The sequence below is a fragment of the Heteronotia binoei genome, chromosome 7 (assembly GCF_032191835.1).
Source record: "Heteronotia binoei isolate CCM8104 ecotype False Entrance Well chromosome 7, APGP_CSIRO_Hbin_v1, whole genome shotgun sequence".
NCBI lineage: Eukaryota > Metazoa > Chordata > Lepidosauria > Squamata > Gekkonidae > Heteronotia > Heteronotia binoei.
In genome coordinates this window covers 36,615,367-36,733,136 of record NC_083229.1, presented here as the reverse complement: position 1 = coordinate 36,733,136, position 117,770 = coordinate 36,615,367, and the positions used below count along the sequence as shown (strand labels likewise).

The following is a 117,770-nucleotide window of genomic DNA, read 5'->3' as shown; positions in this document are numbered from 1 at the left end:
AGAGCTGTTCCGCCAGGTCTTTGGATGAGGCAGTGGGCATCCACCTATTAGATCAGTTGGCCTCCCCCTACGCCCTTACGGCCTGCTGCATTACTGTATTGTGGAGCTATACCATCTTGCTCATATCACCTTGCTGAACTAACTTACTACACTTACTGAATGTCGAATGTGTTTTTTACCTATGCTTTTATTGTGATTTTAATTTAAATTGTTGTACTCCACTCTGAGCTCCCCAAAAGGGGGAAGGGGCGGAATAGAAATAATAATAATAAAGGAGCCCAGACCCTCCATTTGTTGCACAATCCTTGCAGAGGTCATTGCATAGTGTGAAGGTAAACTTGAACTTTTGGTTGCCCTGTGTTACTCTGAGAAACTTGAAAGTTCAGCAACTCGTGAGTAGAGGTGCCAATCCCCAGGTGGGGGTAGGGGATCCCCAGTTTGGAGGCCCTCCGGAGCTTCAGGGTCATCAGAAATGGGGGGGAGGGAAATATCTGCTGGCCTATAGGGTATAATGGAGAAGTAATCTTGGGGTATCTGGCGCTCTTGAGGGGCGTTTTTTTGAGGTAGAGGTACCAAACTGAGTAGAGGTACCATCCTCCAAATACTTTCCAAGTTTCAAAAAGATTGGACCAGGGGGTCCAATTCTATGAGCCCCATATGCTACGCCATATGCTACGCTCGGCCAAAGATATGAGAGATCCACTTTCAACCCCTGGAGTCTACAAAATACCCTGCTCCTGTGGTGCAGTCTACATTGGCACTACTCAATGCAGTATCAACACCCGTCTCACCGAACACAAGAGACACTGTCGCTTGTTTCAGCCAGAAAAATCAGCTGTAGCTGAACATGCACTTCAAGAAGGAGACCACGTCATCCACTTTGAAAGAACTGAAGTCCTTTCTACGGTCTCACATTATCATACCCGCCTGAACAGAGAAGCTATTGAGATTTACAAACACCAGCACAATTTTAACAGAAAGGAAGAAGGCATTTTCATCCACCAATCTTGGTACCCAGCTCTGCAAAACACCCTACAGACTATAAATTGCAGAAAGTCTCAGAACAACCAGCAAATTCCACAGAACAACCAGCACAGTCAACAAACATCTTCCTTATCTTCAAACCCCTTCCAACCCTCCCAGCAATTAACCCAGAACAATGGTCACATTCAACAGCCAGTTTCCTTATCACTACCCTTCCAGGAAGCCCCACCAAACAATGGGCACATCCACAAACCAATTGCCCTTTCATCACACCCCCTCCAGCCTAGAAATAGCAGCTCTCCGGCAGCCCTGGCTCCACTCAATGCACAGCAGCCAAGAAGGTCTGTGCGCCTGCTCTGGCTGCAACGCCACTGAGGATGTTTTCCGCAGCTGAGAATGAAACGTCTGGAAGGAAAACTTTCTCCAGTAGAACACGGCACTTGATCCCGAAAGATTATACAAACCCTAATGAAACAATAATGTCAGGGTGTGGCCTAATATGCAAATCAGTTTGTGCTGGGCTTTTCCTACCAAAAAAGCCCTGCATCCCATTCAAGGAGATGACACCCTTACCCACTTAGGGTGATGTGACATCCCCCCAATGTCATGCCAAGTTGATTATTCCTACAGTTCTGCCTTACATGATTTCCTCAAACAAAACCCAGGATTGGTTTTAGAGGCTCCAGTAGCGTTTCCCCCCATGATTTATAAAAATGTTATCTGCTTTCAGTTTCTTTTCCCTTATTTTTTCTAAGTCCCTTGTGAAGTTGGGATTTGTTTATTGCTGTTAATCTTTCATTGAGTCATACATTTCTTTTTAAAAAAAAATTCAAGTCTGCCTGGAAAACACTTCTGTTACTTGAAAGTCCCACCCCTAATCACAGACATGGGAAGTGGAAAAGACGTGGATCATTTTTAGAGATGGGCAGGCACTCTGCAGATTTTCAGAGCGAGTCTCCTTTCTTGTATTACTTTGTAAGTTTAGGGGCAGAAGCCAAGCATTTAAAACATGTTTTGGTGATGCTCTCTGGCTTGGATGAAGTATTGCTTTCTCCATGGGGTGGCAGAGAAACCATGTTCATAGGAGAATAACTAGGGTTGCCAAGTCCAATTCAAGAAATATCTGGGGACTTTGGGGGTGGAGCCAGGAGACTTTGGGGGTGGAGCCAGTAACAAGGGTGTGACAAGCATAATTGATCTCCAAGGGAGTTCTGGCCATCACATTTAAAGGGGCAGCACACCTTTTCAAATGCCTTTCTTCCATAGGAAATAATGAAGGATAGGGGCACCATATTTTGGGGCTCATAAATTGGACCCCCTGGTCCAATCGTTTTGAAACTTGGGGGATATTTTCGGGAGAGGCACTAGATGCTATACTAAAAATTTGGTGCCTCTACCTCAAAAAATAGCCTCCCCAGAGCCCCCAATACCCGTGGATCAATTCCCCATTATTCCCTATGGGAATTGTTCTCCATAGGGAATAATAGAGTGCCCAGTAGACATTTCATAAGAACATAAGAGAAGCCATGTTAGATCAGGCCAATGGCCCATCCAGTCCAACACTCTGTGTCACACAGCGGCCAAATATATATATATATACACACACACATACACACACACACACACACACACACTGTGGCTAATAGCCACTGATGGACCTCTGCTCCATATTTTTATCTAACCCCCTCTTGAAGGTGGCCATGCTTGTGGCCGCCACCACCTCCTGTGGCAGTGAATTCCACATGATCTTCTTCATGGTCTCTGTGCATCACACTTGTGGGAGTAGGCGCCAGCGCCGATCTCGATCGGTAAACTTCAAAAGCTGTGGATTTCCGCGCTGCCGGCCCAGTGCGCATGCCCCGAAGCCCCACTGCGCATGCCCACTGGGACGGTCGTGGACATCCCGCCAGTTCTCTTCTGACCGCCGCGCTGATCGGTTGATCTCTCTGCCACGGTCGGTGAACTTTTCGTTTCCATCCGGAAATTATATAGTTAGCTGTATATAGTTTTTAGTATCGTTAGTTAGTTAGATAGGGTAGGTTTTCTTCTTCCTATCGTTGCGGGAGAGCGGGCTGATTTTTCCCGCCCTTCGGGGGGGGGGGCCCTCTCCCTTTTTTCTCTTTCCCGCCTTGCCTTTCCTCATATGGAAAGAAAGTGGGGATTTTTTCGCCGCTGTTCCGCGTGTGGGAGTAAAATTGCCCCACCAGACGGGCACTCCTTGTGCTTATTGTGCCTGGGAGAGCGGCACAGGCCGGATTCCTGTTCCCACTGTGCAAAGTTTTCCAAGCAGACGCGGAAGAACAGAGCGGCACGACTCGCCGCGGCCCTGATGGAGCGAGCACTTTCCCCACGAGCCGAGCAGGCCGAGTCATCGACAAGCCAGGTGGCCCCACCAACGTCGACACCAGTCGATACCGGGCGGGCAAACATCGATACCGACCGTCCTCGAAAACGATCCGGTTCGGTAGCCGCCTCGGAGTCCTCGGTGCCGATCAAAAGGCCCAAAGAGGACAAAGGGATGCCCTCTGAAAAGAAGCTGCACAAGAAGTCTGAGAAGCCCAAACGCACGGCTACCCAGTCTTCTCCAGCATCCCCGGTCGACCCGACCGCACCGGTCGTCCCACCGCTGAAGCTCTTTGCCTCTCCTGTTCGGCAGCTGAGCTCGCAACTAGCATCGATGCCGACTCAACTCATTGTTTCCGTTTCGGACTCCGAGATCGAGTCGGCGCAGCGTGTCGGTACCGGGAGTAGTCCACTCGACAGATCGACCTCCCAGCCTCGAAGCTCTCCTGCTCGACACCGACAGCATCGTCGGGACCGATCTTCCAGCAGCCACTCTCCTCGTTGTCGGGAAGACAATCGCTCGCCACGAGGCCAGCCGGCCCAGATTCCCTGGGACCAGAGACAGTGGCAATTCCTCTATGGGGCCTACCCCATGCAAACTCCTTTTCCGTGGCTTCAACAACGCCAGAGGGATTGGGACCAAGCCTCTGAGACCTCGTATCGATCCCGAACGTCCCATAGAACGCAGAGGGATGCCCCGTCGGCGTCGGTATCGAAGCCTCCTGAGCTGGACCAGCCGGTCCAGAGAGTGAAGCAGCACACCCCGCCGGTGAGAGAGCCGACACCAGTGGCCCCGGAGCTTCCTCCTCGGCGCCAATCTGAGCTCTCCGATTCGCCAGAGGTATCCCCCAGGTCTCTTGACGACTCTTCACCCGAGAGGGAGGCCTCCTCCGGTGGCGAACCTTCACCCCCCGGGAAGACATCTGAAGAGCAGCCAATGTCACCTTCAGAAGATCTAAAATCTTATGGTGACCTTATAAAAAGAATGGCTCAGACTCTTTCGCTCACTACAGTCCAGCCACAACCTAAAGTAACGGACACTGCCTTCGATATAGTCCAACAAGATATATCCACAGCGGTTGCTCTACCATTGACCAACGTCATGCTCCAGACTGCCAAGGCTTCCTGGGACAAGCCTGCTTCCACGCCTGTCTCCTCACGCAGGCTGGATCATATGTATAGAATCCAGGAAGCCTCGGCAGAATTTTTGTATGTCCACCCCAAACCGAATTTGGTGGTCGTATCGTCGTCCTCCAAGGCGCGAAAGACTCATTCCACTCCGCCGGATAAGGAGGGCAGAAAATTGGATGCCATAGGTCGACGTTTGTACTCGGCGGGCTCCCTGGGTGTGAAAATTGCCAATTACGCAGCATGCTATGGCTGCTACCAATACGCACTCTGGGACCAGGTCTCCACTATAATGACCACCCTTCCCGAGAAAAGTCGCAACGCTTTACAGAAGTTGCGGAAGGAAGGCATGATCCTGGCTAAGCAACAGTTAAACTCGGCCAGGCATTCGGGTGACACCTGTGCGAAGGCCCTAACAACGGCTATCTCTTTACGCAGGCACTCGTGGCTAAGATCTACAGCACTCCAACCCGACACACAGGCATATGTCGAAGATCTGCCATTTGATGGAGCGGGCTTGTTTAGCTCCATGACTGATTCGGTCCTCCAGGAGCTGGATAAAAGCATCAAGACTTCCAGAAACCTGGGGGTGTCCGGATCACGTCCTCAACCCAAGTGTCAGTGGCCTAAAACCTGGCAGAAAAAGCAGTACTCCAAGTCGCCAGAGAGGCAGTGGCGATCGAAGTCGGCCTCCTTTACCCGCCCTTCCTACCAGTCGAAGCCCAAGTATTCTCCTCCCTCCACCCAGACGACCCGCCAGAAGGGGGCGAAGCAAGGGAAACAGGGCCTTTGACTTCCTCCCGGATGGCCCGCCGGACTTGGACTCTATCCGCCTTGCCAAATTTTTCCCTGCCTGGTCCGATATCACTTCGGACCGGTGGGTCTTGTCAATAATCCGGCTGGGTTATTGTATAGAATTCTTCCACCCCCCGTGTACCCCGAGGTTTGTTTCCACCGCCCCATCGCCAACCCTCTGCGAGGAGGTCCAGTCGCTCCTCCAGAAACAAGCCATCCAGAAGGTCCCCATGGACCAGAAAGGTCAAGGGTTCTACTCCCGCTATTTTGCGGTCCCCAAACGGGACGGGGGTCTCCGACCAATCATGGACTTGAGGGCACTGAACGCCTTTGTGAGGTGCGACAAGTTCAGGATGACATCGCTCCCATACATCCTTCCCCTCCTGGGCAAGGGGGACTGGATGGCGACCCTCGATCTCAAGGACGCGTACTTCCACGTCTCAATTCATCCCAGACATCGGAAGTACCTACGCTTCACGGTCGGGGACGACCATTACCAATACCGGGCTCTACCGTTCGGCCTCTGTACAGCCCCGAGGGTATTCACCAAAACCATGGTGGTCATTGCTGCTCACTTGCGGCTGCAAGGTGTGACACTTTTCCCATACATAGACGATTGGCTCCTGGTGGCGGAGTCGAGGGAGAAGTTACTGCAGCACATTTCCATCACCCTGACTTTGGTGGACGATCTGGGGCTCCAGATCAACCTAAAGAAGTCCAATCTGGTGCCTTCGCAGAGCGTGCAATTCATTGGAGCGATCCTCGACACAACGGTTTGCAAGGCGTTTCTCCCTCCAGACAGGGCGGACGCCATTGTGCAGTTGGTGTCCTCCCTTCAACAGAACCCGACTGTCCCTGCGAGGCAGTTGCAACGGCTCCTGGGACTTATGGCGGTGACAACGTCCGTCCTCCCGTTTGCGAGACTCAGGATGCGGCCCCTGCAGCTTTGGTTCCTTCGGAGCTTCAGGTGCAACGTAGAGAAACCATCCCGGTTGCTGACGGTGCCAGTAGAGATCCTGTCGTCCCTCTCCTGGTGGAGCCTGAAAAGTTGCCTGACCGAGGGGGCGCCTTTTCACCAGCCGGAACCGGTCCTTATGCTCACCACGGATGCCTCCCTATGGGGATGGGGGGCTCACATGGGGGGCCTTTGTGTGGGGGACCGTTGGCCGAGCCATCATGCCCATTAACACATAAACTTTCTGGAGTTGCTAGCCATCTTTCACGCACTCCGCTTTTTCCAGCCTCTTCTGGAAGGTCGGTCAGTGGTCATAATGACAGACAATACCAGAGCAATGGCCTGGTAGAACCCTATATCAATCGACAGGGGGGCACGGTGTCCAGGAGGCTCTGCCAATTGGCCTCCCTGATCTGGGAAATGTGCATCTCCCTAGGAATCTTCCTACGAGCCACCCACCTTCCGGGGGACAGCAACGTTCAAGCGGACTTTTTGAGTCGGGGTGGAGCTCTCCTCCACGAGTGGGAGCTCAACTGGGAGTTCCTGAGACCAGTCTTCAACCGGTGGGGGACCCCGGACCTGGACGTTTTCGCTACGAGGCAAAATGCAAAATGCCGCCTCTTCTGCTGCAGGGGGGGCGCGGACCCTCTCGCCTTGGGGGACGGTCTCCTCGTACTGTGGAGGCACCACAAAGTGTATCTGTTCCCTCCTGTGCCGCTACTCACCAAGGTGGTACAAAAGATAATGAGTGAACGGCCGCAGGGGATTCTAGTAACGCCCTGGTGGCCCCGACAGCCTTGGTTTCCCCTGTTCCTCCGCCTGTCGGGGAGGACTTACCATCAATTTCCCCAGACGCAGGATCTCCTGCTCTACCACGAGGGCAGGGTTCTGCACCACGATATCCCGCATCTACGCCTCACGGCTTGGCGTCTAGATCCAGATTCTCCGATAGGACCAACTTCGTGATCCTGAACTGTAGGAAAACCTCCACGAGACGGTTGTATGCGGCCAAATGGGCCAGATTTGCCAGGTTCACGGCAGACCTCTCTGTGGCCCCCGAGAGGGCGGATCTATCGATAATCTTGGATTTTCTAATTACCTTGCTGGACTCGGGCCTAGCGCCCTCCTCGGTGCGGGTCTACCTAGCTGCTATCTCGGCTGAGCACGAGCCCATCGAGGGTCACTCGCCCTTCACGCATCCGGACACTAAACGTTTCCTCAAAGGCATGGCGAGACTGTACCCGGCAGTGAGGGCACCTGCACCTGCGTGGGACCTTCCGCTTGTCCTTAAAGCTCTGACAGGAAAGCCGTTTGAGCCGATGGCGACGTGCCCGCCCCACCTCTTGGCCTGGAAGACAGCCTTCCTTGTGGCTATCACCTCAGCAAGGAGGGTGGGGGAACTTGCTGCACTTCGGTGTGACTCTCCCTACTTACTGTTTTCGCCTGAAGGGGTCACGCTGCGCCCTGACGTCACCTTCCTGCCGAAGGTGGTGTCTCCCTTCCATCTCAACTTGGAAATTTACCTACCGGTTTATTTTCCCTCTCCGGCCAATGACTCTGAGCGACTACTACATGCCCTAGACGTAAAACGGGCACTTTCTTTCTACCTGCACCGCACTGGCTCTTCCCGGAAGGATGCCAGGCTGTTCGTCTCATATGCTACGTCCTCCCTAGAACAGCGCATCTCCTCCCAACGCTTATCCAAATGGATTACAGGGACCATCTGGTTATGCTATCTTCTTCGGAAGCGGCCGCTTCCCGGGCCACTGCGTGCCCACTCCACCAGGGCAGTGGCGACGTCGGAGGCGTTCATGAAGGGAGTTCCCCTGCAGGATATCTGCAGGGCAGCCACGTGGTCCTCGGCTCACACGTTTGTGACGCACTACGCCTTGGACCTGAGGCACAGACAAACTTCTTCCGTGGGCCGTGCTGTCTTGCAGTCCGTTTCTTTGTGATGGACCGGTGTACCCTCCGCCAGGTAGGCCTAAGCTTGTTAATCTCCCACAAGTGTGATGCACAGAGACCACGAAGAAGATAAACAGGTTTCCTACCTGTAACTGATGATCTTCGAGTGGTCATCTGTGCAGTCACACTACCCGCCCGCCTTCCCCGCTGCTGCCGGTCCCTCCGTGGGGCTAACGCGGTGGCCAGAAGGAACTGGCGGGATGTCCGCGGCCGTCCCAGTGGGCATGCGCAGTGGGGCTTCGGGGCATGCGCACTGGGCCGGCAGCGCGGAAATCCACAGCTTTTGAAGTTTACCGATCGAGATCGGCGCTGGCGCCTACTCCCACAAGTGTGACTGCACAGATGACCACTCGAAGATCATCAGTTACAGGTAGGAAACCTGTTTTTAATCACCCTTTGGGTGAAGAAGTACTTCCTTTTATCCGTTTTAACCTGTCTGCTCAGCAATTTCATCGAATGCCCACGAGTTCTTGTATTGTGAGAAAGGGAGAAAAGTACTTCTTTCTCTACTTTTTCCATCCCATGCATTATCTTGTAAACCTCTATCATGTCACCCCTCAGTTGACGTTTCTCCAAGCTAAAGAGCCCTAAGCGTTTCAACCTTTCTTCATAGGGAAGGTGTTCCAGCCCTTTAATCATTCTAGTTCTGAACTTTCTCCAATGCTATAATATCTTTTTTGAGGTGCGGCGACCAGAACTGCACACAGTACTCCAAATGAGACCGCACCATCGATTTATACAGGGGCATTATGATACTGGCTGATTTGTTTTCAATTCCCTTCCTAATAATTCCCAGCATGGCGTTGGCCTTTTTTATTGCAAACGCACACTGTCCTGACATTTTAGTGAATTATCTACCACGACCCCAAGATCTCTCTCATGGTCATTCTCTGCCAGTTCACACCCCATCAACTTGTATTTGTAGCTGGGATTCTTGGCCCCAATGTGCATTACTTTGCACTTGGCCACATTGAACCGCATCTGCCACGTTGACGCCCACTCACCCAGCCTCAACAGATCCTTTTGGAGTTCCTCACAATCCTCTCTGGTTCTCACCACCCTGAACAATTTAGTGTCATCTGCAAATTTGGCCACTTCACTGCTCACTCCCAACTCTAAACCATTTATGAACAAGTTAAAGAGCATGGGACCCAGTACCGTTTCCCTCCCCCCTCACACTTTCTAAAGTGGGGGGAGGGCCTCCAAACCAGGGAATCCCGTGCCCCCTCCCTCTCTCACACACACAAATATTTACTGGGTCTTGTTCCTGCAGAACTTTACTTGCCCTGAAAAGAAAGCAAAAGATAGGGAGGGGCCGTTCTCTGAGGAAACTGTTACTGATCCTTTCCCATTAAGCCCTTCCTGTTTCCTGCTCAGCCTTAAAAGCACACATTTTAAAAACTGTTTGCAGGTTTCTAATCCTGCAGGAACTCTAAAACTACAGGATGACTGTGGGGGCGGGGCTTCCCCCGCCAGCCAGCTGGCTGGGGGTGGGGAGAAGCCTGTCAAAACGAGGATCCACCGCTGGGACCTGAGGATTGGGAAGCCTAAGAATAACAGAGCAGAGCAGCCATTTTGATTCAAAGAATGTATTCTGTTCTTATCCAATATGAACATATACAAAATTCAAAAAAGACTGGGGCAGTGAAGGTGGGAGAAGAGTTGAACTTCCTTATTGCCTGTGTAAGAAAGTGCAGTTTCTCACAGAGGAAGGTGAATACAGAAAGAAAAGGTATTATCATGTTGTGTGTTTTGAAGTTGTATAGTACTTTTGCACTTGCATCTGTCTTGGAAGTGTTACCATTTCAGGCTACAGCAGAGAGGAGGTGTTTACCACAATGCAACTGAAGACTCAAGGGTGACTCAAGAGCAAATATAGTGACATTTCTGGTTTAAATTATTCCTGCCACAATTGCATTAAATGACTTTAAGGTAAGTTGCCATGCCTCAGTCATATACAATATGTGATGAGAACAGAAGAGCTAGCTTGCTAGGTCAGACATGGTTTAAATGTAATACAGAATTTGGTTTAAATATTAGCTATCCAGATACTTCTGGCATGGTCAGAAACAGGGAATGAACATAGCAATCATTCATTTTTTTGAAATAAATAGAATGTATTATTATTATCAGGGCTTTTTTGTAGCAGGAACTCCTTTGCATATTAGGCTCCACACCCCTGATGTAGCCAATCCTCCAAGAGCTTACAGTAGGCCCTGGAATAAGAGCCCTGTAAGGTCTTGTAGGATTGGCTACATCAGGGTTGTGTGGCCTAATATACAAAGGAGTTCCTGCTACAAAAAAAGCCCTGGTTATTATTAATAAGTTGGAAACCTTCATGGCTTCATTTTCCCCTGTGTTCCGTTCCCAGACTTTCCTCTTTCCTTCCTAGGGTTGCCACTGGCAGGGGATGGAGGGATAGGGTTGTCAGATCCAGGCTGGGAAACTCCAGGAGGTTTGGGGATGGAGCCTGGAGAGAACAGGGACCTCGACGAGGTACAATGCCACAGAGCCCACCCTCCAAAGCATCCATTTTCTCCAGGGGAAGATCTCTGTAGTTTAGAGGATGTGTAATTCCAGGGGATCCTCAGGTCCCTACTCCTGACAACTCCCATATCCTCCTCCCTTCCCCCCCCCTCTTTTTCTTCTTCTTCTCACCTACCAATGTTTTCTGTCCCTCAATATCAGCTTAATTGCTTATTTAATTTGTTTATACCCTGCCTTTTTTTCCAGTGGAGACCCTGAGCGACGTAGATCATTCTGCTCTCCTCACAATAACACTGTGAGGTAAAATATGCTGAAAGTAAATTACTGGCCCAAGGTTACCCATTCAGGGCAGAGTGGAAATTTGAACTAGGATGTTCTAGATCCTTGTCTGGCACTCTTATTGCTATATCATACTGACATCCATACAGCAGCTTCTGTTGAATAGTAGTAAATAACCAAGTGGTCAGTTCTGGGCCTGAATGAGTTATGAAAGTTGTGTGATAGTGAGTTACCTGGTGATGGCTACCAGGTATGGCCAATGAGTCTGCCCTCTAGGGCAGGGGAGTGGGGAAGAGTAGTGTCCTGGGTGGCCAAAAAAACCCTGGAAAGGAACCTCCTCTTCCCCATACCTTTTTCTGAGACAAACCAAGGCATGGTTGTTAAGGCAGTATTGTTATGGTTGTCTAGCATCTTCCTCAGTAGCCATTGCATTGAGGGTATTAATTTCTTAAAGCTACAGATGCTGCTTCTGTTGTGGGGGTTTAACTCCCAATATACTTTTCCCCCCTTTACAAACCTCAGGCTTTTCTCAAGTTTGTGGAAAGATCTGTATGTCTCTTCATGATCCAGCCTCCAGATTTAAGTCTTCACAGATCAGGCCATGTTGAGAATTATATATACTGTCATGCGGGAAGTTTGCAGGATCAGTTTATTTTCTTTTGAATTTCATCTTTTTCTCATGGCAGCCCCCAAATCCTCTTCACTTTCCCTGCTTTCTTCTCTCCTTAGGGTTGCCAAGTCCAATTCAAGAAATATCTGGGGACTTTGGGGGTGGAGCCAGGAGTAAGATTGTGACAAGCATAATTGAACTCCAAAGGGAGTTCTGGCCATCACATTTAAATGCCTTCCTTCCATAGGAAATAATGGAAAGGGGCACCTTCTTTTGGGGCTCATAGAATTGGACTCCCTGGTCCAATCTTTTTGAAACTTGGGGGGTATTTTGGGGTGAGGCACTGGATGCTATACTAAAAATTTGGTGCTTCTACCTCAAAAACAGCCCCCCCCCAGAGCCCCAGATACCCGCAGATCAATTCTCCATTATTTCCTATGGGAATAAGTCTCCATAGGGAATAATAGAGTTCCCAGCAGACATTTCCTTCCCCTCTCCACTTTCTGATGACCCTGAAGCGGGGGGAGGGCCTCCAAACCGGGGGATCCCTTGCCCCCACCTGGGGATTGGCAACCCTACTCCTTTGCACTCACCAAACAACCTTTCTTTTACCTGCTCCTCATCTTCAGCTTATTTATTATTTATTCTATTTCATTTGTATTCTACCTTTCTCCCCAGTGGGAATCCAAAGCAGTTTACATAATTTCTTTCACTTTATTCTCACAGCAATCCTGTGAGGTAGATAAGTCTGAAAGAGAGACTGACCCAAGACCTAAACTTATGAGGCCATTATGAGAATTAGATATATTGGTAGAGAATATCCCTTAAATTATTCCCCAGCATTATTTGACTGATACCTTAAGATCTAGAAGAATATAGCTTGTGGTGTTCTTTGTGTATATCCTTAAAAAGTTGCAAGAATTAAGCCAGCTGAAGGCCATATATTTTATAGAAGGTTTATTTGACTGACAGTGGATTTTTCTGTTTTTCTAATTTTCTATTGCATAACATTTTGCCTTACATCCCAACATTACCCCTAATTCCATAGGTATTGCCTGTAACTATTATAGTTCCATAAGATTTCTTCAGTTTGATGTTTAAATGTTATAGAAACTCTTTTTTTCTGTATCTAGTCCACTGTTATTGGGGGGAAAGCAGTCTTGTAGCTTGAATGGTAACCCCCAGGATTCTAGAAATACAACCTCACTATGTTAAGTATGTAGACCTTCTTGCCCTGGTCCTTAATTCAGTGCTATGATGGAGGCATGTTTTGTTTTATAAGAAAAAGCAATTAAAAACTGACCTTTATTGCTACGAGAAAACCTTGCAGTCCAAATTGCATAACAACTTGGACTGTTTGTTGTCATGCTAGGCTATTAGCAAGGAGAAAACATAATTTACAAGCTTTCTGAACAAGTTCAAGGGAAACTGGAACTAGAATATGTTCTCTTTTGATGTATGTTTGCTGCCTTTGATCCTCGTTTCTTGACTCAGCAGAATGCTCCCTGACCTCCTCCCCATCCCTTACACATACCTCTGCTACAACATCCTTAAATCACTTATTTATACTTAGAAGGTGAGGGTAAATGCAGATAGACTCCTCGTGAAAAGACATCATACAGTACTGCTGTATCTGGCTAGTTAAAGCTACTCCAATCACACTGGGGGAGTTACCCTGTCTAGTTTAGTCATTCTTATCTGGAACAATGTGGATGAAGTTAAGAAGAAGAAATGTTGCGGGGAACCCTAAAGGTGTGCATAAACTTAGAACTTTTTCACACAGCCTAAGTATTCCAGTATGGCAACTGGTCAGTTAATGAACAGTAACGGGTTTCTGCTGGCATTTCAGACAGACTTGATTCAGTATCTGGCTGCTACCGGAATACTGTTACCTTTTCACACAGTCCCATGGCTGTCCAGGTAGTGAGGCATGCCTGAGTCATTATTAACAAAGAGCAGCTTCTTTCAGTTTTTAACGCCTCCTTCCGGGTTGAAATCGCTATGGGACGCTGTGTGAAATGTCCCATAGAGATTCTGGGAGTGCCATTTTTGCACCCTTTTTTGCCTGCCGGCACACGATCTCCAGCTTTTTTGGGGGGGGAACGTCGGGCTACAATCACTATAGCGCTATAGTGCTGTAGCGATGTTTCAAAATAGCACCACCATAGGGATGCCTGGACTCCGTTGAGATGCCTGAGATCGCTGCGGCTGACACTTTGTAACAAGTGCCCCATTAGATACACAGTTCAAGCTGGAGATCAGGGCACCAGGCATTGGTCTGTCACCTGTTGCTATCACTTTCATGCCCAGACAGGAGTCACGGAAATGTGATTGGTTTGTAGCTGACTCTGAGGCACATTTATTGGGAGGGGGAGCTGTTGCTACCTGGAGAGGGGTTGCCCATAGGGCAGCAGGTTTCGGCGGGAGAACAGACCAACAATGATTGGTGAGACACATGTTGCTAACCAAGCCTGAAGTGCACCATCCATGCTCACAGGCTATTGGCTGGAAAGTGACTTGTGCAGCAGGTATAAATATTAGGGGGGGAGCCACAGACCATGTTCAGATTACCAGGCATTGTAAACTCTCTTCCCACTTGAACTGTGTATCCAATCCTATGGTGGAGCTGTTTTGAAACATTTTAGCCCAATGATCCAAAAAAAGCCGGAGATTGTGTGCCAGCGGGCAAAAAAAGGCGCGAAAAAAACCATGTGTCTGAAAACTCCCGTCCCTGTCCTGGATTACTCCAGGCCGGCACAATACCGGCTCCCTTCTGGTTTCCACTGGTAAGTGTGAAAAGAGCCTCAGTCACAATGTAACATGAAAACATTTGTTACAGTGGTGGAGGACTCATAACTAGAGTGTAAGGAAAGCCGCTACTTTTCATACATATGGACATCGTGATCACCAGTATTGTTGCCAGGGTGCCTAAAGTTTTGACTCTCACACATCTGCTCTAAGAAGTGGACTTTACTTACAGTTTCTAAGGCTTATGTGGATACTATAAGCCTCAGCTTTGCAGCTGCATTCTACATTTCTGATGGGTGTTAGCCAGAACTACAGACGTGCTCCAGCTACTCCTTGTGTGCCCAGTCTTGGCCACTGCAGTAAAGGAAGCCATGCCACCATGAACTGTACAAGCAAACAGTTTCCAGCCTGTTTCCATGAACCAAAGGCTAACACCACCAGAATCCATCTTGTTTTCCTGATTCCATCTCCAGCATCTGCTTCAACTTTTGCATAAGGCAATCAAGCTTATCCAGGCATGGATCCTGCCAGACCACTCAAGCCTTTGTCTAACGAAACCCAGGACAAAGACTGGTACCAGGAAGAAGACTAAGAAAGAGGAAGACCATCTCCTGCATGAGCCAAGTCTTTTGTCTAAACCGGGTGATACCTAGGTCAATATTTGATTCTCTATTGTCACCTTTTCAGATAAGTCCATCTAATCTTAAGTGTTCCCCACTCAGTAATCACTTCTATTCTATCACTTTGGAGCCTGCCCCACGGCCTGTTTCAATCTGAAAGTTCTTTCAGGTACACAGGACCTAGGCGAAGTTCATCGGTCGAGAGCAGGTACCCAATTAGGTACCACCAAGGAACTTGCTATTGGCTCTGCAATAGTCCAGCCCTCCTGGTCATTGCAGAGCCTCCCCTTTCTCCTCCCTCCTACCTCCCATCCCTTGAGGGCTCAAGGGAGTCCTTATACCTCTGACCCAACTCCACTCATGTGTGCTTCTATCAGTAACTCACCTTCTGCTGCATAGATCCATCCCCGATTCCTGATCAGTTTCGGGTCCCTTTCCCATTCCCTCACTGTCGCTCATTGGAGCCTTCCTCAAAGACTACGATAGGTAATATCACCCTGTGTGTCTACCCTTATATGTTTCCCTATCCATCTATCTATATTTCTTAGGACTGTGTGAATGTATGATGTATTTTTATCTTGTATGGAAGACTATATTTTTCTCAATAAATTATAATTGGTTTTACTAAATTAGAGTCCTTAATATCTAAGCATTACTTTTCTGGACGTGTATTCTTGTATATATTGGTAAAAGATTCCTAGTGAGCCAGGTGCCCAGCTAACTAATTCCCCAACCTCGTTTTGAGGGCATTTTGGCTAACAAGAGTCATCAGGTTTCATCAGGCACAGAGATGTGTGAAAAAAAGAGTGGACAGTATGGGCGAGAAGAAAGGACTGTTTGAAACAAAAGCATGGCCCTGTTTGAAACAAAATCCACATAGCAGGCACTTCTGGGAAGACCATCTGTAGACCCGTGGCCTGCCAATTGGCTGCTTACAAGGATATATTCCCCTTCCTCCATGATGCTGCAAACTTCCAACAGCAGTGTTTTGCTGACTATGTGGCCGGGAGGGGGCAGGAATTACTGGGGAGTGACAATTCTGTGTAGCAAGGCAAAGCACAATTCCTAAAGCAGCTGTTGTGGAAGAGCTTTCAGTGGCCTCCACCCCACTTGCTTGAGTGAAGAAGTCCTCAAAGACAGTTGTGATGAAGAAAGTGGAGAGCCAAAAGAGTTGCATTGCTCTCTGAATTGATATTGGAGGTACATAGGGTTTTTTAAAACTATTAATTCCCCCCCCCCCCGAACTAAAATAGAGGGAGAATTAGGGTTGCCAAGTCCAATTTAAGAAATATCTGGGGACTTTGAGGGTGGAGCCAGGAGACTTTGGGGGGTGGAGCCAGGAGACATTAGGGGTGGAGCCAAGATCAAGGCTGTGACAAGCATCATTGCACTCCAAAGGGAGTTCTGGCCCTCACATTTAAAGGGACGGCACACCTTTTCAATGCCTTCCTTCCATAGGAAATAGTGAAGGATAGGGCCACCTTCTTTTGGGGCTCATAGAATTGGATCCCCTGGTCCAATCCTTTTGAAACTTGGGGGGTATTTTGGGGAGAGGCACTAGATGCTCTACTGAAAATTTGGTGCCTCTACCCCAAAAAAACCCCTCCAGAGCCCCAGATATCCGCAGATCAATTCTCCATGATTTTCTATGGGAATAAATCTCCATAGGGAATAATAGTTCCCAGCATTCATTTCCCTCCCCTCCCCCCCTTCTAACGACCCTGAAACGGGGGGAGGGCCTCCAAACCGGGGGATCCCCTGCCCCCCCGGGATTGGCAACCCTAGGGAGAATGTAATATTGCTCCTTAGAGAGCAGTGTGATCCTATGAGCAATGGAGCCCCTGAGCATGAATTATGAATATTAATAGCGGAATGATAGGAGGCAGAAGGAACAAATGAGTTCTGGTGAGGACATTGACAATAGCTTAGTATTTTTCAATAACTGTTTCAAATGTTTCCTTCTGTTTTGTAATATCTTTTCCATAGCTTATTCTTCTCAGTCTTTGAATCCATTCCTTTAGTGTCTCTTGATCAGACCTTAAGCCAGGGGTGTCAAACTCATTTGTTACAAGGGCTGGATCTGACTTAAATGAGACCTTGTTGGGCCGGGCCACATGTGTCATAAAATGTAATGCCAGGTACTGGATATGTAAACTTTATAAAGGACACAGACAAATACAATTAAAGGATTTTTAAAAAAATGTTAAACATGCGTAAAAGATTAGCATTCTTGCAATATTTTTTTTATTTAACAGTTTCTGATAACTGACACCTCTTGCTCTGAACTATTGCATCAAAATCTGGAGACAGCTCTGGCAATCTTTACTATGCTGTTGAGGCATTGTTCACGTGTGTGCCTGTAAGTTGCAAACCTACATTTGATTTACTGATATGCATTACAGAAATCTCATGGTCAATGCTTTGAGCCTAAGACCCAGGGGAAAACATGGAATGACTGAGCATTGTGAACTTTTGTACTTAAGTTGCTTCATGTGCTGGTCAGCTAATGGAGAAAATTAGAGGCTTGCTCTGTAGCTCCTGTGTGATTGAGCAAGCCTGGCAAAGCAAGCTGTGATTCAAAAAGAAGCAAGAGAGAGAAAAGGAAAAAGATAAAAGTGAGTTGCTCACAGGCCTGATAGGAGCCCTCTGAGGGCCTGATCCATCCCTTGGGCCACATGTTTGACACCCCTGCCCTAAGCAGTGTTTCTTCAGTTGTACATAGAAAAGGGACTGTACCTTTTACCTGCACTTGCCTGAAATTTTGTCATTTACAGCTTACTAGTATATTCCAAGTTGCTTCCTAAAGACTGATGAAAGCAGGCAAAGTGCCAATAGCTAGCCTGTGTCCCTGAATGTTCCAGCTCAAATTGCCGTCATTATAGATTACATGAAAGGCAAGGTCTGTTGTAAACTGTGTTTTAGGTGTTTCCGCTCTTGGAAGTAGAACTGTTTGTTGGAAATGTTTGCTTCAGAAGTAGCTTTGGGGGAAAATGTTCAAGGGGGGGGGGACCTGCTTTGTTTGATATTAACATTTGAAAAGTTTGATGAGGGAGGTGCTTGCCAAGTGTCTCTGCCTTCTAGCATCCCACTTAGTTCACTAGCACTCTGATCTTAAACACAATTATTTGAAAATCAGTGGCATGAATTTCCTTTAAAGGGCAGCTTCTGTGAGAGCTCTCTCAGCCCCACCTACCTCATAGTCCCACCTCTCAGCCCCATCTACCTCTCAACCCCACCTACCTGTTGTGGGAGTGGAAAGTAAAGCCACTGAGACTTTGAGATTCAGAGTGAAGGGCAGGGTATAAATCCAACATCATCTTCTACATTTATTTATTTATTTTAGACAATGTATACCCTGCCTTTCTGCCCTGATAAGGGCCTACGAGGCAGCAAACAAATTAAAAACATAAACACACATCTTAAAAACCATTAAAACCAACTAAAAGACATCATTAAAACAATTAAAATCAGAGGTAAAATGCAATATAAAAACAACAATTAAAACTTCGGGCTGAAAAGAGGGATTCCTGAAGGAATACCAAATTGAAAAAAAAGGCTTCAACCACTGGTGGAAGATGGCGACAGAAGGAGACAGATTGCACCTTCTTGGTTTTGATTCCATGACTGAGGAGGACTTTTCCAGGCTGCTACTTGCCTATTTAGAAGGCAGGAGCACTCAAAGCAGGGCTGTAGTAGATGACCACATGGGTAGGTAGGGTCATAACAGAATAGGAAGTCCTTCAGGTATGTTGGTCCCAAACCATATAGGGCTTTAAAGGTCAAAGGAAAGGGAAAGATCCCCTGTGCAAACACCAGTCGTTTCCGACTCTGGGGTGACGTTGCTTTCACGTTTTCATGGCAGACTTTTTACAGGGGGGTTTGCCATTGCTTTCTCCAGTCTTTTACACTTTCCCCCCAGCAAGCTGGGTACTCATTACACTGACTTCAGAAGGATGAAAGGCTGAGTCAACCTTTGGCCGGCTACCTGAATCCTGCGTCTGCCAGACTCAAACTCAGGTCTTGAGCAGAGAGTTCAGACCGCAGTACTGCTGCTTTACCACTCTGCACCACGGGGCCGCTTAAAGGTCAAAACCAGCACTTTAATTGGAAGACAATGTAAAGAGTCAACATCCTGGTTGCAGCAATCTGCACCATTTGAGCCTTTTAAACACTTTTCAAGGGCAGCCGATGGGAAACCCAGAGGCGACTGCCACATATGCAGAGATATATGAATTTTCGTGATGGTGACCATGCTTAGGGGAAGGGGCAAGAGAACAAAAAACAACAAAAAGGAATTGCCAGAAGTGCACATGTCCATGTCCTGATGTGAAACGTGATGCAGGTGTCAAGCTGTGTGATGAGGTTGCTAAGGCAACCCAAATGGCAGTTGTAGCAGGATTTCCTCATCTCACATGTTTAGACACCATTTGGGTTGCCTTAGCAACCCTGGCAGACAGACCTTGGTAGAGAGTTCAGTTACCTTGCCTACATCTCAGGCATCAGATGATTTTAAGAGCATGCTGTTAGAGACAGGTGAGGGAGGAGGACGAAAGCGAGGTTTAAAGAGAGAGGGAACTGGGACAGAGAAGGAAGGGAGAGGGGGGCGGTTCATAAGAAAGAATGTGCATCCAGGTGATGTACACTAAGAGAGTGGGAATAGAAAGAAATATTAAGGGGGAATGGGATTCTATGGGGTGACAGAAATTCGATGTGGGGAGAGAATCTGGAAAGCTGTTTAGCAAGTCGGGAGATGAATGATACAGTTTGATAGACAATGGGGGGTGGGGGGAGAAGGGTGAAGGTGAAATAGCCATGAGGTAGGAGAGAGAAGCAGAATTAATGGGAGGGAAAACCAGCAATGAAAGTAAGTTAAATTTCTTACTGGTGCTTTCTTGGGGAAGAGGTTAAAGCATAAGGGGCGGGTGCCACTTTGGACATTTGTGGGAGAGGCAAAGCAGGAAAGGAAGGAGGGGGATATATTTGTTAGAAGGCACTAAGAGGAAACAGAAATCTAAATCAAGTGGGTAATTATTGTTTTTAACTTCCTTCCAGTCAGGGCCAACTTTCAATTAGTTCACATCCGTTAAATCTAGTACTAAACGAGGAATGCCAGCATCCAGGTGGGACCTGAGGATCCCCTGAAATAACAGCTTATCTCCAGTTTGAAGAGCCAGTTTGGTGTAATGGTTAAGTGAACATAAGAGAACATAAGAGAAGCCATGTTAGATCAGGCCAATGGCCCATCCAGTCCAACACTCTGTGTCACACAGTGGCAAAAAATGTTTATACACACACACACACACACACACACACACTGTGGCTAATAGCCACTGATGGACCTCTGCTCCATATTTTTATCTAAACCCCTCTTGAAGGTGGCTATGCTTGTGGCCGCCACCACCTCCTGTGGCAGTGAATTCCACATGTTAATCACCCTTTTGGTGAAGAAGTACTTCCTTTTATCCGTTTTAACCTGTCTGCTCAGCAATTTCATCGAATGCGCACGAGTTCTTGTATTGTGAGAAAGGGAGAAAAGTACTTCTTTCTCTACTTTCTCCATCCCATGCATTATCTTGTAAACCTCTATCATGTCACCCCGCAGTCGACGTTTCTCCAAGCTAAAGAGTCCCAAGCGTTTCAACCTTTCTTCATAGGGAAAGTGTTCCAGCCCTTTTCTGGACTTCCTCCAATGCTATAATATCCTTTTTGAGGTGCGGCGACCAGAACTGCACACAGTACTCCAAATGAGAACTCACCGTCGATTTATACAGGGGCATTATGATTATGATAAGTGTGTGGACTCTTATCTAGGAGAACCAGGTTTGAATCCCCACTCCACCACTTGTAGCTGCTGGAATGGCCTTGGGTCAGGCATCGCTCTCACAGAGTTGTCCTTGAAAGGGCAGCTTCTGTGAGAGCTGTCTCAGCCCCACCTACCTCACATGGTGTCTGTTGTGGGGGAAGAAGGTAAATGAGATTGTAAGCCACTCTGAGATTCAGAGTGGAGGGCAGGGTATAAATCCAATATCATCATTTTCTTCTTCTTCCAGGCTACAGAGAATAGCTCCCCCGGATGAAATGGATGCTTTGGAGGTTGGACTGTCTGGCATTGTACCCCACTGATGTCCCAGTCTTCCCTGGGCTCCGTCCCCAGATCTCCATACAGTCCCAACCTGGATCTGGTGACCTTACTCTTCTGTTCCCCACCAGTGGCCAAGGAGGACCTGGCAACCATATGATGAATTTAAGATTTAAATGAGGAGTGAGCTAACAATAATCCTCAGTGTTTGGTTGTGGTTCCTTACTTGTATCACTTTTGATTGGGAAATTTTTATACTCTTTATTGCATAGGTGACCAAAGTACAACAGAGGTGCTATAAGCAAAACAAGCAGTGAGAGTTTAACAGGCACAGGAGGTCCCATGGGCCTAGTCCAGACTTGAGAATAAGGCCAGTCTGCCTATTTCATTTTTATACTGAATTTTCAGCATTATACTCCCCCAGTAGACTAGACGCAAAGCCACCCCAAGACACAGTGGGCTGCATATGCATACCAGAACGGCTTTAGTGCATACTTTGGATATGATGCGGCACACTTGCCAAAAAGTTATGTCCTGCTGCATAATTATGGGGAACTGAGAGATGGCCCATGGCTGTCCAGCAATTTCCATGGCGGGCTAGTTTTTGTCTATAAGAATGTTCCTCCAATTTGTTCCTGCTGAAAAAAAACTGGAATGTGGATCAGCCCCATTCTGCAAGAAATTCTTTTTCCCATAAAAAGTTCAATAGATTGTGAAGGCCTTCACATATTAAAGATACTGCAGAGGGTTTTTAAAAAATTTTTTATGGTAACAGGATGACTTTGGCTTATGTTGCTAATGATACACTGATACTACACTGTCCCTCCTTCCTGTGTTCTTTTATCTGTTGTACATTTTGTTTCCTTTGTCTGCAGGTGGTGGTTTATCAGTGTAACTAGACTGATCCTTAGAAAGCATGAGAGAGGCTTTCTTATATATTTAGACACTTTTTCTCCATTAAGTTACTATTAGTTATACTAATGTCCTTGTGAGATATCCATACAGCAAGGTTGTGTTGTTAGCAAACAAAGGTTTTTAAAAAAAGAAACCCTAATCAGGTGACGGACAATACAAGGACACATCAGTTATGTTCCCATGTGACACACATGAGAGACGATTCTCAAAGGAAGAGCCAGATGCACAGAACCACCTGCACAACTGACACTGAAGCCATGACCATTTTTCAACATGGGGTAGTAGGTAAAATATCTCAACCTAAATTCCATCTCTGCAGTGCAGGCATTAATTGGATATTCTGGTATTCTGCGAACTATGCAAAATGGAATTATTCAGGAGGGCATTCTTACAAAGGTAAATGGAATGGTTCAGAAAGATGCTTTGAAGAAGGGAAAGGGACCATGAGCTATACCATTGTGTATAGTACTTGCTATCTGTTTCTGTATGTATTTTCCTACTATGTAGTTTCTGCATCATTTAACATGTCACATTAACACTTATACTTTGTTTCAGCTTTGTCTCAGATTTCTGCAGTCCTAACCCTATTACATTGCTTAATGCATGTCCCATCCTGTGGACTGTATTAATTTATACTGTGTAATCTGTTTTGTGTCTCAGTGGGACAGGAGGACTATAAAAATAGTGCAAATACATCAATGTGATAAATCTGTTGTTAATTCAGGGGTGAATGCAGAAAAACTCCTATTAAGCTAAATAAGAGAATGTAGAAAACAAGGCTTGTTGGCTAGAGAATATTTGTTCTGCAGCAAACATTTCTCTGGCATTGAAGGAAAATAATCTGTAGGGGGGGAGTACAGTGTTAAATTGAGGGTTATTTTTGTTTAAAGTACATAAATATAATCAAATGCTAAGTATTTGAAACAACTGCAAATATTTAGCTTTCTTGAATATGTATCTAAATTACTCTAACGATAGGTTAGGTTATGTATATTTTTGGCCCAAATTCTGTGTCGCAAAGTATTCCATGCACCATAGCGGGAAAGAGTTAGTTCTTGAGGCAACCATGATAGCAGTGCCTATGGAACATAACTGTGGCTAAGAAAAACGTATTAACAGGAGACAGTTTGTGTGTTGCAAAACAAGTCTAAAGATAATTCAAAGCTGCTCTTTATTTAAGTGTCATTATTGAAGAAGTGAAGTGCAAGCATAAACCCTGCCCTGAGATGAGGCTGGCTGGTGTAAAAACCTGTGTGAGAGAACTGAATGCGGTGCTTCAGATGAGCAGTAGTGGGGGTGGGGTGTGAACAGGAATCTTGTGGTACCTTAAATGCTAAGTTTTTCATCCTAGCAGAAGCTTTCATGGACTTTGTCAGACAAACACAATGAGTCCTTGCTAGGCATGTGCACATGTGTGTTTATGAAGACAAAAACCATTGTAAACAGCAACATTAAGGGGCATGGAAGGTGGAAAGTACAGGGTGAGATTTAATTATTTAAAATTCAAATCTAATCAAAAAAAATTATCTCTTGTTATGTAAGCAGTCTAATTGTCTTACATTTATGACAGATACACAAGATTGCCTTTTTTATTACAGGAAGTCACCATGTAAATGATTAAATGAGCCATTGGGTGATTGGTGCCAAGAAGACTGGGGGAAAACACAAAATATTGTTGACTTAAAAGATTGCAGCATTGCAAGAAGCTAAGGCAGAAGATTAATTAAGAGTCTTTTGTACCAGTTTTCTTAAACTTTATGAACTTCAGTTCACCTTTGGAGTCAGTTTGGTGTAGTGGTTAAGTGCGTGGACTCTTATCTGGGCGAACCAGTTTTGATTCCCCACTCTTCCACTTGTAGCTGCTGCAATGGCCTTGGGTTAGCCATAGCTCTAGCATAGCTCTAGTCCTTGAAAGGGCAGCTTGTGGGAGAGCTCTCTCAGCCCCACCTACCTCACAGGGTGTCTGTTGTGGGGGAAGAAGATAAAGGAGATTGTAAACTGCTCTGAGACACTGATTCAGAGAGAAGGGCGGGGTATAAATCTGCAATTCTTCATCGGGGGTGGCCAAACATGCTTAACATAAGAGCCAGATAGAATAAATGTGAGATGTTTGAGAGCCGCAAGACATGAACATCAGAGTTTGAGTGCCACAAGACAGGAAGATGGAGAAGGAGAGGTGGAAAGAAAGCAACTTTAAATGCATTCTCCAAGCTGCCAGCTGACTTGGTTTGGAGAAGTGATTTAAAGAGACGAATGCCTTCTTGAAGCCAGCTGACAGGGTGGTGAGGCTTCAAGAGCCACACAATATATGTGAAAGAACCTCATGTGGCACCTGAGCCACAGTTTGGCCACCCCTGTTCTAGATCATGAGACGCATCATTGGGATGGAAAAAAACAGCAGCTGGGGAAGGGTAATTGGAAAACAGTATTGGGTGGAATAAAATGTACCTGCCCTGACCTGGATAGTCTGATTCCTGGATGGGATGATCAGCTACTTGGTTGGGAGACCACCAAGAAAAGCTAGGGTTGCTATGCAGAGGCAGGCCATGGCATCTCTGTTTGTCTCTTGCCTTGAAAACCCTATTAGCTCCTCATAAGTCAGCTTGGACTTGATAACACTTTCCACCACCAACACATTCTCATTGCTGCTGTATACTCCTCCCCCCCCCCACCCCGTGTTTGTATTTTAGTATAAGCAATAAAGCCAGATTTTTAAAGTTTACCTGCTGTAAAGTATAGTTTGGCTCAAAGTTTTAGTGATGTTTGTCTGGTTCTTACAGTAACTACACAAGTAAAATATGACACCTAGTGGACTTGTTGAGAACAACGTTGAAAACACAATGTACCAAGAGTAAGCAAATGAGTAGATGTTCTACAACATTTAGTATGAGAAGACCCAGGAGTAATTTATTTGCTGGAAACAACCATTTATTTGGTGGCTGGGATTTTGGAAAAACTACTTCTGAAGCACAGTTGATGCTAGAACACAAAATTATGTGTTGGACCCAGACTAAAGTTTCTGATGGCAGAATCTAACTGCCTTCTTTGCTCCCGTCAGTGAATCCACTGATCTCCCCAAAATCCTGCTTCTGGGGGACAAGGGAGCCTACGAAATGACACAAGTGGCTGCTTGTAGGAGGAAGGGGGAAGTGTCAGAAATTAACAATTTAGTCTAGATCAAACCCTATATATGGCAGTTTAAATGAAGTATGTAGTCCCCCCTGCCACAATCTTAATTCCCTACATGACTAGGACTTCAGCTACAGGGAAGTCTGTGGGGGCCTGGTTATCTCAAAAAATGTTTCTTTCCCAATTTATATTTAAGTATATTCATCTATATCAATTGAGGCATCCCCTGTTCTGGATTGGGCTGTACTACCCCAGAAGGAGCAAGTATGTAGCTTGGGGGTGTTTGTGGACCCAGGTCTGTTGCTGGATAAGCAGGTGTCGGTGGTGACCAGGAATGCCTTTTATCAGCTTCACCTGGTTAACAAGGTGTGGTGTTTCCTGGGCAGAAACAATCTGGCCACTATGGTTCATATCATCTAGAATAGACTACTGCAGTGTGCTCTGCCTCAAAAAGTGTTCAGAAACGTCAGTTGATCCAGAATACTGCAGCCGGGATGTTGATTGGGGTGGATTTTGAGGACTGCATCACTTCAGACTTGGCCCATCTGCACTGGTTCCCAATGTTTCTGGGCCCAGTTCAAGGTACTGGTGCTGACTTTTTAAACCATATATGGCTTGAGGCCAGCATACTTTTAGCTTACCTGCCCACAACTATCATTTTATGAGGCCGTCCTTCAAGTGACTGTGCCTTTTGAAATTAAGCATGTAGCAACCTTGAGAGAGGGCTTTTTCTGTTTTGGTAGCAGGATTATGGACCTCCGTCTCCAGAGATATGCATCTGGGCCTTCTACCACTGTCTTCCACTAGTTGGAGAATACCTTTTTGTTTCATCTGATGTTGCCTTAGTGATCTCTCCTTCCTGCTGTTTTGATGTATATATTATGGACTTTTTATAAAGGTTTTTTTTGTCAGCTGCCTTGATGGCTCTGATAGGCCAGAAAGTGGGGGCCACAAATTTTGTAAATAGTTATTTGAATTGCACTTTGTCCCTCGCCATTTATACATGTGTCTTTTAAAAAATGTTAATATTCAGTACACTTCAAAGGATCACATGACTACAGGTTGGGATGAAAACAATTCCAGGAATCTCACACCAATATCTTTTTCATGTATGACGTGCTCAAAACTGAACAGACTTTTCAGTTGCACAGAATGGGTTATGGAATTGTCAAAGCAGGATGGGTTATGGATATGCAGATTGTGCTGCATTAACTAAGACATTAGGGTTGCCAGGTCCAATTCAAGAGATATCTGGGGACTTTGGGGGTGGAGCCAGGAGACATTGGGGGCGGAGCCAGGAACAAGGGTATGACAAGCATAATTGAACTCCAAGAGAGTTCTGGCCATCACATTTAAAGGGACAGCACACCTTTTTAAATGTCTTCCTTCCATAGGAAATAATGAAGGATAGGGGCACCTTTTTTTGTGGCTCATAGAATTGGACCCCCTGGTCCAATCGTTTTGAAACTTGGGGGGGTACTTTGGGGAGAGGCACTAGATACTATGCTGAAAATCTGGTGCCTCTACCTCAAAAAACAGCTCCCCCAGAGCCCCCGAAACCTCCAGATCAATTTCCCATTATACCCTATGAGAAGCGATCTCCACATAAGGAATAATAAAGATGTTTCCCTCTCCTCCCCCTCCCCCACCTGCCCGGTTTCTGGCGAATCTGGCCTCTCTACTCACAAGTTGCTGCCAGCTTCTTTACAGCAACACAGACACACCAGAGTTGAAGCCTTTCAATCGGAGACTGAAGCCTCTGGAGGTAGAAAGGCACATGATCCTCTGGGGGCGGGGCTTCCCCCTCTGGCCAGCTGACGGCGCGGGAAGCAGCCTCGGAAAGCAGAAGAACCTAACTGGGAAACTCAATGGGAAAGAGTGGGACTAAAATTGGCGCCGTTTCCCCCCCCCCCCTGCTTCAGGATTTTTGGAGAGCGGGGGAGGAAGCTGCAAATCCAGGGGTCCCCCGCCAGGGCAGGGGGGTTGGGAAGCCTATAAGACATCTATGAGTTGGATGACACTATTTAGTGAGGCAGCTTTGCTTGGGACCCCAGTGTGACTGAATATATGACCCTGTTCACAAGGATATCTTGAACGAAGACCATCAAAACCAGAAATTTCACAGAATCACCTCAAGACTTAAATTTATGGAATAGGACTCCATTTAGATGGGAAATATAATTTGGTGTAGCAACTTCGTGACTCAATACAAATTATTTTCTTTCAAGAGCTGAATTCTACATATTAAACTAGTTATGACAACTCTGTCCACTTGTCCTTCAGAGGCAAGATTTTCTTTCCATTTTTCTTTCCCTTTACTTGAGCTGCCTAATAATGTATTCTCTTCTTTACTGAAGAACTCTGGCTGTCCCACCCTATCACAGTATGACATTTTGGCTGTTGGTTCAACAGGAGCCTAAGGGAGGAATCGGGAGCCTACTTTAACTTAAACAATTTCTCTCTAGTACTGTTCATATGGCTATTGCCTAAAGCAGAAGTTAGAACCAAAAATTATTTTTAAAAGACCTTGCTCAGTATTGTTTATCTTCTGTTTGATTATTGTCCCTAGCCATGACACCTGAGCTTGCACATTTAGCAATTCCATATTTTTAAGTAAAGGGGTGACTAAATTAGCCCTCAACTTGTTAAATATAGGGCACTCCATAGTCATATGTTTGATAGTTTCAATGTTATCATATGAGCATCTGTATGTTCTATTACAATATGAAAGAAAAACTTAAATGGCACTTGAGGTGCTTTGAAATTCAGAAATAAAAAATATTTAACATTGAGGGGAAAGGTCAGGTGACTGAGTAGAGAAATTTCTTCTCTCTAGATCTATCCCCTTCCCTTGGCCTGAATGGGAGTCTTCACCTACTTCCCAGGCTTCCTTGCCAATTTTCCCCCAGTTCTCCATCTTGTTAAACTCTCTAAGCTAAGGCTGAAATCAGACTCCATCCTCAACATTAATTTCAGAAGTCTTTCTCTGCTCAACTGATGCTACAAGATTGCTTGGAAAAGCCGGTCACTCACAGTTAGTCCTATATCTATTTACATAGTACCTTAAGCTTTTAAAAGCACAGTCCATTATACTAGTGAATAGAAGGTAGTGCACTATTTTCTACTGGTGTTGTATGTGCAAGTGTAAGGATCTCTATGTGAGATGTCTTACTACAGACAGTGACAGGATAGCAGAGAGACAAGATACCAGTGCAAAGCAGCATTCAGCAGGAAAACAAAACCTCTCGCAGTTTTGTGATGCTGGTAATCACAGTTGAGTTTAAGAATGAGTAGCATACAAGCAAAGGCATTTCTAGGCATGGTGATTTTCCATAGTAGGGTGTTTGCTGATGCGATTCCATGTGAAATCACCCTTGCAACAGAGATTCCAAACAGCCCAGAGTAATGTTTCCTTTCTATTTTTAGCTGCGGTTTCCCTCACACCTGGTGTGCATTGAAGTCCTCCTGCAGTAGTGTTCTCAAACAACCCTCAGCACTCCCTCCTCACCCACCCACCATTTTATTTTTATTTTTGGGGAGTATAAGCAACTGCATAGAAATATTTTAAAACTTTTTTTAAATCCTCCATATATTTGCAGTTCTGACAATTCTCTTTCCTAAAAAGCAGGCTGAGATTTTTTTTTTATTTTTTGGGGGGGGGGGGGGGTTAGCCGACATTTTTTGGACAGAATGGGCGGTTAAAATATGGGGGATCAAGTATCTGAAACATGGAAAGCCCTTGTGAAAGTTGCTGTTTATAACCACCATCTCACTACAGGAAGTGACAGAAGCAAGATGCATTTGATCTATCAGCAGAAAGTGATGTCACAGATATACTTACCCCTCCCCCAGCAGACATTAACAGGGAAGTTGATTCAGAGGGTCGCAGAATAGCTAATGGGCTAGAAAGAGCTCTGCTAATGAAAGGAAAGGGCAATTTTGTCCAACCAATAGTGTAGTAGTACTAGTTTTATGGGTTGTTAAAAATTATACTTTAATAAGCATACAGCAGCTAGAACTGACTAGCCTTGACCCACCAAGGCTAAAGCTTGATCTCATCAGATCTCAGAAACCAAGTGGGGCTAGCCCTTGTTAGTACTTGGATGGCAGACCACCACGAAATACCAGGGTTGCTCTGCAAAGGCAGGCAATGGCAAACAACCTCTGAAAGTTTGCTAAATTGACAACACCATCACTCAATAGCTTTATGCTGACAACTGAATTTTAATACACTAGCTTAGAGCCAGAGTAATATTTGTTGTTGTTCAGTCACACAGTTGAGTCCAACTCTTTGTGCCCCATGGACAGTCACGCCAGGCCCTCCTGTCTTCCACCATCCTCTGAAGTAATATTTACCAGTCCAAAAATTATGCAGCTGTTCCCCTCAAGCAATCTAAAATACTGCCAAACTCTGAGGGGGAGGGGGGGCAAGAAAGACTACCAGAAGCAGAATTGGTGGATTAGACTGCTGTGGGAGAGGAGAGGCTGGAAAATCATAACCTGCATGGAAGTTCTTGACCTCAGAGAAACTAGCAGTCTGGATCCAATCTGCAGTGTTTTTTAAAAAAATCTCTTCCTCTCCAGCGTACGCTATGTATGATTCTACAAGGTATGTCTTTACTGTATAGTGTCCCATAAATAAAACGCATGACAATCATATGACAGTTTGTGCTGGCATGATCTAAGCATGTGCACTAAGAAAACCCAGTGTGTATCTGCTCCCTGATAAGCAACAACCTTAAAAACAAAGAAGTGCTAAATGCAAGACACAAAATTTCTACAGTAATCTTTGTCCCCTGATAATTTTGCTTGTTTCATTGGTTCTGGGTGTTCATCAAGATGCCAGCAGCAGTTTAGATATGCCAAACACTGCTTAATGACTGCAGTAATTGCATTGTACATGGCTGTGGACAGGGCTTTTTTTTTAGCAGGAATGCAGGAACACAGTTCCGGCTGGCTTGGTGTCAGGGGGTCTGGCCCAATATGCTGATGAGTTCCTGCTGGGCTTTTTCTACAAAAAAAGCCCTGGCTGTGGATTTTCATGTCAACGGCTAAATACAGACGTGTACACAAGACGCAGCTCCATTACAGTTAAGTTGCTATATAGAAATCATTCAGTTTTATATTTGAATTATTCCAAAACTGATATTACAATATTGTAAACAGAAAAGATAGGTTTTAGCATATAAATTCAAATACATACCAAGTTCAATTTTCAGTTTTTATGGCAAACTGTCAAATACAATACAGACATTTCCAAGGTGACTGTACCATTGACAACAGAGTTGGTTAAACTCACAACAGTTCTAAAAACCTTATAGCAGAGTCCTGGGCACCTTCAGAGAGGGGTAGGGATGGATATGACAGCTGTTCCCCCCTTTTCTTGCATGACAAAACCCTGACAAATCGCACAGCAAAAATGTTAGCGCTTTAACAGATTAGTCTGACTGCAGAAAACTGGGTATATTTGTTTTTTCCATGTATATTTTGTGCTTTAATGCTCATGGCTGTACTCTGCACTCAGGATTAGATTTAATTGTAGAAATCATTCACAATAAGTGAAAAACCCTCCAAAAATAATAGTACCTGTTATTTCAAACAGTCAGGTTGAAGGGATTATTATTCCCTGGCCCCTTCCTCTAGCAATGTGTATTTAGCCCCATGAACAGAAAGAACTTCCTGCCAGTAGGTACTAGCACAAAATGCATTTGCACTTGGACAGCCCATTCCATGTCACCAAATTAGTTCAGAATACTTATCACCATTTTCAAAATAATTCTGGCTTGGTGCATTTCAAAGAAGCGCTTCCAAGGCTAGTAAGGTTAGTAAAATAAATTAAAATGAGAATCAAAGGGTAGGAGGAGTCTAACAATGAGTAAAAGCTTCAACGTTTCCCTTGCTAAGTCTAGTTGATGCAGTTCCGATAGTTTAAGTGCACACTCAGTGTATTCAGACAAAACCCAATCTGAATACTGGAGATGGATGTAGCCCTTCTGCCAAAGATTGAATGCTGTTCAGAACCATTTATACTTATCAGTAACTTTTATAGAAAAGTAGAGATTCTAATGCACAGGTGAAGCCTGTGTCCAGTAGCCTTGCTTTCAGCAGCCAAGAGCATACAGAGCACAAAATGCATACAGCACTTGAGAAACCTGTTCTTTCCGTTTTTCTTTTAAGTCCTGTATACATTTTACATCCTCTGTTGTCTCTTCTGGTATCTACCAGCTCACAAGTTCAACAGTGTGGAATTAGAATTGCTAAATCAGATGCAGAAGTACAAGTTGCATCCTGATTTTTAAGTTCAGTCATTTTTAATTTTGTTCATGATCTAGTGTTCTGCCCAAATTCTGAAGTCTTTGAACGTACCTTCATGTACTTAAACTATCTTTGCTGCCTAGCCCCTCTTCCCTGTGTTAGCCTGAAGAAAATGAAAACCTACACAAAATTTTATTGCAATCATACAGGGGTAGGTACAGCGAGGGTGAAATACAACAAATACTATGATGCAATTTTACATTTATTAAACTACAGTTCAAAGCACAAATTTACACATTCTAAAAACACTAAACGTAGCTAATGAAGTTACACTTGTTTCCCACTGACATTTCATATATCTGGGGGAAAGACAATTTTACAAGACTTTCTAACAGAAATCCTTAGTATAAAAACTGTACTTGTATGTAAACTGTTTAACAGAACCCAAGTGATGGGTTTCCATCTCGACTAAGTCATCCATTTTGTTGCATATTTTATTTAAATGCTGAGGGACTGAATTATCTGACGAGTTTAAATCTTAATATTATTATTTAACCTTCACTCCCCCAGTGAATTGTAGTTGTAGCTGGTTTTGCCTGGTCCCAATTGATTTCAAGTGTTAAATAATTCATTCAAGATTGTTCCACTTTTTTTTCTTCCAAACTGGAATGTTGTGACCAGACAAGACTACAGACATGCAACTGCAAGGCTAAATGAAGCATTAATGCCTGTTTAAGCTTCAATAGAAAAACTGTCTTCAGGGCTCAGCTGAATGCAAGAAGGCACAAAGAAGAAATTCTTCATCAGTGTGTCAGAGGTAAAGCCAGCATCTTGCATCTCACACCTGAGTGGAAAAAACAAAACATACAACAATTCAGCCACACACCAGAATAAAGCACAATAATAAAATGTTTTAACATTGGAGGACATTTCCCGATGTTCAAGTGAAAGTAGTCATTCATGGCTTGCAATGCTAATCTGAAATTTGAAACTCAATTCCTGCAATCAAAGCTGTGTTAGAAAAATTCCATTGAACACAAGTTCTGTATAGCTCTTCTATGACAGTCCAAAGGAAGCCTGGAATACAGAACTAGGGGTAGGGTTTCCAATAGACAGGAAGCCATTATTAAACAAGAGCGTAATCTCATGAACAGAGAGAGCTAAAACCTGCCCCTTTCTTGCACCTTACCCCTTGTGAATTTTCCTCTCATGTTCACTTCTGCATTAAAGTGCTTCAAGCACTAGGAAAAGCAGGGAGGGCAAATTTCAGCTCCCTTTTCATATAAACCCCCTAGTCTCCCACTTTGCCTCTTCCTACTTTGCAAGTAAAACACTGTATAGTTTTGAAACAGACACTTCCTCTTATCTCGAATTTCCTTGAGTAAGGGACTATAGTTCAATGGGGAGAAAAAGTTAGAGCCAAGAAGTGTTTCCCACTTAAACCAAGCAACTGATATCCAAAAAGATTTTGAAAGCAAGGAAGAAAAATTACTTGGGAGAGCATGCACACACACCCCTAGTCAGCAATGCAAGCATCTATTCATTACCAGACCACTCAGCAGTAACCTATCTACACATTCAGATCAGTGTGGTTTGCCCACTAAATGGCAAAGAGCCATATTCTCATTAATCTTATGAAGAGTTTTACATAGCAAGTAGTTATATGCCCTGGCCAAATGGCAACTCAGTCCAAGCAAAGTGGCCAGTAATTCTTCCATTATTGTCTTGTTGTTAAAGGTCAGGAAAACAGCATGTGCAAGCAGCAAGCACTGCCACTTTTTATGACAGGACTGCCTGAAGCAATCCAACCTCTAGATTTAGGCATCTGCACATTTTGGCCTTCTGGGCAAATCCAGCTTCATAAAGTTTAAAAATCTGCCCAAGCTAAAGAAAAAAAAAACTAATGCATTGCCAGCGCTCCTTTTGGCACATGGACAACCCCATGGCAAGCTCAAGCCAAATATGTTTTAAATATAACTTTACAAGGCTCATTAAAGATACGTTCTGACTGTGGGCCAGCCTGCTGAAATGCTCTCACAAAGCAACGTAGGCAGCCTGTTCATGTGCTTTAAGACATGCCCAAGTACAAAATAATGCAAACTTACCAGTCACCAAATGACATTATGTAATAAACTGGTGGCCTTTGTAAGTCATTGAAAGTAGACTGTTCACCCAAAGTACCAGATCCCATATTGTCAAAGAGTAGCCAGTCTCCAACATTCAGCTCAGGGAGAAGACAGTTTTCCACAATTTGATCAAGCTCATCACAGGATGGACCCCAAAGGCTGCTTGCAAACAGAGGCTCATCTTCCTTGTATTTCTACATTAAACAAAAAACAATTCTGGCAATTAGATTTAGATTTATGCATGCTATTAGAGAAGTGAAAAATTATTTATTTTAAGTCACAATTTATGAACTGCAAGATTCCAGTTCAGAAGCACCTTAAAAAGAAGAAGATTGCAGATTTATACCCCGCCCTTCTCTCTGAATCAGAGACTCAGAGCGGCTTACAATCTCCTGTATCTTCTCCCCCCGCAACAGACATCCTGTGAGATAGGTGGGGCTAAGAGGGCTCTCACAGCAGCTGCCCTTTTAAGGACAACTCAAATAGCTATGGCTAATCCAAGGCCATTCCAGCAGCTGCAAGTGGAGGAGTGGGGAATCAAACCTGGTTCTCCCAGATAAGAGTCCACACACTTAACCACAAAACCAACAAGACAGCCAGGGTGTAAGTTTTCTAGAATTGTCTGATAAGTTTTGACTCACAAACACTTATATCCTAAAAATCTTTTAAGGTGCTAATGGGCTTGAATCTTGATCTGCTACTGCAGACCAACACAGCTACCCACCTGGGGGGAAAAAAATCCTGAACTGCTTACTTCATGAGTAGCCCAAACACAAAGCACTACAAAGTCAGCTATTTCAGGACTATGCCCTTAACTGCCACACAATATATGGTTTATGGTTTATTGGATTTATACCCCGCCCTCCCCACCGAGACAGGCTCAGGGTGGCTCACAAAATAAAATAGCAATAAAACATTAATTATACATTTAAAATACAACATTCAATAATATAACAATTAAAACCAGTTTGGTACTAATGTTGTTGACATCCGATGGCATTCAGTATTCTTAGGTATCCACTTAGTGTTTCAAGAGTTCAGTCAGAGGCTAGCCAGAATAATGTTGTCTCACAAGCCTTGCGGACTGGGCGAGGTCCCGCAAGGCTCTAATCTCCTCTGGTAGTTGGTTCCACCAATAGGGGGCAGCGATCAAGAAGGCTCTCTCCCTGGTAGATTTTAATCTTGCCTCCCTTGGCCCGGGGATCGATAATAGATTTTGTGTTCCAAATCTGAGTACTCTGGGGAACATGTGGAGAGAGATGGCCCCTAAGGCAGGCAGGTCCTCAGCCATATACTAAGGGACTCTCACCTTGTGAACCTCTGGAATAGCTTTCAAATTCTCAGATAATCTGCTTGCAAAAGAACCATAGACACCATCATTCATGTAATACACGAAGACCGGATCATTGCTCCTGGTTTGTTCCACTGCAAAAAAAGGGGGGGGGGTTAATTTTAATAACAGTTTCACAGTAGATTTCCATTAAAAAGAAAGACCAGATTTTCAGAAGCATGTGAAAACACACACATGAACAAGGTACGTGTAGAAGAAGATGAAGAAGAAGATATTGGATTTATATCCCGCCCTCCACTCCAAAGAGTCTCAGAGCGGCTCACAATCTCCTTTACCTTCCTCCCCCACAACAGACACCCTGTGAGGTGGGTGGGGCTTGAGAGGGCTCTCACAGCAGCTGCCCTTTCAAGGACAACCTCTGCCAGGGCTATGGCTGACCCAAGGCCATGCTAGCAAGTGCAAGTGGAGGAGTGGGGAATCAAACCCGGTTCTCCCAGATAAGAGTCCGCACACTTAACCACTACACCAAACTGGCTCTCCAAACTGTAAAGGAACTGGCTCACCAAACTGTAAAGGAACACTGAAAGGAACAGATAATCTGACACAAGTGTATGGAGAACCAATTAGAAAAACTGGATGGTCTGCAACATTTTACAATGTACCTAATTAAATAAGAAACATATGAACATTTCCTCATTTAATACCATCTTAAAACAAGCCCAGTGAAAGTACAATCCCAACACTGAGCAAGGGCAAATCAAGCCTTCTTAATGGTTAAAAATTCAGAGTGTAACCCCACAAGCAAACCTTTCACCCTGATGCAGCATGTTTCTGTGAAAACCAAAGTATGTATCCTGTATCCCAGGAGTCAAAATATTTCCCTTCTGCCTCCTCCCCAGTTCAAGAACAGCAAAGGCTATTCAAATGGAAGCCAATTCAAGCCCCCCCACACAAGCTTCCGAGCAACAGGCTGGCTCTAGGAACCACACTCTGGGCATCACTTCCATAGATCTTTCCATATTTAAGTCAGTTTGCAAATGATCCAACAATTACACAGAGGGCAGAACATGTAATAGGATCTGTAGTTTTCTAACCAATAATGATGTATAAGACAAGCATCTCATTAAGAAATGTCCCAGTGCCACACCTGAAAGGTGAAGCAAGCTATCTGATACAAGAATTTGTTTCAGTCAGGATCACTGGTAGTGCTATAAAGACTTAGATGTGCTGTAAAGATTTCAGTGTACAAAAATGTCTTGCTTACTTTCAGAGGGAAGATGTTTATCACACTGAGCAGCTTTCTTGGCAATAACATTAACTGCAAGAGTAAATGCAGATGAAACGTAATAGCATCCAGGCTCTGCAACCACATTTATTCCAGATTCTTCAGGAAAGTAGATATCAAGCAGTGGACTGACAATGTGATTAACCTAGGAAACAGAAAAGGGATGTTCTAGTGGAAGGACTGTCTCCACAATGTAAACGACTTCCTCCATATAAATGTATTCTTGCCAAGGCAAAAGATGAAAAAAAAGTGGGAACATTTCCTAACACAGTTTGAATTATACCCAAGTAAAAAACCCCTCCAAACTATCAAACATTTGATAAATGTTTCCTTTCAGAAAACATCAATAAACTCAAGCATAACTTCTCTAGAAAAGGTCAATTTCCCCCTTCAGACAGCCTTTTTCTCAGTATCTGAGACACATACCTATTTAGAATCTACTAAAAGGGGCATTTTCAGAAGCCATGATTCTGAAGCCCTATCATCCAAGAGCCCATATTGAAATATCTGGAACAGTCAAACCTTCTGAGTATGTGACAAACATCATGATATTTCCAAAGAGCTACTAGGGCACTGAGGGAGTGGCAGTCTTTGATTTCCAGGATTTAGTATGAATTCAGTAACGGAGATTACTTGTTTTATCAGTAATCCCAAATTATCCTGTCCATGCTGGGCCTTCACTCTTTAATCTTTCCTAGCAGGAAGTACTGGTCTCCCAGCAGGAATAATGGAGACCAGTATCTTCCTTTATCATAAAAAACTTGACTGAATCTGCACCAATTTCTAAGTATCAGCTTCTTGTATCATAAAATATCCAGTATATTTTGCACAGGCTTAATCCCAAATAAGACAACAAAGCTGGATCAAGTGCAGACCCCTCCTGTAGCTTACATATGGACACTAATGAGCAACACACTGATAAACAAGTGATGTCTCTGGTAAGGTGAAAACCAGAGCATGCAGAAGGTGCAAAGGGGCTGCTTAAAAAACACCCCAACAGTCACCTACAAGACTGGAAGTTTTAGAGATGCCACAGCTCTACTAAGACCTTTAAAATCATTTAACCTATTCTACACAAGAACTCAGCATGGGGTTCTTGGACTAACCTGGTCAAAAGACCCACCCAGAGCTTAAATAACTCCAAATGATAAATACGGCATACTGATTATGTTTTTTTGTTAAGGTACAGTCTTCTCTTTCATCATTACTACAATTAAGTGGCTCCCTCCTTTGTGTGTTCTGAATTTGTGTCGAAAAGGTAAAGAGCTCCTAGTGTGTGAATTACAACATAAGAGCACTTTGTGCCTGTATTGAGAGGCCACTACAAATAGCAACTCCTTGATGGGTACTATCAGATTCATGGACATGTGCACTTCATACTGTAATACACAACTTTTCAAAATACTGTTCCTGATTTTGACATTTTTAAAGTCACCTACAACTAGAAACGCTTGAGAATTAAAACCATTCATACTTCTATGCTCATTTTTTAAAAATTAAGCACTCAGATAATCTGATCCAGCAATAAAACAAATCACAATTCTATCTTAGTTTTAAATAATAATTAAAAATATAAAATGCATTTGACAAATACTCAGATGTTTAGACGTCTGAAATTGTATTAAGGGCTGCTGATAATGCATGGGTACAGCTACAAAACGGTGATATCCTGACCCTGTAGAGACCCCCACATGGACGTTTGGGATTGCATTAGTAAGGTATTAGGACTTTCCTACAAAATGAATAAAGTACACTGAATGGTTAAGCACTATTTTTACTGATGTATCAATACAAAGTATATATTAAGTAAAATGGGGGGTGGGGATTTAAGCCTCCAGTGCTGTAGGTGTACATTGTTCATTTTTCCTCCTTTTATGTTATCCAACATACCACAATGCTCTTTTAATGAAACCCCTCTTTTTTAAAGAACTGTAAAGGGGGAAAGAAAATGGGGTCTGGAAATACTATCCAGTGACTCTTGATTGTGAGATAAAAAGATGCAACAGGGGAAAGAGTTTTACTTAATATTCCTTTAGTTTCACTTCTCACCCTAATGCACAGGAGGACTGTATATGGCCTTGAAATAAGTAGAAAACATGCCTTGAAGCACATGTCCAAACTATCACATAATCTCCAGATGAGAGCATTTGGAATAAGATGCCACAAATACACAGACAACAGCAGTTATGTTTCTTAACAGCTGAAATAGCTGGAGCTGTAGAAGTCCTGAACAGGTGCCTGGAGAAGCTAATGAGATGGATGAGAGCCAATAAACTGAAGCTTAATCAAGACAAGACAGAGGTACCATGTTAGTCAATTACAAAGCTATTCAGGGATTGAGGAGCCAGTTTGTCCTGGAGGGAGTTGCATTCTTCCTACAGCTAGAGGCTCAGGTCTTCTTCATGGCATGTTAGGACCTTTTATGTAGTTTCGGTTTATACAGCAACTACAGCCATATCTTGAAAAGAATGATCTGGCCATTGTGATCCATACTAGATTACTACAGTGCACACTATATGGGGTTGCCTTTGAAAACTGTCCAGAAACTTCAGCTGGTTCAAAATGTGGATACTGCCCAGGGTCAGATAGAAAGATTGTACCAGCCCCATGCTGCACGATCTGCACTAGCTGGCTGTTTTTAGACTTTTATCTTTAAGGTCCAAAACAGTCTGGGGTCAGAGTACCTGAAGGAGGACTACTTCCTGTACTCTTCAATCCACCAGTGGAGATCGTCTTCACAGGCTCAGCTCTCTACATCCCCACATTCAGACATGAAACAGCCAGGGACAAGGCTTTTTCAGTACTGGCTCCTGACCTGTGTAATCCCATTTTATGCCCATCCTACAGTCTTGTAGGCACAAAAGCAAAATATTTCTTTTTACCCAGGCTTTTATTTAGGAATCTGATATTTTTAATCATTTTTACAATCTGTTTCTGGCTGAAGAACAATTGTGAGCTCCTTTTCAGTGCTAGATATTTTATACTGTAGAAATTTGTTGGCTAGTTTTTAATGGTTTCATTTTATGTTATGATTTTATCTTGTTTTATTTTGTGAGCTGCCTCAAGCAGGTCTCTGAAGAAGCAGCATATAAATTAAACAAATACTGAAACCCAATAAAAAGAATTTTAACACACTCTGTGGCCCTACAAGCTACACTCAAGTACAATAGTGTACATGCAAATCTTCCTAGCTGAACTAGAATTTAGGACACAGTCAACTTCAAATACACATGTTTAACTGAAAGGCTCTGTGGCACCATTTATTTGTACTACAGCCAGCAACGTCTTCAACTTTTTTACACATACTGTACACACAAGTTTTAACATTTTTTTTTGAAATGACAGACCAAACATACCAAGTCAACAAGAAAATTCATTAAAAAGCATCCATACCTCTTCCAGATCATGTTCATTATCCGTGAAGCCCCCACCAATGCTCAACATATTCAAAGTAAAGCCAAATTCTTCCTAAAATATAAGTGCAAAAAGTTTAGAATGCATCAGATACCTTATTTGTTTTCCACAGGAGAAGTATGCACTTATCCTGCATTCCAATTTAAGCAATGATCTGGTTAAAAAGTTATCTGAAGGAATATTAAGCATTAAATTACAACTGAATCATAAAACTAAATTCAGCAAGTACATTAAAAAGTAACCATTTTTACTTTAAGGATGAATTTGCACAGGGATGCAGATTAGTACACAGTAATGAGCCATCAATTGACTGGAAAAAGGAGAGTTCACTTTATAATAATAATAAAATATATATATTTATACCCCGCCCTCCCCGCCGAAGCAGGCTCAGGGCAGCTTTAGAAAATATTTCTTGGCATTGTAAAAGTTAACATGAGGACTGAAATATATACATATGCAATAATTTACTTACAGCCATGTCAAACACACAGCGAGCATCAGAAATAGCATGTTTGTATATTTGAGGTTCCTTGCAGGAGTTTGAAACATGAAATCTGAAAAACAAACAAACAGTTTTAGTGCTACCAAGATAATTATTCTAGTTAAGAGTAATAGGAAACCTAGAGAAAATGGAGAGACTCAAGGCAATATTGCTTTCCCAAGTAGATATTTTTGAAGAACACATACATTTGAATGTCAGTGTCACAAGAAACCATTTGCTTCCTTTTTTCCTCAACTATGCATATGTAACTAAAAGTTATGCTAGTTGTTAGTTAACAAAAGTAAGTTGTGGCATGCATATGAGTGGCTGAAATATAAAGCATACAGATGTTCAGATACTTCAAATACTTTGTGATTTTGTCCCAAAGATCCTGCATGTGCCAGATGTCCCTGTAGATTCCTACCTTCAAAAAGCCTCTCCCCCAGAATTCAAATCAGAAGAGGAAGGCTGGGAATATATTTTTGCCATCTGAAGGAGATCTGGCTGCATAACCTGTTCTTTCCCTATTACAGGTGTGTAGCTAGAGGTGCAAGCCAAAAGACTCTTGGTCCTCTTAACCTCTTAGGGAGGGGCAGTGGCTCAATGGTAGAGCATTTGCTTGGCATGCAGAAGGTCCCGGGTTCAATTCTTGGCTTCTCCAGTTAAAAGAATCAGATAGGAGGTGATGTGAAAGACCTCAACTTAAGACCTTGGAAAGCTGCTGCCAGTCTGAGTAGACAATACTGTGATGGACTGATTCAGTATAAGGCAGCTTCATATGTTCATAACCTATGCTTTTGCTGCTAGAATCCCCGCAGGAGCACTATAACTGAAACCAGCAGCTGCCCAGGTTGATGGAGCATCATATTGCAGATATTTGTTCCTTTTTTTGTCGGAGTTGTATTTCTGCAATAGGCTTTGAGTCTCTAGATAGGGAGAACACTAGAGTATAAATGCCCAAATGACTCCTTTTACTAAGGAAAGGGATAGGTAAAAAGTTAACAGAAGTGAGTTTTGTAAAAAAGACATATCAGAATTGAACTGTAATTCATTTGAATGGTCCAATTCTTACTTGATACAGTTTTTGTCAAATTGCACAGTTCATTGCCTATATTCATATTTCCCAAATTACTGGACCTAAATCACAGGAAGTTAAGACAAATCTAAGTTATTGCAGGAGAAAGGAACTAAATGGGTGGTATTAGGGAAAACTACATAAAAGAGATGGCCATACTCTGGGAAAAAAATAACCTGCCACATTTAATTAGCATACTTCTATAAGTTCATTACTTATTTTTCATTTGGAAAAACTGTTCTATCAGATGAACTTGAATTCCAATCAGATTATAACTTTAAAGGGTCCATTTTATTGGGCAATAAAAGCAAAAAGAATTTTTATAAGTCTGCAGTATTTGATATGATCTATGGAATAAACTTTTAATAAGAATTATCTAATTGGTGAGGTACCCCCAAAGAATTCAGTCTGGATTAATAGCCTAGCTTATCCTCTCCTGCCTGTTTTACTTGGACCTAACAATTGGACAATCATGAGGCAAAGCATCTAACACAATTTCAAAAACATGCATGAAATATGACTACAACTATACTTATGAAAAACAGCTATTTTGTCCATTAAAATAGCACTTTTCTAGCATGAATGTTACAACATCACAGGTTGGAAGTCCACTGCCTTCCTATTTCATATTCAACAGATGAGCACAACAGAAGGGAAGGCAAAGTAGAGGCGACAAGGTTACTCACTTAACACCAACTATTTGGACATCCAGCTCCTTAGCACATTCCATGAGATGCCGACAGTTCTTCAGGGTGGTGCCAAACTTCATGTTCATCTCTTCACCTCCATTGTCTTCTGTGGCAATATGGAGTAAGAGCCTAAGAGAAGGGGAAGATGATTGGGGCACAGTTGGTTTACACCAGCATCAGCACATGTGAAGCCTGAAGACTGTCAGAAGCATGTTGATTATGTTGCCAACACTCCAACTCCGTCCGTGGCTGAGTCAAGTGAACCTAATAAAAACATTCCTGTACAGAGAGAAAACTAGCAATTAGGGCCTAAAACATGGAGTTAGGAAAAAAAAGGAAAAGAGGTTTGGAAATGCAGCAGCTAAAGACTGTGGTAGCAGAAAGTCTGTTGAATGCTGTAATAAAAATACATTACCTAAGATAAAATCATGGTTGTAAGTTCCTTGAGTGACATTCAGCTTTTTAAAAACCTTGTTTAAATATGATTGGGGGGGGGCTCAAAATATGGCTGATTTGACAAAGAAACTCTTTGGTATCTTCCTTCTTAGAAGCAAGTATTTTTTCAAGCATTCATCCTAACAGTTTCAATATGATAGGACTTTGTGCGTCACATTTCTTCCTGTAGTAATTAGAGCTGCCTGGTGCATTCTTTGCTTAGAGGATAAAAATTCATCCTCTTTTACCAGAAGTTAACAACATTTAGCAGAAATCGGTGAGTAAAACCATGACAGGTCTTTGGCATCTAGAATGATGATGATGATATGATGATGAAGATGATATTGGATTTATATCCCACCCTCCACTCCGAAGAGTCTCAGAGCGGTTCACAATCTCCTTAACCTTCCTCCCTCACAAGAGACACCCTGTGAGGTGGGTGGGGCTGGAGAGGGCTCTCACAGCAGCTGTCCTTTCAATGACAACCTCTGCCAGAGCTATGGCTGACCCAAGGCCATGCCAGCAGGTGCAAGTGGAGGAGTGGGGAATCAAACCCGGTTCTCCCAGATTAGAGTCCTCACACTTAACCACTACACCAAACTGGCTCTCCAGATCATTTATTTCAACCTACTGTGCCTCCATCAATTGCCAGTATTAGTCTTTGTGAATAATATTCCTTCACTCAAACTTCAAAATGCCTGCAAAACATTTAGGTCAAACTTACTTTGCAGAGTAGGAACACTCATAAAACTAGTGCATAAAACTAGTGGACTCTGAAACCATGCACAAACCAAGAATGACTTTCCCACTGTCAGTGTAAAAATTTCTGGAATGGGTGTGGGATTGTTAAGGGGGAAAAGAAGAGAGAAATTCTATCTTTTCCAAAGCCACTACCTACATTTCCAAGAGTGCACTACTATGGATAAACAGTAACCATGTTGACACACATGAACTTGTCTACAATTGCCATTTACAAAGTTTTTGATTACAGTAAATATCACTAGTGTGGGAGAAGACAGGAAAAAGCTGCAGTTTCTTGGCCATCCACACAGGAAAGGAGCACCACTCTTCCACATGAATACAGAGAAGCTGAATGTAGAAAATAAGATGCCCAACTTCAGCACTAACTCCTAGAGGAACAACTGCTCTCAAAAACTTGCCAGCATTGTGAGTAACTAAGCAAGCTGGGAGGTCAAAACATACCCTTTGTATTCCGCTAATTCAAAGGAGCACATACTTACCAATAACCAGATGGATTCCAGGTAACCCATCACAACACTCTTACTCCTCTTCCCACGGTGAATCTACCCCAGTAATTTAGAACTCTGAGATGCCCTGCCGGTGCACAGCACTACTAGACTGGCATACAGTATAGTATACTGGCACATGTTCCAGACATCTACTGGACTTCTTAGGCAATTCTCAGAGATGATGAGCTGAACAAGTATATCATACATCCCATCATGATACCAGAATCCCAGGCAGAAAACGGAGCATTATTTATTAAGGAATCAATGTTCTCTTGCTCACATGACCTTGGCAGAAAACAGCTTAGTCACACATATTTTGAGCTCTTTTGATAAAATACTGATGAAAGTTAACAGAACCTTCAGATGTAACAGACTACAGCTATGATGCCAGAGCACACCTGAAAAGACTGGGTTTCCACTTTAAAGAACAAATTCTCAGGTTCTAAAGAGCACCAAGTTAAAACATCTAAATGAGTATACTTCATTCAAACGTACTCTACAAAAATATCCTTTCATAGGTTGCAGTCTGTTACAACCATGTACTGTAGCTAAAATTAAATTCCCAGAGCAGTAAGTGAAACAAATACATTCATTTTTACTTACTTTGCATTTGGATGATTCCTAGCAATTTTCTTTAGTTCCAATTCACTGTCACAAGACAAAATGTTTACTCCAATTTTTGCTGCATATTTTATCTGAGAAGCTTGCTTGCAAGGATTAGTGAATATGATATTTTTAGAAGAAATGCCCAAATCTTGAATCAATGCCATTTCCGTCTGAAATACAAAAAGTAACCTATTAACAAAAAAACAATTAAAGCTATAAAATACATGTAGAAATTGTGCTGTGAGAAAATTTAATTCTCCAAATGTAACGTGGGATACCAAAAATACGCACAGAATTTGTTATCGAAAGCAATTTAAGACAGTTCCATTTCATAAACTTGTTTGTTTGGGGTTTTTAAAACATGTACAGGACTTTTAAAATGCTAACGTCTCCACCTTCGGTTGTTTATCCATCTAATAAAACCCCCCAGCCCAATTAAATACAAAGCTTCTAATGCTTACTGAAAGATGCCAATGCTTCTTCCCCCCCACCCAGGGTTTTTTTGCAGTGTTGGAATAACCATTTACATAATTTAATGTACAAAGGATGGAAACTGTATTAGCAAAAAAGGCATCCTTAGTCAATCTTAGAGATCACTGTGAAATAACAGTCTCTTTAAGTATGATAGACCAAGACTTCTAGTATAAAAACTTCAAAGTCAGATGCAAGCTTTTTAAATGGTGTCAGAATAACAACTGTAAGCCAGTTTAAACACTGGACCACTAGGTATAAGGTATGGCACAAAATATCACCCATCAGGAACAATGTTTCCTCTAAGCTGTGGAGTCTTGTGAGCAAAAATGCTACTTTGTGAGCTACTGGCATTAAAGTTGTGAGCTACTGCATAAATTAGTTTGCTCTAGGGCCATTTTTCTTGAGTTGAGACAAAAATGTGTGAGCTGGAGGCTAAAAAATTCTTAACTCAACTTTGAGGGAACACTGATCAGGAATTAAGATGCCTCCATATGGCAATGTTATCATCAACACATATTCCATAAAGATATTATTCACTGGAGAACTTCAAGCGATAAACAGAAACAAAGCAGAAGCAAAATAAATACTCACTTTACTCGAACATGCAAACCCAGTTCCAAGAGCTGCCAGAATCTCAAGTACACCTGGAGAAGAGTTACACTTTACATTGTAAAATGGTTTTACTCGTGCCATAACATTCTGCCAATGGATATGCTGCTTGGTCAACTTCCCCAGATCACCAACAAAAAAGGTATTTTTGCCAGTCTACAAAACACAAAATTAGATATAGCTGAAGTTTTTTTCAACAAGAAGTCTGATTAGTAGTTGACAATTATAGAAGAAACTTGTATAGAAGCTTCTCACTTTGGCCATTGGTGTTCCTGATGCTGACCTTTATTTCTATAACAGCAGTTATAATTTTAATCCTGTTATGAAAACATATATATAATGAAAACTGAATACTTACAAGAGTATGCTCATAAATGCAGTTGTCGATGACATCTCCAAGATTCACTCCTTCATCCAATAAGCCAATGGAGTAGTTTGCATCCTCAAGAAATCCTTTCATCTCAGCCGTATTCCGCAAAGCCGACAGTCATAAACCAAGAAACACAAGGGACGGGCCGCAAAGCCTTAGAGCCGGGTCCTTAAATTATGCAACAAACTGTTTGACAGAAGAGATAATGAAAACCTCAGTTGCTACAATCACTGCAGAAGAGTGTTGGCCAAGAACTTTTTCTGTCACCCATGTGCAGAAGCCTACCAATGGTACAGATGAATGAGCAGTGTTATTTTACCAGCCAAAACAGCGAAACAAGAACAGAAGAAAAGCCCTGCTGGATCAGACCAGTCTCTAGCTAGTCTAGTATCCTGTCTCACACAGTGCCCAACTATGACTGGAAACTTGGAGCCAAGCTACACATTCCACATCATCATACTGTCTTCTGGAACTACACCATGTTGGATTATAGATGGACAACTACTGGATGCAGCAAGCTAACACAGCAGGGACACAGGTTCTTACTTACTTACTTTCCATAATATATTGACTTTTCTCCTGCTGATATAAATCTTTTTGTTATGAGGGAATATTCAAAATGTGTAGACTGCAGTGATCCAGTCCCAGGACTCTTATGTAACTGTGATCAACATACAGAGCAGTCTTTAAACTCCAGTGGAAAAGGCTTGGATATCAATGAAGCAAACCTTACATCGGAATTGTTCTAACTTCCTACTGGTTTTGCTTTGAATTGAGTATTCTGGATATAAGTTTTGTTATCACAGTCTTATGTGACAACAGTATTTTCACTACTGACCTTTTGTATAAAGCTGTGACAGTGCCATCCTAAGCAGAGGTACACCTTTCTAAATCAACTGAAGTAAATGGACTTAGAAGAGTGTAACTCTCCTTAGGGTGGCACCATAAGGCACCTTTCAATTTTGCTCAATGAAAAGTTCAGAAGCAAGACCAAATATGTCCTCTCCCATACCCACATCCATGGCTTGCCTGCCCAGTGTTATTTTGGAAGCATTCCTTCAGAATGGACATTTTTCAAACCTATTACCTTAAGATTAGCCGTTTCAATAGCCATTTCATGTCAATAGCATTTTAGTTCAAATATTTCATATACTGCAATCACATGACAGAGAAATAATGTGACATACTTATTAAGCATTCATTCAGCATTTATTGCTACACTGCTCTTTTAAACTTCTTCCATGGTAAACTACCTTGGTTGTTTTTACTTCAAGGCTAGAAAATTATTAAAATAAAAAGGCAGAACTATCTAAGCCCATCCTCTGTAAGGGAAGTGAACATGTGAGCACTCCTGCCCCCCACCCTAATAACAGGGAGCCCAGAGGAGAACCGCTGAAGTAGCTAGTTTCATAGCCAGCAGCTGAAGCTGGAAACAGGAACCAGAAACAGATTTAATGGGAATTTAAACACACACCCAGACAAGTCAATTTTAATTAACACTGTTCCACACACTCTCATTATGTTTAATTGACTTTTTCCTCAATAAATCATTTTATAATAGAACATTAGGGCACAACTCTCTCTCACTCACTCACTCACTCCCCAGGTGTTGTTAAGGTTCTTCTGAGCTTAGGCACACCCAAGGTGCAAGTATTATTTGCTAGTGAACAGCAGTACAAAGTGGCTTAAGGCTCAAGTTATACAGGATGACTAATCTAAAATATTTGTGCTTAGTACATGGGAGGACAGATCCTGCTATGAAAGAAAAGTCCAAATGCCTAGCCACTCTACAAACATTATGAGAAAGGCTGTGCCATCCATTCTGAATAAACTTTCTGATTGCCTGCTATTCTAAAGGCAATGTCCCACAGACACTGAATTTAAATAGATTCTCAAACTTGCCTCAACTGTCAAAGTTTTGCTTTGGCGTCAGCTTTGTTCAGATAAGAGACTACCTCTGACAAATGTGAAGGCAGCAAACAAACTGTGCAGCTTCACAAACAGTTGTATTTATTTCAGTCTCTCTTGCCAGCCAAAACTTGGCCCTCAAAACAGCAAATAGTACTTAAAATCCAGTACAAGTACCAATTACTCCTAGGCAGGGGGATATGGCTCCAGCACAACAGACTGATTTAAAACAAGAAATGTTAGGCAAGAATAAGGACAAAGAGTTGTGAGGAAAAAATGTCACACAGTAGCAGAAACTAAATTCTCTTATTTTGAATAAATTCTTTGTACAGTTTAAGAGATTCAGGTAAATTTGAAATCATCTCAGTGTGAACTCAGGTAAGGAATGCTGCCAGATAAAAACTTCAAATTAGTATTAAGTACTCTAGGGCTGTCATCCGATGACAAACAGGCTCTAGTTTGTTCCTGATGAGAATGAGCTAGTTTTATGCTCAGGCTTGTACATTTTCTCTCCTCATGGAGACTGAAGCCTTCTTGATTTAGGAAGACTTTGATCTAACCTGAGTTTGTTGTGATGCCCAAATCTGAGCAACAATTTGGGGGTTCTTTTTTGTTAATTGTTTTAACTCTGTTTTGGAATCCTGACTGGTGGGCAACAAAGCACAACCATGGTTTGTTGCAGCATTCACATTTGAGTATCACAACTAATGAGATCAAAGCCTTTCAAAACCCAGACCTTTCCTCCCTTTCTCCAGCCATCCATGCTTTGGAGTGCAAGGCAACAGCCTTTCTAACCCTTGAGTCACAGCCTTTAGTCTTTGTTCCACCCACAAGAGGAGGAGGAAGGGAGTGTACAAATCTCAGAATATACTAGACTCACTCTTGTCACAAAAACTGGAGTTTGTTCATGGTCTCTGAATACAGTTCAAATGTGTCTTGTCTGAAATAAGGATTTTAAAGGGAGGGTGCCTCTTGTTTTCATAACCGCAGACGGAAATCACAAAGACTGCTGTACTAACACAATGTGCTCCAGTGCTAGCGCAGCCAGCTAAACTCAAGCAAATCCCAACAACACCAGGCTATCACATGGCTGTGCTATTTGGCTTCTGCAGTCAGTGAAAGCATTTACAATGGCTTCCAAGTGTCAACTGCTTCAGTCAGTCACATCAGCCACAGTGGTTGCACAACTGCTGGGCCACATGGAATTCCAAATGCCAAATATGTCAGGTTTGCTGGGGTTCCACTACCTACCCTGGTAAGAATGTCAGTGTACTGCAGCAGAGTAATATCCCATGCTTCCTTTTTCTTTTAAATGCTTCCCTTTCTGTACACAAGTGAAGAATAACTTGCAATATGTCAAGTGTACAGTAAAGACAGAGACTAGGTTCAGATGTCAAGGCATATTATCATCAAATAAGAAGTTACTTCTGTGGACAACTGTTGGCTGATACACTCAAAATGATAAATTATGATTTGCCTTTTCCCTGTGAACCAAGGTTTCAAGACCTATCTTAATCCTTACTCAAAGGGAGAATAAAAACCATGCTTTGCCAGTTGAGGCAAAGGGAGGACTATGCTTTGACATGTGATTGATAACAGATTATATGATATCACACAAGGGGAGGTAGAATCTGAGACCAAAGATCCCCCTGAATTGTTCACTTTGCAACTATAATCTGCCATTACATCTGAATCTTCTTGTAGTTTTCAAGGTAAGAACTCAAAATTATTTTCAGCATCAGAACAGTTAGAAATAAATATACAACAAGCAGAAAAGAAAGAATTTGCTACAGTGTTTGGCATTAAAGAAAAGTTCAGTCTGATCAGATATTCAGAAATGTGAACCACTTCAGATCTTGATTTCTCGGTCAGATTAATCATATTAGGCTACAAACTGATTTGACTACTGACTGTTGCTTCTGGTCAGCTGTTTCACTGTCATAGTTATGTAAAATAGCAATTATTAACATGAATTCTTTTTTATTATGATATATTCATTATGCAGAGGATAACAGCTACCTAGAGCAATAGCAGAATTTGATTCTAAAATTCATATGGCAAGAAAAACTCTCTTGGGTTGCTTCCAGGTTAATGTATAGGAAACCAGTGGAAGGTTTACTGGGAGTCCCCTATATTAAACTTATGGGAAAAGTTATTGTACCTATTAATTCTTATATAAATTGTATCAATTTATTTTGGCATTAAGAAAATAACTGAGGATGCGATACCCTTCCCCTTAAAGTGGACTTATAATTTTAGTAATAATTTAAATATCAAATTGTGGAATTGGTTTGGTGTTGATAGTCATCCTGATAATCACAGTGGCTCAAAAAGAAAACTTGTACAATTGGCATATTATGCCTCACGGACTGGCCCATGTATACCCAATGTTTCCTCGAGTCTGCTGGTGCTGTTACTCTAGGCCAAGGGCTTACTTCATCTTTTTCTTCATATACAAATCTTTATCAATACCAGGTAAATGTTCCCCTGGTTTTTTGGAACCAACAGGATATAAACTTGCCTGGATCTCCCAATTTGGTTGCTGTGGCATTTTAAAAGTATAGTCGACAATACAGATGTGGAAATGACATCTTGTTTAATTACATCTGCTTGGTAATGATGGAAATCCAAGAAGGTCTCTAAAATAAATGACTAAATTGACACAGCAGTGTAAAAGTTATAACACTCAAGCCCAATTGGATAGATTCATAGAAAAATGCCCTGTATTTGTTATCACCCTTCACTTTTAACAATCTGGGGCATATTAAACCAAATGTTTTAAGGCACTGTAGAGCTTTTTATACAGAATATTTACAGTGGGACAGATTGTTGAATTTATATGGACTGTGTTTTCCTTTTTCCAAACATTATTGTTTATTACTGCATTAATTATTTTTAAACAAAGAATTCAAATGGTTACTTATGGAAATAGCACCATCTTAAGCAGGACAAAGAAGTTCAGTATTCTTATATAATTCTTTTTTAAACAAAGCAGCATAACCATAAATCAAAAATAATGCTATCCAATTCATGGCACCTCTCAAATTCTATCTTGCTCTGAATTTTTACTTTATTTTCTTTTTGTCTAACACTAGAAATATCACTTGGAGGCAGCTTTTGGGAGCAGACATCACACATTTCCCTAATTTTATTTGGAACAATAAACCAAATTCTAGAAGGCAGAACTAAGCCAGGTGACAAGCAAAATCTCTTGCATATGATGACTCACTATTTATTTAGGCAACTAGATCGCAGTCTAGTACATATCTGTAACAACATAGGAGAAAAAATGGAGAGAGATACTTACATGGACAAGTTAGGAGATGGAACCCTACTATCATCAGCTAGGTTCCCAAGGTGGCTCAGCGTTGAAGTCGAACTGTTCTCGATAAAGCACTTCTCCTAAACCCTCTGGATAGTTGTAAACCTGGTCAGAGAGTTTGCCCTGCAAAGAAAATACATATGCAGCTATTTAGCGAATGTAACAGAAGGAAGAAAATCCAGCCCAAACAACTTTGCTTCCACATATGTGCATCCTGGTACATAAACTCAGGTTTTAAAGGAAAAAAAACCTGTACATTCACAAGCTACAAATACTCAACCATTAGTTGCCTCCAAATATGTGCACCCTGGTACATAAACTCAGGTTTTAAAGGGGGGGGGGGAAACTGTACATTCACAAACTATAAACTCAACATCAGTTTTACTGTCCCTCAGTAAAAGATAATTCAGCCATATTCCTTATTCAGTTTATAGTCATTCTTGTAGATCAGCAGATAGCCTCAAATGCAGCAACACACAATTTCTTGTTCTCTTAGCAGCAATCTTTTCTGCCCCAAGGCAGGTTTTTGAAAAAAAGCTTCTTCCATGAGATATGTGGGCTGCTATGAGGGCATGGGGGTCAGAGAAAATTCAACACCCACTTACATGCTCACAAGAACAAGATTATCTGTATCACAATACACTCTTGAATTTTATGAAGTGTTTAGTATTCATGTTAAGAAGCCAATCTTTAATATTTTTGTAACAAGATAAGTTCAATTTTCAGAAGCCATGCATCTTTTAAAAATTCTTTAAACTTTGAGGATGCTTATCCAAGATACTTAGTATTTGAGGACATTTTGAAGAGGGAGCCAGTTCAAAATGCACTGAGCAGGACCTACACAAACATATTCCATGTACAGTAGATCATCATGATTGCATTTCTACAGTCAAAAAATCCCAAGCAATAGCTGTTGCACTGTTAACACAGTCTGGAAACAAGCTGAACTTGAAAGACTTGAGCAACCAAGTTTTACCTTATCAAGCAGTACTTTACATGATCAAGTGTTAGCCAAAATAAGTTATTTTTAAACTATGTTCTAGATCAGTGGTTCTCGACCTTTCATCTTATGTCCCACCAACCATCCAAAAAAACCTGGGTCCCACCATGATAGAAGCAAAAAGCCCACTTTTCCCTAGAAGGACATATGCATGCTTACAGTGATTCTGTTTATCATTTACGGTAAATTTCAAGGACATAAAAGAATTGCAACAGTATTTTACTGTTCTTGCATTACAAGATAATCCCTGGCAAACAGAGTTTGGCAGGAAGCAGTGCATCAAACACACTTGCTGACGGGTAGAGGAACTAGGAGAAACACAGAGTGTCTTAGGTTACTACTAGAATGTAAAAAATCACAGATGGATAGTCCATGGCAGGAGATCAGGAGGAGATGGCATGTTACACTTGCAAACAGACATAGCAATACAGAGGAAAATCAATTCTTAGTTATTGTCATGAAATCCCCTGTCTTAAATCCTGGACTACTTCTGTATACATACTACTGCTTGAGAACCATTGTTCAAGAGAGACCTAGGGTTCTTCGGTGAGAAGATCAGGAACGGATGGCAAACTTTTCTGAAGGACTTGGGGACCATCCTGCAATGTTGAAGTGGGAATGTTTGATGCAGTCATTCAGTGACTCAAGAGCCACCTGTAAGCTCTTTTGAGCACTATTCCCCAAGGTGGCACTCAGCTTTTGTTTAAGGAAACTGGACAAGGCTGTTGCCTGGTACAGCCTGTGGCAAACAGGAGGTTCCCAACTTGAAACAGCCACCACCACAGAGATCAGAGGAAAAATCAGATGTGAGCCTCAGCCTCCCTGAGTGGTAGTCTTCGGCAGGAAAAGGCCCATCCTCTCCACATGCCCCACTCTTCTTTGTAACTATCAGGAAAAGAGGCAAACTGGACATGGGAGCTTAAATGTTGCGCCCCCTTTTTCCATAGCCAGCTAGTCTTCTTCCTGGTAACACGGCAACTTCATTATTTTGCCTAAGCTGCTGTGCTGTGCCTCATTCTGGGGAGAGTGTGAGACAGTAGGAAAAAAAGCCCTTCCCCTCATTTCAGATACATAAACAGTTATACATTTAATACTAATAGTTATATCACTGTGTGTGTGTTTGGGGTGACACACTGGGCATACAACAGGCATGTGGCTCTCTGGGTTGCTGGTGATTGCTAATGAGCTGCAGAGTGAGCACTACTGATGTGGTGTGTTCCAGGGTGACTGACTGAGTGATAGAGGTTCAATAGGCCCAGCCAGCATTCTGCAAACCAGAGACTACCAAAAAGAAAGCTAGAATGTGAAAACTGTGGGATCTAACTATCTCAAGTTTATCAAGAACAAGAAAGTTTAGATTAAAATTAATGAGTTAGATAGAATTATTAAAAATGGAGATCTGCTACATATACATGGTATAATATTTCCCAAGAAATATGGTGTTAAGTTCTAAATGAGATAATATTAAGCAAAGTTAGATAAAACCATTCCAGTATGGTCACTAGGAAGAATTCAGATAGTATGAAGCTCTCCTATTCCAACTTTTGGCTTTTGGAAATAAGCTACCTTCAAGAAGGAAATACTGACTCAAAGGAGAGAGACGTTTTATTCTGGTAAATTCAACTATAAATGCTTTGAGTTTGAGTCATGTATACTTTTTAAATTTTACTATGCTACAAAGGGGCTTAAAGCTGTTTGGTATAGAATCTATTCTTATCAGCAAGCCATGCGCCCTTCTGAGAACTGAAAGACTGACAATGATTATTTATCATGATGCTAGAGAGCGAGAGTAGGGCACAAAGGGCAAGATATTCTCATTACTTCCGAAACACTGAAGAATGTTAAGTGTTTTGGACTCACCCAGAGTAGAACAGCATCCTGATCACTAGATTGGACATCTCATCTGAATGGGACTCCTTAGCTATCACTACATGCCTGAGTGTTTTGCTAAATGACCTCCTAGAGCAACCTACACAGGTAAGCTGAGAGTAACCATTGTATGGCAGTGTTTAATGTTCAAAATTAAGCCATTGCCTTACATACCTCTCCAACAGGAGTGCAAATGTTGAAGGCTGCTGAAATAACTTCACATCTAACAGACTGTGCTGCAATGCACACAGGTACTTACCTACCTTGCACAGAGCAGGTTAATGAGATGCAATTCTTTAATCACCTAATCAGTTATGACTTAGAGGCCTTCTTGCCCCAAGCTGTCAGATGGAGGGTCATAAAAATATTCTGATGGCTGTAATTCTGTTGATATACATTTTAAGAAATCTATGAGCACACAGCATATGCCACTCCTTCTACAGAGGATGCAGGACAAAAATAGGACAGAAAATGGAATGAAACGCTCACTGTTTATTTGGGTAGGATGAGAAAGTTTTGGAGGGCCACTTCACTTCTGTGAAATATGCACAGATCATAATGTTTGGGAAAAGCTCCAGCTCTGACTCTCTAAGGCAAAGGTGTTTGGATCTAGAACAGAGCTGCTGGTAAGGTGAGTGAGACTTGATTTGCTTTTCTAAAACTGCTGGAGAGCATTACCTAGGGTTGCTCTGGGAGGTAACTGTGTGAGCGCTTGTGGTGCCTGCTGGAGAGGGGTTTCTGATTGCTTTTGTGTAGCTGTTGCTGAGTGAGGAGAGCTTGTTTGCCTGGGGGTAGTTGCTGACCCCACCCTCTGCTGTTGTTCTGGCTGTTGAGTCAGAGGTGGGTGGGGGCTTGAGCCTTTAATTTGCAAGGCTCATCCTTGCCAGAGGCGCAAGCCAAAGTGCAAGAGCCAAAGGGCTCTTGGCCTGTGGCTCTTAGCCTGGGGGTTCTGTAGAAAGGTAGGTAGTTATCCACAAGTAGTTTCAAGTGGCAGTTGGTAGTGGGATTTAAAGAGAAGTGAAGATAAAGAAAATTTTGAAATGGATTGCAGCAGTATAGCTGGTGAGGGAGCAGAGGCAGTGACGTGTAAATACTGTGGGATGTTTGTATTTCTACCTGAGAGCAGCACGAATTACACTTGCAGCAAGTGTAAGTTAGTGGCCCTGCTGGAGGAGAAGATACAGGGACTGGAGGCATGATTATCCACACTGCAGTGTATAAAGGAAGATGAGAATTTTCTTGAATTTTCTTCAGTATGAGGTGCTCTTGAAAGGGCAAGAGGAGGGAGAGGAAACGGTATCTCAGCAATTAGAAGAGGACACAAAACAGGAGGAAAGTTCCTGGAAAAATGTAATCCAAAGGAGAAAGAAAATCAGGAGATGTTCTGAGCCCCTGCTGCTCAGCAATAGGTTCCAGGATCTCCCCACAGTAACTGATTCTGAGCCACTGGAACAAGGGCTACTTTCCTAGCCTCCATGAAGCTTGAAAAAAGTTTCTCAGGATCCTGTGGAAAAGAAACCTGGAGCTTCTGCTCCCCAATATAGGAAGAGGAAGGTGGTGGTGACTGGAGACTCCTTGCTCAGAGGGGTGGAGCCCAAAGTGTGCTGACTGGACTTGTCATCCCGCGAGGCCTGCTGTCTGCCGGGTGCATGCATCCAGCACGTGACAGAAAGGATTGGAAGACTTATCAAGCCCAAGGATTACTATCCTTTTGTGCTGATCCATGTGGGAACGAACAATACTGCCCGTCATAGCCATGAACGTATTAGAAAAGACTATGTGGCTCTTGGTCAGAAGGTGAAGGAGCTGGGTGCACAGGTTGTGTTCTTGTCAGTGCTTCCTGTTGAAGGCCATGGCTTAGGACGAGAAAGAAGAATACTTCAAATAAACTACTGGCTATGTCGATAGTGTCGTCAGGAAAGATTCAGATTACGCTTTCGAGATGGTGGTTTTCTATCGGGAGATGGTTTGCACCTTAAGGCAGTAGGAAAAAGGGTGCTAAGCTAACAAGGAGGGCTTTAAATTAAACTATATGGGGGAGCGAGACAATAATTCAAAGCCTCGTGTGATGCCAGAAACTGGGGGTAAGAACATTAAAGATTTGCAAAGAGTGCCGCATATGCTAGGTAATGTTAACTTGCAGGCTTGTATGGAAACTAAACCCTCGGGATGCATAAAACGTGGATTCCGATGACTCTACACTAATGCACAGAGTATGGGAAACAAACAGGAGGAACTAGAAGTTCTAATAAAGGAAGGAGACTATGACATAATAGGTTTTACTGAAACTTGGTAGGATGACACTCACAACTGGAATATTAGGATTCAGGGGTACAACTTATTTAAAAGGGACAGGCAAATGAGAAAGGGTGGAGGCGTAGCAGTATATGTGAAGGAGGTATATACTTGTGAGAAAATATGTGAATCGGAGCATGGCAGCTCAGTTGAGAGTTTCTGGGTAAAAATAAAAAGGAGTAAGAAACAACAGTGATATTATTGTGGGGGTCTGCTACAGACCACCAAGTCAGGCAGAGGACTTGGATGAGATACTCCTACAACAGATTGCAAAGTTCTCCAAGAAAAGGAATACGGTGATCATGGGAGATTTCAATTACCCGGACATCTGTCGGAAGTCCAACTCTGCTAAAAATGAGAAGTCAAATAGATTCCTGACTTGTCTTGCTGACAACTTCGTTTCCAGAAAATGAAGAAGGAAACAAGGGGATCTGCTATCTTGGATTTGATTCTCATCAACAAGGAAGAATTGATTGAAGAAGTGGAAATAGTGGGCACCCTGGGCAGTAGTAACCATGTGATTTTGGAATTCACAGTCTTAGGGAAGGGGAAAGCTATACGTAGTCAGACTTACGGGTTGGACTTCCGAAAGGCAAACTTTGATAAACTTAGAACTATGCTGGGTAAAATCCCATGGTCAGAAATACTAAGGAAGAAGGGGGTTCAGGAGGGGTGGGAGTTTCTTAAAAGCGAAATACTGAAAGCACAATCACAGAAGATTCCTGAGAAGAAAAAATGGAAAAAGCCTGAAGAAGCCAAAGTGGCTCCATAAACAGCTCTCTAAAGACTTGAGAAATAAAAAAGACTCCTTTAGGAATTGGAAGGAGGGCCTTATAACCAAGGATGAATTTAAACGAATCACTAGTGTTTGTAGAGAAAAAGTTAGGAAAGCTAAAGCTCAGTATGAGCTTAGGCTGGTCAAAGATGCTAAAAACAACAAGAAAGAAAAAGAGCAAGGACACGGTGGGCCCATTGCGAGGGCAAGAAAGTAAAATTGTAACAAGTAACAAAGAGAGGGCGGAACTGCTCAATTCCTACTTTTCCTCAGTCTTTTCTTCTGAGGGGAACGGTGCTCAACATGGCAAAAACAGAACATATAAGGAGGATATGACGTTCCAACCTAGGATCAGCATAGGGGTAGTACATAAACACCTAGTTTCTTTAAATGAGACTAAGTCCTCAAGGCCAGATGAATTGCATCCAAGGGTTCTAAAAGAGCTTGCGGGTGTAATTTCTGAGCCTCTGGCTATTATTTTTGAGAATTCTTGGAAAACAGGAGAGGTGCTGAAAGATTGGAGGTGGGCGAAGGTTGTCCCCATCTTCAAGAAGGGGAAATAAGAGGATCCGGGTAACTACTGACCCGTCAGCTTGACGTCTATACCTGGAAAAGTTTTAGAACAAATCATCAAACATTTAGAAAGAATGGATGTGATTACTAAGAGCCAGCATGGTTTTCTCAAGAACAAGTCATGTCAGACTAACCTGATCTCTTTTTTTGAGAAAGCGACTACCTTGCTGGATCAGGGGAATGCTGTAGACATCGTTTATCTTGATTTCAGTAAGGCTTTTGATAAGGTTCCCCATACTATCCTTGTTGACAAGTTGGTAAAATGTGGTTTGGATTCTGTTAGCGTTAGGTGGATCTGTAACTGGTTGACAGATCGCACCCAAAGAATGCTTGTGAATAGTCCTCATCCTCTTGGAGAGGAGTGACAAGTGGAGTGCCTCAAGGATCTGTCGGAGCGGGAGTTAGCAGAGTGAGCTTGGTGACCTGCCCAGCACAGGGCTCCAGGAAAGAAATCAGCCAGACACTTGCAACTAGTGCCAAAATAGTGTATTTACAGATACATACAATAAGTGCTCACTAGTGCAGTCCAATATCTTACTCCAACAGACAAAATGCTCCGCCTACACACCAACCCTCAGAGAGAGACCTGTGTGGTCCACACACAGTCTACTTATAGTCCTACTAGCCAATCAAGGCTGTGCACTGTCATGCTGACTCAGCAGGTTTCTTCTCTTGGCTTCTGCCGGCTCAAACCGGCCTGCTGATAAGGTCATTGTGACCTAGCATGCTTGCTAGATCACCAGCTGTCAAAACATAGCTGTCAGACTGGGTGCAGATAGATTCATTACACCAACAGGATCTGTCCTGGGACCTGTTTTGTTCAACATCTTTATCAATGATTTGGATGAAGGAATAGAGGGAATGCTTATTAAACTTGCAGATGATATTAAATTGGGAGGGGTTGCAAACACAGAAGACAGAAACAGGATACAGGATGACCTTGACAGGCTGGAAAACTGGGCTAAAACCAATAAAATGAATTTTAACGGGGATAAATGTAAAGTTCTGCATTTAGGTAGGAAAAATCCAATGCATGGTTATAGGATGGGGGATACTTGTCTTAGCAGTAGTACGTGCGAAAAGGATCTAAGGGTCTTAGTGGATCATACTTTGAACATGAGTAAATAGTGTGATGCGGTGGCTAAAAAGGCAAATGCAATTTTGGGCTGTATCAACAGAAGTATAGTGTCCAGATCACATGAAGTGATGGTATCACTTTACTCCGCTCTGGTAAGACTTCACCTGGAGTATTATGTTCAGTTTTGGGCACCACATTTTAAGAAGGATATAGACAAGTTAGAACGAGTCCAGAGGAAGGTGACAAAGATGGTGGGGGGTCTGGAGACCAAGTCCTATGAGGAAAGGTTGAAGGAGCTGGGGATGTTTAGCCCGGAGACGAGGCGGCTGAGAGGTGATAAGATCACCATCTTCAAGTACTTGAAGGGCTGTCATATAGAGGATGGTGTGGAATTGTTTTCTGTGGCCCCGGAAGGTAGGACCAGAACCAATGGGTTGAAATTAAATCAAAAGAGTTTCCGGCTCAACATCAGGAGGAACTTCCTGACCGTTAGAGCGATTCCTCAGTGGAACAGGCTTCCTTGGGAGGTGGTGGGCTCTCCTTCCTTGGAGATTTTTAAACAGAGGCTAGATGGCCATTTGACAGCAATGACGATCCTGTGAATTTAAGGGGGAGGTGTTTGTGAGTTTCCTGCATTGTGCAGGGGGTTGGACTAGATGACCCTATAGGTCGTTTCCAACTTTATGATTCTACAAAGAACCACATTTGCAGTTACCACCAACCCAAAAACGACTTCATGTTCTTGTGTGCCACTTCAATGAACACATACAAATATAGCTTTTAATATTATATGCAGGGCTCTTTTTTTGCACCACTGTTCTGCACAGCACTTTTTTTGGTAGAAAAAGCCCAGCAGAAGCCTATTTCCATATTAGGCCACACACCTTGACCAGTGTTCCCTCTAAGCTGAATTATTGTGAACTAGCTCACAGTTTTTTAGCCTCTGGATCATACATTTTTGTCTTAGCTCAGGAAAAATGGCCCCAGAGCAAACCAATTTATTCAGCAGTTCACAACTTTAATGCCAGTAGCTCGCGAAGTAGAATTTTTGTTCACAAGCCTCCATGGCTTAGAGGGAGTATTGCCCCTGATACCAAGCCAGCTGGAACTGCGTTCCTGTTTTTTAAAAAAGCCCTGATTATATGTAACTAACCCTTTAAATTACTGCACTACCTTTACACACGTAGGATTATCTCTCCTTACCACTCTTGAACCTCACTCAGCCCTTGAGTTATCTGGAATGATGGACAGAGGCTTCCCTCTCTGCCTTCTTTCAGTATGAGACATAGCAGGTAAGGTAGCAGAGTGAGACTAAAGGTAAAGGTAGTTCCTGTGCAAGCACCAGTTTTTTCCGACTCTGGGGTGACGTTGCTTTCACAACATTTTCACAGCAGACTTTTTACGGGGTGGTTTGCCATTGCCTTCCCCAGTCATCTACACTTTCCCCCCAGCAAGCTGGGTACTCATTTTACCGACCTTGGAAGGATGCAAGGCTGAGTCAACCTTGAGACAGCTACCTGAACCCAGCTTCCGCTGGTATCAAAATCAGGTCGTGAGCAGGGAGCTCACACTGCAGTACTGAAGCTTTACCACTCTGCGTCACAGGGCTCACCTTGGAGTGAGACTACCAAGATGGAAATAACCTTGCTTACTTTCCCAGAGCATAGGATGGATATCACATGGGGAGGAGTGCCAGGTAACATGCTAAAGAACCACACTGCCAAAGAGCCACTGCATATCACTGCTGTGGGGCCTGATGCTGCTGCCACCAGGAAAAGCATTTTCAACATCAGGCTCCTCAGAAGTACTTCCCATAGTGGCTCAAAATGAATCCCTGGAGCACCACTTCAATTTGCTGTGTTGGAAATCTGGATGGCAGGTAGGCATAATACCTCCAAGAACACTTTGTGGGTGATGTCAGGTGAGCAGAACTGTATCCTTTTCACACGAGATGGTAACTTGAGCAGCCAACTGCCTCTATGCTGTATTTGATCACAACACCCTGGTCCAATCCTGAGACTAGCAGACAATGCTTTTCATACCAAGTTGCAGCACCACATTTGAAACAGTGCATAGTACAGCTCAGGTACCATTATCTCTCAATTACCATGTGATCAGTCTAAGCAAAGATGGATTCAATTCGTAAACAGGCCTTGGGTCAGAATGCAGTCATTCACAGGAAGTCTCCAGGGACAGCTGACTGTCATACCCAGAAAACAATGGCCTCCTAGCCATAATAAAAGGTCACACAGACTATACAAGCTCTTTCCAGTTCCAAGTTTCCTGATCAAATGAGGAATAAGTGGGAATGGATGGAAAGTAGAAAGAAATTCCCGTGGCCAAGGGACATCAGGGCATCTACTTGCCATTCATGAGCACATGTACCTGTCCACTGTGATCTTCTATGGAGGTGTCCATCTCCGGTGTTCTAGAGCAGAGGTGGCCAACGGTAGCTCTCCAGATGTTTTGCCTACAACTCCCATCAGCCCCAGCCATTGGCCATGCTGGCTGGGGCTGATGGGAGTTGTAGACAAAAAACATCTGGAGAGCTACCATTGGCCACCCCTGTTCTAGAAGACCATCTGGTCAGCAGGTAGATGGTCATTTCAGAGATCATTCCACTTGGTTGACATGTTCACATTGTACAGATGTGTTTCCACACATTCCACTAGACTGGCAGCTGTACAGACCTGAACCTAGATCTGCCCTGTTAATTGACTTGAGCCTTTGCAACAGTATGTATATCTTTAACAGAATATATAGATGCCATAAACTGAAAATAACATGTATTACAGACAACCTGATGAGTTTAGTTAGTTCCATAAAATTTATACTGTAGCTGCTTTCTTTTGCACTATAAACGCTGTGAAGAGACTCCTTTGGCAATGGGCACCTCAGCCCACAAGGCTCACACCTGTGATCACCAGAACTTGAGAATAAGCCAAAAAATCCTTCCCTTCAGAAAACTGATTTCTGTTCATGAGTGTAGACTGCTCTAGACTCCTGTGTGCTGACAGAAACATAGGCTTCTCTTTAGAGTTGCGCTGAAATGGGAGGAAAGCACATTTTTTTATTTATTTATTTGGTTTATATCCCGCCCTCCCCACCAAAGCAGGCTCAGGGCAGCTTGTATATTCATAAAAAGTCACATAAAAACCAGTAATCAGTATATTCCATAAACATAAAATATACAAAATAGATTAATATATAAAAACATAAATGCCAAAAAAAGCATTGCCATGGTCTTTCTATACTAAAGTATAGGTCGTTACAGGCAAGCCAAAAAACGTCAAACGGATATTGTTCAAGGTTGCTATTTGCACCACCACCACTCCCAACTTTTGTACATTTCCTGCAAGCATGTGCATAAGCACCCTCAAGACACTGAGGTCTGGGAAGGAATCATGTTGCTGTTTCTTATGTTGGTAACTTTTGTCCTGTGGAAGCTGGAGGTGCTTTCAAAATAACAGGCTTACTGCAGGAAGGTTTAGTGATATTCAGGGAGGTAAAGAATTTGCCCGCTTATAGTGCCCCCCTGCATCTTCATGTCAAATTTGACTGTTTCCAGCCAGAAGAACTGCTTTATCAGGAACTGGTTTAAGGATTTTAGGCTCAAGATGGCTCTCCATCTACTACTGTTTGTTGGCAATTAAAAAAAAAAAGTGATCCCTGAAAAACCAATCCTCATGACAATGCTTTTTTTTGTATTTATATGTGTGCATATGAACTTGGAAGTCATGGTGACCTCTGGTGACTGACCCCTACTGGGGGCCTGGATATTCAGGGAGGGGGCTACCCAGCCAGCAAGAGATCCGGACCCTTACTGAATTGTTACCTTTCCACAGAGCCTGTAAGACGGAGCTATTCCACCAGCCATTTGGTTCAGGCAGCGGGTGTCCAACTCCATCGACTGACCCTCTACCACCTCTACTGCAATACTGATTTTATACTATCTATGTTTAGTATATTATGATGTGCCCAACTGAGCTGCCAAATTGTATTGTCTACTTTTATTGGTTTTAATTACTGTTTTAAAAAGTTGTTATCCACCCTGAGCCTGTCTGGGAAAGGGCAGAATATAAATTTATTAAATAAATAAAATAAAGTCTGCCCCTGCCTTCCAACTGCTGGTATTCCAAGGAGGTCTCCCATCCAAGTATTTGCCAGAGTTGGCCCTGCAGAGCTTCTGAAATCTGACAAGATCAGGCTTGCCTGGTCTATCCAGGTCAAGGTGACAGGGCTGACTTTTGTCTTGATCACAAAGAAGAATCTGATGGCTTCTGTTATCCCTTACTGTTTGTCATGTCATGATGAGGTTGGCAAGGGGAGAAACCTATGAGAACTCAGGTTGTTTTCCACTTGTGGAAGGAGTCCCAAAGCTAACCCCTCTCCCACAGGCATCTTCCTTCTTCTGTTTCTGCTATACTGGACAGGCATCTATACCTGTGGGGAGGGACTTCTTTTGGTGGAATATCAGAAGTCCTGAAAATATGAGAGGGCACTATGCAATCCAAAGTAAGAACTTGGTTGTGTTGACTGTGCTGTGTTGGATCTTCCCTCTCAGAGGAATAATATGACTGCATGGTTTTCTTTTATCCCTTTCATTTATCCAAAAGAACATTATCAAGGGAATCTACAAATGTCTAGCCCCAGCCAGAAAGAATTTTATTGAGGGCAAACTCACTTCTATGGGTGTCTTAGGTAGGCCACTCAATCCTTATGCAACACTGCCTCAAGACCAAGGTACCTACCAGAGCATCCACAATTGGCATCTGAATATGTTCAACCTTAGATAAGGCACAGAAGCCTAGCCCCAAGTCATTTGATAAAGGCTTTGTTCATCCCTTTTTCATGAGATTAAAAGAACTCCAAAGTATTTTCTCCATGACTTTCTCTGAGGAACACTTTTTAAGTGCCATTGGTTTTAGACTGGAATTACAGTTGTGGAGAATCCTCTACACATCTTTAACCAGCCCATATGAGAAACTTCCAACTATGATAGTGAAACTGAACTGTTCCTACTGGCTCTGTCCCTAGTGGATGTTGGGTTCCCTGTTCTCAGGATGGCCTTAGTATGGCAAGACTTAACCTTAGATCCAAGTGGGTAACTGTCCTGGCCTAAAGTGCCAGAATAGAACATAACATAATATTGTATATATATTATTATATAGATTTTTTTCTGACAAAGCACCCCTAAAGACCAACACGTTGGTATAGTATTTAGAATGACGTATAGTGATTGTAATATAATGCAATGGAACTTGAAATATACTGCACCCCAACTGAAAGCAATGCTGTTTATTAACATCTCGCTTGAGGGGAGACAGATGGGGCATTGTAAAGAAATCTCAGCTAACTTTCCCACAATTAGAAAACAGTCTCTTGCACACTTATCTCCTATTCTGAAATATTTATTGTTTCAACCATTGTTCCCCCTTAATTGGATCCATAAGTGACCCTGTACACTTGGCTTGGTTTGTCTCAAAATGTCTATATCATGTTAGATGCTGATTTGATTTTCCATTCTGTCTATACATTTGAATGGTTTTCTTCCATTTAATTGCATCTGAAGAAGTGTGTGCACACAAAAGCTCATATCAAAGTGGACTCTAACTTTATTCTAAGACTTAATCTTGGCTTTAAATTCCTGGGCTTTAATCAAGTGGCACAAGTTTACTTCAGCATAAGCTTTCCTTAGTCAGTCTCAGGTCTTTTTTTTGTAGAAAAAGCCCAGCAGGAACTCATTTGCATATTAGGCCACAGCCCTTGATACCAAACCAGCCAGAAATGCATTCCTGTGTGTTCCTGCTCAGAAAAAGCCCTGGTCAGTCCTCTCTTCTTCATAGTAAACTATTCCAAATGAAACTGTGCATAAGAGACTGGAACAGAAGTTGTTTTTTATCTTAATGATGATAGAGATTACACCTTCCAGCATCTCATGTGGCTGAGTTACAAAGAACTAGATCAGAACTAGATCAAAAGTCCACAAACTAGTGTCTTCCAGTGAGGGTCAGTGTGAAGCAGTAGGACAGGGAAAGCAGTATAACAGTATGATTATAATATAATTAGAACCATTACTATAACCAGTTTATGCCTCACTGTTACCAACTACAGAGAGTTTCTATTTAGACCCAGATGTGACACAGTGTTTAATCTTTTGATGAATTCTAATTCAGCACTTTTACATCGGACTCATAAGAACATAAGAGAAGCCATGTTGGATCAGGCCAACGGCCCATCAAGTCCAACACTGTGTCACACAGTGGCAAAAAAATTTATATACACACATACACTGTGGCTAATAGCCACTGATGGACCTGTGCTCCATATTTTTATCTAAACCCCTCTTGAAGGTGGCTATACTTGTGGCCGCCACCACCTCCTGTGGCAGTGAATTCCACATGTTAATCACCCTTTGGGTGAAGAAGTACTTCCTTTTATCCGTTTTAACCTTTCTGCTCAGCAATTTCATCGAATGCCCACGAGTTCTTGTATTGTGAGAAAGGGAGAAAAGTACTTCTTTCTCTACTTTCTCCATCCCATGCATTATCTTGTAAACCTCTATCATGTCACCCCGCAGTCGACGTTTCTCCAAGCTAAAGAGTCCCAAGCGTTTCAACCTTTCTTCATAGGGAAAGTGCTCCAGCCCTTTAATCATTCTAGTTGCCCTTCTCTGGACTTTCTCCAATGCTATAATATCCTTTTTGAGGTGCGGCGACCAGAACTGCACACAGTACTCCAAATGAGACCGCACCATCGATTTATACAGGGGCATTATGATACTGGCTGATTTGTTTTCAATCCCCTTCCTAATAATTCCCAGCATGGCGTTGGCCTTTTTTATTGCAGATGCACACTGTCTTGACATTTTCAGTGAGTTATCTACCACGACCCCAAGATCTCTCTCTTGGTCAGTCTCTGCCAGTTCACACCCCATCAACTTGTATTTGTAGCTGGGATTCTTGGCCCCAATGTGCATTACTTTGCACTTGGCCACATTGAACCGCATCTGCCACGTTGATGCCCACTTACCCAGTCTCAACAGATCCCTTTGGAGTTCCTCACAATCCTCTCTGGTTCTCACCACCCTGAACAATTTAGTGTCATCCGCAAACTTGGCCACTTCACTGCTCACTCCCAACTCTAAATCATTTATGAACAAGTTAAAGAGCATGGGACCCAGTACCGAGCCCTGCGGCACCCCACTGCTTACCGTCCTCCACTGCGAAGACTGCCCATTTATACTGACTCTCTGCTTCCTATTACTAAGCCAGTTTTTGATCCACAAGAGGACCTGTCCTTTTACTCCATGACTCTCAAGTTTTCTAAGGAGCCTTTGATGAGGAACTTTATCAAAAGCTTTCTGGAAGTCAAGGTAAAGGACTCTTCCTTTAAAGTTTCTGTTTTTGTAAAACAGTCCCTGTAAGACCTGTAACAGTAGATCTAGGAAGAGTAAAATGTTCCCCCATCAGTTTTTGAATATTGTATTTTCTGGTGACAGGATCAACGTTAATTTATTATGCCACATGGAGATTGATCTGTTTGTCCAGCAATAGATAGTGGAAGGGCACTGGTGGCAAATGATGGCACATATTAAACTGGATTAGTTGCTCCTGGGGTCTTCCCCAAGCACTACATATGGGGAAGGATTAATGGAGGATTTCTGTTGCTTCTTACGCCCTCTGTTATCCATTGTTGAACTACTGCCTAATCAACCATTTATCAGATCCAATAAAAAAAAACCTAGGAAAAGAAGGCCATCCAAAGCTATATGAAGGGAGCACAGGCTGGCGGGGAGCTAATCTCAGAGTTCAGCTCTTCACCTCATGCTGTCTCTTATCTTGCTCCTGCCACACCCACTTGGATTGTGTGAGAACATGGTGGAGACAACTTATGAAGCTGCTTGGTATAAACCAAGTCAGACCACTGGTCCATCCTACCTAAAAATACTCCCTATTCTTACTGACAACAGGTCTCCAAAACCTCAGGAGGATGTCTTTCCCAGCACCTGTTGCCAAGGATACTGTTCCTTGCAGATGCCAAAGATTATACCTGGGACCTTCTTGCATACTAAGTATGTGTTCTGCAGCTAAGCTACTGAGGAAAAATAACGATTTTAAGGTCCAAGAAAATAAAACTTTGTGCTCTCTAGGAAATTTTCAGTAGTACTAAAAACAAAATAAAACAAAAAAACCCTTTCGCAATTAGCAAAATGCTTTAAGGTAACATTTTCCTCAAAATATGTGATATGAAATTTTTTGTGTAAGAATCGACAATATTAGATAATGGTAACTCCTGTGTATGCTGCAGACATACATAATAATTTTCAAGATTCATTCCACAATCAATATGCTTTGCATATTATAGCACAATACTTGAATAATTATAAAGTAGAACTATAAATTATAAAGTAGAACTATAACTAAATATGCTGCTAGCCCTATTTAAATATATGAGACTGTTTCTGCCTGAGTAATTTTTTCTTTACTACAAAATCTGTGTTTTCTATTTTTCCCCTCATATAAGATATATTTTGCAGCTCTGCTTATAGAAAGAAGTGCAATCCTAAACTATAAATCTGCAGGTTTAGAAGGTTGCAGTTTTGTTTAAAACTGAACTGAATCTCATTTATACTTTAAATTTCCATAAAATTGTAGTATTTGGCATATTTACTGGCCAAGTTATATATTTGTAGTTAAAGCAATAAAGAAGCAGTAACCTTGTTAACTATAACACGTATTTCCATTTTTCTAAGATTTCTGTTCTTCTCTCACCCCAAGAAAAATAAATTTTTCCATGGCTTCAAAATGTCCAAATATTTCACATCTTATAGTGGCAGAGGACAATTGCAACACTGTTATTTCCTGGAATTAATAACATATAATCTCCATTTTACTTATAAATCACTTTTGATAAATGCCTAAGTAGGAGCTATATCATATATAGCCATCTTTTTCATATACAAATAATATTTGAATTCTAGATTACCAGCCATTATTGAACTGGCACTATCCTGCAAGTATACAAATACTAAATGAAGTAAAATACAATTTTATTAGTTCTGACAGTAACATTTTATAAGACTTTATATAATAAGTGTCACAGTCTTATGGCTCTATGCCATTTTGTTATCCAGGAAACAATACATTTTCTAATTCACAGGTTAAAATCCATTCTTTGCATACACTCACACCCCTCCAGGACACAAAGAAGAGTAGGAGCCAATGGAAAAATAAACATTTTAAAAATAATTCAACAGTTAAATATTTTTATTATGACACCAAAACTTCTGTTTTGCAGAACCAAGGATATATTATTTATACTTGCTTGGGAGTAAGCCCCGTTAAACTCATTGGACTCCTGAACAAGCATTCACAGAAAGGCTGCACGTGTCTGCACAGAAAGTAATCAACTAAAACATGAGCTTCCACTATAGTTCTGTAACTTAAATAAACAATTTCCAAGAAACCTTTCTTATGCCAAGGGGGGAAATGTAATGGAAACAGCAGTCCTTTGACCCAGATGTACCACTTAAATAAATGCATACCTCAAAGTGCACCATAAGATCTACATTCCAGCTGATTGCCATTGACCCAGATTCATCATAGTCCACAATTTAAATTACAACATCTTCTTGTGCAGGCAGAACAGCTCAGGTGTTCTATTTTTAAGGCAAAGTCTCAACAAGATGAAAAAAACAAGCATTAATTAAACTATAATTTCTGCGCAAAGTATTTAAAAACTTTATTGTGTCATGAACAGTCAGGCACAGTGGCAGTAGGTTTAACCCACTTACTAACCAAATATATGTCAAATTCCAGAAGATGTGTCAAAAAGATCACACAGACAACAAGCACTATCCCTTTATCCCAGACACTGTCTCTGCTCTCCTAGTTAAATCTTTTCTCCTTTCAGCTTCAGAAGCCATTGTTGCTAACACCAAGGTTACTTTATATGCAATTAAATGGTTTCATAAGTAGAGGGGGAGGAAGCAAATACAAATGTAAGCCCCTTCATCTCAAGCCATGTTTAACACAGCAGTTTCTTACTAGCCATCAAAAATAACCTTTGGGGACTGAAAACACTAAGAATTCAATATTCCCTTTGGATCAAGGAGCCAAGCAGAGTAACCAGTCATCTATGCAGCTTCTTTGAACAGCAGACCTGAATCTCAAAGAACAGAAATGCATCCATTGTGTGCTACTAACAAGGCCCCTAGCTTATTTAAAGAGCTATCGTAGCTCTCTCCTGCCTTCCCTGATCTTCCAAACACACACACACTTCGCATCTGCTGGCGGCTGTTAAGAGCAGCTCAGAACTACAGGCTGTCCAAAAGACAGAGGAGACAAGTGCCTGCCATGGACGAGAGTAGTGCTTTTTTACCACACTGTAACTGGGCAGACAACGAAGGGGAGGGGAGGTTGGCGTTGCATGCACTCGCCACACTCGGAGAGACGCATGGGGTGGGGGATGCCTGTCGCAAGCTGCAGCATTGTTCACACCGTGGCAGGAAGGAAAGAACTAGACAGGACCAGTCCAGACTGGAACAGACCCTCCTCCCTCCTCTTCCACCACCATTATTCAATACAAAACTCCATTAAGAAGCCTCCACTCACAGGGCTGGAATGAAGGGGAGCTCTTTTCTCTGCCCCAGGCAAGAACAACAGCTGATGACTTGCACACACATATAGGGGCACTGGGGATGATCTAAACATAAGCACAATTTCAGCTGCCACCATGACAATACACTTGGAAACCGCCAGTCTCTGTATTCACTTGGAACAGGGAATCATGATAGTGCTAAATAAGTGTCCATGCCTCAGCAAACCAGATCTCACAAACGCCAGCATAATCTGCATATTTTTCTCCATCTGGGATTCTGAAGAACGCTAGAGACAGGCCCAATTTTTTTTTGGGGGGGGGGGGATTATACTTTCTTCAGTTTCTTATTGGTGCCAAAGTACAGTTCAAAAAACCAACAGTTCAAAAAAAACCTCTTTCCTTCCTGTTACGCAACCTAATTCAATGCCTTCCCCTGTCAGCTAAACCATACTTTAGTAATTTAGGGGAGGGACGGAGGCTCAGTGGTAGAGCATCTGCTTGGTAAGAAGGTCCCAGGTTCAATCCCTGGCATCTCCAATTAAAAGGATCCAGGCAAATAGGTGAAAAACCTTAGCTTGAGACCCTGGAGAGCCGCTGCCAGTCTGAGTAGACAATACTGACTTTGATGCACTGAGGGTCTGATTCAGTATGAGGCAGCTTCATATGTTCATACTATGTAGATGTCTTGAAAACACAATAGTCACTATATTTGATTATTAAAAGCCTACTCTGCTTCAAAATTCTATCCGTCTCCAGCTTGAATCCTGATTTCTGTGTACATTCCCTCAAGAAGTACTTTGAAATTTCACTAAGGAATAAAATAGGATTAAAACATATTATTTATATATATAAACTAATATTCCTTAACCATAACCTATTCACAACCAAGGAGATCCAAGAATGTCTAAAGGTGGCATTTCTCCATCAATTTAATTAATGCTGGAGAGAAACATGGATTCTAAACCACATTATTAGGAATACTCAACTAAGAGGTGGCAACTGTTCACATTAACGTGATCAAGGGTGTAATCTTGTATATGTGGCACTGGACAGTCAAACTGTTGCTTTTTAACTCCCAGAGGAAAAGGAGGAATGTCATATTTGTATCCTGCCCAAAGAACTCAAAGCAACATGGGCTCCCCCACCCACCCAATTTTATCTTCAATCTTATAAAGAATGCATGGGTGGATAAATAAGGACTTTCTAATGCTTCTGAGTGGATGTCATCGCTAACTGGGGAATTAAGCTTTCATTGCCCGATATGCTACCCTTTGGTCTACAATCACACTGTACATCAGAAATCCAGTTGGCTCCACAAATGTCACACTTCTAAACAAACTTATCTGTATGCCCTTGAGCTCTCCCACACAAACACTTATACTTTCTAAGAGTCACCACTGTAACTAAAGCAATCAAGTTACCATAAAATCTCTTCCCAAAACAAGACTGGCAATTCAGAGGGGCTTGATATAAGGAGCAGCCCAAGCCCAGTAATAGGTAAGAGGAGACAAACCAGTCTACAAGCACATATTCAGATCCCAAAACAGATTAGTTACTTCTTAAGGTGCTTTAGCTTCCTATCCCACTCTGTCATTCACAATCAGAGTGAATTTTCTCTAGTCTTTGAAGTGTGGTTAGGAACGAAACAGAGATGCTGACTTACACTGGTGGCTGCCTATGCTAAGCTAGGGGACTGTATCTACTCTGGGTAATTAAAATTGTGTATATTGTGAAAGTGCCCCACAGACAACCAGGAAGGAGATAGATTTTTCACTCCAGGCAGACCGCAGTAATTAAAAAGGGACAGGAGGCCTTGCTTTACTACATTCCTTGGTATTACACTGTTAAAGCTTAGTCCAAGCATCAGGGGAAAAGCAGACACATGAATTTTTATGATATACTTGATGGGGAGGGGGTGAAGAGAAGAAGCTAAGCCGCTGTCACTTCAGGTAGCCAAGCCTCATCATCAAGAGTTCTCTGGCATGAACAACACATACGGGATCTTCACAGCTGGCCATGACAAGCATGTAAGTGAAGCAACTTCAGCCCACATTTCCACTCCCTTTGCTGATGCCATGTGTCCCTCCTATGTTATTTGGCAAAACCTGAAAACAGCAAGACTGTTGTAGCAAAATAAAAGCCCAGCGGCACCTCAAAGACTATTTCACTATGACTCTCAAAAGCCCATATTGAAATAAGTGTTTTTAAGTCTTTAAAGTGCCATTGGACTAGGGGTTGTGGTAGTTTCTATAATACCAGCCTGTTTCAGTACAGGAGTACCTGGAAATGGCACAGCCATCAACCATTCCTGGTTGAAGTCATCCCCTCAAAAAAAAAAAAACATACAAAACATGAGCTTCAAGGGCCTCCAATGCTCTTGGGAAGGGACAGCCCTATAAGAACACCAGGCAACACAATTCTACCCCCCCCCAACCGGGTGGGGGGGGGGGGAAGAGGAAAGAGGCTGGGAAGAGAGCTGCTGCTTTTCTCTGCCATGTCACCAATACTTCTCCTCTCTCTCATAGCGACAAGCATAGGTCTGGTTGCCCAGAGCTATGTCTCCTCAAACTCCAGAGAGATTTCCCTTACAGGGGAAAAGAGAAACCAAGGAAGACCGGGCTGACACACGCCCTTCCCCCTCGAGGCTGGCGACTGACAAGTGTCAGGGAGGACAGTGAGATGGCTTCCAGTAGCGAGGAGGACTATTTTCCCCATGGGATGAAAAGGAGATCCCCCCTCCCCACATACATTGTTCATCAGACAGGTCAAGGGGCTTCCCCACCACCTCCCCCCGTAAACTGTCGCCCTTCTGCTCTCTACACATCTCCCTCCCTCCCGCGCCGCCACCACTCTCAACGACTGCGCGTTAACTGCCGTGGCTTCTCACGGCTTATCGCTGTTAACTGACCCAGTTCTGAGAGAGCCACCCAGGCAGCAGCCTCCCACTCCCCTCCCCAGGAATCCGCCATGTTGGAGCAGACGCCGAGCCCTTCTGTCCTGTTCATACTGGGGGAAGCGAAGGCTGTTCCCACTCCACCTCACTACCCACCCGTGACGTCCCCCCACCCCCCAATTATCAAACACACGAAGGAGCAGAAGCGCCGGCCTCCAGTCACGGCAACCCCTTTTCTCGCACACGCGAGCGTCCGCCATGTTAGAACTGAAGCGACTACCCCTCTTCTTCCCCTATTTCTTGCCCTCACAGACACAAACCGTGGACCTGCTCGGGATGAGGCTCAGGACTTCTTCACCGCTCAAAGGAGAGGTGGCCATATGGGCTGCGGAGCCTGACACCGTCGTCGAGCACACACACCGATCCCACCATTCTGGGCTCAGCGCCGCCGCTGTAGGGACCAGCGGAAAAGCTGCTGTCCGGGAGGCTCCTCAGCCTTTCCCTAGGTCGGCGTTTCTGCCTTCCTCCCTCGGGAGACTACGCATCCCTCCTGGGGAGTCTGTCAGGGAGCATCTTCCCCACACATGCGCCCGAAATCCACCGGGGGTGTAAAGGAATCCGGTAGATCTAGACCTTCTGAACTCCTTTAAAACTAGATCGAGCGCTTCTCGAAGCACAGCTTTGTGGCGCTCCTGCTCTTAATGGCGTTGCCCCACGGCTGGAGACGGCGTCTCTCCCAGAACCCGCCGCCCTGATCTCGGCGTCTGGAGACAGCCAAGGCACCTGCACCGTCCATAACCCACATCAAACGGCGCTAAGGGCTCCTTTTTATTATTTGGAAAGGGGCCTCTCCCTTCTCTATCGCGGCTGGGGCGATCCACCGAGCTGAATGGCGGGATCTGCCTCCCCTTCCCAACACGATTATCACCAGCAAAAATAAATAAATCATTTTTTAAAAAATATATATACATTGAGGGTACTCACGTGGGACAACGGCCCGAAAGATTTGGTAAATCGTCTTCTCTTTTTAGGCGGAATTTTTAAAGAGGGATGTGGGAACCTACAGCAGAAATACAGGAGGCAGCGGCGCCTTCCAGGGCCATAGGCTGCGGGCTGGACCGAGGAAAGAGCGCAACGTTGCGCTGCAGCGGCGGTACACAAGCACGGAAAAGAAAAGGAACCGCGTGGGAAAAGGGCGTAAAAAACCGGGAGGGAAAGCAGCAGCAGCAGCAGCCGAGTGGCCAGAGGGGCGGCGACAAGCACACACGCACCGAACGGGAGAGAGAAAATGGCAAAAGAAGAGGAAGAAGGGCGGCTGGCCCTGCATTTATAAGAAGGGCTCGGCCAAAGGAGGGGCTCGGCGCCACGCGTCACAAGCGTGCAAGGAAGGAGGCGCTTGGCTGGCCGTTTGCTCGCAGCGAGACCAAAGGCGCCCTCTCCTTGCGCATTCTCGCTTCCTTCCTAACGTGCGTGTAAATTCCTCGGGGCTAAGCGTGGATTGCGCATGAGCGAGGTCGGCTCGCTGGCGTTTAGAAAAAGAGCCAGAGCTGGGTTTCCCTTTCCCAAATTTGTTCGGGGAGGAGAAGGAAGGTTTGCAGGAATCTCCTTTCGGGAACGTGTTTAGAAAACCCATGACTCAGCTCACGCCTCGAATACGTGAAGTAATAATGAGAAGAGCGGCTCTGAGAACAGGGACAGAATGTTTCTCTCCTCGCCAATGAGTAGTTGGAAGCTGACCGTAGCTAGCGCCGGGTCTTGTCAGAGCTGGGAAGTTTAAGCAGGGTCAGCCCGCTGTTAGTACTTCGACAGGAGACCATCAAAAAAGACCGGGGTTGTTATGCGGAGGAATGGGCAACCTACCTCTTGCCTTGAAACCCCCATGGGCCTGCCGTCGCCGTCAGTTGCGCCTTAACGGCATAAGGGTTGCTTAATTAAGGCTGCTGCCGGTGGCGGCAAATCTAAAGAAGCAAGAAAACACTGGGAGCCGTTATACGTTTGGTTGGACAATTCAGGCTGTTTCGCTGATTAAGACTAGCTGATGTGAAGGGTGACTGTCTACTGGTATATGTATTGGGAATATGATCCAATCTAGATAAGTTTAAGCATGAACCTACAACTTTCATATAATAATGACAATTTAAACTCTATTTTGAAAGTATGGAAATACGTTATGGCCCTTTCTATTGTAAATGATATATTGAAATGCAGAATGTACTTCTTTTCTGTTTATATACTGTTTATTTTTATACCCACTTTCCCTTTCCCCCTTTTGTATCTACTGGAAGCGTAAAACTTTGAAACAGAAAAAATGAAGACTGCTGCCGGCTTTGGTTTAACACTTCTAGGTGTTATTTTTATTTGTACCCGACTAAATGAACGAAGGCTTGCCAGAACGAAAGTTGGTTAGTACTGAGAGTCCTGTTTGTTTTATTGAGTCTTTGTGCCAATAACAGCCGCAGGAGAAGCTGAAACCCAGTAGATGCAGCCTTTTTTCAGAGTGGTTTCTCTGTGCAGTGATATGCTGTATCGGTTGAATTTCTGCCTTGTGCACAAGACTGCTTCGAAGATTATTGCTTTGAAAGGAATATAGTACCTTTAGGCAAGCAGCAAGTGTTGGAAGTAAGTATGAAGACAGTTCTGGTGTATCCTTTGTACAGAGAACTGTCCATGCAGTGCTTGCTGCCCTTTGAATTTTGCCGCCAATCTGGCTGTACAAAAGAGCAACCGTCTTGTTCATACAGCTTGTAAAAAAAAAAGCTTCTGTTTTAGGTGGGGAAGATTATAATTTGACACAGATCTGGGATTAGAGACTAGGCTTGTAGACAGTATAAATTCCAGGGTGGTCTGTGCCCCTGGAGCATCTCTTTAAAATTTAAATACAAAGGGAAGGTTCCCCTGCAGAGCCATTAAAATCTGAACTAGATCAAAAACCAGATAAGTGTTGGCATATATGTACCATCTCTCCTTTGTGGCATACATCTGTGTCTCTTTCCTAAAATTAAGGTTAGACCTGCAGGTCTAATCTTCTTGCAAGACAGTGTGCCTTCATAAACAACTAAGAGGACAAGGCTAGCAGCTCAGTTTATAGTTACCTCCCTTTCTGCACAGAGCAGTGATATTAACATGGGGGGGGAGCATTAAGTATTTCTATATATGGACAATTTAGAATTAAGCATCTTCTGTCTCACAATCAGCCAGAGAGTCAAAGGAACCTACACAGCACATCCATTTTCTGGATATCACTGTACAGCTGTGTGATAGAAGAAGTAAGCACTGCAATTACACTAAAGTGAAGAGCAATAACCACACAGATTAACATGCTTCCAACTGCCATGTGGAGCATATTATACAATGCATGTAACTCATGTGGTACCAAGATTGATTCTGAAAACAATTTTTTGGCTGGCACTGACTCAGATTAATGCAGAATTAAAACAGTGCATTTTTTCAAAGCTGTTTAATGGGACTGCTGCTGTGTTTATGTCACAGGTCAGTACAGATTTTGGGTTAAAAATGGTTTATTCATTCTATGAAATAGTTTTTGAAATAAATAGCTTGGAAACTCTGAATTGCTGAGCAGACAGGTTAAAACGGATAAAAGGAAGTACTTCTTCACCCAAAGGGTGATTAACATGTGGAATTCACTGCCACAGGAGGTGCTGGCGGCCCCAAGCATAGCCACCTTCAAGAGGGGTTTAGATAAAAATATGGAGCAGAGGTCCATCAGTGGCTATTAACCACAGTGTGTGTGTGTATATATAAATTTTGCCACTGTGTAACACAGAGTGTTGGACTGGATGGGCCATTGGCCTGATCTAACATGGCTTCTCTTATGTTCTTATGTTCTCTCTTATTTGTATATGCCTGCAATCATTATAACATTTTTCTAAGTTCCTAGTACTCTTAATTAGCAGCGTAGTCCTAAGGGCTGAAAGTGCTGTGGAAGCAAACTACTCAGTCAGCTGTTCCAGCCCCCCTCTTGGAGTGGAGCCTCAAGCCCAGCAAGCCTTTCTAATTCCCACCCAGGATGATGTTCCACTTGATTCCAGTACAATAAAGTCTGTGTTGTGCCCCAACATTGTCTCTTCCACTTGGTTTCTGCTACACAGGCAGAGTTTCATGCTCCTCCCTGCCCCACTCCCTCTGTGAGCTTCCCAAGGGAATACCTAAGAGGGTAAGCTCACTCACCTCTCTGTGCAGAGGGTACTAGGGGCCAGAGGGTGGTTGGAACAAATGAGCCACTTCTGCATGCTGGACAGAGCACAAGGCTGGATGGGGGAGCCTGAGGGTCTTTTCTTCACTTGTACCATGGGAGGGTCCCCTTAGTCTGCTTGATCCCTTGGGGCTGTTGTGCTTGCAGCACAGGGAAGAGGGGAATGATGCAACCTACAGGGGAGTCGCTAATGGACTGGGTGCATGGCTGGGGCTTTAAACTTTGTGTTCCTCTGGCACAGGGTGGGTGGGTGTCTGTGCACATAGCAGGGGGCAGCACTGAGAGTCAGTGTTGGAGGAGTGGCACTGAGTCACAGGGATTCCTGGAGTCAGTGTTGGGGGGACCCGGTGGAGACTCTTAAGTATTCACTGGGAGATTGCCTGTGTAACATGCTGGCATTCAGGGAAAGCAGATGACTTCTTGTAGTGCAGGGATCCCCCAGCTTTTGAACCTTTGGAATTCTGACACAGTCTGATGGGCACAGCCACAAAATGGCTGCTGCAGGATGTGGAGCCAGTCACAATGGCATCCACAGTTTACCTTCAATCACAAAGTGAAGATCCTTGTGTGGTGGTGGCAGCTGCTGCTAAAGTAGTGTTTTTAAAAATCTGCACTTGCAATAAAATCTTCAGGCACCAGTTGGAAGCCTTGCTGGGCAAAAGCCCCACCTTTTCCCACCCAGTTTCTAAAACACTTGGCAGGTACCATAGGCACCACATTGGGAACCCTGCTGTAGTGCATGGTTTTTAAGGCCTCTTAACCCTGCTGTTGGTTTATTTTTAATGCCTCCCCACATCAAATGACTGTAGAGCGAGACAAAGATTACTCATTGCATCTGAAGAACTGGCCTCCAGCCCATATTTCTATGCTGGAATAGAAGTTATTAGACTTTAAGATGCCATAGGATTCATGTTTATTTTCTTTATGAAACACTCTGAACTGAGTGGTCTAGTCTTGCCCTTGGTCACCCTCTGGCTATTTGTTGTGCTTGAGTCTTAATATCCATGCTGAGGCCACAGCATCTACAACATCTAGTATTACCCACCTCATATCAAATGTGGGATGTAAATGGCTTAATAAATAAGTAAAACAGCTTAAACCTTCATAGGTATAGACACAATGATGGAGCTATGTTGGGTAATATCTGGTCCCATGTGTATAGTTAGCTGCTGATACCCTGGATTTGGTGCTCTGTGCAGGTGTGACTCATCTAATCTGGATGATGAAGGAGATTAAGATAACTGTCATGGGCAGGTCATTACTGATGGGGTTTAGACTTCTAGTGATTCAGAGCTCCTATACTGGGGTAGGCATTTCAAATGCTCCCCCCTTTGGAGAATGATGAATCTTGAAGTCTTCCAGAGAGCTGTGGGGAAATTTCCTGCTGAATTGGCTGATAGTTTTTTTGATGGAACTGGTAGACCTCTGGAATCAGGAGACTGCAGGTACAATAGATACAGTTGCTCTTATTCTTTCGTGCTGATTCTCATTTAGCCCCTTGGTTCTTTGAATAAATTAAGGAATTGGAAGACTTGGTCTAACTACAGGCTAGAAATCTGTTTTAGAACCTGCTCTATGGTAGTGATGGAAATGAAGAAACTGCTTTTCCATCGTCACTGAATTCATATGGTGCTCTCCAGGTCCTCTTGGTTGAACCTGATTATCTGGATCCCTTTCAATATGGCTTCAGACTTGATCATGGTACAGAAACCCTGAGAGATGAACTATAGCAGATTACTGACAGAGGGGATGTGTCCTCCTTGTTTCTCCTGATTCTTTCTGTGGCCTTTAATGCCTTCAATTATAGTATCCTTCTAGGGAGCCTATCAGGAATGGGTCTGGGCAGTAGAATGGGCTTTGAGTGGTTTTAACCTTTCTTGGAAGGTTTGAATCCCCACTCTGTCACGGAAGCTTGCTGGGTAACCTTGGGCTAGTTACAGAGAAGCAACCTAACCTACTTTGCTGGGTTGTTTTGTTTGTGTGTAAGAGCCGTCAAGTTGCTCTTGGCAACCCTATGAATTAACATTTTCCAAAATGTCCTGTTGTTAGCAGCCATTCTTGGGTCTTCCAAACTGAGGGCCATGGCTTCTGTTATTGGCCAGACTAAGATGCATCCACCTTCTTTGGAGATCAATGACCACATCAGCAGAACAGACGGTTCCACTGGTGGTGGGGGTGGAGAAATTCTCAAAAGGTAGTTGCTGGGCAGCAGCTCTAGTGGAAGGTGACCCTTAAGGATCTTTCATAGACAGCAACAGTGGACACTACCGCCAGGGCTTTTTACAAAAATAAAAAGCCCAGCAGGAACTTATTTGCATATTAGGTCACACCCCCTGACATAACCATTGTTTTGCACAGAGCTTTTTCTACCAAAAAAGCCCAGAAGGAACTCATTTGCATATTAGGCTCACCCCCTGACACCAAGCCAGCTGGAACTGCATTCCTGCTCAAAAAAAAAAAAAGCCCTGACTACAGCAAACCCCAGTTAGTGCTGTGCAGATTAAGACAATGGTCAAACGCTTCTGAACAACTCTTACCTCAAAAACCCTATGATGAGACACTGAGTAGTTATGAAGGTAAAACTGAGAAGCAGAGAATGTTGTGAGCCACTTTGGGTCCCCAATGAGGAGAAAGGTGAGATATAAATGAAGTAAATAATATTTTCCAAAAGGTGTTGCTGAGTGATAACTGTTCTGCCCTCTAGCTGTTGGCTATGGGATATTGCAAAGTTTCATCTTGTTTCTATTTAATCTTTACATGAAACTGTTGGAAGAAATCATGTGGAGATTGGGTTAAATTGTCGATATGGTGATGATATGCAGCTCTAGTGCTCCTTTCCATTTCAATCCAGGGCAATGATGGAAATACTAATTTAATGTTGGAAGCAGCAGAAAACTGAAAGACAGTGAATAAAACTTAATCCAGACAAAACTATAAGCAGTATGGGTTGGAAGTAAAGCTGATAGAGGAGTACAACCTATTATGAATGAGATCACATTCCAAAAAAGATCAGGTTTGCAGTCTGGGGACAGTCTTTTGATAAACAGATGATACACATTGCTAGGGTTGCCTTCAACCAACTTTGCCCAGTTGGCCAGCTACATGTGTTCCTCGGAAGACTGCCCTGGCTGCTGTCACAAATGCTTTAGTCATATCCAAACTAGATTACGATAATACATTTTATGTAGGGCTACCCTTGAGGATTGTTTGGAGACTTCAGCTGGTTCAGAATATGACCGCCTGAGCCCTAATTGAGATTTACTATTGTGAACATACAAACACAGTGCTTTTCCAGCTGCAGTATCTTTGGGCCCCATTCAAGGTCTGATCTGAGCTTTCAGTGACCTGGCTTGGGTACAAAGTACCTGAGGGGTCACCTCCACCCATGTCAGCCTGCCTGAGCCTTGATGTCAGTGGTTCCTGTATCATCTGGTTAGGTTGGCAGCAGTTAGTTAGAGGGTCTTTTTAGCAGCCATCTCCATGCTTTTGTAGTCCTTTAGGGATTGTGCTATCTCCTCAGACCTGGTGCACATTAAAACATTTGCATTGTGTTGCCAATATTTATTATAGGTGTTTTCATTTTAAGGACTGTTAACTTATCTGATACAATTGGGTTCCTACTTTAAAGCTTTGTTTATGTTAGTATTTTTGCTTTTTAAATTATAATTTAGTAGACACCCTTTGCTTCTGCGAGTTGGCAGAAAGGAGGACATGTAAATGAACTAAAAAGTTCTGGAACATCTGAGCTGTTTGTAAGGATCCAAGTTTTAGTCATTCTGCCAAGTACTTCCTCACCACCTTTTAATCTATGGCTGAAATTGCACAATTGCTTATCTGTGTGTAGCAATTGCACCAGCCAGCTTCTTTTATGTTTTCTGTTCTTTCTCACAGAAACAGTTGAGGATGAACTCAGATAAAATTGCTCTTTCAGCAGGAGTAACCCAAAGGTGAGCTCTGGGATTTGTCATATGACTTCACTTCTCATTATCAGTGTGTGATACAGAAGAAACAACATGTCCGTGTGACAGCTATCTGCTCCTGGCAGAGTACCTTAACAGGAAAAATGGAAGCACCACAGGCAAAGACAAGTATGCCACACCTGGTAAGAACATATGCCAAAGTATAAAAAGAATAAAATAAAATAAAATAAATAACCTTCTGTGATTAGAAATGCTGCAGTTTTGACATTTTTCCGCTTTTCATCTTTTCTGTTAAAGGAAACCTCACACTTAGGTATCCAGGCTGCTTTTTTCAGGTTCAGCGAGAGCCTGAGGACCACACTAAACATTACATGGCTACACAGGAATCAGTTTCTCAGCATTTTTTTTAATGGAAAGCCTCAGAGGCTGCAGTCAAGACACAAGGAACTTGGGGAAAGGGGTGTGGTATGGAATGGTATGATGTTTTTGGCTTTTTTCCTTCCTGCCATTTATCTGATCAAAATCATGGAACAATTTGTATCCCTATGTGGGAAAATACACAGGGACCCCTATATCTTTCAATCTTTTCTCTGGTGGAAAGAAAAGCATGTGAAGGAAGGGAGAATTTTCAGGAGATAAGTAGTGCAAAAAGAAAGGATTAAGCAACCTGTCCCTTTGCCCCCAAACAGACAAACTATTTCTCTCCTCAGCTTCCATCGACTCTTTTTGTACTCTGGAAAGAATAATAAGGAGACTGATTCATGTAACTTCCAGTTTGGTCCTCCACTTTTGCTTTTCAGTGTAGGAAAACAATATATTTCCTTGTGTGCTTTTTTCCCTCTGTGTGTTGATGGAGAAATTATAACGTTATTAAAAAGCAGTTATGCAAGCAAGCGTATCTTATTGACTGACCGCATTCTAAACTTTTGCCAGTGTTTACAGAACTGACAATAGGAGAGAAAGACAACAAGCACAAACAAGTGCTATGACCTCCCAGTGGTAGCTGTGGGTCATCTTGGTACAATACACAGAATACACTGGTACATTCTGAACCACATTAAACATCCCACAGTGAAACTCTTATGTAATGAATGCAAGATCAGAACAAAATTCTAAGAGTAATGTTTGGACTGGCTTAATTTTTACAATGGAGGGTGAATATTTATATAATGCATGGGAGGGAATTACTGGGCACATGATTATAAAACACCCATCTTGGGTTGCAAGTAATTGAAAAATTAAGATTGTTCCATAAATTCCAGGACTGAAATTAGCTTCAAAATGGGAAATACGTACCCGTATAAATAAAAACTGGTACTCTTTGTTCCATCTGCTATAAAGTATGACAGAAAACAACATCAAGCTTACCATCCCCACCATCCTGTAAACCAAAATTAGTACCCAAGGTACTAATTTCACAGTTCACAAGAGCTTGAGGAAATACTGATAACATAACTTAAAAAAAACTTGTGCTTTTTCTCATGCCTGCATATTAGGGTTGCCAGCTTCTGGAGATTTTGGGGGCAGAACCTGAGGAGGCTTGCGGTTTAGTGAAGAGGACGGGGTTTGGGAAGGGAAGGGAATTCAATGGGGTATAATGCCAAAGTAGGTGAATTGATCTCTGTCGCCTGGAGATCAGTTGCTATAATGGGAGATCTCCAGCTACAATCTGAAGATTGACAACACTAAGTTTTTGCTTCTTTACAGTGCAGGTGGAGAACTTGACTTACGAGTGTCTCCCTATGCCATTTTCACAACCCAACACAGACCTGGGAAAACCTATATGGGTTTCCTGAACAGGCCCAATGGCATCCCAGTGGGAGTTTCAGGATGAGGAAAATTGCACAGGCAGGAAGGCCTCTTATCTACATGCACCATGGTCCTGATCCTAGTTGTAAGAATTGAGAACTCAACTCATTGTGCTACATCTGACACAGGGTGGGGTCCCAGATACAAAATGTGATTATATGAACCATGTAAAGCATGCAGAGAACAGGCCAAGGGCTGGACTGCCCATATAGGAGAGCTAGGCAGTCTCTTGGATCCAGGATGCCTGTTTTTAAGAAGTGCTAAATAAGATGGAAATGAATTTTTTTCTGTTTTAAAAATGTGCGTGTGTGTGTATTTGTATGTTACTAGCCCAGGCTAGTTTGATCTCATCAGATCTTGGAAGCTTAGCAAGGTGAGTATTTGGATGAGATATCAGGGGTTCAATGCAGAGGCAGGCAACAGCAAACCACATCTGAAACATCTCTTGCCTTGAAAACCCTATGGTCAGCTGCGACTTGATGGCAATATATTATATATCGTATTAGTATGTTACCTCTTACAAAACCAAAGGGTCAAATATTGTTATTCTTGAACAGTATGCAAGTGCCATGTCAAAATTTATTTCACATTGTGGAGCACAGCTGTGTATACAGTCAAAATGTGTTAGGTATTTATTTCTCATTTATAATGGCAATGTTTTCTTTCTAGGTAGCTGCCGAGTGTGCACACAATCACAATTACATTACACCCAGCACACTGGAATCCTAGAATCAGCTTAAACATTCATCACTGTCACCTACCATTTGTGTGTGCTGAACTTATATCACATGTGTTCACATGATTATGCAAGTTTATGTGACAAATAAAAACACTGTCCATGTGACAAATAATAAGTGGTAAACTGTACTTTTTGTTTATTTTGAAACAGAATACAATCAGTTTTAAAGTTTATTGTATTTATACTATTTACATTCTGCATCGCTACCACCTAAGTATACTGATCCATGCTACCATAACTTCCAGATTGGGGTACTGTAATGCACTCTGGGTGGATCTCCCTTTTAAAGACCACTTGGAATTTTCAATTAGTGCTAACGTGGCAGTGAGACTCCTCCCTGCAGTCAATGGAATATATAGCCCTGATGTTGCATCAACTGTATTGGTGACCTGTTTGCTCCTAGGCCCAATTCAAAGGTTTGTTATCACCTCTAAAGTCCTGGGCTTAGAGCCCTCATACCTATTGCAAACTGCATCTTTCACTAGACTTGCATGTGCCAGTTACACTCTTCAGACAGCCTTCTCCACTCCACATGAGGTGGTCCATGTGGGAACAACTTGATCACAGGCTTTTTCAGGGATAGGTCCAGTCCCACGGGCCTACCAGTAGAGTTGCCAGGTGTCCCCTGGCCACTGACCAGGCCAGGAGTGGGGGCAGAAGGGGTACAGAGGGCAATCTCATGGGCTTCATTTAGGAAAACTGCAAGGCAGTTTTATTTCAGAGGGCCTTTGGCAGAATATAAACCACTTTGGCAGATTTGGTTGTGGTTTGAATCTGCAATGCTTGTTTTTAATCTGAGCAGTTTTTTAAATCTGTGTATTGTTAATGATTGTTTTTAATTCATTAATTAATTTCATTTCATTTATATCCCACCCTTTCCTCAAGCAGGATCCCCTGGAATTACAGCACAACTCCAGACTATAGAGATCAGTTCCCATGGAGAAGATGGTTGCCTTGGAGGGTGGACTCTATGGCATTGTACCCCACTGAGGTACCTGTCCTCCCCAGGCTCCATTCCCAGATCTCCAGGAGTTTCCCAACCTGGATCTGGCAGCCTACCCCTCCATCACCTGCCAGTGGCCAGGGAAGGCATCCTACTAGGTGGTCTGCAGGGTCTAAATAATGGACTGGCTTGTGAGAGATATGTTGAGAGATTAGATTTGAGATCTTAGAGACCAACAGAATTTTCAGGGTATAAGCTTTTAAAGGGTCAAAACTCTCTACAGACAACAGAGCTTGTTGTTGTTGTTGTTGTTGCCATTACTGTATACTTTTTCCTGTAGAATATCAGCTTGGAATTTGGAAACATGATTGTTTGTGGAAAATTCCACACATTGATTACAATGGTATTGCTTGTGAGTAATCCACACCTGTTATTTCAGATCACTACAGCCATCCAAATACACACTTGCAACCTCTTTATATATATATATATATATTTGAAGTCCCAAATATGATGGCTTCCAGTTAATGTCCTCTACCTAGGAGGAAATGTCTGTTCCTATCAAGTTGGACAATATGGCTGAAGTTAGGGTGCTAGACGCTGTCTTGTTATTTTTTTGTCCTTCGCTCAGATGTTATATTGATATGATTCTTTTGACTTGAATATGAAAGAGGGAAATACTACTCTGAAATTCCACTTGTGCATCCTAGATGCTGATAGGCATGTTTCAGATTTTCAGTTGATTCAAAGCATTGCCATCATATTTCCTTGGAGATTTCATATGTTTAAGGTAAAACATAATGAAGTCTCTAAAGGAATATATTAGATATGGATAATTATTTACAATTGCTTATATTTTGTTTTAATTGTTAGTGTGTATCTGGTTCTGCTTTAAGCCACCTGAAGAACCAACTTGGATGAGAGTTGCAAGATAGTCATAATTTAAACTAAGTAATAAGATAAACTCCATACTGTGTAATTACACTGTCGTGTGGAGCTTATTTTAGTTACTCCACATCTGTATTGTATATTCCGGATTTTTTTTTTTACACAAGAGGGTGCTAAGTCTGGAACCTAGCCAGTATGCTGTAATGGTTAGTGCTGTCAGAGTAGAATCTGGGAGAGCCAGGTTCAAATTCTTGCTCTGCCATATAAGTTTACTGGATGGTTTTGGGCCAGTGACACACTCTCAGCCTAACCTCTCTCACAGGGTTATTGTACAGATAAAATGGAAGAGAGGAGAATAACATAAGCCACTTCAGATCCCTGCTGGGATGAAAGGCAGGGTATAAATCTTCTTGGGAGAAGAGACCTACCTAGGAGTAAGTACAGGGAGGCAGGAACTAGGAGATTCAGGAATGGGAATATTTAAAAAATCTTGGCTGAATAAGGCAAGGAAGGAAGTAGTTGACTGCAACCATCTAGGAACAGAGGAAAGAGAGTAACCAGTCAGGCTTGGGTTCTCTACAGTCTGGAAAGACCCAGGCTTCTAATGGACCAGGAATGTGACATTCCTGGATGATGAGGGTGCAGCAAGTAAACCTGGGGAGTCTGGCTTCCTCATGGCCTAACCCTGCAGGAAGGGTGCTCTACTGCTGTGGCCTGAGGTAGGAGTTACAATGACTTAGTAAAGGAATCATGCTGACCTAGAGCCTGGGGTGGAAGCAGGTGGAGCTGATGAGAAGCAAACCAGCTGAGTTCCAGGCTAACCTATAGCACTCTGATATAAATAAGTGGATCAACTAAAGTAAAACCTCTGCATTTCTCAAGTGTTGACTTTGTCTTTGACAGCAGTGATAGAAGATAGCATATCCTTAGGAGGATGTGCCTTGGTCCAGCTCACTTTATGTACTAACACAGTTCTCACTTTGTACTAATGGGAGGCCAGTGTAGACAACAGTGTGCCAACACAAGGAGAACAACAGCATAGAACTAGGGTTTGTGTGAGGCAAACTCTGAAGAATTTTTTTCTCATAGTAAATTTCCCCCCCATAGCCTTCATATAGAGGGGAAAAGAGAAATTAAAAATTAATCTCTGTCTTCTTCAACACCTGTCTTGAAAATCAAATTATCTGAGGCACTTTTGAAGTAATGCATTTCTAGAACCATTAAAAAGCCTTCCTCTGATTATAAATGAATTTAGGAGAGCCAAGGATGAAAAAGCTTAAATGCTACTATTTATTCAGCTGACATGCTGGATTATTTACTACAAAAGCATCATTCTTTTTAAAGCATTAACTTATTTTCCTGCCTTTAGCAAATTTGCTGTTAAACCAAGACAAATGGCAAATTATTTCAAGTTGTGTTGGAAATGCTTCTTCCCAGTATAATGTCAAACATTCTCATCAAATTAGAGAAAATATGATACTTTAAACAGATTATTGTAGGAACAGTAATGTTTATGTTCAGACAGCAGTAGGACAGTATTCATCAAAATATTTTACTGCTATATTGTTTCTCAAATATTTGATTTGAGGTACAACCTCAAAGCTGTTTTATGAAGTTTGAGTCCAGTGGCACCTTTAAGATGGACAAAGTATAAGCTTTTGTGTGCAAGTAAAAAACTTTGTTGGTCTTAAAGGCACCACTGAACTTAAACTTTGTTCTGCTGCTTCAGACCAACATGGCTGCCCACCGGAATAAATGCTTTATGTTCAGCCAGCAGTAAGACAGTGTTAATGAAAATATTTTACCGTTATATTGTTTCTCAACCTTTACTTGATTTGATGTACAAGCTTACATAAATTATAATTGACCTAAAGTTATATATAGTGACATTTGAATAATGGACTTCTAACATCAGGATGTAGGATTGGAATCACATTGAATGAAGATATTCTTCTGTCAGATACTCAAATTGGATTGAACCAGTTGTTCTGCTGGTAAAAAATAGATGAATCCTCTTTGACCACCCATATGAGCCCTGAAGGCCATTACGATCGGCCGGCCAACATCTTCTGACCATCCTTGGCCCAAAGGATGTCCGACTTGCCTGGGCCAAGGCTTTTTCAGCCCTGGCCCCGACCTGGTGGAATCAGCTCCTTATAGAGATTCAGGCCCTTCCGGATTTGTTACCTTTCCGGAGGGCCTTTAAAATGGAGCTGCTCCGCCAGGTCTATGGTTGAGGCAAACAGACGTCCTCATCCTATTATACCATCTAACTGGCCTCCCAGCAATGATTGCCACTTCAGTTGGGGCCAATACTGTTGACATCTTTGGGCAACTTAGGCTGCCCATGATAATTGCACCTCATGTGCTCATACCATCCATGCCGTCTTAAACAATTAATCTTAATTTATTGGCTTAATTGTTTTAACTATTCTGATGTTTTACTGTTGGTTTTAATGTTTTAGCTTGTTGGAATCCACCCTGAGCCCTTCATGGGAAAGGGCGGACTATAAATGTACATAAATAAATAAAATAAATATATAAGAGATCATGAGGCCTGCATGTACAAAATCCACACATATATGATGAGAGATGGGGTAAGGAGGGGTGTTGGAAGGGTTGCCAACCTCCAGATGTGGTGTGGAGTTCTCCCAAAATTATATCTGATCTCCAGACTACAGAAGTGGCAGCTGTGAAGCCTGGACTCTTATGGCATCACATCTCTGCTGAGCTCCCTCCCCAAACTCAGACCTGCCTAGGCACAGCCCCCAAATCTCCAGTGAGATTTTTCAAGCCAAAGTTGGCAACCCTAGATATTGGGAGAGATAGAGTGGAAAAAGCTTGCTGGAGCTAGTCCCTTATTTGTAATTAATAGAAAGTGCAAAATAAATATGATGCAGGATTTCTTCCATTTATTATTTTACTATTACTAAGGACAAAACATATCTAATGTTACAGTACAGTGATATACTGTTGTGCATTTTTAAAAAAAGGTCCCTTGTGGAACAGGGGGTGGGTGGGAAGGCTGTCACAGGGACAAGGAAAACAGCTGCTGTTTGGACAGAGTGGAAAAACCCACACTTTCCCATCTACATGACAGCCATCAAGGCTTCATTGCAACCTTTCCCAAAGCAAAGCAGGTTTGGGAAATATTGGAGAAAAGCTAGAGGAAACCTGGATGCACAGATGCACCATGATGCAGTATATAGGGGAATAACTTGTGTGCAAAGGATGTATTTTGTATTACTTTGCTGTTTGTAAATTTTTCTTGTTATAGCGGGCTTTGAAACTTCATATATTATTCTTAATTACAGATGTTAAATACTTTAAATACTTAAAGTTTTGTTAAGCAGTTAAGTCTTTTGTCACCCTGGGGCTTTTCTTTCATTCTTTAGCCATATAATCACCCCAGGTCTTCTTCGCTTGTTGATTGTTAAGTTAAAGAAACCTGAACAATCTGACCATGGATCTTCTTCGTCATCTCTCTCTCAGACCTTAGCAACACCGTCAAATGTAAGTTTATCTCTGCACAAACAGTGTTCCTTAATTGTCGTATCCATGGGCCAGCACATTTGCGCAAAGCTTGCTGATTCTGCTGTAATATGGAAGTACGTCACCAAACAGATCAGATGTGTGTCATTGTGCATTCATTTCCTTACTGACCTGTGCATACAGGGCCAGTGATACTATGATGTGGCTTTCAGACAGGCAAGAAGAGGATGGAGCGAACAGGACAGCAAAGCAAGATCAGCAGCAGCAATGTCACTTTAATGGTATTCTTTAATTTCAGCATAAGAGTAATTGTGGCCTACCTCATGAATTGTGGACACAGGAGGAAGCTGCCTAGTGATGTCAGCTTCCAAGTGGGATCTGGGAATCCCCTGGAATTACAACTCACCTCCAGACTACAGAGGTCAGGTCCCTGGAGAAAATGGATGCTCTGGAGGATGGACTCTATAGCACTGGATCCCACTAAGGTACCTGTCCTCCCCCTCCCCGTATACATCCCCTAATCTCCAGGAATTTTCCAACCTGGATCTCACAACCCTACCCTCCCACTCGCCCACTGCTGGAGGTCAGGGGAACCTAGCAATCCTAATGCTGCCATATACAAAATCAGACCCTTGGTCCATCATTGTCTGTACTCAGCGACAAACTACATGATATGATTTTTAACAAGCTGGGTCCAAGTTCCCTAGACCTAACTCAATTTCACTGCAACCACACAACACTTGCAAGGAATGTCATTTTTAAAAAGTTTAAAAAGTCACCAGGGATTCAATTTGCCTCAGGACTTCTGTGTGTGGGGTGGAGTTCCCCCTGCACCATTTTCCTGAGCTGATATAGCCACGAGGTAGAATTATTTGTTATATTTAGGAGTGGTATTCAGTGCATATACAGCTCCAAAATGAGGCAAACAACTCCCTCTCCGGTTGCCATTTCTGGTTGGGAAAACAGATGAGGGGGAGACAACCATTTCCCCCATATGGCAGTCCTGAGCCAAATCAGGCCCCTGCAGACTTCTAAATTTTTAAAACAACATTCTGTGCAACTGCTCTGCAGGGAAAATGGGTCAGGTCTAGGGGACCCAGAGCTGACTCTTAAGAAGTAATATCATGTAGTTTGGCCCTCAGACTCGGAGCAGCTCCCCAGGGTCTCTGGGTAGAGTCAGTGCTTTCACATCACCTGCCACCTGATCATTTTGACTTGAGATGCAGGAGACATTCTGCCTGTGAAGCAGAAACTGTGCCACTGAGCCATGAGTTGTTGCTTGGAACACAATACATAAGCCTTTTGAAAATATTGAGTTATTATGTGACAGTTTACTGGAAAAGGGGTATATAGGAGGTATATACTTGTGAAGAAATATGTGAATCGGAGCATGGCAGCTCAGTTGAGAGTCTCTGGGTAAAAATAAAAAGGAGTAAGAAACAACAGTGATATTATTGTGGGGGTCTGCTATAGACCACCAAGCCAGGCAGAGGACTTGGATTAGATACTCCTACAACAGATTGCAAAGTTCTCCAAGAGAAGGAATACAGTGATCATGGGAGATTTCAATTACCCGGACATCTGTCGGAAGTCCAACTCTGCTAAAAATGAAAAGTCAAATAGATTTCTGACTTGTCTTGCTGACAACTTCCTTTTCCAGAAAGTGAAGAAGTAAACAAGGGAATCTGCTATCTTGGATTTGATTCTCACCAACAAGGAAGAATTGATTGAAGAAGTGGAAATAGTGGGCACCCTGGGCAGTAGTGACCATGTGATTTTGGAATTCACAGTCTTAGGGAAGGGGAAAGCTATACGTAGTCAGACTTATAGGTTGGACTTCCGAAACGCAAACTTTGATAAACTTAGAACTATGCTGGGTAAAATCCCATGATCAGAAATACATAGGAGGAAGGGGGGGTCAGGAGGGATGGGAGTTTCTTAAAAGCGAAATACTGAAAGCGCAATCACAGACGATTCCTATGAGAAGAAAAAATGAAAAAAGCCTGAAGAAGCCAAAGTGGCTCCATAAACAGCTCTCTAAACACTTGAGAAATAAAAAAGACTCCTTTAGGAATTGGAAGGAGGGCCTTATAACCAAGGATGAATTTAAACGAATCACCAATGTTTGTAGAGAAAAAGTTAGGAAAGCTAAAGCTCAGGATGAGCTTAGGCTGGCCAAAGATGCTAAAAACAACAAAAAAGGGTTCTTTTCTTATGTTCAGAGTAAGAAAAAGAGCAAGGACATGGTAGGCCCATTGCGAGAGCAAGAAAGTGAAACTGTAACAGGTAATGAAGAGAGGGCAGAACTGCTCAATTCCTACTTTTCCTCAGTCTTCTCTTCTGAGGGGAATGGTGCTCAACATGGCAAAAACAGAACATATAAGGAGGGTATGAAGTTCCAACCTAGGATCAGCATAGGGGTAGTACATAAACACCTAGTTTCTTTAAATGAAACTAAGTCCTCAGGGCCAGATGAATTGCATCCAAGGGTTCTAAAAGAGCTTGTGAATGTAATTTCTGAGCCTCTGGCTATTATTTTTGAGAATTCTTGGAGAACAGGAGAGATGCCGGAAGATTGGAGGCGGGCAAATGTTGTCCCCATCTTCAAGAAGGGGCAATAAGAGGATCCGGGTAACTACCGACCCGTCAGCTTGACGTCTATACCTGGAAAAGTTTTAGAACAAATCATCAAACATTTAGAAAGAATGGATGTGATTACTAAGAGCCAGCATGGTTTTCTCAAGAACAAGTCATGTCAGACTAACCTGATCTCTTTTTTTGAGAAAGCGACTACCTTGCTGGATCAGGGGAATGCTGTAGACATCGTTTATCGATTTCAGTAAGGCTTTTGATAAGGTTCCCCATACTATCCTTGTTGACAAATTGGTAAAATGTGGTTTGGGTTCTGTTAGCGTTAGGTGTATCTGTAATTGGTTGACAGATCACACCCAAAGAGTACTTGTGAATGGTTCCTCATCCTCTTGGAGAGGAGTGACAAGTGGAGTGCCTCAAGGATCTGTCCTGGGACCTGTTTTGTTCAACATCTTTATCAATGATTTGGATGAAGGAATAGAGGAAATGCTTATTAAATTTGCAGATGATACTAAATTGGGAGGGGTTGCAAACACAGAAGAAGAGAGAAACAGGATACAGGATGACTTTGACAGGCTGGAAAACTGGGCTGAAACCAATAAAATGAATTTTAACGGGGATAAATGTAAAGTTCTGCATTTAGATAGGAGAAAATCCAATGCCTGGTTATAGGATGGAGGAGACTTGTCTTAGCAGTAGTATGTGCGAAAAGGATATAGGAGTCTTAGTGGATCATATGCTGGACATGAGTCAACAGTGTGATGCGGTGGCTAAAAAGGCAAATGCAATTTTGGGCTGTATCAAAAGAAGTATAGTGTCCAGATCTCGTGATGTGATGGTATCGCTTTACTCTGCTCTGGTAAGACCTCACCTGGAGTATTGTGTTCAGTTTTGGGCACCACATCTTATGAAGGATCTAGACCAGCTGGAACAGGTCCAGAGGAGGGCGATGAAGATGGTGAGGGGTCTGGAGACCAAGTCCTATGAGGAAAGGTTGAAGGAATTGGGGATGTTTAGCCTGGAGAGGAGGCGGCTGAGAGGTGATATGATCACCATCTTCAAGTACTTAAAGGGCTGTCATATAGAGGATGGTGTGGAATTGTTTTCTGTGGCCCCGGAGGGTAGGACCAGAACCAATGGGTTAAAATTAAATCAAAAGAGTTTCCGGCTCAACATTAGGAAGAACTTCCTGACCGTTAGAGCAATTCCTCAGTGGAACAGGCTTTCTCGGGAGGTGGTGGGCTCTCCTTCCTTGGAGGTTTTTAAACAGAGGCTAGATGGCCATCTGACAGCAATGACGACCCTGTGAATTTAGGGGGAGGTGTCTGTGAGTTTCCTGCATTGTGCAGGGGGTTGGACTAGATGACCCTAGAGGTCCCTTCCAACTCTGTGATTGTATGATTCTATGAAAACAACAGATTCAGCTTTCAGCTATTTCTTCCCTGCCAAAAATGATGCATATCTACTCTGGGCCTGTTGAGAAAGACACCACCAGAACGGCAAACTGATAACTTGTAGCCTCTGCCTGTCCTGGAGGCTATAGGGCTTCCTGTCCTCTGCTCCAGCCTTGCCCAACTAGGACTGCAGTATGTTTAGCCTGGAGAGAAGACTAAGAGGTGATATGATAGCCATCGCCAAGTATTTAAAGAGCTGTCATATAGAGGATGGAGCAGAGTTGTCTTCTGCTGCTTCAGAAGGTCAGACCAGAACCAAAGAGTTGAAATTATATCAAAAAAGTTTTCAGTTAAACATTAGGGAGAACTTCCTTGATAGATAGAGCAGTTCCTCAGTGGAACAGGTTTCCTCAATAGGTGGTGGGCTGTCTTTCTTTGGAGGTTTTTAAGAAGAAGTTGGATTGGCTATCTGAAAGCAATGCTGATTCTGTGACTCACTATTCATTTAACAAATACGTCAGTGAGTACACAGTGTGATACTAGGAAGAGCTATTATGCCCACTGATTGAAGATGCATACGTCTTTGTGAAAAAGTATATTTTGTTACAGAATGTTGCATGTCTCATAAAGTCGGTTCTTAATAATGCTGGAAGTGAAATGGGAACTGTTTGGATCTTGCCAGCTCATTGAAAGAATGGACTTTGGATCAATACAGTCAAGTGGATTTCTCTATTGGAGTATACGAAAAACATCAGGGTTCACTTTTAAAAGATTCTGAATGTACTCCACGAGAATCACCATATGAGTTTTCATTCTGTACACTTGTTGAGCCACTTTTGTATAATTCCATCAATTTGTATTTGCAGCGAATTTTGAAAGCTGAGATATTTTCACTATGAATTTAGGCAGACGGGAGAAAGAGGGTAAAAAGGGATGATCTTGTGGCCCTTTCTTATATGCCTAGCCCAGGGTAATGCCGATCACCAGGCATCCTGTAGGTTTTTTACCTTCCTCTGGGCATAGAACAGTGGTCACTGGGAAGCTGGGGAGGAGGTAGCTGTGAATTCCCTGCATTGTGCAGCAGGATTGGACTAGTTGACCCTTGGGATACCTTCCAGCTCTCTGTTTCTATGTTCCTTACTTTTAAGGGAAGAAGTATGATCTTTGAGTAAATAGATGGCAACCCTGGCCATCCCATAATTCCTCTGCATATTTTGTCCCATGTTGCCCACTGTGCTCAGTAATTCCACACCATTTTCTCCATGGTCAGGATGGAAACTTATAAAAAAAGTTACTTGTTTTCAGCCACTTACTGTGAGCTTGTACAAGTGTAAGACGATTGCATAATTTGATTTGCAGAAGGCAAAAACTCAGCATGTTGTTAGCTGCCAGCTGGCAGCTAGACAAACATCTTTTTAAATGGAATAATTTCACGCAGGACAATTTATTAAGTAACAACATGAAACGCCCTCTGGTTGCCTTAAATTTTATTGGAACTTTTCATGTTGTTGCACATTAAAGCTGGAAACACACTCAATGTTAGCCACTTTTTGGCTACATATTCATTTGGCTTTCCTTCCGGACTCAAGGTGTTTCCACTCTATGCCACTTTCTCCATAACTGACACCATTTGCTCACATTGAGAAGAATCCAAACAATGCTGCTCTCAAACCATTGTATTCTTCTCTGTCCTCCTGTTGTTTTTCAGTTTGGGGTGATTTTCTTCAGCATCAGATAGAATCGCAGTGCAGTTGTATATGTGTGTCCTGATTGTGCCTTCTTCAGGAAGTATTCCTTTACGTGGGCAGTGATGAGGTTGGCTATGCAGTTTTGCCCCACAGTCTGCCTTGAATGCAGCCTTTTTCCATTAGCATTTGCCATGCTTTAATTTCATTTCTTGCCGAGCAGCACACTAGTGCAGCATATTTTTGTTATTAATACACTAAAGCACAATTGCACTACATAAACTTTTGCAATAGCAAGCAACTGCTGCAATTTTTTGTTAACTTTGGGATAAAATCGCTGGAAATAATAAAGGTATTCATCATGCACTTGTAGAGAGTTTGTAATATATAATCATATAATCATGGAGTTGGAAGAGACTTCCAGGGTCATCTAGTCCAACCCCCCTGCACAATGTAGGAAATTCACAAATTCCTCTCCCCACATAGCCCAGTGACACCACACTCAGAAGATGGCAAAAAATTAAAAATATCCTCCAGGATCCCTGGTAAAACTGGCCTGGAGAAAAATTGCTGCCTGACCCCAAAGTGCTGATCAGCATTTCCTTGGATATGTAAGAAAGGGTCACAAGAACTAAGCACTGATGCAACCCTTCCTGCCCTCCTTTTCATGATCTGCCTAAGTTCACAGAATCAGTATTGCTGTTGGATGGCCACATAGCCTCTGTTTGAAAACCTCCAAAGAAGGAGAGCCCACCACCTCCCAAGGAAAGCTGTTCCACTTAGGAACTGCTCTGTCAGGAAGTTCTTCCTAATATTTAGTGCTCCAACCTTCTAGGGCCATAGAAAATAACTCCACTCCATCCTCTATATGGCAGCCCTTCAAGTACTTGAAGATGGTGATAGTATCAACTCTCACATCTCCCCTCCAGGCTAAACATACCTTCCTTGTGTAGGACTGTCTCCAGACCCCTCACCATCTTTGTTTCCCTCCTCTGGACATGTCCCAGCTTGTCTACATCCTTCTTAAATTGTGGTGCCCAAAACTGAACACAGTACTCTAGGTGAGGTCTAACCAGAGCAGAGTAAAATGATGCCATCACTTTGCATGATCTGGACACTATACTTCTAAACACTACACTTCCTCTTTTAGCCACCACATCACATGCTGACTCCTGTTCAGTGCATGGTCCACTACAACCCCTAAATCCTCTTCACACAAACTACTGCCAAGACAAGTTTCCACCATCCTATAATTATGCATTTGATTTTTCCTACCTAACTGCAGAACTTTACATTTATCCCTGTTAAAATTCAGTTTATTTGTTTTAGCCCAGTTTCCCAGCCTGTCAGGATCATACTGTATCCTGGCTCTGGCTTCTACTCTATTTGCTACCCGTCCCAATTTAGTATAATCTGCAAATTTAATAAGCATTCCCTCTATTCCTTCATCCAAATAATTTATAAAGATATTGAACAAAACAGGTCCCAGGACAGATCCTTGAGGCATTCCACTTGTAAGTCTTCTTCAAGAGGATGAGGAACCATATTACTGTTACAGATCCACCCAACAGTAATAGGATCCAAACCACATTTTACCAATTTGTCAATGATCTTATCAAGATAAACTATGTCTACAGCATTCCCTGATCCAGCAAGATAGTAACTTTCTCAAAAAAGAGGTAAGTCTGACATGACTTGTTCTTGAGAAACCCATGCTGGCTCTTAGTAATCACAGCCACGCTATCTAAATATTCAAGGACTGACTGTTTGATTATTTGTTCTAAATCTTTTTCAGGAATAGATGTCAAGCTGACAGGTCAGTAGTTACCTGGACCCTCCTTTTCCCCTTTCTTGAAGATTTGCCCACCTCCAATCTTCTGGCACCTCACCTGTTCTCCAAGAATTATCAAAAATAATGGCCAGAGGCTAAGAAATTATGTTTGCAAGTTCTTTTGATACCCTTGGATGTAGTTCATCTGGCTCCAAGAATTTAGTTTTATTAATCCATGCTCGAACAATCTTTTCATGTTATAATTTTCATGTTATAAGTGACTTTGTACAGTGGTACTTGTAACATGTCTTTACGGGAAATAAAACCTAGGGATGAGGAGGGTCACTGTCCCCATGTAATAATGTGCAGGATACACCAGTACTGTGGCACCTGTTTATGCATTTTGTAGTGTAAATCACAGCAGCAGAACACACCTAGGAAAATTAGTGGCATATTGATTGTATAGCACTGAAGGCCGTAGTGAGGAAGCATCTCAAGATAAACTTGACATATTTTGCCTGATTCTACTTTGAATTCGTTAAATGTTTTCATATTATTATTCATTAAAGTTTGTTTACTGAAAGACAGGTCCTTCTATAGATTAAGAACTCAACAAACAACAAGAAGCTAAAAGCAGGAATAAATGGACAGTTCTTACAATGGAGGCAAAGAAGAAGAAGAGGAAGAGATTGAATTTATATCCCACCGTTCACTCAGAGTGGCTTACAATCTCCTTCTTTTCCTCTCCCCACAACAGACACCTTGTGAGGTAGGTGGGGCAGAGAGAGCTCTGAGAGAACTGCTCTTGAGAGAACAGCTCTGCTGAGAATTTGTGACTGACCCAAGATCACACCAGCAGCTGCATGTGGAGGAGTGGGGAATCAAACCTGGTTCTCCCAGATTAGAGTCCACACACTAAACAGTGCACCAAACTGGTTCTCAAGCAGCAGGATCCCACAATGAACAGTATTGGGACCAGTGCTATTTAATTTGTTGAGAATTGCGCTGACCAGTATAGTAGCCAGCTTTGCAGATAATACCAATTATTCAGATCGGTAAAAACCAAAGTGGATTGTAAAAAGCTACAGGAGGGGCTATCAAAACTGAGTGTGTTGGCAACAACATGGTGAATGAAATTCAGTATAGACAACTGTGAAAGGTAATGCACACTGGAACAAAAAGTCTCTTTAAATATATGCCAATGGGTTCGGAACTGTCTGAGACTAAGAAAACTTGAATTATAATGGACAGCTCGATTAAAAAGTTGACCCAGCATTCAGCATCAATGAAGAATGCAAACACTGTGTTTGGAATTCTTAGGGAAGGAACTGAGAATGAAGCAGCATATTTTGTAATGCCCCTGTAGATATTTACAGTGCAGCTTCATCTGCAATAATGTTTACAGTTCTGGCTGCTGTATTTCAAAAAAAATGCTGAGATGGAAAAAGTACAAAAGAGGGCAACGAAGATATCAAGAGGTTGGAAGACCTTTCCTATGATGACTAATTGAATATGGAATTCATTACCAGCGGAAATAATGTCCTCACAGTAGTGATGGCTGTATGCAAAAGGACATAAATATGGATGGCTAGGAATCACATTTTTTGCAGTTTGATTTGGAGTTCGTGGCTAAACCCCAAACCAAAACAAGAACCGATATGTTGGTTTGAGAATGGTACTGGTTTGTATTAGCTCATGACCCTGCTTTCAGCTCCTTTCTGCTTTTTGCAGGGAGCAGAGAGAAGCGGTTTAAATGGCTCCAAGCCCTTTTGCCCCTTGCTTTCTGCTCCCTGAGAAAAGCAGCAAGGAGCAGAAAGCGGATACATGTGTGTGTGTGTGTGAAATGGCTCCAAGCCATTTAAACCAAACAGCTGAGCAACGGAGAGCAGAAAGCAGGGGTTTAAGTGGCTCGGAGCCTACTTTCTGTTCCTTACCACTCAGCTGTTTTTCTGCTCCTCACAAACTGCCATGAGCTGCCACAAATTACCTTAAAATTTGTGGAAGTTTATGGCAGCTCTTTAGTTTGCTAACATCACTTTGTGAACCATGAACCAGCTAAAATTCATGACAAACTTCAGTTCATGTGCTGGTTGGTGCCCATTCCTAGCCATTAAACATATTCATGCAGATAGGGTCTATTAGTAGCTATTAGACATGGTTAATAATGCAGTTCCACAGGGCCTGTAACAGAGTTGTTCTGCCAGGCCTAGGGTTGAGGACAGCAATGAGTTTCATCTTTGATTGGCCTCCCCTCTGTCCTCTCTCCCCTCATTTGTTAGACCAGAAAGACTGCACATTTCCCCTCTGAGTTTTACACCATCTTTTATTGTATTGTAATTTGTTATATTGTTAGTTTTAATATGGCATATTATTAGGCTTGCCAACCCCCCCGCCCTGGCGGGGGACTCCAGAATTTATAGCCTCCTCCCCCGGTCTCCAAAAGTCCAGAAGCGGGGGGGGGGGGGGGGAGGGGGGAACTTCATGTCACTCTCCGGAGAGAGCCTGCCTGATTCCCTGCACCCACCGAAGGCTCAGCACTGGAGTCCAGTCCTCACCCAGGCATGCTAAGCAAGAGCCGAAAAAGAAGGGAAGGGAGGGTGTGTGTGTGTGTGTCCTGTCCTGTTAGTAAAGAAGATTTGTAGAGGTGGTTGGTGTGTAAATAAACATTCCTTCCAGGCACAGAGAGAGGGAGATCTAGCAAACATTTTCTCGTCACACAAACCTGCTCTGTGCCTTCACTGCAGAACAGAAAGGCATGAGGTGCTCTTGATGAGATTTTGAATGATGCATGAACTGATAAACTGCCTTGCCCTCAACCTGTCAGCAGCAACTTCTGCAGAACTTTGCATTAGAATACTTATTGAGAACTTTTGGGGTTGTTTTGCCTTTAAGAAGAAAAGCCTCTCTTCCAGAACAGGAAGTGCAGGCAAGGAGTAGTCTTCTGATGCTGTTTTGCTCTGCGACTAAGGTGCTTTCTAAAGCTTGATTTTAAATGATTTAAGGTATCCGTTTAGAGTGCTTAAGTTTTCGTTTTATGTGCTTCTCAGCCGGGCTGGGCTAAGCGCAGTCCCAGCCTTGTGTTCTTGTGGAGACTGTTTATTTTTTCATTGTCTTATCTGATTTATTGCCTCCTCTGCTTTTATTGCCTTTGGCTACCCCATGTTCAGCTTAACTTTGGTATATGCTGGCCCGGGTGTCTGGAACATTCTGAAGAAATTTGTCTTAATTTTTAAAACCTTGCTAAAACTTTGAACCAAGTGGCACCTTTAAGACCAACAAAGTTTAATTCAAGGTATATTTTTTCATATGCAAGCATATTTATTCAACTGATTTGCAGTTTACAGAAGTCATTTTCACTTGAGAAAATGGGTGTTAAAACTAACCTATTTTTATTTGCTAGCATTGTTTTGCTGAGTTAATTATCCTGCTCTCCTTCCCCCCCCTTAAGATATAGCAGGTTTTTTATCACAACAAACACACCAAACAAACCAATCCTATAACGACTGGGGGGAGGGATTTTCCAGGTAAAGATCAGATAGTTTGACAGGAATTGTATTTTTTGTGAAAAGGAAGCAATATAGTTTATTGCATTATGAATATGTTGGTTCTAGATGACTTTTAAACATATTTTTGAGCAATGTTTCCTCTAAGCTGAGTTAGTGTGAGCTAGTTCAGTTTTTAGTCTCCAGCTCACACATTTTGGTCTTAGCTCAGGAAAAATGGCCCCACATGAAACTAATTTATGCAGGAGCTCATGACTTCAATGCCAATAGCTCACAAAGTAGATTTTTTGCTCACATGACCCCACAGTTTAGAGGGAACATTGCTTCTGAGTCTCAGGTGTTCTAAATGCAGTACTGCAGATATTGTTTTGATATTGTGTTCTTTTCTAATCCCACTAAATGAAAAGATGAATAACTGATACTTGAAAGTATTTCCTGGAATTATGGCATATCTCCAGATTACAAAGTCAATTTCTGCTGGAGAAAATGGATGCTTTGGAGGGTGGACTTTGGGAGCATTGTAATCCACTGAGTTCCGTGTCCTCCCCAGGCTCCACCTCCAAGTCTCCAGGAATACCCCAACCTGGAGCTGGCAACCCTACTCCTGCCTCTGGTCAGTGACAGGTCCTGGCAACCCTAGAGCTATTCTATTACATGATGGTAACCAGAGCTGCTTATTAGGATTTTTGGTAGGGGTGATATATGCAAACCTCCACTCCCAATTGCTAGACATAGAGGAGGACATAATATGCTCTAGTGTGCATATAAGAATTTTCTCTGGTGTGAATTATCTTAAGCTTCCAAATTGCCAAGCATAAAGAGCTACAAATTCTTTTTTGTGGCAAAGAGAATGCAACTGAGAAATACCTGACCACAGAATTACCAGAGGTATGATAGAGCTACTTAGGCTTGTAATTGTGTTTGACCTGAGAAGACAGCAGTAACTAAGTCTTACTAGGTTGGGAATGGCCTCCACTGTTTAAGAGGGAAGCCCATATCTGTTTTGAATTAAGTGACATTATTTAGCAAGCTTTCATCCAAATTTGTCAATTAGAATCTTATCATTTGAATTGAGTCTAGCACTAAAGTCTCTCCCCCCCCCCCTTTAGAATCAGGTGTGCTGGAGTATCTAATAAAAGTTCTTCAATAAAAAATTCAGATTAATTACAGCACCTTGCTATATCTGATCATTTTTGCTGGGGAGGGATATATACATTTAGTATTAGAAGAGACCCCATTTTGAAGTGTAGGAGGATAGCCATTGCCCATGGGTTTGAATTTTTTAGATGGACACATTCAATTTAAGTGATGTAGAAATTAGGATTCCTAAACCCCCATGAAGGGTTTTAGAGGTGGGGTTTGATGCAGTGTGCTGGAAGTGATATAGAGGAGTGAAGTTCAGGAAGTGACATCACTTGACCTTTGACTTGGAAGTGATGTCACTTCCTTGCTCCTGGCTCCACCCCCAAAGTCTCCTGGCTCCACCCCCAAAGTCCCCAGATATTTCTTAAATTGGACTTGGCAACCCTACATATTATAATATATATCACTGACTGTTTTATTATATTTATTGTATTTGTGTTTAGAATGTTACCCACACTGAGTCTGGAAACAGGGACAGCAGGATACAAATCCAAAAAAATAAAAAACATCCATAAGACCAGCGATCCTTCTAGTCCAGTTGGATCAGGCCAGTGGACCATCCAGTCCACCATCCTGTCTCACACAGTGGCCAACCAGTTCCTCTGGAGGGCCAACAAAACGCCATAGAAGCCAAGACCTTTCCCTGATGTTGCCTCCTGGCACAGATATCCTCTGAACATGGAGATTCCCCTCAGTCACCATGGCTGGTCGCTGCTAATAAACCCATAAATTTTGGGAGAGGGAGAAAAAGTTCTCTTTGTCAACACTCTCCACCCCTTGTATAATTTTATAAACTTCTATCATATTCCCCTTCAACCATTTCTTTTCTAAACTGAAAAGTCCCTGACTCTTCAACCTTTCCTAATATGGAAGGAGCTCCAATCCCCTAATTATCTTGGTTGCCCTCTTCTGCAGGTAATCACATTACTTGCCATGCTCTAAGAAACCCCAGGGTGACCAGGGTTCCCTGAATTCCATCTATCCATCTACCTCCATCCTCTCAGCATATCAGGGCTGCAGCTAGTTTTTCTTAAAAGGGTTTTTAAAAATACTTTTCACAGACCTTTCATGTGTAATTTGATTATGACAGCAATTAAAACATTGGTTGGGAAGGCGTGATAACTGGGAGTGTCAAAGAAAACAAAAAAGTCTTCAACCACTCGTGGAAGATGGCAACAGAAGGGGACAAAATAATCTCCTTGGGAAGAGAATTCCAGAGTGTTGGTGGTGCCACAACCAAGAAGGTCCTCTCCTGGGTTACCATCCACCTAATCTCAGCAGGCAGGGGCACCCAGAATACTGAGTTAATTAAGTACTGAATTAAGTTTTAAAAGCAACCAGAAATGAAACAGATAATTATGTATATTCTTAATCAGGAGTACTCAATTCTGTCCTGGGCATTTATCAGGAATACAGAAGTTCCTTTCCATTTGGGGGTCCTAGAAAGATACTTCAAAGAGATTACAGGGATAAAATTTGATCTGGCAAAAATATATTGTGTATATGCCTTTAATCAGGGCTTTTTTTGTAGCAGGAACTCCTTTGCATGTTAGGCCACACACCCCTAATGTAGCCAATCCTCCTGGAGCTTACAGTAGGCCCTGTAAACTCTTGGAGGATTGGCTACATCAGGGGTTGTGGTCTAATATGCAAAGGAGTTCCTGCTACAGAAAAGCCCTGCCTTTAAAACTCCTTGTTTATATCACATATGTCCAGATCATGAAGTATTCTTCCTTCCAGAAATTAGCTTTTTATAAATAACATACTCGCTGCAGAAGACAACTTGCAGTTCACACCCAGGGAATTATATTTTTACTGAATTCCAGTGCAAACAAATTAAACTTTTGCATGTTACAAGCTAAACATAAATAAGTGCACCATTTTGTGCCCATTACATATGTACATATGAAGCTGCCTTATACAAAATCAAACTGTGGTCCATCAAGGTCAGTGTCTACTCAGATAGGCAGCAACTCTCCAAGGTATCAGGAACAGGTCTTTCACATCACTTACTACTGCCTGGTCCTTTTAAGTGGAGATGCTGGGGACTGAACTGGGACCTTCTATGCGCAAAGCAGATGCTCTTCCACTCTTCCATATAGCAGATTGCATTATTGTAGATTGTAAGTGTATTGAGTACTTCCTTTACTCCCAAGTTGAGCCTTAAAACATTAACTGAAAGAAAGTATGCCCTGCTGGAGTCAAGGGACCTTGTTTCCAAGCAAATGTATTATAGAGTGTTACTAACTATGCAATCCTTTGAAGAGTTACACCCTTCTCATCCTATCAACTTCAATGGATTTAGAAGGTGTAACATTGTCTAGGATTGCACTGCTAATCTTATTGACTGGAAACTCTTGCATGAACAATGGTTCAGCTGAAACACACAGCATACTTGAGAGACTCCATCTGACTAGCCATTCATTGCGGATCATATTTTAGGAATTAGCTAGGTAGAATAAAATGTCCTTCCAGGCATGTGGTACTTTGAAACTTTAGTCTGCTTATGTCATTTGAAACCCTGTTTGGCCCCACTTGAAAAGGGAGCTAGATCCACAGCTGCGGCATCTGCATTAGGGTGTCTTAAGAACAGACCGCCACGATTGAAAGCTGGAACTTCAGAAGCTGTGTCCCTTTGCACTCATTCATTCAACACAACTTCTAAAAAATTTAAATCATGCCAAATGATTAGTTTCCTATCAAAACTGGGATCATAGCCTGCCAAATTCCGATTGTTCTAATATCTAAAAATAGGGATAGTTGGTGAAACAGATCCAAGATATTTTCCCTTGGCTGCTGCTATTTAAACTATGTACATAGTTCCCATTGTTGCATTGAGTTCCCATTGTTGCAACAAAACAGCAACAGCAGGCCTTACACAACCACATCTCAGTTATGGACCACTGACAAATAGGCAAAATGAAGGGATGTCACTTCTGGCTATGTATCCAAAAATGTTATGGCATCATAGGGAACCTCTCGGAATTTTCTAACTCTTTATGGTTCCTACAGCATTTCCATTACACAACTTCTGGGTATGCAGGCAGGGGGTTTTTTTGTAGAAAAATTGCAGCAGGAACTCATTTGCATATTAGGTCACACCCCTGACATCACCATTGTTTCACATTGATACACAACACCAGCAGGAACTCATTTTCATATTAGGCCAAACCCCCTTACACCAAGCCAGCTGGAACAGCATTCCTGTGCATTCCTGCTAAAAAAAAGAGCCCTGTTTGCCAACCCCTCAGTGATCCCCTGCCACCACCTTTCATTTTTCACTACCACTTGGAGCAGCAACAGGCAAGGTTTTTTTAAATGGCCATTGAACTGATGTCAGTCCTCTCTAGGAATTGCCAAAAACTCTTATGGTTTTACTACAGAGTTTCCAGTGAGTCCTACAGAGGCATGATGTCATTCCAGGTTTTCCTGGAAATGACATCATGTCATCAGGCTGATGGCTGCCCCCTACGTCCCTGCCTCCCAATCTCTCACTGGTAGCCAGGCCATGCCTGGAGACTCTAGGTGTTGTGTACCATGATATCACCTAGGAATGCCAGCCTCCAGGTGGGATCTGGGGATCCCCTGGAATTACAACTCATCTCCAGACTATAGAGATCAGCTCCCCTCAAGAAAATGGATGCTCTGGAGTGCGGACTCTGTGGCACTGTACCCCAGTGAGGACCCTGTCCTCCCCAGGTTCCATCATCCAAGTCTCCAGAAGTTTCCCTATCTGGATTTGACAACCCTACTCCCCCATCCCCCACCAGAGGACCTGGCGACCCCACCATGCACAGCCCCCAAAAGCTCTCAATGGTTGCCAGCAGCTGGCTGGCAACTGTAGATACGGCCTTTTCCATTGCAGTAGAGACATTTTGGAACTCTTTTCCTTCAGAAATCCACCAACCTTAGGCAAGGCAATTATAATTTTCCGAAGCTTATTTTCTGTGTTCTTTACCCTGCCCTGTTTTTATCATTGTATTGCTATTCTAATTTCCTGTTCTAATTTAACTGTTCTAATCTAATCGAACTGTTCTAATTCCCCTCCTGCAATTTCCACTACTAGTTTAAAATTCAGTATTGCTACTTTAGTTTTGAGAGGTTGATTTTTTGAGGGGGTTATATGTAGCTTTTGTTTTTCTGCATTATCAAGGCCAGGGGTGACCAAACTTGCTTAATGTAAGAGCCACATAGAATAAACATCAGAAGTCTGAGAGCCACAAGATATAAACATTAAATGTTTGAGAGCTGCAAGATGGAGGGAGGGAAGGAAGGAAGGAAGGAAGGAAGGAAGGAAGGAAGGAAGGAAGGAAGGAAGGAAGGAAGGAAGGAAGGAAGGAAGGAAGGAAGGAAGGAAGGAAGGAAGGAAGGAAGGAAGGAAGGAAGGAAGGAAATAGATGGGGAAGGGAAGAGGGAGGAGAGGTGGAAAGAAAGCAACTTTACATGCCTTCTCCAAGCTGCCAGCCAGCTTGCCTTGGAGAAATGATTTGAAGAGACAAATGCCTTCTGCAAGGCAGCTAACAGGGCAGTGGGGGTTTCAAAAGCCACACAATATGTATGAAAGAGTCATATGTGGCTCCTGAGCCACAGTTTAGCCACCCCTGATCAAGGCCTTTACCGCTGTTTTTATTATTTTACTGCCACTAATTCCTATTTTTCACTTGCTTTAATAGATGTCCTAAACTGCTCTGGAAATATTTTTATGGAGTACCTGTGTTATACTTATTTGAAATAAATTAATAATGACCCACCTCTACTTCTTTTCATATGCTTCTTCTCCCTCTGTGGACTTGATAATTCATTCAGAAGTAGCTGGAGCTATACTGTATCAAGAACAACAAACAAATTAAATTGAATGTCTATTTGAGAAACAGTGGATGAATAGATGATTTAATTAGTTGTACAAGACTGTTGAAACACACAATCTCGAGTAAAAAGTCCAAGTCTACAGTGAGGCAATAAAATAATATAAATTCAAGTAACTAATGGTTGACACGGGGATGTATATGTTGTTCTATTGAAAACTGGGTTTTTCCACTTGAGATAAGAGCAAAGGTTAATATTTTTATCTACTGGCTTATGGTCCTGTCAGCTGAGGAAAAGAGATGGCCTCTAATAACCCGTTTCGGGTAATCTGTATAAAAGAGGCTCTTGGCAGCATGAAAGAGTTCATATATCATCCAATCTTTGGATTTGTTTAAAGCTTTTTTTTCTATGGGAAAAAGATTGACTGCTAAAACAGAAAAGATAATTGGATTGGGCACATTTATGTGCAAAGTGATTTGGCAACAATAGTCAGTCTTAAATTGACCGCCTGGCTCTATATGGTAAAGTTAAGTAGCTGCTACAAGTATTCCCTCTCAAAAATAGACCAGTTCCCAGTTAGAAGAACATTGATGTTACTCAGATATCAGCTACTGCCACAGTACCAGATAACAGACTGAGGCATGTTCCTTATGAGTTAAGCCATTCTTCCTGTGGAATTAACAGTGCAATCCTAAACAAAGTAACAGCTTTCTAAGCCCATTGACTTCAATGGACTGAGAAAGGTGTAAATCTGTTTAGGATTGCTCTTTACAGTACTGAAGGACTTTTCCCCATCTAGCTAAATGCCATGCTGATACAAAAATTAAATATTAAAGTATTTATTTAAGCTCTTTTCACTTCCAGAGAGAACTGAGTCATTACTGAACAGAAGCAGTAGAAGATGTTTTCTTCACATTCCTTACAGTCAAATCACATCAGATTTAGGATTTCCTGCTTCCAAGGGGGGAGGGGGGATGTTTGAGTTTGATCCCAGCAGAAGCTGGATTCAGATAGTCGGCTCAAGGTTGACTCGGCCTTCCATCCTTCTGAGGTCAGTGAAATGAGTACCCAGCTTGCTGGGGGGTAAAGTGCAGATGACTGGGGAAGGCAATGGCAAACCACCCCGTAAAAAGTCTGCCAAGAAGATGTCTTGATGTGACATCACCCCATGGGTCAGTAACTTTTACCTTTTTTTAAATGGGATGTTATTTACCTCTGTGCCATGAAAACGTTCAACTGCCTATTCAAGGGAGAGAACATTTTTCTCTACCACCATTGACAATCCTATTTTATAATAAAACTGTTTCAGTGATGTTTAAGAATGGAATTTTTAAAATTTAAACTGTTTTATGGGATTCAAGAATACTGGTTGTAATTTAAAAAAAAAAAAACACCTTTGGCATGACCTCCAGTTCTAGCAATGAATTTGATTACTTAACCTCTCCCAGCTCCTATCCTAGGAGAACAACCAAGAAAGGTAACTTTCCTCCGAGCTGTTTGATCCCATAGGTCCTCGATGCATTGGCTGTCTCCAAGGCATGACATTAGTGAATCTCCCTTGTTTTGAATCTTTGTTTCTCCTTGTTCTCTGTGCTGTGAACTTCTTCCTTGCACCTGTTGCATGCCCTGAATTCCTTTCCAGTCTTGTGTGTGTTCCCTCTGTTTGCCCTGCCTCCTCTAAACCGGATTCTGCCGCTTATCTTCACAGCACTGATCTGGCAAGTGCCCTTTACTTCTCAATTACATTTGTTTCCTGTCCTTTTGCATGCTTCCAGATACTCTCTCTACAATGTGACATTTGAGATTGTTTATTGGCATATAAAGGAAATCCTTTGTGTCTGCGTGTATGAAATACAGTTAAGTTTATTAAATATGTTTTTCAATGGAAGGTATCTGCTTACCATACAATGCACCATGAAATCTGAAAATACTGTAACAAATTATACTTTGCCTTTTAAAATGCAACATTTTCAAGCAGCTTTTTATGAAGTCACGATTTGTCTTAGATTTATATGCCATCACATAAATCTTGTGCCATTATCACAGCTTCCAAGGGTAAGCAACTGCATAGAGGTCAATAACAAGCAAGCACAGAAATTGGAAGAATTTTTTAAAAAAGAACTACCTTGAAAATTGTTAAGCATAAGCCACTTTTTGTAACCATGACTCTATAATTATGTGTGTATACATATGCATGTACAAGTGAGCGATCTGCATTTCCCCCATCTTCCTCTTTTCCTTCCCTAAAAGCCCCCATAGTGCCTCCCCTTTTTATGCTTCCTTCTCTGCTTCCCAGCCACGAGTGAGTCTACTTCGTTCACCCCAGTAGCCTCTACCTGGAAAAATGACAGCTGTGTTATTCAGTAGAGGCCATTGGACTGGCTGAACCCAGTTGTACAGTGGACTCAGGGAGGGTCACTTTCCCTTATATCCCCCTTCCCATATTTCCCTCCTTCCCCTCCTCCTGGCAACCTCCGTGTTCTCACCTTCCCTTGCTTCCTTCTGTCCTTCCCTTATATAATTTCTGGTATTTGCCAGAAGTGATGTTGCTGGCTTGGCACTATTTCCCACATTCCTACACACACCTCCACCCTGCTGCTGACTAGCTCCTATCTTCATATTTATTATTTTATTTATACCGCATCCTCCATTAGAGATCCAAAAGCAGCTTACCTCATTCTCCTCTCCTTCAATTTATTTTCACAACAACCATGTGAGGTAAGTTAGGCTGAGAATGCATAAATGGCCAAGGTCACCTAGTGAGCTTCCATAGCAGAATGGTGATTCAAACCTGGGTCTCCCAGATCCTAGCCTGATACTCTAACCACTATGCCATACTGCCTTTCGTGGGCTGCTGTTGAACAGTAGCAAGCAGCTGGGCCTGAGTTAGTCATGCAAGTCACATGGTGGTTGCTGCCAGGCCTAGCCCCAGTAAGACTTTCCTCAAAGGCCCACACAACCCTGAAAAATACCCTACATGCTCTCCCTGCCTTTTACTGATAGAAACCAAAACTTGAATGTTGGTAACATTGTTATGGTTGCCTAGCAATGCCTGCAGTGGCCATTCATATCTTAAAGCTATAGGCACTGCTTCTATTATTTGGGATGGGGATTAATCCCCTGATGTATTTTTATAAGATTTCAGATTGTTCAGCAAATCTAGGGCTTCCCTCACATTCATAGAAAGATCTGTCTTGTCTGTTCATTATTCCAGTCATGTGTAAGCAAAATACATGAATTTAAACTATGCAGCATATATAATCTTTTAAAAGTAGTATGCATAGGTTTCAGAAATCTTTTATAAAAACCTCTACAAGTGATAGATCAGCCCCTTCCCTGTGTGTTCAAATGAAGAATGAGTAAGCTACAAATCATAAGCTGATAATTTAATCAACAAAAATCAACTGAAATGCATAATAATTATGCTCTATATTTTTATTTTCCCGTCAAGTGTTCTACTCCTACAGATGCATCTTGATTGCATATAAGCTCACATAGTACATTAACAATTGTCTAAGCCCAATGACGTCAATAAAGGATAACTCTTTTGAGGATCACACCGATGACACATGCACACTCTGTTATTAGTGTTTTACACATGAGTTTACCATTAGGCTTCCCAACCCGCCCCCCCCCCGCCCTGGCGGGGGACTCCTGGGTTTGCAGCCTCATCCCTCGCTCTTTAAAAATTGGGAAGCGGGGGGTGGGGGGTGGGGGGGGGGAGAACATACGTGTAGGCTTCATATTGTTGTAGAGCTCCTGAGTCGTTTGTAAAATGTGTGCCCCTTTAAGGCTGGGCAGAAAGCAGGAAACAGGAAGGGCTTCGGAGAATAGCCCCTCCCTTTTTTTTCTTTCGTTTTCACAGCAAGTAGAGTTCTCTGGAAGAAGATCTAGTAAGTACTTGTGTGTGTGTGAGAGGAAGGGGGCAGGGGATTCCCTGGTTTGGAGGCCCTCCCCCCACTTTAGAAAGCATGGGGGGGGAGGGAAATGTCTACTGGGCACTCTATTATTCCCTATGGAGAACGATTCCCATAGGGAATAATAGGGAATTGATCCGTGGGTATTGGGGGCTCTGGGGGGGTATTTTTTGAGGTAGAGGCACCAAATTTTTAGTATAACATCTAGTGCCTCTCCCCAAAATACCCCCCAAGTTTCAAAACGATTGGACCAGAGGGTCCAATTCTATGAGCCCCAAAAGATGGTGCCCCTATCCTTAATTATTTCCTATGGAATAAAGGCATTTAAAAAGGTTTGCTGTTCCTTTAAATGTGATGGCCAGAACTCCCTTGGAGTTCAATTATGCTTGTCACATCCTTGCTCCTGGCTCCACCCCCAAAGTCTCCTGGCTCCGCCCCCAAAGTCCCCAGATTTTTCTTTAATTGGACTTGGCAACCCTATTTACCATGTAGGATTGCCACTTTAGTCTTCCGACTCTTTGCCTGTGCCTTTAACATTCATCCAACACAGCCAAGTCTTCATAAGAGCTTAACCAATTTCTATTAAAGTCACAGGAACAAAGTGAAGAAAAAAGATGCTTACAGGAAGAGACTGCATGGAAACCTTTACACGAGTACAGCTTGTTAAAAGGCAAGATCCACAATGACCAGGCCTTGGCTAGCACTTCTGAAGCCATTAGGATGGTGTAATGTCCCACATATTCCTGCAGGATACACATGACACATTTAGGCTTGTTTCCTGCTTTGTTCTTAGGCTTGTTTGTTAGCTTTTGAGATCCTGTTGTTGTTATATATGTCACAGTTTATTTTATGACGTCTCCTTTGTGGCCCATTAAGACTCAGGAAGTGACGCTCCTCCCCTTCCTTTTGCATGCAATTTTGGTATTTTCTCCACTTCCTCAAAAACTGCTACAATCAGCAACAGGATATTGAGGGGGAGAAATCCTAAGCAGGTCTACTCAGAAGTAAGTCCCATGTTACACATGGGAAGTGAGGGAGGGAGGGGAAATAGGCAAGCTTGCAAGCACTTCTTCACCACCACAGATGTTGTCCAGAAACCTAGAGCAGGGAAAGAGTGTGCAAGAGTCAAGGGAGCCACTGGAAGGAGAGACAGCATTAAAGCGGGTGGTGCAGGAATCTCCCTTAGTTTCATAGCTCTTGTAGGAGCTGCATTTACTAACTTTGGTGTCAAGGCACAGAGAGATGCATAATAATACAAACAGTGGTTAGTGATTTATATGGTACATGCGTGTTTCCTTCTCCCGCTGGTGCCAAAAAATAATTCCCTAGCCTTTCCCTATGCTGGTTTTATGGGGACAGTTAATCTCAGTTTTTGTTTTTAAAAAACTTCTAGCATGGTCATGTTGTAAAGTGCATACATATCTTTCTGTGTAAAAAAAGTATTAGGAGTTTCAATAAAGACATGTGTATAGTATTTGTTTGTGTCTTGCAGCTCTCAAACACCTGACATTTATTCTATGTGGCTCTAATGTTAAGCATGTTTGGCCACCCCTGCTCTAGACTATGGGTTTTGCAAAGAACAGCTTTGGTAGGTATATACCCAAGTTAGGTCTGCCAATCCCCAGGAGGGGACAGGGGATCCCCCGGTTTGGAGGCCCTCTCCCCTCCCTTCAGGGTCATCAGAAAGCGGTGGGAGGGGAGGGAAATGTCTGCTGGCAATATTACGCGTATGGAGTATTATTCCCATAGGAAATAATGGAGAATTGATCCAAGATCAGATGCCAGGACTTTTTTTGTAGCAAGAACCCCTTTGCATATTAGGCCACACACCCCTAATGTAGCCAGTCCTCCTGGATATTACAGTAGGCCCTGTACTAAGAGCCCTATAAGCTCTTGGAGGATTGGCTACATCAGGGGTGTGTAGCCTAATATGCAAAGGAGTTCCTGCTACAAAAAAAGCCCTGGATGCCACTGGTAAATACTATCCCACTAAAGCTCTATTTTTTTATGTCAAAACACACTTTATTATACTGTAATATATTGCAACAACACATTATCCTTTGTTATTAAAAATTAATGCATATACATTACATTTTCTCCATCCTTCCCCCTTTTAGTGACCCCGGCAGTGTATTTTATTTAAATTGTTAAAAAGGTAATAAATTTTATCTATTAAAGAATCTTACTTCATAAAAAATATCAAAAAGAAAAAACCATATATTATTATTATACTCCATCTTCATAGTAGTCCACCCACTAAAGCTCTATTAAAGGGATAGAGAAATTTTCTCCAGGCCAGTTGGCAGCTGTGGAATAGTCGTTCACAGGCTCAGGGCTGACTAATTGCCACTAATTTGGTACCATGAAGAAATTATCCCTCAGGTCAGTTTAACCAGTGCTTTCCTTAGTATCATCAAGTATAGTTTTGTCTGCATGAATTAACTCAAGGTATTTTCTCTGTAAGAGCCTTCCTGCAGTATACCTGTCTAATGCTAGCAGTACATTGCACTCGGGAGCTGATCAGTAACATCTTGAGGATGAATGATTATGCACAGGCGCATAGCTACAGTGGGGCCCAGAGGGACCAATCCACTCCGTTCAGCACCCCCCTTCCATCTGTATGGCCCCTCCATAGGAGGACCTCCAATCTGCCCCCTTTGCTCACCACCACTCACTGCTGCTCTGAACAAGTGCAGCATTGCTTGAGAGGGAGACGAGCTCCACTAAGTTCCCCTCCTGCAACTTAGGTACCTTCCTGATACATTTCATGATCTCAGCAGTGAGTACAGCGAAGTCCTGCTTGTAGCCCTCAAAGTCAGATGTCATTATGGGTCCCGTGGCCCCCCCACCTAAAATATTCTGGCTACAGGCCTGATTATGCGTAATTAAAAAGGTAAAGGTAGTCTCCTGTTCAAGCACCTGTCATTTCCGACTCTGGGATGATGATGCTTTCACAACGTTTTCATGGCAGACTTTTTACAGGGTGGTTTGCCATTGCTTTCCCCAGTCATCTACACTTTCCCCCCAGCAAGCTCGGTACTCATTTTACTTACCTCGGAAGGATGGAAGGCCGAGTGAACCTTGAGCCAGCTACCTAAACCCAGCTTCTGCCAGGATCCAACTCAGGTCATGAGCAGAGTTTAGACAGCAATAGTGCATTTTACCACTCTGTGCCACATTGCAAGGTGTTAAATTTGCTAAAATTTAGTACCTTCCAGGGCCGCGGTGACACTCATCTTTAAATCCATCCCTTTCTTGGAAGCCTCCGAATAGTGCAGTGGCCGCTTTCAGCTTGAAAGCAGCTGGGCGGCACTAAAACACCATGCTCTTCAGAGGGGGTACCTCGTGGTGCCCCCAGGCAGGGTGCTGTCCTAGGCAGTCACCTACCCTGCCTACTCCCACATGCCGGCCCTGAAAAGAAAATACCATTTAAGGAAAGAAAGGATGGGATAATGAAAGGGAAAGGGGGGAAAAAACTCCAAAATGAACAACTAAGAGAAAGCAGACTGCTGTACAATCAGTTATCAGACCATTTAAGGGAGAGTCGTGAAATAATCGCTTGCATCCTTGCATCAAAATGCTCCCAAGCCCTATCAATGTCAAACCCAACTAGAGGATCAAACTTGTTTTTCTCCTTCCAATGTTTGGGGGAGGGGAATCATCTACAGCTTCAGCTGCTGGTTCTTCTTGCATGGAAATTTCAAGTGTGGTTTCAGTTGACCTTTGTACCTCATGATCCAAGGATGTAGTTGAGAGAGGGATTGGATCCTCCATCTCTTCAGTATTAATAGGATCTTGAGGTAAGTCTCTCTTCCTGTCTGCCAGATTCTCTATGATGCATTGATGGAGAGGTCCCACCAAGACTCTTAACTTTTGGGTATAGAGTGGAGGCAGCACAGACTTGCTCATCTTGTAAAGTCTCTTGTACAGTCTGTCTTGTACAGTTTGAGCCCATGCTGATGACCCGGCCTCTAGTCAGGCGACGGTCCTGGTGTCATCCATGGCAACACTAGGACTCTCTCAGTTTGTTGCAGCCCCCACCCACCAGGCTGGTCACATGTTAGACCTGGTCTTTGCAGCCGGGGTTACGGTGGACGATATAACCACTGAAGTGGTGCCATGGTCGGACCACCTCGCCCTTAGGGCTCGTATAGATATGCCACCCCAAACCTGTTTAGGCGACGAGCCTATTATGGCTCGCCCGCGGAGCCAGATGGACCCGGAACGGTTCCAATCGGCTCTGTGGGATCCCTGGCCCTCTGGCGATTCCCTCAATGGCCTGGTTGAGATATGGAACGCTCAACTATCCAGGGCCATCGACGAGATCGTACCTCGACACCCTCTGCGGCCTCGGAGTAGGCTGGCTCCGTGGTACACCCCGGAGCTGCGCCAGCTGAAACAAGGCCTCAGACGGCTAGAGAGGCAATGGCGACGCACCCGTGATGAAGTGACTAGAACATCTTATAGGACGTTTATGAGGTCCTATGAGATGGCAGTCAAGGCCGCAAAGAAAACATACTTTGCGACCAAGATTGCGTCTGCAAACTCGCGCCCGGCACAATTGTTTAAGATAATTCGGAATCTTACTACATTGCCACAAGGCAAGGCAAATGTTAAGGAATTGGAAATAGGCTGTGAGGCATTTGCGAAATTTTTTACAGACAAGGTCCAATCACTCCGCCATGACAGCCTGGCCATACTAGATACAGTGAGCGAACTCGAGGCTCCGTGCGTGTCTTCTAATTCGACCCTGGACTGCTTTGACCCACTCAGCTTGGAGGAGGTTGACATAATCCTGGTAACTGCACGCCCTACTACTTGCGATCTGGACCCTTGAAGGTCGGGGACAAAGGGTGGCGGTTGGAGGAGAGATGTCCCGGAGACACCTACTTAATTGTGGGGTGCCTCAGGGGGCAGTTCTCTCCCCAATGTTGTTTGATATCTTTATGCGCCCCCTTGCCCAGATTGCCCGGAGACATGGGCTGGGTTGCCATCAGTACGCTGATGACACCCAGCTCTATCTATTGATGGGCGGCCGGACCGCCGACACCCCTATAAATTTGGACCGGGCGCTGCAAGCCGTGGCAGACTGGATCAGGCTGAGTGGGCTGAAGCTGAACCCAGCGAAGACAGAGGTCCTTTGCGTGGATTGCTGCGGGCTAGGAGGGGAGATCCCCCTACCGGCCTTTGACGGTGCGTCACTGATACCAGTGCGCAGGGTCAAAAGCCTGGGAGTGCTACTGGAGTCCTCCCTGACAATGGAGGCACAGATAGCTGCCACTGCGAAATCTGCCTTCTTCCATCTTAGGAGGGCGAGACAGTTGGCCCCCTTCCTAGAACGTAGCGACCTAGCAACAGTGATCCATGCAACGGTCACCTCGAGACTAGACTACTGTAATGCCCTCTACATGGGGCTGCCCTTGTGCCGAACTCGGAAGTTGCAGCTAGTGCAGAATGCGGCGGCCAGGCTGCTACTGGGATTGCCTCGGTGGGAACACGTGCGGCCCGGGCTGAAGGAGCTGCACTGGCTTCCAATTAGATTCCGAGTTCACTACAAGGTGCTGGTTATTACCTTTAAAGCCCTATATGGCCGAGGCCCTATCTACCTTAGGGACCGCCTCTCCCCACATGTTCCCCAGAGAGCACTAAGATCTAGCTCCCAAGGCCTTTTAAGGATCCCTGGACCAAAGGAGGCCAAACTGAAAGTAACAAGAGAGCAGGCCTTCTCCGTAATGGCCCCCCACTGGTGGAATCAATTACCGGAGGAAGTGCAAGCCCTGCGGGACTTTAGTCAGTTCTGCAGGGCTTGCAAAACCACCCTCTTTATGCAAGCATATAAGGAGCCCTGAAAACGATACCTAGCCATCGAAATATATCCACTGAACATAGCACCTTAATTTATTGTAGTTTTAACTTTTATGTAACCGTTTTTAAATGTATGTATCAACTGTATTTTAAAATTGTTTTATGTAAATCATGGGATACCATGTCTTGTTAGCCGCCCTGAGCCTGCTTCGGTGGGGAGGGCGGGATACAAATAAAAGTTTATTATTATTATTATTATTATTTTATAGAGGTACATTTAGATGTAGACACTGGGGCTGAGGCTGGTTTATCCTTCATGCCCAGAAATGGAACAGGATCTGTGGGTTGAGAAGCTACAGGTTTTTTTTGGCAAAACCGGGAAACTTTCATATCTGCAAATACTCTTTGAGCAAGATAACTTCTAAAAATGGGACTTCTAATAACTTCCCATTTTTAGCAGTATCATAAGTATTGCTGGGGCAGCAAAAGTTAAAAGCAACCTGAACCCTGGAAAATTACCAGGAAGTCTTTCAAGCAGCAGTAGCCTTAGGAAGCAATTCTAAGCAGGTCTACTTAGCCATAAGTCCCATTTTATTCAATCGGGCTTACTCTCCAGAAACCACCTTTAGGATTGCAGTCTCGTTATGCTGCAGAATTTAGTTTGCTTAGTAAAGTGTTATGTTCCTAGCTAACTATTTATGCATTTGTTTATTAAGACATTTATATCCTACCTTTCCCCACAGACACAACACAGCTACCAACATGTCGACAGGCAATATACTTTCCAACCAGAGAACTATAACAGTTACGTAGCATATAATAAATACAAGGAGTGAACAAAGAACCATATTAATAATTCCCACTCTGTATCCAGAAAAAAGGTCTTGTGAAATACTACAGCCTAATATTATTTTTCTTTTACACTAGAGCCCTCCGGACCTCCTCTGATTTAATCACTGAGAATGCCCAGCACTGAGCACAGCAAGAGTTGCACAAAAGAACCTGCCTGTTCAGCTGTGATCCGTCACATACATGGACAATCAGGTTCTGAAGAGCTTTAAAGCTAAGCCTGAGCATCTTTACAGAGCCCTGAAGCAAACAGTCAATCAAGATGTTTCAGAATAGGTATAACATATTCAAAGCAACTCACTTCTGTTAAAAGAAAGGCAGCTGCATTCTACATTCATTGAAAATTTTTAGTAGTCATTAAAGATAATCACGCTTAGTGTTACAGTAATCAATCCTAAAGACTACAAATAAGCATGACCAGGTCACATAAGAAATCAATAAGGTTAGAAAGAAAGAGTACAACTCTATTTAGGATTGCACTATAGATAACTTTGAAACAGGATACAATGGAAAGGTGATTTTAGCAACTGTTGCACCAACCTGTTTCTTTAGTAATCCCTAAACTCTGGACATGATCTGCCAGTGATGAATTTACCCCAACTAGGACTGACAGATCACCCTTCTGGCAGACCTCCATTCAACAGTCTCTGGACTCCTTGTCAGCCTGTGCATAACAAAAAAGCTGCTGGTCCATTCTGCAGCTTCCAGCAAATATTATGATGGCTTGCTGTATTTTGCAGTCTTGTTCATCCTACTGTAAATAAAAAGCCAAGACTGACAATTAACACCATAATCCTGTATGCACTTTCTTGGTAATTAGCTCTACTGAGCACAACAGATCTTGCTTCAGAGTAAATATGGGTGTCACTGGCATACAGGCCACTTGCAGAGATGGTGTTTTGCAGGTGCTCAGTACTCTGCATAATCATAGTTCATGTGCAACCCCTCATTGGCCTTGCTTCTCCCTAGGAATTGTTTTTCCATGTATTGCAATCAAACTCAGTTTGTACATCTTGCTATGTACTTGTAACATTGGTTCAGGGTTCATGTTATTGTTACTAGTACACTTGACTTTCATTTCACAGTTGAATAGTGCCTGTTTTTGATCCTGGTGTTTATAACAGTCAATTACTACAATTATAGATGGACATAGGACCTTTGTACTGGCAAGCCCTTTGTTATGGCTAGATTTAAATATGCTTGTTTCTGTTCGAGAAGAGTAATGCCCCTACTTGTTCCCTCCTCTCCACAATTCACCCTTTAAAGCACTTTGAGCCCATTAAAATTACTCTTCATCAACAACAGATAACAACAACAAGTTGTGGAGAAGGAGGTGGCAAAGGTATTCTCCTCCCTATCCACTCCATGGTCTTAGCACAGAGCCCTGCTGCAAACCATCATTCTAAAGGCAAATGAAGTTCAGTAGTAAATAATATATGACTCTTTTAAAAATAATTTAAATTTTATGTCAGGAAGAGAACATAGGCTGTCGTGTCTTGTGTCTTTCACAAACTTTGGTTCTGATCTTCAAATTTTTTTGTCTCAACAAATATTTTAGTCATTTTTATTTACTGAAACATTTCCATCTCACCTTTCCTCATGTTTCAAGGAAGCTTACTATAATTGTAAAAACAGTTTCAGTTAAAACCAAAACTAAACAGCAAACCCCAGATCTCTCCCTCATATAGTTTTTGCAGCTATGCATTTTGGCTTTTCCTAAGTCCAAAGCATTTTTATAATAAATCAGAATACAATCAACATAATGATCAAACAAAATGTTTATTGTCTAAGTTATACAGTATATTGATTAAAGCAGCAGAAGAAAAAGTAGTTGTATACCCAAAACAGTGGACTAGAGATTGTGAACAGTTTTCCGATGAGGATAGGGAAAATATCTGGTCTTCTCCAAGTTTAACATCCAATGTCTAATATAAGATTTCAAGTAATTTAGACCATGATGAGATGGTACCTCCCACCCATGACCTTGAACAAAATAAACAAAACCTATGACCCTTTATGTAACAATGGTGCCGTTTGCCACTAAACTTTTATTTATCTCATTAATGTGAAAAAACCAGGGAGGAAATTAATAAAAAGCTTAAGGGTCCGTCACACAAATCAGCAGATGAATTAAATGCCAGCAAGACCCAGCAGCCAGCTGTGTTTATAGCCGACCAAAGCGAAACTCTCAGCTATGAGATGGAAACATGCCTCTTTATGAAGGAAATACCTTCAAAGCCAAACTTTTAAACTTGAGTCTCTCAGCATGTCAAAGAAAACTTTTTTAAACATTTAAGATTAAAGAAAAGGCAGATAAGTACAATTACAAAAAAAGTGACTAAAGTCGTGGGTGGAAGTGGAAAAGTTAAGGGCATGATAGCTAGAGGTAGAAACTCTGTGGTGCCCTAAGCATATGCTTATTTAGTTTATTTATTTTCTGTGGTGCCCTAAACATGTGATAATCCAGGGCTGACCACACTGGCTCTCCTAATGCAAATCACCCGCTCAAAATAACTAAAAAATATCAGATCATAACCCAGCCAATCAAACCGGATGGAAACGACTCACTCCCTAACCATTTTTTCCTCC

The 117,770-nt window shown here is 42.8% G+C and overlaps 1 protein-coding gene across 1 annotated transcript; it reads right to left on the bottom strand.

Moving 5' to 3' along the window:
- Window positions 1–30,128: 30,128 nt before the first annotated feature.
- Window positions 30,129–73,038, bottom strand: AZIN1 (antizyme inhibitor 1). The gene is made up of 12 exons (XM_060243411.1): window positions 72,697–73,038; window positions 50,613–50,750; window positions 45,386–45,583; window positions 45,010–45,183; window positions 43,942–44,114; window positions 41,651–41,782; window positions 39,881–39,962; window positions 39,388–39,462; window positions 35,974–36,139; window positions 34,728–34,843; window positions 33,398–33,612; window positions 30,129–32,136 (listed from the first exon to the last, which is right to left on the bottom strand). The coding sequence occupies exons 3-12, from the start codon at window positions 45,485–45,487 to the stop codon at window positions 32,025–32,027; spliced, it is 1,347 nt and encodes a 448-aa protein (XP_060099394.1). The 5' UTR covers window positions 45,488–45,583; window positions 50,613–50,750; window positions 72,697–73,038; the 3' UTR covers window positions 30,129–32,024.
- Window positions 73,039–117,770: the final 44,732 nt, after the last annotated feature.

Excerpts from the sequence above, each read along its gene's own strand:
- AZIN1 (XM_060243411.1), bottom strand. The coding sequence starts at position 45,487 with ATGAAAGGATTTCTTGAGGATGCAAACTACTCCATTGGCTTATTGGAT. Across the intron at positions 44,115-45,009 it reads GGTTTGCATGTTCGAGTAAA|ACGGAAATGGCATTGATTCA; the intron begins GTGAGTATTTAT and ends TTTGTATTTCAG. Across the intron at positions 39,963-41,650 it reads GTCCAAATAGTTGGTGTTAA|ATTTCATGTTTCAAACTCCT; the intron begins GTGAGTAACCTT and ends TTTGTTTTTCAG.